Source organism: Topomyia yanbarensis, chromosome 2 (assembly GCF_030247195.1).
Source record: "Topomyia yanbarensis strain Yona2022 chromosome 2, ASM3024719v1, whole genome shotgun sequence".
NCBI classification, from domain to species: domain Eukaryota; kingdom Metazoa; phylum Arthropoda; class Insecta; order Diptera; family Culicidae; genus Topomyia; species Topomyia yanbarensis.
The window spans coordinates 104,764,771-104,908,949 of NC_080671.1; the positions used below are offsets into that span (position 1 = coordinate 104,764,771).

Genomic DNA, 144,179 nt, shown 5'->3' on the forward strand with positions numbered 1-144,179 from the left:
TGTTGAATCGATAGTTTTGGATATCTCAGCAGCGTAGCTCTTCCAATCAATGTTTCGTGTGAGGTCATAGGGAACATTGATTGGTGTCGATGGTCTTGAACCAGTGGTGATTGCAATTACAATTGGTAAGTGGTCACTACCGTGGGGATCAGATATTACCTTCCACTTGCAATCTAACCGTAGTGATGTCGAGCATAAAGATATGTCCAGTGCACTTGCTTGCGCAGGTGGTCTAGGAATTCGTGTCATTTCCCCTGTGTTCAGAATTGTCATATTGAAGTTGTCACAAAGGTCTTGAATTGTCGAAGATCGATTATCGTCGTATAGACAGCCCCACCCCGTACCGTGAGAGTTAAAGTCTCCAAGAAGCAGGCGGGGCGAGGGAAGGTGTTCAATCACGTTGGAGAATCTTCGATATCCCATCATGGCCCTAGGAGGAATGTAAATAGAAGCAATGCAAAGATCTTTGCCTTTGATTGTTGTTTGACAAGCGACAACTTCAATGCCTGGCGTCGAAGGGAGGTTGATTCGATTGAAGGAGTAGCACTTTTTGATCCCTAAAAGTACCCCCCCATATGAGTCTTCTCGATCCAAGCGGATAATGTTAAAATCGTGGAAGTTGAGGTTTATATTAGAAGTTAGCCATGTTTCACATAGGGAAAATGCATCACAATGATTGTAATTTAGCAAGTGTTTTAATGAATCAATTTTGGGGATAATACTTCTGCAGTTCCACTGTAAAACAGTGATCAGATCCCTGATTCCGTCTAATAAGTTAGCCATCGAAGGATACGATCGCTGTAAGGAGGGGCCATTGTTCAGTCAACTGTTTTAAAAATGTTCTTACTGTTGGTAGAATAGCAACCAGCAAGCTTTTCATAGGATCGGTAATGTTGAAAGCTGTGAATATCCAGTCCACAATGTCAGAAAATTTAAGGAATCCCGTTTTAGGTTGAGTTTCTGACTGTAAAATTGGAGCACTTGGGATTTTTGGTGCCCCGGGGAGTGCTGGGAACTCCTGGTTGTATCTCAATTTCCCAAAACCAGGAGGTATTATCTTCGGATTTGTACCAGCCCTTCCAGTTGATGAATTATTTTTATTTTGTACCCTTGTTTGGGACAACCTAGGACCCTTACGAGGAAGTTCAGGTGAGTTTTGATTAGGTCTTTTCCTAGAGTTTCCAAGCGGAGCCAAAGAATGCCCCTCGCAAGGGTCGTTAGAGGCGTTATCGTCAGTTGGCAAGAGAGCGAATGGGTTTTCGGAGATAAGTGGAACAGCTCTTTTAAGCATTTCTGCGTAAGAGCGTCTGGAGCGATCTTTGGCGGATCGCTTCAGTTTATCCGCGCGAAGTTTGTACGTTGGGCATGTCAAAAGTGCATGCGGATTCTCCCCACAGTAAACACACTTCTCAGCAGGGCTACTGCAAGTATCATCCGCATGGCGTTCCCCACATTTACCGCACCGTTGCTTGTTGCTACAGTAGGTGGCCGTGTGACCTAGCTGCTTGCAATTGGAACAATTCATGACCCGCGGTACAAACAGGCGTACAGGTAGACGAGCTCCTCCCACTTCAACGTAGCTCGGAAGTGCAGATCCGGCGAAGGTTACGCGAAACGAGTCTGATGGATAGTAATTACCATCTTCGATGGACTTTGAGTGCAATTGCTTGCACTCCAAAATCTTAACTGATTGAAGGTTAGGGTCCTTAAAGCGGCCAGCCCCATCATTCATCAGATCATCGACAGTTAGACCCGCATCACTTACCACACCGTCGATCTCCACATCACGAGAAGGGATGTAGACGCGATACTCCAGCGTAAAGAGGCTATTTCTAACGATATCATTGGCCTGTTTCAAGTCAGTAACGACTACGCGCAGTTTGTCTGACTGAACCTTTTTAATCTCGGTTACGGCCGAGTAACGTTTTGTCAGCTCCCGTGCAACAGTTATGCTGTTTAACGGTTTATTTTTGGGCCGAAAGTATACCACCCAAGGACCAGCGGATCCATCCTGGTAAACCTTGACTCGGGGGGGCTGTGAGACATTGGGGGAAAGTGGGGGAAGTGGATCGACCATAACATTATCTGTCTCAGTATCAGATATACGTTCTTCTTCTTCATAATATTCCTCTTCGGAGGGTGATCCTTCTGTTTGTTCCATTTTGTTGCGGGAGCAACACGCTCGACCGCACTGTTTAACTTAAATCAAAATAAAAAATCAAAAGCAATAAAAAGAAAAAAATCGATAAGAAAAGTAAAAAACGAAACACTTCACCAGTTGGTTCCTGACGAGCTGGTAGGTGAATTGATCCTTCGTTTGTTTTATTCGTCACCCGCGTGACCTTCACACATTAGAGCTGATATAGCTCGTCTAAACAAAGCCGTCTTTCAGGCAAGAAAAATGTTTAGTAACGCACTTCACTGCACTACTTTAACTGATATCGCAGGTAACAATTATCACTCGCGGGACTGTTTATTAGTAATGCTTTACTGCAGCCTCTGCCACAGCAAGCACCTTCGTACCACCGAAAAAACTAAACCACACCGGAGAGAACAAAAAGCACTTGTTTCCCGGTACAAAGTTGGGTTACGAATGAATTTATATATGTTATTAACGGAGCATTAGCAATAATTCGTTTGTATTTCTATTTTATGGGCCATTTTCCGCTTTTCCATTAAATTGGTTTAACCTTTAAAATGTCTTGCACTGATATTTTTCTTAGCTAATGTGAGCGATTCTCTGAGTCCTGCCACTATCCCAGGTAGTATGTGTTATCAAAAACATCGCGAAGCATCAAGTTCTAAATGTTCTCAATCGATATAATTCCCGTAGAAAGCGATATGAGTTATAGGAAATGTATCATCACACTGTTAGGTGGATTAAAAGCGTTTTTTTTGCATGCAACAACGAGCCAGTATTATTAAAATTTAAAATATGTGTTGTAAATAATCTAGAAGCGGGATCTCAGCCGCCTTAATGCGTACGCCAGTGCAACTATTATTCGACTTCTACAAAACATGCGTATTTCCCCCGTCTATTGATATCACCATGTGTCGACAAAGTGCAATAATGAGATATGCTAAGTTTCTGATATTGATGTTAAACTGGGATGGAATAACAATAGAAGGAAAATAATGGTGCGACGTTCGTGCCTATCTTTGCTTATACGAGCTAAAGTCAAAAATATCAAAAGATTGAATAAAACGAACTTGTGGCAAAAATTTTGCTCGGAGTTTTTATTTCGCTCCCAACATTGCTAAAACTCAAAACACTCAACTACATAGATATAGGGTACAATAGAATCGATGTGGGCAAAAGCTTGCTTGACACTTGTCCGTCGCCCTGGGTGATAGTGAACTCTTGCGTCAAAACATCCCCCCCTTACAAAAGCGTGTCACATTTCAATCAATCTTCCGATACAACCGCCAGGAACAAAAGATAACCTAACCGGATAGCGGTGAAGAGGCCAAACATCTTCACCAATCATGTTGCGACCACATTCATTGTGTTGAATTTAGGGAAGGGAAAAAGGTTAATCTAGGTTGATATGGCAACCCAAAATCCACTCGGGGATTTCCCATTAAAGCATTATCGTCGTCGTCGTCGTCGTCGTCGTCATGTGCGCTGAAATGCGATCGAAAATACCGATGGGTGAGACGAAAAACCAATAACCTATCACACGCCGCCACACAGGTTCATCGCCGGGAAGCAGGAGTAGGTACTACTATTCATCTTCATTAGGTTGAGTTATAATCGGCGAAACTATCAACAGGTTAACATTGACGCCATCTCTTTGAATCTCTTTGATCTTGCTGTGTGAGCGGTACTCTTTATGTTTCTACTACGGCGGCTTTCGGAACAGGTCAAGTCATATTAAACCGATAAAATCTCGTACAATGGGAACTCCCATCGATCGCGGGAGTCTCTCGAATCAGCAGTCTCGGCAGTGACTTATGGAATTTGATAAATCAATCGCTTATCTATCCATCAGAAGTAGTCAATCGAGACGTTTGAAAGGCAAACAATTAAATGTTGTATGAAATGATACATAATAATTTTGGTTTTGGTGTTTCATGGGGAGCCGAGCGGCACTGGAAAATTACTTTGATGTCGTGAAACAGGTTTTTTTTCACTCGATGGTTTATGCTACCAATCGCTGAAAATTTTCGACTGGAAATACAAATAAAGATAATTTATATTTTCAAATGATACAAAATACGCTAATTTAAATGAATCGTTCTAACTCTTTTATCATAAGGTCAACTAGATTTCTCATCGCCAGAAATCCCAAAAAATGATCCAATCCCAGCAAATATGGAATGGAAAAGTAATTTAGAACGGATCAAACAACCTACGCACCGGTCGCCCTTCCGGATATTGATTTTCCACCATTCATTGGAACGGGTAAACCAGTTATTCTTTTGTACCATACCGCACTTTTTTTCTGTGCCGCATTGCCGCGTATGGAAACATAGGGCAACAAGGCGCTGGAATTCCCACACTTGGATCAGCTCCAACAATGCAAGATTTGACGCTTCACAACGCTCCATAGGATGGCAACGATCCGTGGAATGCAGCGCCCTTCGTCGGATTGAGCGGAAGTTGAATTTGCCAGTTCATGGTATAGTCGTACGTGTTTGCTACACAGCTTCCAAGAATTCGCCTAAAATCAATATAGGTTTAGGGCAGAAGACCGAATAATTGTGCAAGCAAGTATTAGCTGAACCGAAGTTAGCGAAACGATTTAAAATACAAAATTTAGCTTAAATGCAGTTTAATTATTTTTCCTTCAAAATAACATGACCCACAGATCATTTCCTCGTTTTTGTTAAGTTTCCTTAGGTGTACCACTATGCTGTTATCTCCCTACGGTATGTGAATATTGTGTCATGCAAACATTTAACCGAATTGTAACCAGATTGTATATATGCCCTCTCCAGTTAACATTCAAAGTACCAAACCTCACACCAAAATTGATGTTCAATTGGCCAGAACTTTTTGCCTTCCAATCGATTATGATGCCGTTTTTGCAAAGGAACCGGAAATTATTTCAATTTTAATAAATGGCTCGAAAATTGCATTTGGTCACTTTAGCGCGGAACAGATACAGAATCCAATGCTCATATTTGCCTATTTTAATTCTTGATGTAGATTACAGTTAAGCTTTCAATATTTGGGCCCCGTTTGAAAATATCGGCTGTGCTGCCAAGTCAGTTTTGAATGTCAATAACTTTCTTTGTATTAGACGGAATGACTTATTTCTGAAGTGGAATACTTCTAACCAGAGCCGCGAAAAATCGGGATCCCCAGGAGAGCTTGGAAGAAAAAAAAATCAATTCATGCACATCGCGATGAATTTGCCGTTTGCTTACATCTTCATTCTATCGTATCGTTTTTTCTTGATCTTGAAAGAAATTATCGAGCAAAAATTCGCTAGACATAGATTACGCAATTCACTTAAGTTCGAAAATGTAAAATATGTCACCTTGTGCCTTCAATTTGTTCACATAATAACAAATGAATGCTTTGGTTGGTGCATGAATTCACATTTCCTCTACAGTCAAGCATTCGATTTTGTACGAAATGCAGTCAGCTTGAATGTGAATGAACCAGGGAGACGTTGAAAAAGAATGTAGGTTTCGATAAATTCAAGCAGAAATACGCACCCAGATTTTCAAAACAAGGTCTCCGTTTCAAAATTTTCGGCGAAATTTTGCCTGATTTTTTAAAGATAATTTTTTTTTCAATTTGTTTATTTGATAAGGCACGAATGCGTTAGTTTAAAGCTGCCATTTTTTCATTGCTTTACATTTTAATTTTTTTAAAATTAGGGGGTTACACGTTTCAATATTATTTTGCTTTATATAATGAAACTAAAAAAACTTTACAGCTAACTTATACATATAAAAGAGGCGATAATATAATATTCGTAAGATTAAGGGGACGGGTCATTTTGTGTGTTCTTTGTATAGTAATTCACTTTATGATTTTTAGAAGGGAGATTGTAGGAGAAATTAATTATTAACTAAGCGGAACATTTTACAAGCTTATTAACTAGAAATAACTAGAGAGAGTGGTTCAAGATTAGGGGGAATTAATTAGGGCTATTTTAAAGTAGTTGTACTGTTGTTCCTTTTTTAACGAGATTAACTATTGATCAACTAAAACTAGAAGATAGGGGGCACATAAGTTTTGGGAAGATATTCAAGGGGAGAAGAGGGTGAAGTCATACATCTGTGTATCAGAGACATGGAAGAGAGGGTGGAGAAGGATGAACGGGGGGGGGGGGGGGGGGGGTGATATAAATTTCAGTTTCCGGCATCAGGAATCAACGGCCAGGATTACAGATTCGAACGCATGCATCAAGTATTGGGACGCCGGGCGGTTTTCCTCGAGCTGGCGGGGGGTTCCTCCAGACGATTTCGTAGTACGGTTCGGATACGGATCGGAAACACACCGCGTTGCGCGTGTGATGTTGTACTGTATGTCTCGTGTTGTTGGTTCATTCGACAGATGTTTTGTCTTGTCTTGGAGTCGTATCAGACTATCGTTGGGGTACGGCAGGCGGAAGAGGGAACTTCTGGGAATGATAAGAGAAAAGATAGGGGCATTTAAATTTGGATATTGATGGTTTTGAGGAACGTGTATATTAGGGACATGTAGAGAATATCGCGGCTTGCTAGTACATCTCGAACCGGGACATTGGGTGATCTTCCTCGGGCCCGAAGGGAATCGAATAGTTGAGATCTGGCAGAACAGTACTCGGCGCATGCCCAGACAACATGTTCGACATCGTGATAACCGTTGCCACAAGCGCAGATACCGCTATCCACGAGCCCAATACGCCAGAGATGTGCGTCCAGCGTGTAGTGATTGGACATGAGCCGAGACATCACGCGAATGAAATCCCGACCCACATGCAACCCCCCCCCCCCCCCCAACCAAGGTTTCGTCGATACCTTAGGGATTATCGAATGTAGCCACCTTCCCAGTTCACCATTACTCCATGCAGTTTGCCAACTTTCGAGGGTTCTGTGATGAGTAATACTGAAAAATCCGCTGTAGCTAATTGGTCTTTCATATATGTCACCTTGTAAAGCGCCCGCCTTAGCTAAAGAGTCCGCTTCTTCATTTCCTGGAATGGAACAATGCGAGGGAACCCAAACTTGTACGATCTTACAGACAAAGCACGCAGGCGCTCCCAGATTTTCCCCAGAAAATATGGAATGTGCTTTCTAGGTTTCATTGAATGGAGAGCCTCGATTGAGCTGAGGCTATCCGAGGCAATAAAGTAATGATCGGTGGGCAAAGTATCAATGATCTCAAGGGTATACTGAATAGCAGCAAGTTCTGCGACGTAAACTGAAGCAGGATAATTGAGTTTGAATGAGGCGGTGAGGTTTTGATTGAATATACCGAAGCCAGTGGAGCCGTCGAGGCTTGACCCGTCGGTGTAAAACATTTTGTTGCAGTCGACTTCTCGGAATTTACTATGAAAGATGCTTGGGATCACTTGCGGACGTATGTGATCCGGAATTCCATGAATCTCGTCTTTCATGGATGTGTCGAAGAATACAGTTGAATCAGAAGCATGAAGGAGATTGACACGGTTGGGATAGTATGAAGAAGGATTGATATTTTCTGCCATGTAATCAAAGTACAAGGACATAAATCGGGTTTGAGAATTGAGCTCAACAAGCCTTTCGAAATTTGCAATTACTAACGGGTTCAAGATATCGCATCGGATGAGCAATCGATATGACAGGTCCCAAAATCGATTTTTCAGCGGAAGAACGCCCGCCAGCACTTCTAAACTCATCGTATGTGTCGAGTGCATGCAACCCAAAGCAATACGCAAACAACAATATTGGATTCGCTCTAGTTTGATGAAATGTATGTTTGCAGCGGAGCGGAGACAGAAACTCCCGTACTCCATCACCGATAATATCGTTGTTTGGTACAGCCTGATAAGGTCTCCTGGGTGGGCACCCCGGTTATTGTACGGAGAAAGTTGATCCTTTGTTGGCACTTCTGTTTCAGATACCTAATGTGACATCCCCAGGTTCCTTTAGAGTCGAACCAGACCCCAAGATATTTGAAAGCTGAAACCTGAGCAATAGTTTGACCCATTAATTGGAGCTGTAGTTGCGCTGGTTCACGCTTCCTTGAAAATACGACTAGCTCAGTTTTCTCCGTGGAGAACTCGATACCCAGCTGGAGGGCCCAAGCAGACAAATTGTCCAAGGTATCTTGCAATGGTCCTTGCAGATCGACGGCTTTGGGTCCTGTAATAGAGACCACGCCGTCATCTGCAAGCTGCCTTAGCGTGCAGGAATTGACAAGACATTCGTCAATGTCATTCACGTAAAAGTTATAGAGAAGGGGGCTTAGACATGAGCCCTGGGGAAGACCCATGTCGCTAATTCTTGATGTCGATAAATCACCATGCGAAAAATGCATGTTTTTCGGATAGCAAGTTTAGCAAAAAGTTGTTAAGAGTCGGTGAAAGACCATGCTGGTGCAGCTTCTCAGAAAGAATTGTGATAGAAACTGAATCAAAAGCCTCCTTTATATCTAGGAAAACTGATGCCATCTGCTCTTTGCTAGCAGTTTTTAGATTTGCACGGGGGCTGCACACTCACAAAAAATGGTTGGGTTTGGTTGAACAGTGTATTCAGATGAATTTAAGTGTTTACAAGGTCCCATTTTAACTGGAAAAACTGTATTTTTAGATTCCGTCAGTTCTTGGGGGCCAATGATATTTTATGAACATGGAAGTATAAAGAAATATTGACCAGACTCTTTAAAGGGAAATGGTAGCACTGGCGAATCGCCCGGACATGTTTTAGTTAACGTCTAATATTTTTCAAAGTTTTTCTGTGATATACAGTATATTCAACAGGAAAATGAAGTAATTCGTTTAGTAGGTAGTTTTTCCTGTTGAGTTACGTGTTAGTAGGTTAAAATATCGCGAGAAAAGTGTAATTTTGCATAGTGATTTATCGTCACAATTTTGCTATTGAAGTATGTGAAGCAAGTAGCGAAAAAATAAACCCGTTTATTTCGATTAGCGCCTGCAGCGCCGTCTGCACCTGTGTAGCTGATGCAAACATTTCACGGATGGAGGAGAATTCTTCACAAAAATCTCATGAATTGATTTATTCAGAGCTGGTGATCGTTTCATCCAAGCATGCAAAATGCCTACCTTTTCTGCGGTTGTAATTTTTTTGCCTACATTCTCATTTCTCTTTCGACGTTGCTGTCTTTCGCTATTGCAGGACGCCCAGCGCTGTGCGGCAGTCTGTAAGCAAAGCAGTAACATGACAAAAATACTGCCCGCAGTACAGCCACCAGACGTGAGCGGTACAGTTTCCCTTTCCTTATTTTACACTTTTTAATATTCTTAATCTAATCAATATTTTCAATCAAAAACGACGTCAATGAATGCTGTTCGTTTACCCCACGACCGGCATCAACGCTTTCGTGTGCGGGCCTCTCCATTTGACTACGCAGAGGAAAGTGTACAAAGCGAGAGAACAAACATTACTACGCCACACTCTCACCGAGCAGTCGGAGTACAGCAGCAAAACAAATGTATTCTACTGCTCTACGGGAAAATGTACTGGGTTTGGCTACCGTTCTGGCAAGAACTGTAGTGATGTGCAGAGTTAAAAATATTCAAATTCATTGAATGAAAATTGATCATATTCAGCCGCATTCATTTTCAATGTTCAGTGACGCAGCTGAAAATGTCAAACGAACAAACCGCCCATTCATCCATGCAGATTTTCATTCGTCTCCGATTATTACACGAAGCTACCGTGCAGCAACGAATCAAACGTATCAAAGTAGGCCCTGGCACAATGTAAGCGATGATGATTGTTGTTTTATACGCTTTACCGGCATTTGAAAACATTTTCCTACATAATTAGTGAAATGAATATATTGTACGATATTCAACTGAAAGAATAAGAAGGGATATTTGAATGAATATTTTTTCTATTCACCGCGAGTCGTGTCAGGTTCATTTTCAGCCGTCAAAAAAGAGCATCGATTATTTTTAACTCTGGTGATGTGTCGCTGTAGCGGGCTGTACGGCTTGTGCAAATGTAAATATACCGAAAAAAATGTAGTTTACTGATACCTTTGGCATCCCTGTTCATGTCTATTTTCAATACTTGTCTACCTTCAAAAATATTTTACTTTTTGTACATACTTGCCAGAATCAAAAATATGTTTCATTCTGGAAGTGCAAATATATTGCAAATGTCCAATTGATACGTGGATGTATTCGCGCGGGGATTATTGTATATGAAGGCGGCCTCAGAATGTACGTGTAGGAACAGGCATTCTTGAAATGGGTCATAGGATGTACAGTAGAGCTATCGCCTTTCATTTTCAGGGCTAAACATGTGTACATCTATCGATGAAGACAAATATATCATTACATAGATGCAGACAAGTTTCTTCCATAAAACACTGCCGGTCAGTGGAAAATGGATTGTATACACACCCATGTATTCGTGTGTTTTTTATAATATCTATTTTCATTCTAGGAGCTAGATTTACAGAGCAGCGTGCACTCAGTGCACTAGCGCGACTTCCGGAAGGTTAAGCTGCCTCGAAGCTTGTGATAGTGTGGGAAATGAAATGAGTAGGCTTTCTTATAAACGTCATTCCGATCCGGAAGTGACTGGATTATCTTGTTAAGAAAAGTTTATATATTTAAACATTTCATTTTAAATTAATTAATATCTACCCGATGTAAAGAAATAATCCTAGCCTCGTCGCCAGATGTGGTGCTTCGGATATGAGTGAAAGGAAATACGTCCGTGCACGTCAGCCATTACTTTATTTCTGACTTCTTTATTCCCTATCTCGCAAAGCCTACTCATTTCAATTCCCACACTATCACAAAGCTATTTCGGAAATGCAAGATCACACAAGGTCGAAGAAGTCCAGCTTCACATCTGAGATGAAATGGCGTACGGATGCGTGGCTGCTTCCGTGCAATCGTGCGGGGTAAGGTGGGGTGTTCACTAGTGATGAGTCGAGCGAAGGTGGACCTTTCGATTCCGCACCTAGAACTAGCGACAGCGGTTCTTGCTGCAAGGCTGGCACGAACGATCGAGGAGAATCACTGCTTCACAATCAGTAGAGTGGCCTTCTGTATCGATGCAGAAGTGGTTGGATCAGCGCCACTACAAGCAATTTGGCAATTTTCGCATTGGTGAAATTCTTAGTTTGACTAAACTGACAGATTGGCGAAGGGTTCCGACGAGGTTGAATGTGGCGGATCTGGTAACCAAATGGGGTAAAGGCCTGGAGATAAACCCCAACAGCCTGTGGGTACGTGGGCAACAATTTTTGTACGACATTCTGGAAGAATGGCCGAAGAGAGAATTACCTCCTGCTAACACTACAGAGGAACTTCGGGTTCACTTGATGGCGCACGACGTGAACCTTGCACAGGCTATCGTGGACAAGTGCTGGTGAGAACGATGGCATTCGTAATTTGATTCGAATGGAGGGCAGCGCTGAGAAAGCCGAGTTGTCATTCGATCTACGTTTTCCAACGATCCTGCCACATCAGCATAGAATCACGCAGCTGATTGTTCAGCACGAGAAGAGTGGTTACGGATATCGTCAGGCGGTAAAGAACAAGTTGAAGTAGTTGTTCTACATTTCGCAGCTTGCGCGGTAGTTCGGACGGTTGACAGACGAAATTCGGCAAACAGTAGCGGTTGAAGCGGAAGACATGATAAACTCTCGTCCACTGACGTACGTGTCTCAACAGACTCCCCGAATCAGTCTAGCGTGAATCTTCCTCCATCTCATCCAGCAGTCGCACTTCGAGACGCGTTCGCAGCAGTGGGTCAGCAATTTGTGGGAATGTTGGATCAAGGAGTACGTTCCTTCGCTGAACCAGAGGACAAAGTAGTTCGGTGAGTCGCGACCGTTAGGAGTGGGAGACTTGGTTTACTTGGTAAAAGGTAACAAGCGGAAGTGCTGGATACGCGGGGTGATAGAGGAGGTCATCATGTCTAGTGATGGTCGAATTCGCCAGACCTGGGTACGCACAAACAGTAGACGATATAGGCGAGCAACAGCAAAACTGGCCGTGATGGAGTTTGGTAACTCCGAACCGGATGCGAAGTCTGGGACAGGGTTACGGGCCGGGGAATGTTCTGGCATCACTGGCAGTTGCACCGTTCTAAAGTGATCGCAACAGAGAGTTCTTATGTAGAATTCTTTTTTGTTGATTTTTGTCTTTCTCATATTTACAAAGAGCTATACAATCACTACAAAAATTGCCCGCATAAGCGAGACCCCGAGGGAAGAGTGCCATATTCCGCTTGGCTCGTGAATATCAAATGCGTCTGACTTGAAAAGTTTATTTACGACACTAAATCACTCTCTTGATAATTTCTTAGGATTGATCAGCTATTTTCGTCCGCGTCCCTTATCACCAATTTTTATACATACAGTGATTCATCAGCAGTGCTATCTTTGAAAATGAACCACCTTGGTTATGCAACTAATTTTCCCGATCTTTTTTTAAATGCAAATAGTTAAGCAATCTTCATTTCGTTATATTCTGAATTGCACATATTTTGTCGCATGTAATTTTAAATGTACTTTCATTTGATGGCATTGCAAGGGAACACGTATCCGCCGGTAGATGCCAATCGAGCTGACATTTCTTTAGACTGAACAAACTAATTTATTTGTTTGTCTAGTGTTTATTTGACCAACTAGGAAACGAATCCACTGGGTCTTTAATGCGGGTGGGAAATACGCATGGTCTTGTCTGAGTGAATGACTTTTGAATTATGTATGAGGGTGGAGAATTGACAATTCGCAAGATCAATTCAAATCCAATTACCAATTTGCGGCAATCATTTCAGCACGAGGAACAAATGTTTTATGGTCATATTTAATGCTTTACTTTTAGTCCATTAACTCATCAGTCAATTATACGGAGCTAAGAATAAGTACGTACTATTTGGAATCGGGGGTGTTTGATTCGTGCATGATGTTAATATCGTGTGGGAACGCAGCATCTTCATTGTAATATCGGAACGTTTAACTCGAACGAGGTGGAAAATTTCAAGTTACGGGATCTCAATATGCTTGTGATTATACCAATAAGGATCATTTATAAATTCTGCCACGCTATTAGGAGGAAGAGATATTACTAATTGTGACATAAATGGGAGGGGAGCACGTCATGTGCTTTGACGCAATCGGCCGTTTTACGCACGATTGCGCCATGCATATAGGAAATTCCAGAGAACATGAACACTTTTGCGAGTAGTGGCATTAAAGTGCTACTACAAAATGAAGGGAAAACTAACTGATTCGTATTAGACCAAGGGGAAAAATAACGTGGTAATATGACAGAGAGTTAGTTAGTATTGGGTAATCTTTGCGTGAAATAATTTTTGAATGTTCCACCATACCACTTTTAAACTCTTTGTTTACGGTCCATTTTGCATTGTCAACAACACTCCCGACAGCCGGCTGTCCGGAGTTCAAGTTGTTTTCGATGAAACAATCTCAATAAACGATTAGCCAGAGTTTAAACACCTAGAAGATTTACGTATCCTACAGTTAATAAACTATTCAAACATGCACGAAAATATAGTCTCAGTCGCATCGCTTGCTTGAAGCTAATCCTGACTAACAACCCACTACCCAATCCGTGGTACTTATGGAAGTGTCACGTCGAGTCGGGGCCTTCCGTTAAGTAAGTACCGCATCAAAACCTCCTTTCTCATCCCAAGTTACGGTAAAGATGGTCGTGGATAAATTGTTATTCCCAAACAATGCTCCTCAAGTAGTCTGGCTCGAAGTGAGAGTCATCAGTCTGCAATCTACGAAGTATACTGTGCTTACGCAACGCAACGCCACGCAATATCTATTTTCATTCTAGGAGAGGGCCATTGTAATCTAGAATTACACTCCTGGCTGATCAGATCCTGCCTGAAAAATACAATTGGCTTAAATTAAAAACTTTCTACTTGAATGAACTTAATCAGACAATTCCAGTCATTGTAACATATGATAGATTTTATTGCAACTTGTGACTGAAAATCTAGTTTGTCTTTTCAATATTAAAAGAAAGACGATTGAAAGAGAAAAAAACGGAATATGCTTGATAACTTTTAGGACAGATTCAATTCATCAGAATGTAAAAATGTAGGGTTTTGCACGCTCTCAAATCGCATTTTATTTTCAAAAGAAACACATTTCACAAAGTCTTAGGAAAAGGCATGAAAACCAAGTTTCAAAGTTTCATAATTCCCCAAGAAGAAATTTCGGAAGAAAGCGTTATTGGCAGAACACGGATCACAACAGTAAACGATAGTGCTTGGAAATCGAAGCAGGCATAGTTCATTCTCTCAAATACTCACGAGTGTATGCATGCTTACCACTGCTCTCAAATTCACCCATCGTGTATACAACGCGTCACAAATTAGAACTTTCAACGTATTTCAATAAAGGTCAAATCATCAAATTCTAGTATATTCTGTTTATGTTGATTGAATCTGTCGTGAAATTTTGTCTACTTTCCGGATCTGTAATAAGTTTTGATATAGGCGTTCATTTGATAAAGTTGTAACATATTTGTTGAATGAAGATTCGTCAAATCGTTGTAAACGTCACGAAAGAATGTGTCAAGAGAATCTTGCGAGAAAATAGCTTTGCCGCAACGAGATGGAAAATCCTTGCAAGAGAGTTACAAAAACATCTGCATCTGCATCTGTATATTCTTACTAAAACCCACTGCAATATGCTGGAAACCACAGTGATTCTTTTTCCGATATATCATACTAAAATCCGCCGTAAACCACAAAATTCTTGTTTAATGTCATAATTATATAAACCGTTACAATCTGTTAAAATCCGCTATAACCTTTTGTACCCCGCGGCATCCTTATAATATTCTCGAAATTACAAATTTAATTTGTAAATGGTTCAAAAGCAGATCAAAAATGCAAACGATTGACAGAAATATCACTAGGAAACAATAATAAACAACTTCTGCGTTCTGCGTTGCCAGTTCCAATGATATTTCATCAAAGTACACTGTCACTTTGACACTGTACTTTTCCAAGTACAGGGTAACGTAAAACGTTTCCTCGAAAAATCATCAGAGCAATCCGTATACAACTAAATGCAGCATATTTGCATTTGGTTGTATACAAACCGAACCTACAAAAGAAAACCAAGAAATAATTTGGGCTGCCCAAAATAACCATTAACCGTAGCGAAAGATTCACTCTGCAAGACGGATACACTAGCAGTTTCACGCGCGCATCGGTGGTTCGCGGGGAGGTAAGGGATAGGAGTTCTGTATCAGAGGTGAATGGCGACATAGATTGGCCTCATCTTGCACGATAAGCCAACCAATGAAAGTGGTTTCGTGGTTTTTATGAAAAACTCGCAATAAAAAATAAAAGCTGTTCGGATGAGTAGGTTGCACTCGGACGAATTTGACAGAAGTTCTTTCAGCAGTTACACACGGTGAATTCTTTCTTATCAATCAGCTACAAATATATATATTTATTCATCGTTGTATTCTAGGTTGTATTAATTCCAAAATACTTTCTTGACTTACAATTTATCTGTCCTCAGTTATGATAAGTCCTATTGCCTGCTCCTCGAACTCAAAAATGTTTTCGGTTTTGTCGGGTCTTTAGGTTTAGCTATAGAATGTAATGGTTGAGATATAGTTATTAAAATTTATACCAAGTTCACCTCTTTCACGTTTGGTTTGTTGCTTCTTCCTCCTATTCTTATTATTATCATCTGATCTTACTGTCACCTATCGTATTGACACTCGCGCACATGATCATCCCTTAAACCGCCATCGTCAGCGAAAGAGGTTGAAATAATTTCGTCGCAACAAAAGTGTTTCAATAGAACTACGAATAATTAATCATATGTACGAAAAATTCGTATATTTTTTGAAAATTGTCTGTACGAAACTAATTCTGAGTGATTTACGAATATATTCTCTCAGTGTAGTGTCGTTTGGGCATGAGATGACCAAAAGTAATAAAAGTTGCGATAGAGTGGACTATTTGGAAGCAGGTATCAAGATTAGAATCGATATCCAAGTTTAATTTGTATCGAAAACCACTTATCTCCTACGCAAACTGGTATCTATTACCCTTCGTTTCTATGTTGAAAAAAGTTTTCGATATCGTTGTCCAAAAAGCACTCAGCGCTGATTTGATCCTAAAATGTTACTACAATGATCCGTTTTATCGGCGAAAGGATGTTGATTAAAGAATTTCATTTTTGCATGAGATAATTAATTAAGAATGAACGGTTTGAAGTTAAAAATGGATTTCTCAGCGGCAGCAAATTTTTGTGGTCATCCTGCAACGCAGCAAAAACAACTCGTACAGTAAAAACCCATAGAAAGGCGGTCATCAATCATTATAAACCAATATATAGACCTTCAAGATGAGAAATTAAAACCAGGCGCGAGCCAGTTGCTTCTAGTTTTATTTTTACTATAATTTCATTTATTTACTTGTTCTGTTATCTCTTCCTTTGCGTGTTACTTTCTCTCTCGGTTGCTTTGGTAATCTTTACACTTTATACACATTTACAAAGGGCGGCTGTTAACTGCAATAATGGTAGGTAATACAACCAGTATAGAAACCGAAGGCCAAGAACTTCTGCAACCATTCAATACTACGTGCACTTTGTGGAAATTGACACCGCGTCTGGCCCGAAAGCATGCAAGCTGCCTCCTCTACCACCCGACCTGGAGAGTGAACTAAACGAATGACTCAAATGGAAGTCAACAAAGCATTGCGGAAAACTTTTGTCATTTGTCTGCAATTTGTGTACCCATTTCCTATTAACAGTGACAGTGAAAAGTTATTTTCTTGTGTCGCCCCCGCGGCGATACGGGCTCCCTCGACAGGGAGCCAGCCATTCGATGGGGTAACTGAGGGAAAAAACGGAGCTCATAATCGCCCCGGCCTGCGCACTGGATTGGGGATAATGAACGGGGAAAGTAGCGACTGTGACAGTCTAGATATAAGCGGTGACGTGTGAACTCTAGTGATTTATGATTTACTGAAGGTCGAAGATCAACGCTGTGTCGTGTTGTTTTCCATTTCGACGAGGGATGGTTTTCTATTCGTTTTATACTTGGTACATAAAAAAAGGTCGTACGGAAAGTGAAGAAAGCGCTATATGGTATGAGAAGTTTGCCAGCAGGAGAACAGCCGGTTTAAGACGTGCAGGCAGCATCAGGGTGGATCATACAAAGGACCGTTTTGCTGATAGGGAGGGGGTGTTGATCTGTTGAAATGCCAATATTGGGTTTCTTATGGTTCCAGCAGACTGATAAGTTCTTGTTGTGTTTGCTTTATGCTGTACATGTTTTACTACACGTCTTGAAGTGGGTGGTTACAGAGATGTTGGAAAATGGGAGATAAATCGTATAACTACACATGTTTAAGAACATCGGAGAGGAAGTCTGATAAATGTGCTTAAGCTTATTTTATATTTGTGTTAATTTAAAATTTATAATTAAGTATACGGGAAAAGTGCTTGCAGAGAACTTTTCTCACTCGGCTCTAACACATTCGTTCTAAGAGGCTGGGAAACGGTTGGTTATGGTGGACGATGGACTGTCCGATGCTCCGAGGGGAACCGTGCTCCGGTCACTTTTCCTCTACTGCTAGAGTTATGCCTAGAACTACGACTGATTCGTTTTCAGTTTGTTTTTTTTTAGTTTTTTTTTATTTTCAACTGTTTCCATTACACAAACAGCGAATAAATTAGTCGTATCAAAATCCACTGGACATATGAAAGTAACATTTAACATCGTTTCACAAAGTTGAAGTGCTTAGCTTCTCAACATCGTGGGGCCTTATTTATACGTGTAGTTGATGATAAGTTGCCGGTTACTAAGTAATGCTGATTCTTTCTTTGTGACTTGAAGTGCATCCTTCAGTTAGCTGCTCTAGGTTGGTTTAGATAATAATTTCTCCTCGGCTTGCACTATGTTTTCACATAACTCATGGCTCTAATAACAGTAAAACAATAAATCTGAATAACTCAGACAATATTTTCTCTCTGTATATAATTATTATCATTTATATCATTATCATTATTATCATTATCATTATTTTTGGTTTTGTAAAAACTTGTATTCATTCCATATTTCCAGTCCATTAAATCTACTCCCATCTCTGCTGTCGTCAACATTGAAGTACATAATTAGTTCCATGAATTCGTTTCACTTCGATTTAGATTTTTAAAAGCGCATGAACCAGATTTCACCATAAATCAGTTAGTAATAAACCTGTGTGAGGGTGTTTGTGTGTATGTGTTTCAGTTTGCCGCATGTAAGTCTTTGCCGTAGTTCCTCGATACTCGCCGAATCGAATAAAAATCCAAACGTTAAACCATAAATCGTTAACCGTTGTACGAGAGCGTTTTTTAATGTGTCGTCATCACTAGTGTCCAACGTTGCTGGTCCTGCGTGCAGCACCAGTGCTATCAGCAGGACTACCAACGGGACCAGATGTTCCATTCAGGGCCATCCCCACATCATTTAGCCCCACTTCTGGAACAGACCCATCCGTTGACAGCGACAGTTCGAACCCCACAGATTGCACCGGCAGGAACTGTTGTAGCAGCAGTCATTCGGTCGATGATCACAGTTACCGCCGCGTCGGATGCAGGCCCGCCGGTAGACCTGGATTAGCGAGGAGCGCCTGGAAGCAAAGCGAAAAAACCTATTTTAATCCACCTAGCGGTGCAATTGTGCCTTTCTCAATCATGAATCACGAGAATGTGTGCGTTGTTTATATTCATTAAAAGCTTTAAAATGCATATATTACATTTTATTATTATACATCACATGACAACTATATACAGGAAAATAAATCATTATTCGAGTTCTAAAATTTTGAAAAAGAAAAAACAGCCACGGTAATATTGATCTGAAAAAAGGTGCAAAATCGGCAAAGTCCCAAAAAGTCGATTTTTATAAAAAAAAAATTTTTCGAGATAACATAAAATCTCGACGTTTCATGCATTTTAAAGATGTTTGGCATCAAAAATACGAATTCGATTTCTGAAATTTCATGGGGTCCCCCCTTTGAAAAATTTTTTTGAGTTCCGGCTTATATGGGAATTTCATATGTGACCGGACGATTTAGTCTATATTTCCGGAACCATATAAGCGATCCGTGCGAAATTTTACATACATCTGTGGGGATAATATAGCTATCATTTGGGACTAAGTTTGTGAAAATCGGTCCAACCATTTCCGGGAAACTGATGTGAGTTCGTAAATTTTGAAAGATGGCCGCTTTTCCCGGGCACTTCCGGAACCGTCTATGGTGGTTAATGTAGTCAACGAAAGTTTGGTTGGCCGTCGGTGACCTAGAACAGCAAATTTAAGTTGTTTGAGAGACATTTTAGCGAAATTTTTACCTTTTTTGCTTTCATCGGAGTATCGGTTTGAATCACAATTTGCTATGTGATCGCACGCCACAACCTGTAACTCCGGAACCGGAAGTCGGATCGGGATGAAATTGAATAGCCATTTACGGGGACGCAATACCTTTCATTTGAGGCCAAGTTTAGTCGAATCGGTCTAGCCATCTCCGAGAAACCGATGTGACTGTTATTCTGAATTTAGATACTTCCGCCGGGGCTTCCGGAACCGAGGATGGTGGCCAATGTGGCCAAATAGACTTTGAATGGATGTTAGTGACCTAATACTACAAATCGAAGCAGTTGTGGTCATATTTTGGAAAATTTTTCACCTTTATACATTCATTGCAGAATTTATTAAAATCGACATTTTCTGCGTGTTCGTACTTATCACCCTGTAATTCCGGAACCGGAAGTCGGATCCATTAGAAATTCAATAGCAGGGAACGTTGCACCTTTCATTTGAGACTAAGTTTGTCAAAATCGGTTCAGCCATCTCTGAGAAAAATGAGTGACATTTTTGGTCACATACACACACACACATACACACACACATACATACATACACACATACATACACACACACAGACATTTGCCGAACTCGACGAACTGAATCGAATGGTATATGTCACTCGGCCCTCCGGGCCTCCGTTAAAAAGTCGGTTTTCAGAGCAATTGCAATACCTTTCTATTGAGAAAGGCAAAAATGGTGTAATGCTTTGAAGGTATCCCGATATCAATTGTTTTCTGCCTCAGGTTTTTTGACAATTTTTTGAGGTTTTTGGTTTTTTTTGTACATTTAGGCTACGAATAAGATATACAAACGTCTTCCTTTTTTGTTTGCTATGTATATGTTCAGTTTTGCGGTTGTTTTGCCTAGACAAAACTCAGTACCGTATTTTCGCATGGTAACAGGGCCGTCGAGAGCCGCGTCGGGCCCCAAGGCGTGTATTACTAGCGGGCCCTTTTAAACCTAAGCCCTATAGTTCAGCATGAGTTAGTAACTCTTCAGCCATGAAAAACTCGTGATTCCGTGGCTTCTATTAGTCTCCGGTTGATTCATATTGCCAGATCCACAGATAGTTTGCCAGGCAGGTGAATTTCGACAACTTCTTATTCTGTGGTATCCAAATCGGGTAAAATTGCCACAATTACGAGTTTTTCAATTTGCGGGTACTCGGGTGTACATAACGATGAACAACGTAATTAGAGGTGCACGGTGCTAATTCGTGTATTCGTACCTCGTTTGTGTCATCGCCGATATATACAGAGGTACTGACTTCATGTTGCGCGAAACAAACGTTTCTGCTTGATTGATGGTCTGAAACATAATCAGCATACTATGTCCAACATGGTGAAATTATAGGGTGTAATTCAAAGAGACACACATGGATTAATTTATTTGCTGTTGGGTGAACTGAACTGATTTGATTTCTTTATTTCGCACAATATAAGTGGGTTCTTATAGACATCACACGCATCTTTAGCGAGGCTCAAAATCACCGTTCTATCTAAATACAATACATTTTAGGGGAAAAATTCCTTGAATGTGCTATCAAAATACAAAAATTCTCCATTTTAATCACCGGTTGATTAAGATCAGTCTACCTTCTCATCTCGCCCAGAGCAGAAGCTAAAAATCGTTCCGCTATAGATACACGGCAAAAACGACTGCAGACGAATTGTGTTGTTATTGTTTTTTGTAAATGACCTGTAAAACCAGCTACTCGGGAAGTGAAATGATTACTAAACGTGCAGATTATGTTCAATCCGGGAGAAGTTAACGCTCTTCAAATTCACCATATCAAACATTAAGAAGCACAGACGTTTGTTTCGTGGAACAACGTGCAGCACCCCAACTAAAGCTGCCACGTTAACACATCATCACCGTATATATAAGCAAGGGCTCTACAGAGAATTACATGAATTATCTTCACACACACCCCTGACATCGTGACTAACCAATTCATGACAAAATACGGAGAAGTGGCTTCCATAACAGCTGAACCTTTACATTTTCCCGGTTATCCCTAAAGTTGTCCTTGTGGTGAGAATACTTCCGTACAAACCAACTCCTTCATACGTAACCATTTTATGCATATCAACTGAAAATGGGACGTTTCATCAGACAACACTGGATATGTACCCATGGTAGATTCCTATATGCGAATTCTGCAAAAAGACACTGCACCACGGAAAACATTGTTTGAAAGCAGCTAAGCCCGCCTACTATAACCGTAAACAACACACCGTTATCTTATGTCAAACGACAAACGGTTACAATCCAATATCTACGGAACTGTCATAGTATAACATAGCATATATGATTGCACAAATACAAAACCAATATCTACGAATCTGTCAGGAGCAAATATTCCCTCAACAACAATCGCGCCCAGTGCCTCGAAGCCAACAACCGGCACCACCTTCAAAGAAGCGAACGTAGAAGAGGACGGATGGGTTTGTCCGTGCACTCGCATTTCTGGTTGGCGCTTAATTTCTTTCTACAAAAATACTTTGAAGTGGCTTCTCAATATTTTATAGTGTATTCCGTCGATTAAAGTAATAAAACTCGTTTATTTTAACTTATACACAAAGTAGGCAACTCCCTTAAGAACGTTTGTTTTAACAAATGTCAACTATCAAATAAAATTTTCATTTGTTTACGCTTTCGTGATATAACAATTTAATAAGGCAAATGATGACAAAGAAATTACTATTACTACTTTTATTGCTCTTCTATGAATACCGGACGTGTTCGCCTATCTTTCGGGTAAAAACGCGGGCCCCCGAACACGACCCGGGCCCCAGAGCAATTGCCCTGGCTGACCCCCCCTCTCATCGGGCCTGATAGTAACACTGGGCCAGGGCCGGGATTTTTGAGGCTGAACTTAGGATGAATATAAAATCATTCTGAGGATTATTTTTTTATTATAGATGTTTTAGCCTTAAGGTCATTCGCCTCTTTTCGGGTTGGAAAAATCTCTAACCCTATGTGTGGGGTTGGGAATCGAACCCAGGTGAGCTGCGTACAAGGCAATCGATTTACTAACTACTTTAGCGTGTGGGTAACAATGGATCGGTAGCAGCTCAGAATCGCACTTTGTACCGTATCCCACTAAGCAAGACGTTTAAAGAGCATCAGGCAACAAAACGGAGTGATGATATTGACTAGCGAGTACAGCACTTTTTGAGTTCATTTTGTGGTCACAAATATATGTGCAAAATTTGGAAGCGGTTGGTTGCTTCCCGGGTTTGCGCATTGCGTTCAAAGTTTGTATGGGATTTTATGTGAGGAAATTAATTATTATGCATTAACGTTAATAATGATCGCTATTTCACTCAATATGAAAAACCATAAAACCATTTATAAAACTATAATTCAAACCTGGGTTAACAACTTTGTCGAAGACAGTAACTAGCTACGAGTTTTCAAAAAATAATTATAACGATTTTAAAACTTATGGTTCAATCCAAAAATTTATTATTTTTTCCAACACTGCCAGTGCACCACCGACATAGACATTTATAACTTAAATGAATGAGAATATATTCACCGCCGAGACTTAGTACCTTCGAATGAAATGTTCAGAATGAAGCGTTGAATAACATAGACGTAGTCAGAAAATGAAAAGAAGAAGAGGCGGCTTGTGTACTCGCCAGTTCCCTTTTTATTCTTTATTATTCTTATACACCAACAGGCATACCAAAGCCCCAATGGTGTAAAGGATGCGTTGGGAACAACGCAACATATTTAAGTATACGGGTAGATGAAGAGAATGCGGATGTGAGATTGGTCTGAATTGGGGGGTGGGGGTGAGAAAGTTGTGGAGGAGTGTGAGAGGAAGGAGGGGGAGAGGTCGAGAGGGAAGGGGTGCAACAGCCATCTTCATATTATACCTTTCATTGGAGACTAAGTTGGTGAAAATTGGTTCAGTCATTACCGATGTGGCTTAAGTTCTGCAATAAGTTCGGATCCCGGGACATCCGGAATTTCCAATAGTGAACAATTTATTCTAAGAATCTTTGATTCACCATCAGCGATCTAAGCCAGCGAATGGAAGTAATTTGATGCTCATTTCAATATATTTTTAACCTATGAGGAATTACGAATTTACCGGTTTATATGGGAAACTCCTATGTGACCGAAATAACCAACCTGTTACTCCGGAACCAAAAGTCAGTACTGAATGAAATTCAATTGCAGTAAATAGAAGTATTGAATCTTTCATTTGACATCAAGTTTGTAAAAATCAGTTACGAGTTCGCTGGAAAATAAGGAAACTTGGCGAGTTCCGCGGGGGAATCAAGAACCATCATGGATGGGCAATGTGGTCAAAGCTACTTTGATTGGTCATTAGTGATCTAGACCAGCAAATCCAAGTAATATTGAATCTATTTGAATATGTATTACATCATTTGGACACCATGGTTTTGCAGTTTATATGGGAATTTTCTGTGTGGCCGCACTCTTCAACCCGTAACTCCGGAACCGGAAGTCGGATCAACTAAAAATTCAATAGCATCTTATGGGGACGTCATTTGAAGCTATGTTTGTGCTAATCGGTTCAACCATCTCTGAGAAAATTCATGGTATTATTTGACACACACATACATACACACACACGCAGACATAGACGTCAAAAACACGTTCAATAGCGCAAGCTGGGAAACCATTGCGGTATCACTGCTCAGAATGGGGGTCCCTAGCTACCTGTGTAGAATTCTAAGGAGTTATTTCCAGAACCGAATTCTGATCTATGAGACAAACGGAGGACAAAAATTACGGCAGGAGTCCCGCAAGGCTGTATCGTGGATCAAACGATTTGGAACGGAATGTATAAGGGCGCGCTGATGCTTAAGCTGCCCAGGGACGTAGCGACTGTCGGATTCGTGGACGACATCGTAATAACGGTACTGTGAGAGACGCCGCAAGAGGTGGAAATGTTGGCTATGGAGGCGATCGAGAGGATTGGAAACTGGATGTAAGGAGCCCATCACAAAACTGAGATGTTATTGGTCAGCAGATGCAACTGCAGCGAGCAGATATCACTGTCTGGGAGCATGTCGTAGTCTCGAAGCGGACGCTGAAACAGCTGGGCGTAATGATAGATGACCGACTGAACTTCAACACCCATGTCGACTATTCTGACGGCCGAAGCTATAAATTCTTTAGCCAGAATCATGCCGAATAACGCCGGGCCATGCAGTAGAAAAAGACGTCTTCTGGCTAGCGTATCATCGTCCATACTGAGGTACGGAGGACCGATCTGGGGTGCGGCACTGGAGAGCACACACAGGACAGAGACAGCCTGTAAACACTGGAATGATCCCTATCGGCGTCATTCTAGTGGAAGAAAACGAATGGTATGAGCGGAATAGGACCAGGGGAATACGGAAAACAATGAGAGCTGATTCGATGGCCAAATAGCAGCATGAATGGGACTCGTCAGAAAAAAGGAATATGGGCTCACAGACTCATAACGGTTCTTTTGACCTGGATAAATAGGAGGCGTGGTGAAATGACCTTCTATCTGACGCAGTTTCTGTCTGGTCATGGTTGTTTTAAACAGTACATCGGTTCGGGCACGCTGTGTCACCTTTTTGTCTGGAGTGCATAAACGTCGAGAAAACACCTTTGCATGTTACCCTCGTCTGTCATGATTCGAAGCAGCGTAAAAGGAGATACCTTCGCTTAACGTAGAGAATATTGTTTCAGAGATGTATTGAGACGAGGGCACATGGAATGCCATCAGCAGAGTAGTGACACTAATACTGTCGGAACTTCAGAGAAAGTGGCGTCCCGACGAGTTCCAGCGCGGCGACGGTCGTATGTGGACCGGCTACGCAGCGAGAAACGAGCATTTAGTTAGCAACATCAACAAGTAGTTTCACGTCCTGCGAGGATGGCTGTGAAGGGATACGAGTCAAGTTTCGACATTTCCGGATCGGTTCGCCTCTCGATGGGTTCCGACATTGGTGACGGTCCCCGGGTCGACCAGTTACGCAGCGAGGGTTAGATAGCGTGCTGAATCAAAGTACGCGTGGGAGCCAACGGGTTCCGCATATATGCAGAGGAACCAACGCGCTCAAGGACAGCTGGGAGCTAATGACAGTAACATTAATTCTGTCGAAGCTCTAGCGCAGCGGAGATACCAGCGTTAACTTGGCAACACCAACAGGCGGTTTCATATCGGTTAAAAGAAATCCTGCGAGAGTGGCTAAGATGAGATCCAAGTTACATGTTCGGCATTTCTGGATCGGTTCACGTCTTGACGAGTTCCGGCGTTTACGAAAAAAAATTAATATTAGTAACACGCAAAAATTAATAAAAGAAAAATTGGAAAAACAAAGGAAGAAAGGTTCAAATATAAAAAATTAAAAAACAAAAATAAGAATAAAGAAAAAATAAATAAAACACCCACACAGCGAACAGGCGCTGTCGACAAGCCAAGGGACCCTAGGAAAGAAGAGGTGCAAGAGCACAATCCCCTCCCGAAGTAATACCCAACGGTGGTCCCGGGAGGAAGAGGATACGAAGATACAGCAGGTTGAGGTTTATTCCGTAGGCTATTCTACCCGTAACACAGGAACCAGAAACACGATTCCAGTAAAATTCAATAGTAGTCAATAAGGATGCTGTAGCTTTCATTTGAGACTAAATTTGAGAAAATCGAGTCAAAGATTTTCGAGAAGCAGTTGTGAATTCAATTCAGGAACATAGTCATTTTCCTGAAGCCTCCAATTCCGCCGGAGGTGGCCAAAGTGGTCAATGTTGGTTTAACTGGGCATCACAGCACATTTTAAGAAGTTGTGCACTCTTCATCCCATAGCTCCGGAACCGGACATCGGAACTAAATGATATTCAATAGCAAATTATGGGAACGTCGTTCCTTTCATGGGAGACTAAGTTTAATAAAATCGGTTCGGTCATCTCCAAGTAACCGATGTGCAATTGTTGTTTACATACACACACACATAGACACACACCGGTGTAGACTAGGCCCACCGCCGGAGATCAGTTGAGTAGTACGCGACATAGCACCGGGTTTGGGTCGCCGACACCCTACCTAGCTCTTGAGTAGGCTAGATCAACCGAAAGCTACGCTCCACCCGGAATCGCTGGATGGACCTCAGCATTTACTGGTTGGCCCGTTGAGTAGGCTAGGTCCACTGCCGGGGACTAGATCGAGTAGATCGAGACGAAGCGGTAAGCTAAATGGCTCACGTAAACGAACATCGGTTATCATCGGTTTCGGGAGAACCTCTCTGCACGGGGAAATCTCCGTCGGAGTAGGCTAAATCCATTGTCGGGGACTAGACCGAGTAGTTCGCGAACAAGTAAGGGTGGGAGTTGACTGGCTCATCGTAGAAGTGCAGCAAAATGGAACGAGAGGGGAACAAAAGGGCTCAAAGGAGTTGCGGTGCTAAATGGCGCCGAACAGGGAGCCAAGGCGCTCAAGAAGTTGTGGTGCTACAACCAAACAAGAATCGGTAACGAGAGAACTTTCTTCTTAGGGTTTGTGGGTGGTCCAAGATGGGGGGTGCTGAAGTGATGAAAGAGGTTGGTGTAAGGGCAAGGGGGAGGAAGGGAAGGGGGCGAAGCAATACTCAACTGCATATTTTGACATCCATTTGAGACTTGGTTTGAGAAAATCGGTGGAGTCATCACCAAAGAACCGATGTGACTTTAATTATAGAATATGCTCGGAATCCGGGACTTCCGGAATCGTTTGATTGGCAATCAGTGATCTAGATATGCGATTAGAAGTAATTTTGTAAACATTTCAATAGTTTGTAGCCTCTGAGGTATTACGATTGTAACTTGTCATTCCACTCAGACAAGATCCTTCGTATTCCCTACACACTTTAAATGTCCAATGAATTGGATCCCTACCCGATCCGAAAACCGTATCAAAATTATTGCACAATTTGATATTTGTATCATATATCCGTACAAGTAAGACACGTGGAACGAATTAAGAATAAATGAAAATATCATTTTTTTAATTTGTCAATATTGGCATCAAATAACATATCATATTTATATAAACAACCTTACCTATTTTCCACATGGTAATAACAACAAGATAATATCTCCCCAAAACAGCTTGGCGAATCACTAAAGATAATACTCGAAAATTATATCAGTGAAAACGTTCGTTTTTATCATAGATCATTCTTAAATAATTGATTCATTTAATCGTTTTTAACCCTAGAACGTTGCACTTGCGTTTTCAACCCTAAAACAATGCACTGGGGTACAAATGTACCCTACGCGTTTGATCGCAATATTCGCAGGTAAAAATGCAAACAAAAGAAATCTATAATACATCATTTTCTTCGTTTTTTAATTGCGAAAACAGATGTGTGAGTGAAAGCAGGGAATTTATTGAATCAATGATACATAAATTGGTTTGAACAAAAAAAAATGAAAAAAATGTGGTTTTGACTTTTTTCACAAAAATTACTATAACTTTGCGAATTTTCAACCGATTTGAAAAAAATCAACTGATTATAAAAGTTGGAAGAATGGTCTAGAAACGGTATAAAATGGAATTTCGAATTTTTTGAAAAAGTGTAATCATTTAGAATAGTGAAAATTTAACAATCCGGTTTTGGAAAATGCCACTTATACTTGCGAGTTATTATTTTGAAAAACTATTAAAAATAAACAACAAAACAAAAAAATCAGCAAAAATGAGAAAGATTTTTTTTCTACTTCAAAATTAAATTAAATTAATTGAATAAATGATTAAAAACGAATATATAATACTAATTGTTGCTTACGTACACCCAGCCAAATCATACAGCGAGATTCATAAGAATTATCTTATGATGTATAGAATAGACCTGTGCGCCGCCGCGCCACGCCGCCGCCGCCGGTAAATTTCAACAAACGCCGACGCCGAAAGGTAAACCGGCGGCGCGCCGCCGACGCTTTTTTCTCACGCCGACAATTCGCGAACTCGAAAATCATTGACTCCTAATTTTATCTACAAATCTATGAACATTGTCTACGGTCCGAATATACGACGTTAACTGATTCCTGATTTACCACATATTGATCTTTATTTGGTATTAGTGGTTGTGAATAAGATCACAAAATTAACAAAGTCTTCTTGATATTTTCTCGAAAATCATTACACGACACTCGGAATATAATTCATGGATCCATTCTTGCTTCGTCAACTGGTTATGATTGCGAGCATATAAGTTACATTTCACCATTCGTGGAATGGGCCATAAATTAAAAAAAATCCACTTTAAAGATATAGTTGATTCCTAATATGTTAGACACGATTCACCAGTCGAGCTCGTGAAACTGTTCATGATATAGTTCATAAAGTAATAAATCTTTCACATAATCTTAATATACTTACGAAAACAATTACAATGAACTCAGACAATTATTCATGGATTATACGGTCTACTCTTTGGTTTTGAAATTTTTATGTGAGCTATTGTGTACAACTGCTAGCAACCAGTCTCATAGGCGTGAGCATTAGATACAAGGAAACTACTAGGACCTGTAACCCTGTTATTCTTTTGTTAAGATTCAGTGTAATTCTCGAAATTAAATGAAACTGCGCTGAGCACCAAAAATACATTCCCTAGCCATAATTCATGTCCGTGAGATAAAGAAGAAAACTATAAGATACGTGACTCTGTGTAAAAAATCCGACGGTAAGATCAAGACTAAAATATCACGATAACACGACGAGAATTTACGAAAATGATTGCACATCCTAGGGGCAGATCACTCTAGAAATGTATAACAAATTTGAATCAAATTAGAAAAAATGCCTTTAATATTCATTTTTGCATCAACTTTGCACTCCCTCGCAGAAAAGTTTGTTTAACAAACGTCCTACGCTGATTCACTTTGTTCGACGTTTTGTTGAATGTAGGGCTAATTTTTTGTCTTACACGCAACGCAAAATACATTATGAATCTCTTTTTTGATGGAAAGAAATGCATTTAATTTAGCTGATTTTTAAAAATGCATCACAAGTGATCTGCCCCTAGTGCACATCGTTCAATTCTTGACTTTTTTAGTCAATAAAGTTAATATAAATCAATGTATCATCAAGTTATGAACTAGAATCATAAAAATATTAAACATATTCAGATACAACCACATACTAAACTTTTGAGTATAATGGAACCTTTTTTTTGGCGTGAACTAGTTTTGTAAAAATACAAAAAATATTTTCAATACGAGGTTTATTTATCATTGATCGAATCGTGACTTATTTTGAATTTTTTTTCTTGAAGAATAGTTGGGCAGAGTGATCTTGACTTTTCGCGACATTGGTGCACTGTTGTAGAGATGCAGAGGGCACGATTTCTGGTCTCATAAATTATTCATCGTATCACAGACAAATAGGACGTAACACGAGATGAATTTTCATCACTCGTAGGAAAAGCGGTCGATTTAAATTACAAAAATGCGCCATATCAGCGAGCGTAGCGTTAGTGAAAAGATTTTGACACAGAGCTAAATGCGTTACTTAGTTTCTGCACCCAGGAATCAGAATATATTGGCTCAAATGGCACGTCCTGCACCCACCCGAAAACGTTACCGTCTTTTTAATCTCACGCAAACCAAAACAAACAAAATGGACCAGAAATGCGAAATTCATTCTTGTCGAAGTGCCCAAGGCGGGAGTTGTTTACAATCATTTCTTAAGTTACAACACGATTCCGATGTGTGAGAAAGCACATAATAGGATGTTAGTAAATTAATTGATTCGGTGTATCGAATCTAACTAGATGTATGCAATGGATTAGAATTTGTTGATCCCCGGAACTGCTGGAGAAATTGGCGGTGTGCAGGTGCAACGAAAACTAGAGATACGCTCACACCATTTTCAATCAGACTTGTTTAGTGATCTGTTTTAACCCAACAGGGGCTAAAACATCAATTCGTGGAATTATTATGAATGATAGTAACTGTATATTTAGGTTTCGTCAGGGTGTAGATCTGTATGATTCCAGCACATCGAGCATACTTTGCATTCAAGATAAAAGCAAATCTTACGTTGATAGAAAATGTAGTGCCATGGAATCGTATATACTTTATCATCGCGGCGATTTTGTACTTACAAGAAGTAAAAGTAAACGCTAGCCTGGAAAATGAAGTAATCCCAGTGAAGTTCAGCCGGAATTGAACTGAAAATCTGGCTGGTTCCAGTTCGTACACGGGATCCAGTGGCACAACCGATTCTAACTAGAATCGGTTGTGTTACTGGAGCAGGAATACGAACTGGAACCAGCCAGAATTCCGGTTCATTTTCGGCTGAGCTTAACTGGGATGTGTCTACCTTGAAAGGTCAGTAATGCCATTAATAACGCCTCATGTTAGGGTACCTGATATCTGCGGGATTCTAAAAGAGCGACGGTAAAGAAGACTAAATAGAAACAAAAAATAATGAAACGACAACAAGAATTAATTTCCTCAAACAAAACAAAATCTGTTTAACCGTTGCTTAATTTCCCAAATATAGAACAATAAATAATTATTATGGTCATTGAAATACAGTCGTTACTCTGCATTCTTCAAATTTGTCCATTGCAATCATTATTTCATGCGAAGTCGTAGTATGCGACATCGTCAATTTTTCTATTTAGTTCTTCAAATTTTACAACTGTAAAAATAGTTCCACCTTTCATTTATTATCTTGCATTTCGCAAGCAGAGTGGGCACTATTAGAGCTTCAGTTAAAAAAAAATTGATGTGGTTACGAGAATTACATTTTGTGCAATGTGTTCAACAGATGTCGCTAATACATTGTGGGCGATGATTTTTTTTTAAATTTTCTTCAAGCTGTAACGTCTGTTTGTATGTGCCTGTTACAATAAAAACCGAATATTTGGGAAAGGAATTGTACTGCCAAGAAATTTTTTAGTTACATAGGAGTCAATATTCGTCACGCCGATACAAGCCGGCGCGCCGCCGCCGATGGGGTCCAACGGCGTGACGCCGCCAACGCCGCCGCCGCCGGCCAAATATGTTGCTTACGCCGCCGCCGATTAAAAATGCATCGGCGCACACCTCTAGTATAGAAAAATAACAAAACTGTGTTTTCATAAGATGATTATGAAAAAATACGAATTTATTGGGAATTGCATACGTTACTCGCTAGAGTTTCATACGAGCATCTTATGATTCACATAAACATAAGAGAAATATATATTTTTTTCTTATGAAAAATCGAAGATGCATTATGGAAAAGTAAATCATAGCAAACCGATTTGACGAAATAAATGCCGCTTCATAAGTTAGTCTTTTGATTTACATAAGTGCTGCTTGTGGCTAAAAATATACGATATACTTATGACGTTCACTGTATTTTTTGGCTGAGTGTAGTAAAACAACCAGTATTTAAACTGGTACAGTAAGATTCCGTTTTTGGCACGTTCCGATTTTGGCATGCTCCCATTTTGGCACACTCCGATTTTGGCAACAAATGGGTTCCGTTTTTGGCAACAGTCTTGTTGTACGTAATCTTTTAAAAAAGTGCAATATTTTTTGAATCAAATGATATTACATTTGACTTTATTTCCAAACATGGAAGTTATATTAACCCTCAAAGGTGCAAATCTTTTTTTTTAATATGGTTAAAATTGTCTAATAGTTGCAATACATTGCTGTGATATTTTTAAGATGATTTTCGCTATGTTATTTTAAAACAATTTTATGCATGTAAGGGTTAACTATATTTTACACTATACATGTCGTATTTAATGATTACAATAAGTATTGAAATGTATTATTTGTGTATATTTAGTTACAGTGTAACTAGTTCCGAATAGAAATGTACAATAACAAAACCATGATTTTCACTGTGACAGTAATTTTACAATAATTTACAGTAAATTCTAGTTTTATACTACAATACAAAAACAATAAACTTTAACGTTTATACAGTAAATTTCAATGTAAAAAGTGACTTTTACGGTAAAAAAGGGGGGTGATTATGTATCTTAACATTGAAAAAAATCGATATTTCTCCACACATTTTTATCTCGAGAACAGTAAAATTTAATGTGAATTTACTGTATCAGTTTTTTGCTGAACAGTAAAACTAATTGTTACTTGAAATTTTATTGTAAATCTACTGCGAGAGCTCTACGTCGAACATAGTTGAAACAGAAATAACTATAATATTTATTGTTTTATGATTGTTTGTAGGGAAAATGCTATTGTAAAATTCTATTCGGGGTGTCTGACGGAATCAAATTTTATACTAAGACCCAGAGTCTGAGATTTTAAGAGCCAAGTAAAGAGGAATGCGCTACACTGCATAGTAAGATTAGTTCTGGAGGAATTTTTCAATTGAACCTTAGTAACATTGCGAGCCTCTTTCTCTTTCAATTAATTCGACGTCACTACAAAACTTGGCATTAAATTTTCAGTACATATCGAAAACTGACCATAGTGCGTCCCAAAGCCGTATTTAAGAATACAAAACTGCTGGCTCCCAAATAATTTGTTTCAGCTTTATGATGTCTTTGGTAAATTTGTTAGTTTTTTCCGATTTTTTCAAATTAATGGAATTAGGGTGGTCCTTGTGGTTAGGGTGTTCAAAGTAACGACTGTTCAGATGTGTGAAGTATAATACAATATAATAACACAAAAAACTGAAGCAAGTTTGCTGAATAAACAAGGCTATCTATAATGGTTGATTAGTTATGATTTATTTTTAAGATTTGAGGTAGGGTGGCTCTTGCAAAATCGGGTTGCTTATATTATCTTTTGATGTGTTAATTTTTCGTAAATGCATTGTTCTAGAGATTTTAGGAACATTCATTGAAGCCCATTTTTACAGTAGCACTGATGTTTCAATCCCTTTTGTTTGGACAGTTGCAAGTGATTTTTACAACAAAAATGGTTTTCTTCAAACCTAAATATCTTCAAGCATTGCAATTTGATTTTCAATCTATCAATTGAATATGAAAGACAAACGATTGGTTAGCTATGGAGAGTTGATAGATTTATTTATTTTTTTAAAAGAACAGTGTTTTTTTAACCAAATTGTTCATTAGTTTTCAGAAAGAAGAGATAACAGCCCCAGGAGCGAAATCAACACTACCATGCAGTGAATTGTTTGAATTTTGACGTCCAGTGGGCCGAAGAAAAAAAATAATAAAAAATTAACACCAAATATGAATTCAGCGAATACCCCAATTTTCATCAAATTCGGACCCCTTTTGAGGTTTTGTTCGACTTTTGTATGGAAAGTGATCGCTGTGCGACGACTAAATTTGATAAAAACATGAATAAAATTGAATTTCTTTCTTTCATCTCATTCCATTTCGCACATGATTAAAATCCTTCAAACATTTTTGAAGTCGTAGATTGAAAATCCAAACTTTAAAAATAAAATTCCATTTTTGGCACAATTCCGGTTTTGGCAACTGAAAAAAATAAAATTGTTGCCAAAAACGGAATCCTACTGTATTGTCACGAATCACATTTCCACTGACACCACGAAACATGACGAAACACTAACGGCAACCGTACACTGGGGTACAAGTTTACCCGATGCCAACTTTGCCACCTGCTTCCACGAAGGCTATAAGCAAACCACCTTTTTCTACTCTTACTAGGAACTCTAAATTGATTTATGGTTAGAGTCCCAGGTCGATAAATGCCGAATTCTCGTCTTCACACGGGTCCAAAAATGCGTGGGGTACATTTGTACCCCAGTGCAACGTTCTAGGGTTAATTCAACGGAGCGTGCGGAACGTGTGAAGAGCACACGAGAAACACATTCAACTTTTCCTGGCAAAACGGTTACGTGACGTTGCCGTTTTAAAAGCTGATGTATCGTCTGAATCAGAGCACTTCAAAACTGTTTCTGATGTTAGTTCAAAACGACAGTTATTTATTAAACACATTTCAATTTTGACTTCGATGTCTACTCTTCGTGATTTTATATTGTCTACTCGCTGCAGTATCCCAGCGGAATCCACTTAATCAGATCCATGTTGCTATTCGTCACTATGTCATCCCATTTGCAACCTTGCTCAAGAGTGCTTGACATACGCAGGATGTCCGCCGACGACGGTGCGGATGTCTGAGCCTCGCTCGACGGAATTTATTTTTATTATTTCTACACAACGAAGATGGAATCTTCATCAGCACGCGTGAGTCAAGGTACCTACTGCAGTTGGGGTTGACCTTTGTCCGATGTCATCTCAATGCCAACTGCCTCAAACGGATTTGGGATCAACATGAAATGGGAATACTTTTTTAATATTACAAATTCTAAAGCGCGATCCAATCACGATTCAAAGCATCAATTGTCAATTACAATACAATCAATAGTTGAATAAGTTCAACATGTTCTACTGAATCTATTTACTCAACAAGTAACCCTAGCATTAGAAATTGTATGGAATTATTTACTTACTAAATTAAAAAGCAGAAACTTTTATCTATTGTAAGTATGTGCAATATTCAATAAGCTTCCAAAGTAAATTTCCAGATAGCTTGAATGAAAGATAGATACATTTCTAGATTGAGAGCACTAAATTGAGTTTACGTTTCATTTTTTTCGAAAGCATCCATTGTTCTTAGTCACCACTCGAGAAGGAAAGGACAAACCTAATTACAGAGATAGAACCTGTTATAAGAACTCGCTTATCCTCTATAGCGAATGTAGGGGAGACTGGGGTTACTTGAACCACTTTTTTATTACTTGTGATAATTCTTGGACCTTTTGCGATGCATGTATATAATAACAAACAATGCTTTGCTGTATGTAATACATTTGAAAATGAAAAGTAACGTGTCATTATAATTAACATTCTATAAATGCATGTCAATGTATCCCCAAGGCTAGGAAACCCTATAAGAAAAGTTGAACCATTCTTCTGGCTATTACAAAACATGTAGACATGAAAAAAATATCGTTTAGTTATTTTTTTGTCTTTTGTATTGTCTGTGCTATCATTTAATGTGTATGTATTGAAAGAAGTACGAAAACGTTGTGCAAAGTAAAAATTCCCCAAAATTATTCTGTTATCAAAACACGCTTTGCTAGCACCCAGTTTAAATCGAAATCTAGTATCTCTCGACTGAAAGGCTGCTGTGTGGCAATGTGATCGAATTTCACAAGATATTTCAACCGAAAAGAAAGCAAACGACAAGCAAGTCGACAACATGATACTCACTAGAGAAAAAGATTCCCAGTTGAAAATGCTTACGATAAACCGCACGATAAGAGCTTTCGACGAATTTTCTATTAAACGTGCAACTGTCGGCTTACAGCGGGAGCAACGAAGGTATTTTCATTTGTGTTGAAGAATTGTGATTTGTTGGGATAGGTTAAAAGGTTCAAAATGGTTAATAAACAATCAATCAACTCTCGATTTTAGTGACTACTCTTAAGGGGTACATACTTTTTCATATGAAAAATGTCAAGAAAGTTGGAATTTACGTAGAGGCATAGAGCAATGGTTTTATTACATCAAACTTACAGTATTTTGGTAGTACACTTTTCAGTGAAATAAACAAGAATAAGTTTATAGAAATATATTGATAATTAGCGGAGTTATGGCTTTTTCCCCGAAACCTTTTTTGCCTTTCTCCTATAGAAAGGCTATGCAATCACTCCAAAAACCGACTTTTTAACCGAGGTCCGGAGCACTGACTCTCTTATACCATTCGACTCAGTTCGTCGAGTTAGGCAAATGTCTGTGCGTGTGTGCGTGTGTGCGTATATGTTTTTTTTACAATGGAGAAGACGTTTACGTACTAGCCCAGTACACGTGCTATTAGTAGGTGTCCAAGCTACCACACAGGTGTACTGGGGGCGAGTCGGGCTCGAATGGTGACGCTGCCATTAATACCGACTACACTCCATTGGGCTCCGCCATCGTTCCCCCCAGGGACTACCTCTCGGTATTACTTCTGAGGGGATGGCTGTACTTGATGTACTCATTCACTCTCGCTCACGCGTTCATACCTCCTGTATGAAGCTTACTTGGGTGCTCTCTCTATCGCACCTTGATTCACTCTCTAACACTCCACATGAGGCTGACTTTTGTGCTCACCTTTTTCGTTCCTTGCGAGGCTGACTTGTGTGCTCACCTCTTTCATTCCTTGCTAGGCTTACTTTTGTGCTCGCCTCTAACATACCATGTGAGGCTGACTTGGATGCTCACTCTATCACCTGGTTCACTCTCGATCGTACCACACTATAATACCCCTGTCGCTCCCCCTGGCATCCCATGTGGGACATTTTTCTTAGGCCCCACTTCTGACATATCATGCGAGGCTGACTTGTGTGCTCACCTTTTTCATTCCTTGCTAGGCTTACTTTTGTGCTAGCCTCTACCATACCGTGTGAGACTGACTTGGATGCTCACCCTTTCACTCCTGTGCCACGCCACGAGTCATCGATAGCTAAGTCCCAACATACTACGCTACGACCCTCCCATCTTGGCATGAGGCAGTCCACATATACGCCTTTACACTCGCTCTTCTGCCTTGCTTCAGGGTGGCTGGGTTTACCCCTTACGCGGTTGCCAGTCGCTGCGCCAAACCTGCCTCAGCATGGACAGACCATTCACTCACTCACTCCAACTAACCATTCACTAGTTAGTTGTGCCCATCGTCTGTTGCTCGGTGCGCCAAATTACCTGTAGCCTACAGGCAATCTGGGTGGTTGCAGTCGAGACTGTCGCTGAATAAGGGTATCAGGGGTTGTGTCCCAGCCACAGACGTCAAGCATTGCTCTCCTTTCGACGTCGAAACGAGGACATACGAACAGTATGTGTTCGGCAGTTTCGTCTACACCTGGGCAGTCCGGGCAGACTGGGACATCCGCGTGCCCGAACCTGTTGAGATACTGTCGGAAACAGCCATGGGCTGACAAGAATTGTGTCAGGTGGGTCCACCTATCTTTCGAGGAGTTGTCCCACTCACGCTGCCATCTGGCGCGCGAGGTCACCCTGGTGCGCTCGCGGGCTCCTCTATTTCCACGTAGCTCGAAGAACTCCTCATCTTCCCGAATGACCAGCCCGACTGGCATCATGCTCGCTATCACGCAGGATGCATCGTGTGATACCGTGCGGTAGGCAGATATCACTCTGAGGCACATCACGCGGTAGGTGCTCTCCAGTTTCTGTAGGTAACTGGTTACCCTCAGTGCTCTTGATCATGACGGGCCGCCGTACCTGAGGATAGATATGGCAACGCCTGCCAGTAACCTACGTCTACTGGCGCACACCTTTGAGCTGTTGGACATCATCCTCGATAGAGCCGCAACAGCAGTCGACGCTCTCTTGCATGTATAGTCGACGTGGCTGCCGAAGGTCAGCTTGTCGTCTATAATGACTCCGAGAGACTTCAGACTCCGCTGTAAGGTGATCACGACTTCTCCCACATGGATAACTGCATGTTGTGCCGACTTGCGGTTGTTGACGATAACTACCTCCGTCTTACGATGAGCGAGCTACAGGCCTCTCGCGCTCATCCATTCCTCCACCATATTGATCGCATGTTCTGCGGTTAGTTCTACCTCAGGGATTGACTCCCCATAGACCTCCAAGGTTACGTCGTCGGCAAAGCCGACGATCTTGACCCCAGGAGGGAACTTCAGTCTCAGAACCCCGTCATACATGAGGCTCCATAGCACCGGGACTAGGATCGAGCCCTGCGGGACTCCGGCGGTAATCGGAACCCTTTTCTAACTGGCATCGGTCTCGTATAGCAGTACGCGGTTCTGGAAGTAGCTTTCCAGGATCCGGTATAGACCCACCGGTAGGCTAAGCCGGTGTAACGAGAGCGCGATGGCATCCCAGCTCTTTGCATCCTACGTTTAGCTCTGAGGCAGGCTGATCGTAGAGCTGCAATCTCGGCACTCCACCAGTATACCGGGCATCTGCCGTTTCTTGGCAGTGTTTTTCTCGGCATAGTGGCGTCGCACGCGCGTGATAGAACAGCTACCAGCGCATCCCCGCTTAGACTGTCGGTGTTGGCCTCCAGTCCCAGGGCCGCGGTGAAAGCTTCGCTGTCGAAGTGATTGGACTTCCACCCGCGTACCTGACAGGGATCTCCCGCCCTCGGATGCTGCACACCATAGTTGATCCTAAAGCGGATTGCTAAATGATCGCTATGAGTGTAGTCTTCGTCTACCCTCCATTCCATGCCTGGAGCCAGACTCGGGCTGGCAAATGTTACGTCAATCCACGCCTTCACCCCGTTTCTACGGAATGTGCTAGCGGAGCCATTATTAGCTAGCACAGTATCGAGTTTCGCAAACGCCTCCATTAGCGCTTGGCCCCTACTATTTGTACAGCGGCTGCTCCATTCTACTGCCCAAGCGTTAAAGTCTCCTGCTATAACTACCGGTTTCCGGCCCACTAGGTCTGACGAGAGCCTGTCGATTATCTGGTTGAACTGTTTTATGGGCCACCTTGGTGGAGTGTAGCAGCTACAATAGAACACACCATTGATCTTGGCAATCGCAATACCCTCGGCGGAAAAGTGTATTACCTCTTGAACCGGGAACCGTCCCGTTGTATAGATTGCCACCATCCCAGGCCCGTCCGACACCCAATTGCCGTTGCCGGCAGGGATGTTGTACGGGTCTGATAGGAGGGCGACATCTGTCCTTGACTCCAAGAACGACTGCCACAACAGCTAGATTTAGCTGTGTGACGTTCACGGCTTCTTCCTATTTGCCTCACCGAAAGGACACGAAGGTCCGCCTATAGCATGATTACGGGCTTGCTTCTTAGCGGTGCAGATAAGGCATTTATGCGCCTTAGTGCCGCCCCGCTCCTTATGCCCCTCCTCGCCGCAGCGACGGCATAGTTTGCTCCTGTCTGTACCCTTACATTCGTACGATTTATGGCCGGACTCAAGGCACCGATAGCACCTATCCACTGAAGGCGGATGGGGTATGCTAATTGGGCATACTGACCAGCCGATCTTCAGTTTACCTATCACGGTAACCTTTTTGGCATCTGCTTTCAGTAGCCTGAGGTAGGCTACTTGGGTGCGCCACTTCTGCCGATTCGTGTGATCAAAATGATTTTCTGCAATCGATTCTCTGGAATATTATTTCTGCCGCATTCAATCTATGTTCAATCAACTATCTAACGCAAAAAATACTTTTGATCATGTTTTTTTCTGCCCCTTTCTGAAATGATTAGTAAGGCATAACTTCACACTTGTATTTTAGGGGAATCAGGGTAAAATGGGTTTCATTCCATAAATCTCAATTCCATAAATTCAATTGATTCCCTGGAATTTTAAACATAAAAATTAATTTGTAACATTGGTATTCAGCCTTTTTCCATGAAGTACGGCTAAATTTAACTTTACACTTATATTATGGGAAGAATTGGGGTAAAATGGGCAAAAAGGTTTCGTGCGGTGATTCTAAGTATATTCAATCGATTTCCTGGACTTTTTGCATAAAAATTGCTGCTTTTGATCAGCAGCATTCAGCCTCTTTCTGAAATGAAGTGCCATGTCTAACTTTATTTTTGAGTTAAGGAAGGAATTGGGGTAAAACGAGTACCCATGTTCCATGCGGTCATTCAAACGTTAATTGAAATTTTTGAATTTGAAGATGTTGTATTCCACTATCTGGGGCTATGTGTCATTCTTAAATCTAAAATATCTCCTATGCAACGAAACTACGTAAGGTTTGCACCTTATACCTCTGTTAATACTAGATGGGCTTCAAACATTTATATTTCAGCCGATTCAGAAAGGCATATCCTAATTTTAGTAATAATTTTATATGTGTGCACACTTAGCCAGCCAAAAGTTGTTCGGTAATTTCTTTTGACGACTACCACAGTAAAGCGATATTTTTACGGAGCTGTCAGCAAATTATTTAAAAAATTGCGGAAAAATTCTCATTTTTTAACGATTTTCAATAATTTTTCGAATAATTTGCTGAAATCCGCAATAGTTTTCATTGAATTTATCATCACTTCTGTTTTTTTTCGGTACATAAACATTATCCAGTAAAAAACTGAATGATTGTTCGGCAAAATTGTATCAACATTACCGAACCTCGCCAAAAACTTACAAAACAGGTACAGCAAATCAACTGTCAAATCGCCATTTTAAGAGTAAACTACTGACTGACCAGTATTTTTTGACGTTTGGATAGAACGGATTGCGGAGAGTTCGGTAACCGAATTGGTTTACTGAATTGATTACCGAACGGTTTGCTGTTCAAAAACCCAGTAAAATTTTACTGTACCCAGTAATTTAAATTAAGTGTGTGCAAAAAAGTAGGGTATTGAAAATCGGTAAAATTGAAAACTTTACGAAAAAAGAGAAAATTTCCATCAACGAGGTAGCTATTTCAGGTAGAGCCCTCAATAGAAAACACCTAAGTGACTCAATGAAACACAAAAAATTATAAATAGAGGTGCAGCGTGCGTAATTGAATCAGTTTTTGGTCTTACGTCAAACGAGTAACATCATGGCTATGGTTTCTAGACTTTAGTTATTCTAACGTGGTAGACGCTATGGATTTCCGGCAACGGTGGCATCGCACACAGCCAAACCGTGTACGAATTTTTTGGGGACCAGCACGGTTTCACAGAATGATTTGTAAAGTAAGTGGGTGGGGCTTGAGAATTTGCGTATGAAAAAAATAATTTATTTTTATACTTGTTTGTAAATACGTAGGGTAAAGAGCCTATTGGCACACATATTTCATATTTTGGATATATGTGATACATTTTGTACTACTAAGACATGCCTCTGTAGGTATTTCTAAAACACGGGCGTATTTGTGCTTACAGAAATGCGGGATTTCGCAGGATGAGGAGACTGAGTTATGTTAGAGCAGTTTTACCTTTGATTTGTTTGCAAAAAATTGTGAGATAATCTATATCGATTCTTGGTAGTCCTTTTAGTTTGAGATTCATGCCATGTCTTAAGCGTTGCTGGATTTAAAATTATGTTTTCCCAGTTTATCCAGTAAAAGTATCTGTCCTGCTCTATGCATTTAAACACAGTTTTAAACTTGCTTCAAATTGAACGACAAATTGAACGGTGATGCACACTAATTTAAATTTTAAAACAAAACCGTTTCAAATTATAAAACAAGCCGCTATACTTGAGATGTAATTGTTTTATTTCTAGTTCACCATTGAAACACCAATATAAAACAAAAGCCACAGAGTATGCACCAAGTTCATTTGTTTTAGTTCCAAGCAACAGGGGCGGGAATAGCTTAGTTGGTAAATCGATTTACTTTTACGCATCTCACCTGGGTTCGATTCCCAACCCCGCACATAGAGTTAAAAATCTGTTTTAAGAGTTGTTTCTAACCCGAAAAAGACCATTAAGGCAGTTTTTTTCCACACCGTTCTTCATAAAAATCAATCAGCTTATGTAAAATGTTATTACAGTACTGCTGATTGATTTTTATGAAGATCTAACACTCGGTGTGGAAAAAAAACTGCTTTTGTCGTTTTTGATTTTTGCCGATTCTCTCTCCAACCTTAAACAACACACATATAAATTTAGATTAATTCATATATATATATATATACAGTATAAAAGGAAAACCTTGTTTTTTGGTCCCAAATGATTGACTTGTCAATAGTCAGTACCATTTACCCGTTTTCTATAATGTTAATACTTACTTGGAAGCACCTTGTGGCAGAACATTGTCAAGTAAGCTGTCGTCTGATAAACTTTTACCCGTATCATCAGCTTCATCTGAAAAGATAAAAACGAGAAACACATTATTTTCATTCAAGGGGATTATTCTCCATCGCAAGAGACAATTTTCTTGGATCAAAATTACTCTATCCCACAGCTACGCTAAACTATTTTATTGGTTCGAGGTTCCTAGCAAAAGAAAATGTTCAAGTTATATTTTTCAAAAGAAGAGAAAAAACTTCCTTGGAAAAATATCACCTGTGGCAACTTTGGTATTTGCGCAAATTCTCCAAGCAAGAATTTTTCTTACAATTTATCTTAACAACCGAGCAAATATTATACCCACAGGAGTCTGGACATTTTCCCATCCATATTGAACTTTCTTATCTGCCACATCCAGTGCGTTGGTGGTGTACCGGAAGAAAACTGTCCCTAAGTTCGCAGTAATTAAACTATGATACCCGAGAAACATCGTCTTGAAACTTAAAGTGGAATGACATAAATAAATAAATCAGAAAAAAACAGGAAAGCCTTCCTCGTTCCGCTTTTTACCACGGACCGGCACCGACGTGCCACTAACCAATAACTACCGCCGGACGAAGGAAGTTATTGGTTAGAAGTGGATACACGACCGACGCCCGACCGAGAGCCAACAGTGAACTGCAAATGAGAAGAAGCAAACACCATTAGACCGGAAATGGGTCTGCGTTCGGGGTCGTCTATCGTAATGAAGAAGGAAACTGGTGAATGCAAGTACATCCTACCACCTCACTCAAGGCGGCTTGCACAAGTGCTGATACAGTACTCTTCGAGAAACCAAACACTTGTTGCTGAATCCTTTTACCCATCGACAAGGGCGACAAGCAAAAGCGAAGGAAGAACGCGGAAGGACTTCTGCGAATGCAGTGTGAATTTCTAATAAAACGGAGCGAGCACGACATTACTCTTTTTCTTTGCTATAGGATATCTACGGATGGCAAATTGAATTGGAGACGGTTGTACGCGGTTCGAATGATACAATTTTGCTACCGCCCGCAGTCTTAGCGTTTTTGCCAAGCATAACTTATCTGAAGACGTGCCCTCTTGAACGCCCGCCTCGAATCGCCATTTATGAATGGCGACAGAGTAAGGCGAGAAGAAGTTTATCAAATTGTTCGACGGTTTGCTTTGTGTAGGTGTAACATTTTATAAAAATTGTGTTACATTATTGCTACATCCACGTGAGTGAAAAGTGTCGAATTGAGCTCGCGAAAGGCTTGCTATTTCTGAGAAGAACCGAGGCATTTTAATAGGCAGTGCTTTTACTTATGAGCATTTTCATTCCGCATGATGAAAAATTGAACCATTGATTCGGGATACGTCTTCAAATTAAACGAAATGCTTTTTTGGCCATTCAACTCGAATAAAAATAAAAACGTACTTAATCAACATAGTCGTGTGATGAAACATTTCCAACAAAAATCAATCAGTTTTTGAAGAAAAGATCGTGATACTTAAAATATATTGTTTGTTACTTTGTCGTTTTCGAGCTCGGTTTAAAAACGCATTTAATCCAACTAACAGTGTGATGATACATTTCTTATAACTCTTATCGCTTTCTTCGGGTATTATATCGATTGAGAATATTTAGAACTTGATGCTTCGCGATGTTTTTGATAACACATACTACATGGGATAGTGGCAGGACTCAGATAATCGCTCAAATTAGCATAGGATAGTATCAGTGTAAGAAATCTCAAAGGTTAAACAATACAAACGAATGCGCTGAAACGAATGTGCTGAGTCAAAAAATTCGAAAAATAAATTTTCGAATGGATTTGAAATTCATATTCTCAATAGCGTTTACTAAAATTCCCAACGCGGCTGAGAACTAAGCTCTGAAATTTCAGCTCTTAATATATCGCCACCTCTGAAGTGCATGCGTGCATAGTTCAAGCTTTACTTCGATAACGACTTTTTCTAAAAAAGACTTCCTAGTAATATCTTTTATCTGAATTATTATCCCTAATCCTAATGCTAAAGAACAAATAAAAAACTCTCGAAACCCGTTATGGATTCATTATCATTAATGGAATTTTCTTTTTCACGAAACTTTTCGATAACCTTCCGTCACTTCTATTAAAACTTTTCAAATACTTTATAACTTACATAATCTTATTAGGAACAGTTGTTTAAGAAACTTTTGTAATATTGTGTAGGGAAAGCTGAAACCTGATGAATTTTCTCTATCTGCAACATATAAACCCTTAAGTATACCAATTAATTTAGGATACTCTTTTAACATAAACTATCGCACGAATGGAAATAGATTTGCTGAATTTTGGAAGAAGTCGATAAAATAACCCCTTGAAAACTACCTAAAAATTGGCTTTAGGCTGACAAAATGGGGACATTGACTATATCGCGACGTATATGGAGTATATCGAGTTAAAATGATTCCTTAATCTATTTTTTTTTTCAAAAATAAAACTTCACAAACTCAAGCTTTGGATAAAATATAAATTTTATCGTTTATAAACAATAAAAGAGATTTATCATAAACAGTACAATCATAATAATTTAATTTAAAATTAAATAGAAATCGCCTAAAATATGTTAAAACCTTGGACACATGGAGCCTTCATGTCTTCAACAAAGTGGTTTGTAATAGCACTCTCCAAAATTTTGCTGAAGACATTAAGTCTGCAACTAAATTTGTTTGAAGAGCAAATTCGCCATAAATACTTCTTGGAGGATATAACGCCAAAAATTATTCTATCAAATGAAGTGCAGTTTAACGTTTGTAAAATTCATCGAAGATACTAAACCTGCGAAGTTGGTGGAACGGAAAACACCATTTTTCATAAATTCCTCTACTTTTGGAAGGTGGTTTTCTCGTTATTAATTCTATAATGTCTTCGTCTCAACTCGACGCAATCCCAAAATAAAAAAAAATCAGCGAATGTTGGAAATTATGCAACTTTTCGGTGAGCAGTTCTAAGTTTCATAGACATTAAGCAATACCAGTTTCGCTTCCTATTAAAAAAACCCTGATCCATATTACAGTACACCCCTTAAAAACTGAACTCGATATGATAGGAAATTATGATTATGATTGATTTCAGAACTCTAGAATGAGTTTTTATTGGAATGTTTTTAGGCAAGTATTTGATATTGATGTTATTAGACAACTGTGAGATCAAGACCAATACACCAGTTACAGATCAGGATCGCATTCCCACAATTTTTCAAAGGTCCTCGTGATGTTTCAAACAATTGGTTATGAATGTACTGATCAGATAATTATCATTGTAATATTGAATTAAATCAGTCAGCATCAATAAATTTTTTACTTCAATCCAATTATTTTTTTTTTTTTGGGTGAGGGTGGGGGAGGGTGATTAAACCCCAAACCATCCTCTTGTATACACTACTGCTTGGAGTTATTCTTTTCGCTTTTCATTTTCCGAGGTATGTTTCAGATCGATCCGATGGTTATAAGTCAGAAGGTTCGCGCAAATTAAAATTTTTGCACCGATAAGTGATCAAGTTCCATCTAGACAATTTGAAATTGTTCTAGCAGTTGTAGATTGAAAAATGAGATACGAAATTCGTTTTATCGAAATAATATTCGGCTAATTTAAATGGATTATTAGTATATTGAACAATAAATAGGCGACAAAGGGTAATCCACAAACAACAAGCCATAACTTTTAAAGTATTCGAAATATGTATTTGATGTCTTCAGTGAAATTATTCTCAAAAGTAAGAACTACAAATTTGCCGAAGACATTATTTCAATACAATCAAAATTCAAAATTTATGAAAATATCACACTCTTCGGGGGATTAATCAGTAAAATCACAATACCAAAAGAAAAGGCCCCAAGTAACAATTGAAGTTTTATAGCATGCTACAAGTACAATTTAAGTTTTATGAGTGGTTATAAAACTTTTATAAAACCTCAATTGTTACTAGGGGCTTATTGTATGCTTAAAATTCTCTGAAGATACTATCGACCTAATATTATCCGTTTTGGCGCTAATAATACATTGAATGTTTTTGGTCTTATTTCTGGCTATGGAAAATGAAAATTTGGGTAGAAGTAGTTTAGAGTGTATTGTTTGAAATGTATTTTTCATCGCTGTTAGTTTTTCGAAAAGTGTTACTGATAAATTGAAATCTGTGTGTGTTATAGTAAATACGCGCGGGGAATGCATGGCTGTTTAAAACAAAATAGTTCCGTATGGCCACCGACATTGCGGGAGACTATTCTAGAGGTTTAATACTAACAATTACACCAGACGCCCCCCGTAAAAAATAAATGCATGATTACATCTTCTGCTAATACTAGACCTAACGTTTATGTTGAAATAAATTGTGAAACTATAGATCGCGTACGTGGATTAAAATACCTTGGAATTATCAGTTAACTTTCACGTCTCACATCAATAATGTCATCAAAAAGATTGCTAAAAAGTATGGTATATTGTGTCACCTAAAAAATATTTAACAATTGGTTTGACACAAACACCTGACGAGACAGAGGACGGCTGTCGAGCCACGTCTCGGTCAAGGTGATGACGTCATAACAGCAATCCGTGGTCGCGTGGCTGCTCGTTGATGAATTTAAGTCACCAACATTCTGGTAATAAACATCGATGTTATTGGAGGACGGACCAGGTTTAGCAGAGAACGAATTCATGTTACCGTTTTGAACGCGTTGGAAGGCCCTTTCGTCAATCCCACGAACAGTATCGGAACGGCTGACGGTCGCGTGGTCGACTGTGGTGGGAGATTCGAGGCATCCCGAATCAACTCCATCGAGCCCGAGAATACGACGATTGTCGTCGGCAAGAGAAATGGTTGACATCTGATCACAAGATGTCGGAGAAAAAGGCAAATTACTGGAAGCGAAGAATACATCAGCACGACAAGCCGACAGACGATCGCTGGCAGTAAGGGCTCGACTGTAGCAGGGGGATCGAGGGCTTCCATAGAACCAACTGCGGTGCGTCCCAGTATGCGATCAGCATCGATACTCGTCGGTTCCGACAGCATAAAGTACTAAGTTACTTTACGCTTGTTCGGACATGCAGCAGACTCGAGTGATTCGCATTCGACAAAAATGCCAAAACATCTTAACTCCTGCGGTAGAAGGCAAAGGGTACCCAAATAATAATTGAAGTTTTATAGCCTGCTACAAGTGCAATCTAAGTTTAATAGGTGGTTATAAAACTATCATTAAACCTCAATTGTTGCTAGGGTAAGCCGTCGGGAAATTTTCCTCCTTAACTTCCTTGTTCTTCCTTGAGTACTATGACTCTTAATACTGAAAATGCTTCACACCTTTCAGTCCCTTGCTAATTAAATGTCGTTGCAACACAACTTTTACAGTATTCAAGATAGTTATTTGCTGTCCTCAGAAAAGTTATTCGCAAAGTAGGAGCTACAAATTTGCTGAAGGCATCCATTAAATTCTCCTAAGAAACTATTGGTCTAAAATTGTCAATTTTGTCAATTTAAAACCTAAACACCAGAATCAAAAACAAATTAATAGCGTTCTGTCTGAGTCTTTTATTTGAAATAAGATCGGTTCAGCCATTACACAATGGTACAGAATGCAAATTTGGCACGAATTTTGAGATTTTACTAAAACTAAACAATTTAGCCTTATTAAGTCTTTGGAAAAGTTTTCGTAGTTTGTGAGCCCCTTTTTTGTTAAAACAAAAGTTAGGGCAGTTCAAATTTATAGAGTTTGCATCTTTTTGGGGACATGCAAACTCTATCAAAAGCATGACTTTCATTTTACAACAAATTTTACATCAAAAGTTAGGGTGTTATTTAGTTTTTCTTCGAAAAACTTTTCGTCTTTCTCAATAGAAAGATATTGCAATTGCTCCGAAAACCGACATTCTAACGGAGGCCCGGAGGACCGAGTGACATGTACCATTCGATTCAGTTCGTCGAGTTCGGCAAATGTCTGTGCGTGTGTATGTATGTGCGTCTGTGTGTGTGTTTATGTGACCAAAAATGTCACTCATTTTTCTCAGAGATAGCTAAACCGATTTTCACAAACTGAGTCTCAAATGAAAGGTACAACTTTCCCATAGGCTGCTATTGAATTTCTAATGGATCCGACCTCCGGTTCCGGAATTACAGGGTGATAAGTACGATCACGCAGAAGATGTCAATTTTAATAAATTCTGCAATGAATGTATAAAAGTGATTTTTTTCCAAAATGTGGCCACAACTACTTCGATTTGTAGTATTAGGTCACTAACAGCCATTCAGAGTCTCTTTGGCCACCGTCATCGGTTCCGGAAGCCTCAGCGGAAGTATCTAAATTCAGAATAACAGTCACATCGGTTTCTCGGAGATGGCTAGACCGATTCAACCAAACTTAGTCTCAAATAAAAGGTGTTGCGCCCCCGTAAATGGCTATTGAATTTCATCCCGATCCGACTTCCGGTTCCGGAGTTACAGGTTGTGGCGTGCGATCACATAGCAAATTGCGATTCAAACCAATACTCCGATGAAAGCAAAAAAGGTCAAAATTTCGCTAAAATGTCTCTTGAACATCTTAAATTTGTAGTTCTAGGTCACTGACGGCCAACCAAACTTTCGTTGACTACATTGACCACCATAGACGGTTCCGAAAGCGCCCGGGAAAAGTGGCCATCTTTCAAAATTAACGAACTCACATCAGTGTTCCGGAAATGGTTGCGCTGATTTTTACAAACTTAGTCATAGCATAGTCATGATAGCAATAATATCTCCACAGATGTCTAAAAAATTTCGTACGGATGGCTTATATGGTTCTGGAAATATAGACTAAACCGTCCGGTCACATATGAAATTCCCATATAAACCGGAGCTCAAATTTTTTTTCAAAGGGGGGACCCCATGAAATTTCAGAGACCGAATTCGTATTTTTGATGCCAAACATCTTTAAAATGCATGAAACGTCGAGATTTTATGTTCACTCGAAAATTTTATGTTCACTCGAAAATTTCGAAAACATCTACAGGACATGTTGGAAAAAAATTAAAACTGCAAAAGTTGTATGAAAAATTTGGTTTTTCGTGAATTGATAATTGGTAGTTTGTTTAAATTACTTTCACGGTGAACAATATACAAGATATAGTTTTGTCTTCATTATAAAATTTTTCATTTCACAAGACTTTTATATTATTTTAAATGGGGTGGTTCATAAAATTATAATCATAATGGATAATCATAAAATTAACTTTTTATTGGTTTGAGGTAAAGTTTTACAGTGAAAAAGAGATAAAAAATAAAATTTTTAATAAACTTTGTCGAAAACACTGGAATTCTAAGTCCTGTACTTTTCATTTTATAAGAAATTTACCAAAAAATAGGGTGTTTCTTAAAAAGTGGTTTTATTTGTATAACTTTTTCAGTTTTGATTTTTCATTAAGATTACTACTTTCAGACAATTTGAAGGAGAACAGTTTGTCTCAATATACCGACCTGCAAGATACATCAACTTTAGATTGTGAAACGATTTTCGTATGAATAATGATACTTTTTCTAAATTGTTATTCTGAGTACACTAACTAGCGCGACTTCATTCGTTATCGAGCACTCAGTCGAGATAGAAGTCTTTTGTCATCGGTCCGTACACTCTATAGCGACAAATAGTGTTAATCCGCATTCAAGGTTATTGGCACACTCTACGCCTAGTTGAGGTTTCATTATTTTTCCCTTCTTTTGTGTTTCTGTTTCTGAGTACCGTTAGCCGGTCAGTGAAGTGAAGCAGTGTTCTTTTAGTAAGCCGTCTGGATACCGTTACCTACACAAGCTAAGTATTAATTTTCGTTTCCCCTTCTTGGCTGTCTTAATAACGTGCACTGGGCAATAGGCCCGTGCAAAAATGACCTCCCCTGACGGCGGTTCATCTCAAGGTGAGATGGACGTCGAAATAAAATCGGCTCCCCGGCTCAAGGTATATCCGAGCTCGGCCACCGGGCCATTTGTGATCTTCTTCCGGACCAAAGAAAAAAAGTGTTTGAATCTGTTGCAGATTTCTCGAGTTCTGACGGATCGGTATTCGGCCGTGACAGAAATATCGAAAATTCGCCCTGATAAGCTTCGGGTGGTGGTTAACAGTTCTGCTCAGGCAAACGATATTGCTGGCTACGAGCCCTTTACGAAGGAGTACAGGGTTTATATTCCAGCTAGCAGGGTTGAAGTCAGTGGGGTCGTTTCCGATTCGAGTCTGAATTGCGAGGACCTGCTAAAATATGGGACTGGCTGTTTCAAAGACCCCATGCTTAAGCCAGTGAAGATACTGGAATGCAAACGTTTGCATTCAGCATCAGTCGCAGCTGACGGTAAGAAAATATACGTCAACTCCGACTCTTATCGGGTGACCTTCGCCGGCTCTGCCCTGCCCAATTACCTCCTCTTTGACAAGGTTCGTCTACCTGTTCGCCTCTTTATGCCGCGGGTCATGAACTGTACTAATTGCAAACAATTGGGACACACAGCCTCCCATTGTAGTAATAAAGCCCGCTGTGGGAAATGCGGTGGGAATCATGCGGATGATTCCTGTGGTAGAGATGTCGAAAAGTGTCTCTACTGTGGGGGAAACCCACATGATCTCCCTTCATGTCCCGCGTACAAACAGCGCGAAGAAAATCTTAAGCGTTCCCTTCAGGGACGCTCTAAGCGATCTTTTGCAGAAATGCTTAAGATAGCTACGCCACCTGTCTCTACGAACATCTTTACCAACTTGTCTACTGACGAAGGCGACTGTGATGAACCCCAGGAGGGAACATCTTCTGCTGTGCCTAGAAGTAGTAGAAAAAGGAAGAACATTTCTTCCTCCAAGCTTCGTCGTAAAGGCCAGAAGGTGTCTCATCATGGTCCCCCTAAAATAACTACTCAAGGAAGTACTGGTGCAAAACCGAAGCTAGTCGCTCCCGGTCTGAGTAACCTGAGCTCAGAAAAGGAGTTCCCAGCACTTCCAGGAACATCAAAAACCCCAAGTGTTCCCATATCTCAGCCAGAGAAAGAAAACAGTGCTGGCTTAATAAATTTCTCTGACATTGTGGACCGTATTCTTACAGCGTTAAACATTTCTGACCCCCTTAAAAGTATCTTGATAAGCTTTCTCCCCGCAGTAAAAACATTTTTGATGCAGTTCACTGCGAAATGGCCCCTTCTTTCAGCGATTGTATCCTTCGATGGCTAATTCATCGAACGAGGTCAAGGATTTAATCACTGTTCTACAGTGGAATTGCAGAAGCATTATCCCGAAAATCGATTCGTTTAAAATCTTACTAAATAATTTGAAATGCGATGCATTTGCCCTATGCGAGACATGGCTCACTTCAGAAATAACCCTACACTTCCACGATTTTAATATTATTCGCTTGGATCGAGAAGACTTACGGAGGAGTACTTTTGGGGATCAAAAAGTGCTATTCTTTCAATCGGATCGACCTCCCCTCGACACCAGGCATTGAAGTTGTCGCTTGCCAAACCAGAATTAAAGGCAAAGACCTTTGTATTGCTTCCACCTACATCCCCCCTAGAGCCTCAGTTAGCCACCGACGGCTTTGCGATATTGCGGAACTCCTCCCCGCACCGAGGCTAGTTTTAGGTGACTTCAACTCCCACGGCACGGCATGGGGTTGCCTTCATGACGATAATCGATCTACCCTACTCCATGAGCTTTGCGACAACTTCAATATGACTATTTTGAATACGGGTGAAATGACACGGATTCCTGCCCCTCCAGCGCATCCGAGCGCCTTAGACCTGTCCCTCTGTTCGACATCGCTGCGGTTAGATTGCATGTGGAAGGTAGTCTCTGATCCCCACGGCAGCGACCATCTGCCAATCGTAATTAATATTGCTAACGGTTCAGGGCCACCGAATACAATCAATATTTCGTATGACCTCACACGAAATATTGATTGGAAGAGCAACGCGTCCGCGATATCCGAAAAAGTAGAATCGACACAAGAGCTTCCTCCGGAGGAAGAGTACGGGTTCCTGGCTGGCTTGATTCTCGATACCGCGATTCAAGCTCAGACTAAACGCGTACTAGACGCGAATTCACGCGGGCGTCCTCCCAATCCATGGTGGGACAAAGAGTGCTCAGACGTGTACGCGGAGAAGGCCGCTGCGTATAAGACCTTCCGGGACGACGGGCTGCCAGCTAGCTACCGACAGTACGCGATGGCGGAAACGCGCATGAAGAGTTTAATAAAAGCCAAAAAACGTAGCTACTGGCGCCGGTTCGTCGACGGACTAACGAGAGAAACATCGATGAGCACTCTGTGGAGTACGGCCCAGCGCTTACGAAACCGAAACAGTACTAATGAGAGCGTGGAATATTCAAACCGTTGGATATTCGATTTTGCCAAGAAGGTTTGTCCGGATTCCGCTCCGGCACAGAAGATCTACCGCGCCGCGTCCCCTCACAATAACGCGAACGAAACACCGTTTTCGATGGTGGAGTTCTCAATTGCTCTCTTATCATGTAACAATAAAGCCCCAGGACCAGACAGAATCAAATTTAACTTGTTAAAGAATCTGCCAGACTCTGCCAAGAGACGCTTGTTGAATTTATTTAATAAGTTTCTTGAGGGTAATATTGTCCCTCATGACTGGAGGCAAGTTAAGGTCATCGCCATTCAAAAACCAGGAAAACCAGCCTCCGACCAAAACTCGTATCGACCGATTGCGATGCTGTCCTGTATCCGAAAGTTGTTCGAGAAAATGATCTTGTTTCGCCTCGATAATTGGGTTGAAGCAAATGGCTTACTGTCAGATACACAATTTGGTTTCCGCAAAGGCAAAGGGACGAACGATTGTCTTGCGTTGCTCTCAACAAAAATTCAAATGGCTTATGCTAGCAAAGAGCAGATGGCATCAGTTTTCCTAGATATAAAGGGGGCTTTTGATTCAGTTTCTATCACAATTCTTTCTGAGAAGCTGCACCAGCATGGTCTTTCACCGACTCTAAACAACTTTTTGCTAAACTTGCTGTCTGAAAAACATATGCATTTTTCGCATGGTGATTTATCGACATCACGAATTAGCTACATGGGTCTTCCCCAGGGCTCATGTCTAAGCCCCCTTCTCTATAACTTTTACGTGAATGACATTGACGAATGTCTTGTCAATTCCTGCACGCTAAGGCAGCTTGCAGATGACGGTGTGGTCTCTATTACAGGTCCCAAAGCCGTCGATCTGCAAGGACCATTGCAAGATACCTTGGACAATTTGTCTGCTTGGGCCCTTCAGCTAGGTATCGAGTTCTCCACGGAGAAAACTGAGCTAGTCGTATTTTCAAGGAAGCGTGAACCAGCGCAACTACAGCTTCAATTAATGGGTCAAACTATTGCTCAGGTTTCAACTTTCAAATATCTCGGGGTCTGGTTCGACTGTAAAGGAACCTGGGGATGTCACATTAGGTATCTGAAACAGAAGTGCCAGCAAAGGATCAACTTTCTCCGTACAATAACCGGAACATGGTGGGGTGCCCACCCAGGAGACCTGATCAGGCTGTACCAAACAACAATATTGTCGGTGATGGAGTACGGGAGTTTCTGTTTCCGCTCCGCTGCGAACATACATTTCATCAAACTAGAGCGAATCCAATATTGTTGTTTGCGTATTGCTTTGGGTTGCATGCACTCGACACATACGATGAGTTTAGAAGTGCTGGCGGGCGTCCTTCCGCTGAAAAATCGATTTTGGGAACTCTCATATCGATTGCTCATCCGATGCGATATCTTGAACCCGTTAGTAATTGCAAATTTCGAAAGGCTTGTCGAGCTCAATTCTCAAACCCGATTTATGTCCTTGTACTTCGATTACATGGCACAAAATATCAATCCTTCTTCATACTATCCCAACCGTGTCAATCTCTTTCATGCTTCTGATTCAACTGTATTCTTCGACACATCCATGAAAGACGAGATTCGTGGAATCCCGGATCACATACGTCCGCAAGTGATCCCAAGCATCTTTCATAGTAAATTTCGAGAAGTCGACTGCAACAAGATGTTTTACACCGACGGGTCAAGCCTCGACGGCTCCACTGGCTTCGGTATATTCAATCAAAACCTCACCGCCTCATTCAAACTCAATGATCCTGCTTCAGTTTACGTCGCAGAACTTGCTGCTATTCAGTATACCCTTGGGATCATTGATACTCGATCATTACTTTATTGTCTCGGATAGCCTCAGCTCAATCGAGGCTCTCCGTTCAATGAAACCTAGAAGGCACATTCCATATTTTCTGGGGAAAATCTGGGAGCGCCTGCGTGCTTTGTCTGTAAGATCGTACAAGATTACCTTAGTTTGGGTTCCCTCGCATTGCTCCATTCCAGGTAATGAAGAAGCGGACTCTTTAGCTAAGGCGGGCGCTTTACAAGGTGACATATATGAAAGACCAATTAGCTTCAGCGAATTTTTCAGTATTACTCATCAGAGAACCCTCGAAAGTTGGCAAACTTCATGGAGCAATGGTGAACTGGGAAGGTGGCTACATTCGATAATCCCTAAGGTATCGACGAAACCTTGGTTCAGGGGGATGGATGTGGGTCGGGATTTCATTCGCGTGATGTCTCGGCTCATGTCCAATCACTACACGCTGGACGCACATCTCCGGCGTATTGGGCTCGTGGATAGCGGTATCTGCGCTTGTGGCAACGGTTATCACGAAATCGAACATGTTGTCTGGGCATGCGCCGAGTACTGTTCTGCCAGATCTCAACTATTCGATTCCCTTCGGGCCCGAGGAAGATCACCCAATGTCCCAGTTCGAGATGTACTTGGAAGCCGCGATATTCTCTACATGTCCCTTATATACACGTTCCTCAAAACCATCAATATCCAAATTTAAATGCCCCTATCTTTTCTCTTATTATTCCCAGAAGTGCCCTCTTCCGCCTACCGTCCCCAACGATGGTTTGATACGACTCCAAGACGAGACAAAACATCTGGCGAATGAACCAACAACACGAGATCTACAGTACAACATCACACGCGCAGCGCGGTGTGTTCCCGATCCGTATCTGAGCCGTACTACGAAATCGTCTGGAGGAACCCTTACCGGCTCGAGGAAAACCGCCCGGCGTCCCAATACTTGATACATCCGTTCGAATCTGTAATCCTGGCCGTTGATTCCTGATGCCGGAAACTGAAAGTTTATATTCCCCTCCCCCCCCCGTTCAGCCTTGTCCACCCTCTCTCCCATGTCTCTGATACACAGATGTATGACTTCACCCCCTTCTCCCCTTGAATATCTTCCCACAACTTATGTGCCCCCTATCTTCTAGTTTTAGTTGATCAATCCGTTCGAATCTGTAATCCTGGCCGTTAATTCCTGATGCCGGAAACTGAAAGTTTACATCCCCCCCCTTCAGCTTTGTCCACCCTCCCTCCCATGTCTCTGATACACAGATGTATGACTTCACCCTCTTCTCCCCTTGAATATCTTCCCACAACTTATGTGCCCCCTATCTTCTAGTTTTAGTTGATCAATAGTTAATCTCGTTAAGAAATGCACAACAGTACCACTACTTTAAAATAGCCCTAATTAATTCCCCCTAATCTTGAACCACTCTCTCTCTAGTTATTTCTAGTTAATAAGCTTGTAAAATGTTCCGCTTAGTTAATAATTAATTTCTCCTACAATCTCCCTTCTAAAACTCATAAAGTGAATTACTATAAAAAGAACACACAAAATGACCCGTCCCCCAAATTTTACGAATATTATATTATACCCTCTTTCATATGTATAAGTTAGCTGTAAATTTTTTTTTTAGTTTCATCATATAAAACAAAATAATATTGAAATGTGTAACCCCCTAGTTTTAAGAAATTCAAAATGTAAAACAATGAAAAAATGGCACCTTTAAGCTAACGCATACGTGCCTTATCAAATAAACAAATTGAGAAAAAAAAACTAGCGCGACTTTGGAAATTATTTTTCTAAAATTCCTTCAACAGTGCATAAACATCGAATGATAGTTCTGAAATCGTTAAAAATTTACTGAGCGAATTATTAATGTGCTAGGATATTCTGGAATTATATTTCAATAATACATACATCAGAAAAGTTAATCAAACATGGATTTGCTTTGTAATCGATTAGACCCACAACCCCCACTAGCTCAAGTTCAGAATCATTGTAGCACTGTGCTGTCTACTTCGCTAAAGTACAAGGGTACCTATGAGAGGGAACCCTGCTTAATTGCGGTTTACGAATCTGGCATTCAAATCCACCAACCAAGCAACTAGCGGCGACACAAGCACCGGAAAAACTTCATCACAATTTAATTTACGATCGCTCCTTCTAGTTGGGTACGGTATTACAAACAATATCACGAAAAACAAATTATTGTCCTATACACCAAATAAATTTCATTTGCGCATATCACTTGTTAGTCTAAAACATTCATTTCAATTGCCATGCAGAAGACGAAGTTTTAATGAATTTCTATCGGCACCAAAATCTCCGTCGCAATGTTTATTAGACTTGCCAAATGCTTGGGCATTTCGTTTTAAAGTTTACCCATTGAAAAGTTCAATGTAGCTATTTTACAAATAAACCGAAACCATAATCTGAAAAGGACATATCCCACACAGCTTCAACAGCGGTAGGACTTATTGCATTACCCGCACATACGTAGTATGTCATCTGAAATCCTACGTGACAGTGACAGCATTGAATTTGTGGCTGGGCTGCTGCATTCTTCACATTTCTGATTTAATTTCATTGTCTAGCATAAACCTGCAACATGTGGAAAACCGACATACGTACCGATGAAGAACGGAACGGAGGAAAATCTTGTTTCGAATCCGATTCAAGGCAAACTTTATGCAAAAGCTTCACTCAATTAGGCGTGGCTGTAACGAGCTGTTAATGATGGCGCCAAAGTGGGTAGGAATTTTCCTCGAAGATGGAATTCGAAACGCGCGTATCCTTGAAGGCGTAAGGATAGTGTTGTTATCTAGGTACAATCTCAACGCCTCCCCGTCGTATAAATAGTTGCACAAGTTCATCCCAGGGAAACTAATGACATTATGATCATAAACTGCATACGTAATTCAATACCTTTGCGCAGAGATGCTGAAACATAGCGCCCTTTATTACGGAGTTAACAACAATAGGAGCACGTTTCTTGCTCTCTGGTTTGTCGTGTCGCGCTAAACGATTGGCATGTCGATTTTTTCCCCGGAAGAATCCTGCTGTTGCACTTGGTGTTGAATAGCATCAGTAACTACATATTGCAGATTGTTTGAAAAGGGTGAAACACCTAGAAGAGGCATAATTTATAGCGCTTCTTGCGTCGCTTCATTCTTTTTTTCAGAGGAAATATAGTTTTTTTTAATACAAAACTTTCACGAAGAAACGAGGTTATGCTAACTTTGGGTTGTAATGCATTAGATGGTGTTGAAATACGAAAACTTTCACAAGAAAGTTACTAGGAAAAGAACTGCATGAATATTACAATCTATTGCACTCGACTTGTTGCTGGTTGCTGAAATGGAAGAATAGCGATAGCTGCCGGAAGCAAATCGTTTCTATTAGCAAGTCAAGTTTTAGTAGCGACACGTGTAAGTTCCGTACTCAAACAGCGCCGATAGTTCATCCGCTGTATGCAAACTTGTTTGTAGAGCAAAGGAGTTCTTAACATAGTTTCAGTAGTAGGTCGAATTTAGCGATCTGTTATTTAAAGCGTGAGGTGTATTGATTGACATTTTCAGCTCCAAGTAACCAAACAGGACGATGAAGCAGAATCTAGTGGCCATTACACTCGCCCGGAAGCCGCACGACCGGATTCTAAGAACAGAGGATGCCGTTTCATAGAAGAAGTTATATGGATTATACCACGTCAGACTTACAAACCAAATATTAATTTCATCGCAAACTCTTTCTTGCATTCTTTAGCAAAAAAATCTATGCTATATTTTTCCTCAGTGGAGAAAAATTTTCGTCTCATCAGAATTCGACACTACGCACCGGATTGACGCAAGCTCCAGAAAAGAAAACATAATTTGTCTTTCCTAGGAAATCCCTAGTTCTGCGTGATGTCCGTTGGTATTTATGATTGTCAAAATTCGATCGTGATGTAAACAAAAAAAAACCGCAGCAGAATCTAGTATTCTAGTATTTATTCGCAAAAATCTTGATCCAGCGATAACGATGTTTAAAATCTAACATTTTACTGATCAATAACTTTTTTGCAACAATTAGGAACAAAAAAGACACCAATAACAAAAAATCCATAAAACCAACCTTTATCGCTCGGTGTGATGCTTCTCACGAACCATTAAATCAGTGGTGCTTCGCTGAGCATTTTATGATACGTGCTGAAGCATATCATAACAGTTACCGTAAAATGTGGTTGCTTTGATTACAAACTGAAACTGCGAAAATTTAGCAACGGATTTCAATATTCTTGTAACTGAAGGTCAATTTTCTTGCCGACAAATATAAGAGAATGCTTAAATTATTTTTTATTCAACTTAAACATTTTTAAACACTAACATAGATATCAAGTTTTTGTGGTATTCTTCATAGCTCTGTTACAGAATACATTTTCGGGATCTATTAATTCGAAATTTCTATACATATGTAATTACATACCAACCATAGGCGTGCAGAACTTTTTCTATTAGGAATGGGGGAGTTAACAGCTTCAATACTTTCTGGTTTGTGAATTCAACATTAAAAATTTGTTTTTTTATGTTTCGAATTCTTCTCGTTAGTAGCTAACACCAATTTAATGCTAGTTGGATAAGTTTAAGGAAGGTAAGGTTTCAGCGCAAAAAAACACTTTTATTGCTAATATTTATGGGTGAAGCGAATCGATCAAAACTTTTGTACATTGTAGTATATCATTTCAATAACAATAACGACTCGGTGACGAAGCTTTTTGTAGAACGTTTCTGGAAAAACACGATTTACGGTGTTAACTGCCATTCAAAAACTACTCCACCGATTTATTTTAAGCTTTTCTACATAAAATCACCTTCTATATAAAATATACCTAAGCCCTACGTCAAGTTTTTGTAATAGTTTTTCAATTAAGGGGTTTGCATTTTAATTATTTATTTCATTTATTCATTTCGTTCATTTGGGTTCATTTTATCTACTTTATTCGTTTCTTTATTTGGATTCGCTCTGATTAATTTTTTGTGTATTTTATTCGTATCATTTATTTAACTTATTTTATTCACTGTTTTCATTCTATGTATTGTATTGATTTTTCCAGTTCATACATTTCCATTTCATAGATTTTTCCAGTTTCTTCATTTTAATAATCACACTATTTTTTCAGTTTTATTCATTTCATTCAATTTATTTATTTAAAACATTTTAATTTTTTATTGATTTACAACTTTTTAACGTCGCTTGCTTTTTCATTTTATTCAATTCATTTTGCTCTGCTCTTTTTATTCAATTCTTTTTTTTTATTTTAATCCTCCTGCACTCGCGTAGATGACTCCCCAAATGAGCAGCCGCTGGTGCTGAGAGAAGATTTCGCTAGAGAATCTGAAAGTGTTGCACAAAATACAACAGCGCGAGTGCCGGAGGGTTAGTTTTATTGATTTTATTCACTTCATTCATTCCAGTCATTTTATGCATATTATCCATTTCATTCATTGGATTCTTTGTATTCACTGGATTCATTAAATGCATTCGATCCATTTGATTCATTTGGTTCATTTGATTTAGTTTATTCAGTTGAATCATTTGATTAATTTTGTTTTAATTTCATTCATTTCATGATCACTCATTCCTCTTATTTATTTTATTCAATTTGTTATTTTGAACCAATTTAATTTATTCTATTAATTTTATAACCATTTTTAAATATTGCCTATTTTCCCATTTAATGAGCTAATCTGATTTGATTTATATTAATCATTCTAATTATTTTATGAATTTGAAGAAAATCGACGACATTTTTGCTATTAAAATATTGTCCCGTATACTAGAGGTGTGCGCTGCCGCTTCACGCTACACAATGACACCTGTTCATACAAAGTTGTGACAAAATTATAAAAATTGGTTTATGTGGCTAAAAGTCGGGGTTTAAACTAATTTTAGGTCGCTGAATCCATTTCAGTTTTGAAATTTCATAATTCTTTTTTTGGGCCACTTTTATATTTGAAGGCGTTGGTCGTTAAAGGGTTAATATACACGTTAATAATAGTAGCCAATCACATCGGATAGCAGAAATGGTTGACAAAACTAGAAAAATCACTAATTTTGCTGGTAGCGCCAAAGATGAAGAGCAATTCTTGATGAACGTTGGTTGAAGCCCGTCCGACCCCGGACCCTTGGAGCTATCAATCCCTCAAAGATTAGAATGTATCTGATGTTCGGTGAATGATGTTGCAGGCAAATTCAGAGTGAACATTGGCAAATTACTCAAGTATGATTCAGACAAATGTGACGAGTTATTACTTAGCAGAGGAATTCCACGAAGATCCGTCCGAAAATCTCAAAAATACTAGATTCCGACGAAACTTTACAGGTTCAACCGGCATGAAAGACTAAACATTTTCCACAGTCAATAAGATTATTTTGACTTAAGCGTAATTTTTTGAAAGGGTGTAAACGTTTCTACGTGCAATAATTTCAAATTTTTTTTTGTTCGATTACCCTATTTTATACAATAAAACTATCTGAGAACGAGTTACAGGTAATGAATACTTCTGAGCGAAAAAAATATACACTGAAAAAAATGTTGTGTCATTTTTCACAAAAACAAAAATTTATGATAAAAATTCAAATTGCAAAAAACCCATTTTTTCCATTTTTTTATATTTTGTCAACAAAAATCTAAAGAGAAAAGAAACATTTTAAATGTGGTTTCATAATGGAGAAATTATTAGCAAAAAAGTTTTTCTAACAATAACTTTATACATGTTTTAAAATTTCACACTAATTGACAAACAAAACTGTAATTTTATTACAGAATATAATTCTATGTAACATTTTAAATCAAAATGCATTTAACAAATATCTTCCAAAATGCGATAGTTTTCGAGATATTTGGAATTTTGCTCCAACAAAAACAAGTAATTCTTGTAATTATGTCCATTGTAAAGGTACTTGCGTTACCCAATAATAAATTGTGATCCAAATACACTGTAAAAGAAGCTTTTACAGTGTATTTGGATCATGGAGAAGCTTTTAATAAAAAAGTTTTCCTAACAACAACTTTTGACAGATTCGTATAATTCATACTAATTGCAGTCAAAAGTACAATTTTATTTTTGAATAAAATTTTCTGAAATGTAGTAGTTCTCGAGATATTTTAAATTTTGTTTTAACGACACGATTATTTTTTTTATTACGACCTTTTCAGATGCTATTCGCGTTTCTCCATCAACAAAAATTAGTCGTAAGGCCCATAACATTTCCTATAACTTTCCCATTGACATCAAGGCGATATTGTAAACCATTTGAAAGCTATATGAAAACAACCAAAATATAAATCAACTATATAGTTTAATCATCAGATCCTATGGTTGAATAAATTTTGATTGTTTATGTTTCATTTTAATGATTTAATTCTTTTATTCTGATCTGTAAGACTTTCTGACTGTCGTACATATGGAACAGCTATTCTTAAACATTAATTTTGACAGCTGAATCTAATTCTTTGCTTTTTTAGAAATAAGATACAACGTGTTTCATTTTTTTTGCCATCCTCAAATCAAAAATCATTACAATGATATAACCGTGATTAAAGCAGAAAATAAGAGTACAAAAAATAACGGGTAGGTTTTTTGGAAAACTTGAGGCTCCTATTTTATGGAACGATTTTTGTTTAGGTAAAAACACAGATATTTTCAAGACGCTCAACACTTTTGTGCGAAATGAGAGTGCGGGGCTATTCGAATCCCCTATTCCATCAACCACCGTTCAGCGGCTTGCGGCTACGTACGCGATTGCACACGCCACAGCAAATAAAATACATGATGCGCCAATCGACAGCTGTGAGAGATTCAGTTTTTGTACTGCAATTCGTTTTCTTTTGCTTCTTAAAGACTTTCTCTACCAAATGTTTTATAGGTAAAATAATTCCATTGCAAAAAACTGATTTAATTCACCTAGCAGTGAGATGAGACATTTCTTACATATTCTGACTGTTGGATCATTCATTAGTTTGCAGAACTCATGCGATGTAGGCACTCAAGTAGAGGTTGGATGAAAACAATTTCTAGTCCTGCACGAATAATATCTCGAATAAACTGAATTAATTATAGAAAATCAATAAAACGAATGAAATAAAAAATAATAAAATTAAATAAAAGGTATTCAAATTCATAAACTGAGTAGAATGATGTATGTATGAATAATGTAAATCAAAATTATAAAATACGCGAATCAAATTAAATTAGCTCATTAAATGAAAATTTAAACTACATTTAGAAATAGTTATAAGAGGGTGTACCCCATTAAGCATAAGTACGTTAGGCATACGAACATTTGGCATACGTACGTTAAGCATGATGGACGTTAGGCCTAAAGACGTTAGGCATAATGGACGTTAGGCGTAATGGACGTTAGGCATAATGGAAGATTGGCATGATGGACGATTGGCATAATGGTCGTTAGGCATAAATTACCATAATGAAGTATTACTCAACAGAACTTAACAGAAGCTGAAAAAAATTCGATCATAATTTTATTCTACTGTTTATACTTGAAGAAACCTTTCCTCAAATTAACGAAGCAAAGCGAATGTTTGACATACGGATATACAGCCTGTGTGTATTACTCGACGCAGAACCGATAAATTGCACCTAACTAAAATAGATTCAATCTGTTTGTTAAAATAAGGAGGTTTTATGCTTGTTGGAGAGAGATTTTGAATGAAACCTAGCTCCAGAAGGCTTTTACCTGCTTCAAATAAATATATAAAACAAAATAATAAAATCAATCTCATTTGTGTTAAGGTATGATTGACGCACATTAACTTTGATTAGTTCTTAAATACATGCATGGTGCAATTGTCCAAGTTGAAAATATATATCTTGATGAACAACAATATATATCTTGATGAACAGTTCATGAAAAAAAAGAATGATAAATTTGTTGCTTCTATATTTATTATCTCCCATATTATTCAGTCCAATGATTATATTCTTGAGGCCGTCAAAGATAAAACTACGGAAACTGTCAGATACGAAGCAGAGTTTTTCCGTGTACTGTGAAGAGATACCGAGACAATCAAGGTTTCGGCACAAACGTAACATCATTACGCTAAGGCTGATGCTGTCCATAACACTGCAAGTTTTCATAACATCATGCACAGAAAAAAATATTTTGTGATTTTAAGTTTGCACATATTTGGAGCATAAATATAAATGTAAAATTAAGTTCCACCACAAATACAAACGACTTGTTGTGCTTTCTTCGACGAATTTTATTATATTTTTACACGTGAATTGAAAATTACAGTTTCTTTAAACGGAAAACCAATGCACTTCAATGTGTTTTTACTCGAACACTGCTGTAAAATGAATGACATGAAATATTACACGAATGGAAGTGTAAAATTGTATGCTGTTTGATGCTCCAATTGATTTTAACGTAATTTTCAATCAAATTTTTGATTCAATCTTTGTATGTTTACATTCGTATTGATTTACATGTTGTTTAAATTTCATTATTTTTTGGTGTGTGGATGTTCATTATTACTCTTTATTGTTCAATATTTTGATATAATAGTATTGATAATACATCCAACACACTTGAAATGGGCTTGAATCAAAACTGTTCACTCAAATGTAGAAAGTTTTCAGCTCATCCGTGGACAAAATTTAAAACAAATTCTACACTTGTAAGCAATAAATATCTCAAAATGAGCATAAGGTTGAAATCTCTACAATATAGGAAACCTTGTGATTATTTTTATATTTTTTGTGAATTATGCCTATCGTCCATTATGCCTAACGTATATTTTGCCAATCGTCCATTATGCCACGTTAACATCATGTGAAAAACACTTGAATTGATTCAATTGTAAAACATATGAAAAGAATACGTTTCCTATTTGAATATCTAATAGAGTGTGGACAATCTGATTTTCAAGTGGAATTCTTGCGAACATTATGTGAATTGACTAAGATTTCCAAATGAATTACACATGAATATCGACTAGTTTTACCTATAGTTTTAATAGGTAGAAGAATCGGCGAAATCAATTCTTTTGCATATGGATATGCACTATATGTTTTTCATATGAATGTTATGTGGAAAGTTCATGCTATGCGACTCAACAGCATGGTAACCGAAATTCAATCGTAAAGCATATCGTATTCATGTGAAAGTAGTATGAATATAATTTGAAATTGCACATGAACTACGTTTTAATACATTTTCATGTGAAATTCGAGGGGAAATTATTTGATTTGCTTTTCAACATGCAAGTGCACTTGAAAATGATGTTAAATTTCCTTTGGTTTTATAGTGTGATTTTTTATCAGTGTAGAATAAATTGACTCAAACTAACAAATTGAATGAAATAATAAAAGAATGACTGAACATGAAGTGAATAAAATTAAAGATAAAAACAAAATGAATTAAATGAATCAAATGATTCAAATAAATCAAATGCATCAAATGAATCATTTTAATTAAATCCCATACAAACCAATGAATAATTTAATGAATCCAATGAATATAATGAATCAAATAAATGAAACGGATCAAATGAACAAAATGAATAAAATAAAAAATAAATGAAATGAATAAATAAAACAAATGAATCAAATAAACAAACTGAACTGAATTTATAAAATAAATAAGAAGAAGAAAATTAGCAGAATAATATACATTGATTAAGATGAAAAATTCAAGATGTTAAAAGGTTATAATAGAAAAAAAATTGTGTCGAATAAATTATTTGGCCGAAATGAATAAAAATTAAAAAAAATAGTCAAATTAAAAAAATGAAGAAACTGAAGAAAATGTATGAACTGGAAAAAATTAATAGAATGCATAGAATGAAAACAGTGAATAAAAAGTTTTAAACGAATAATATGAGTAAAAGAATATACTGATCAGAGCGAATCCAAAGAATGAAATAAAATAGATAAAATGAACGCAGATAAACAAATTGAGTAAAAATGCTGAATAAAATAATTAATTAAAATGCAATGATCATATATTTAAAGTTAAAAAACATTTTTGTATAATGAAAATGAATAAACCGGATTGTACGAATTGGAGAACCATTGCATCAGAAAGTTATGAAATGTTTTTGAAAATCCCAGCTTCTGAGAAAAGACTAATTAATATACAATGGATTTTCTATGGCTTTCAAGCCCCTTGAACAGGGAGCGACAGAGGGAGAATGCGATGAAAAAGACAGGTAGATATTTCAAAAAAATAATGCATTAAAATAAATAGTGTGACGTGTCTAGGCTATGTCGATAGCAAAAAGGCGTTCATTCAGTTGATTATTACGCAGTCTCTTTCCAGTCATCCTTATAGCTTGCATATTGTTTCGTTCGGAATTTTCGTTCAGGAAATAGGTATAGGGGAAAGTGAGGCAATATCACCATGTGGGGCGAGTTGAACACCCCCGTTTTCCGAGAATCTATGAACAATTTTCGATTTTTTTGTTTGCACGAATGCTCCGGCAATCATCATTAGATGATGTAATACTTCTATTGCGACATAAAACAAATCATAAATCACAAAAAATACAAAAATCTGACAGGATGTTAAAGAACTGAAAATGTTATAAGATTCAAGCTATATGAAATAAGCTTTCGGATGACGTATGTGTGTGGTAATTGAAAAATGCATATATCTCCAGAATATTTAACGTCTTTCTAACTATTTCAAACAAAGTCTTGTTAAATTATGACTTTGTAGTTTCCAAAAAAAAAAATCTACGAACATAGCTCTACAGCATGGGGCAAAATGAGCACCACACAAATCTCAAACGAGTTTATGCATTAAATTCTGAAAAGTTATCCGTATGTAATCAGCTTATATCTGAAGCTACTACGAACGATGAATAATAACATTTGCTCGAGAAAATAAATCGCAAATATATCATTTAAACAAAATGGAAATTTGAATCTAATAGTTCCGAAAATGCTGTAAAAAACTATAAGAAGAATTTCAGGGGCAACTGAATGTCACTAAATAAATGGAAAATATGATTCTTATTAATTATAAGTGAAATAAATTTAAAATTTTGTGATAAAATATAATCTTTTGCGACATGACCATATTGCCCCTTAAGATTGCTCATATTGCCCCACAAGGTTTTTACCAAGCTAAAAAATCGATGATTACAAACAACGATTATTTTCAAAGATTTTGAATTTTTCCAGCGCGTTTAATAACTGCATTGAAGAATATGTTGTATACTACCAATAGAGGGAAATTTGGGATTATTTGTATGTTTTGCTGCAGATATATTTGCCTTCAACCTTAGGGTGCTCATATTGCCTCACTTTCCCCTAGGTAAGTCCTATACAAACACATGCTGTGAAAAAGAAATGGTTCAAACTATCAGGATGACAAAAAGAGCTAAATTTTCGCTAGAGTTTTGGGATTCAAAAATACGGTTGCTTTCGGTGATGCTACGAGTATAATATGAGAAATCTTTTATCTCACTACTAGGTGAACTACTTCATGATCTGTGTATTAATATACCATCCAACATTTGTCTCACGATGGAACGCAGCGCCTAATCCAAGGGATAGGGTAATTTGGGGAGAGATGCCGCACATTTTTAAAAATCGATCCTGCATCAAAGTAAGCCATTCAATAATTGATGAAATCATTTTTACCAATTGCGGCAAGTTTCTAAAATACTGTGAAATGGTTTTTGTAATGAAAAAAAAAATTAACCAAATTTCCATGAACATTTTACAAAAAACCTATTTTAATCCACCTAGCGGTGCAATTGTGCCTTTCTCAATCATGAATCACGAGAATGTGTGCGTTGTTTATATTCATCAAAAACTTTTAAATGCATATATTACATTTTATTATTGTACATCACATGACAACTATATACAGGAAAATAAATCATTATTCGAGTTCTAAAATTTTGAAAAAGAAAAAACAGCCACGGTAATATTGAACTGAAAAAAGGTGCGAAATCGGCAGTCCCAAAAAGTCGATTTAAAAAAAAAAAATTTCGTGATAACATAAAATCTCGACGTTTCATGCATTTTAAAGATGTTTGGCATCAAAAATACGAATTCGTTTTCTGAAATTTCATGGGGTCCCCCCTTTGAAAAAAAAAATTGAGTTCCGGCTTATATGGGAATTTCATGTGTGACCGGACCGTTCAGTCTATATTTCCGGAACCATACAACCGATCCGTGCGAAATTTTACAGACATCTGTGGGGATAATAGAGCTATCATTTGGGACTAAGTTTGTGAAAATCGGCCCAACCATTTCCGAGAAACTGATATGAGTTTGCTAGTTATGAAAGATGGCCGCTTTTCCCGGGCACTTCCGGAACCGTCTATGGTGGTCAATGTAGTCAACGAAAGTTTGTTTGGCCGTCGGTGACCTAGAACTGCAAAGTTAAGTTATTTGAGAGACATTTTAGCGAAATTTTTACCTTTTTTGCTTCCATCGGGGTATCGGTTTGAATCACAATTTGCTATGTGATCGCACGCCACAACCCGTAACTCCGGAACCGGAAGTCGGTTGGGGATAAAATTTAATAGCCATTTACGGGGACGCATTTGAGACTAAGTTTGGTTGATTCGGTCTAGCCACCTCCGAGAAACCGATGTGACTGTTAGTCTGAATTTGGATACTTCCGCCGGGGCTTCCGGAACCGATGATGGTGGCCAATGTGACCAAAGAGACTTTGAATGGCTGTTAATGACCTAGTACTACAAATCGAAGCAGTTGTGGTCACATTTTGGAAAAATTTTCACCATTATACATTCATTGCAGAATTTCTTAAAATCGACATTTTCTGCGTGATCGTACTCATCACCCTGTAATTCCGGAACCGGAAGTCGGATCCATTAGAAATTCAATAGCAGCCTATGGGAACGTTGCACCTTTCATTTGGGACTAAGTTTGTAAAAATCGGTTCACCCATCTCTGAGAAAAGTGAGTGAGATTGTGTTCGCGTACACACACACAGACGCACATACACACACACATACATACACACACATACACACACACAGACATTTGCCGAACTCGACGAACTGAATCGAATGGTATATGTCACTCGGCCCTCCGGGCCTCCGTTAAAAAGTCGGTTTTCAGAGCAATTGCAATACCTTTCTATTGAGAAAGGCAAAAAGGTCATTGCGGGAGAGATGCCGCATGTGCGGGTGAGACGACGCACCGTTGTCACAAACTGAAAAATGGTGAACAAAAGTATTTTTTGGCTCTCATTGATGTTTTTGTGATTCAGTGTCTTCAGCTGAGTTTCATGAAGTTTGATTGCACCTATAAATCGGCTAGCACCTTAACATTTCTTAAGGGGGTACTACCATTTCCAGAATCATTTTTTTATTCAATATTTTAAAAATATTTTTCTTTCTCAACCTTGTGTAACGGTTAAGTTGGAGTAACTTAATTCAGGGCTCTGTTTATCTATATGCTTGTACGATATACATATCTACGTGTTAGTAGCAGTTCCTTAAAAGCACTGTTTGGCTGATTCTCCCAATGAATTTATACAACTTAGGATTGTTCTTGAAAGATTCATTTTGAAAAAGCACCAATTCGTTCAAATTTTCGCTTTTATCTCAATATTGACATCATTACAAATCAATGCGTTCACGAAAATTAGTGCCTGAAACTTAAAAGAATAAACCGAAGTAACTAATACTTAGATACATGTCGGCCATTTAAATATATAGATAAATAGACTCATAATCCTATATGTCACTGTGTTAGGTTCGTTAGTTTGTGGATATACCTTATTATGAACCTATACCTGACGCAAATGATCATTTAATGACATTCCGGGGTAAAAAAAAATCATTTTAGCTATGCATCCTCTTCCATCGAGTGCGACATCTCACCCGCAATTTTGATGCGGCATCTCTCCCAATTGTAGGGGAGAGATGCCGCACGACGCCATTTTCCTCTAAAATTATGGATGATCGTGCTCATGATAGCCTTCTAAAAGGTCCGAGCTATTCAACCGATACATGATTTACCAAAAAAATCGAACAATTTTAAAAAAACGAAATTTTAATGTGGTTCTGAAAAATTTTCGGCACTCCGTGATGCAACTGAACGCACAAAATCATTAATTTTTATTATTTTCGTGAGTAATTATAAAGGATTATTTTTCATCTCAAGAGTTATAATTCTTCGAAAGACGAACTCACAATATCATATTACCGTATAAAAGTGACCCATATATGAGATATAGAGAGTGCGGCATCTCTGCTGACGCGGCATCTCTCCCTAAATACAAGAACTCTAGAAAAAATTTCAATATGAACTCATTATTTTATCTTTGCAGTAAGCATATTGATTTTTGAGAAATAGGTAATTCACAAAATATTTTCAAAATCGAGTTCCTCGAAGCACGTAGATGTGTTTTCATACCCTGATATTCAAAATCGGTTTAGTTTTGCCCCTAAAATACCAGTAAAGCAATACTCTGTATGAAACGGTCTCCTTTTTAATTAGCATCACACTGCTAGATGGATTATATCGTTTTTTTTTAATTTCTGCCAGCTACCCGTGAATAAAGAAATTTTAAAAAATCTTTAAAATGATTCTTTGGATATTTCTGATTTAGCGCCATCGAACGGTATCGTAGCTCTACCCATCGCTGATTTTGCATATTTCAGCAGTTCTGGCCATTCAGCTGTACTATTATTGCTATTTGTCAATCTTACCATCAAAGTGGCTGATTCAATAATAAAACCCACACATTACACCAACCCGCCCAACAAAACCTCTCATCGGAGCATCGATTGTTTACAGTGAGATTTACCCGTCGCTTGAAAATGAAAAGTGGATTTATGTTATTGATTTTCGTTTAAATGGTGATACATAAATTTAAAATACTAGAATGGAAAAACTCGCTCATACGGGTTGTCATTTTTATTCGTCGCCTATATTCATTTCGTGCTAAACAAAACCAGCTCATCCGAATGTTAGAAACCAGAAGCACCGGTTTGTTTTCTTATAGCTATTTTTAAAAGCAAATTTCCGAACATAATTTGCATAACCTTTTAGAAGATGTTTATTTTCATTGGCACACACAGATCCCGCTTAGTAGCGTGGCAAAATCCACAATATTGCAAGCTAGGCACGCGACCCGTGGGAAGACATCCTGCGGAAGTAAAGTAAGGTGATTGAATGCCGCTATAGCTAGTACTGCTGAGAAACAGACACATCAAAAGGAAGTAGCTTCATTATATGAAATAAAATAGGTAACTAAATATTCAATTATACTAAATTGACTTTGGAAAGTTCCGTGCTCGTGGATGGTATCCGACCGAAAGCGACCCACAATTGAGTGGGCTGCCCGAGCAAGCATTTGTTTGACCAAGCTCAGGGTCCGATTGCTTCACGCGCTACAAACGCAAACTAGTATGTTTCCGTCAAACTCGATTAAGATAGTAGATTAGATTATGCAAGAAACGTGACAGCGTATTCTCGGAAAACATGGACACAATGCCATCGAACTGGGGACCGTTCGGTCTGGACACTATAGTGTTAACAGGGATGAATTCCAATTAAAACTTCAAACGACAGAAGCTATAGTCAATAGAATTGTGCTTATCGTTAAAGTTTGTTCGTTTTGTTCGATCAACGCTAGAGCTGGTGGTGAGAACATTTATCGATAACCGATACAATAATTATGGTTGGAAGAACCTGAAAACGATATTACAAATGAACAAATGTTGTTCTTAGTGTAGTTACTTTACTACTTCCATTCCAACTGATAAGTTAGAACAGCGTAAATTTATTGGTTTTATTCTTAATATGAATTGTCAATATTTTAAAACCATTTTTTTAGAAATTTACCAAAAAAACATACTCAACACATTTGTATTTTTCTAATCATATTAATGTTCCAACAATCACGATCATATATTGCGGTTTAAAGGGAAACAAATTCTCGTGTGATTATTTGAACGCCAATTTAAAAAAAAAACTTTTCCTTCCAACGAACGCACCATATTATTGCTTCGATTCCTATCGTCAGCTCTGTCCAAGCAACAAAGTACCCCACTGAATTGAGTTTACGATAATGTTACACTCGAGCCCCAAGCCAAGATAATGCTCGACTCGAACCAATTGGGGTTAATCTCAAATTATGAAGGACTACTTCGCCCAACATATGCTCCCTTGCAGACGGGAGCCAGAAATGAAATTTTAGTGTCAGCATACGTATGTGTCGACGCTATCCGAATCAGAGATTGACGTCAATGTGTGTAGATTAATAATATGTTCCAACGGGAAGAAACATTGTATCCGACCGTCGTCGCACCATCCCTCATCATCATTTTAATAGAAAGAAGATCGCACTTCGGTCGAACAAAAAAAAAGTGTAACGTGATATGGGCAAAGTTTGACTACGAGTGCCTTCAAAGACTAGCAAGCCATGAGCGTTTTACTGTATCCTATATGTGGCGGAACATCGAGTCAAATTTCCATCATCCGGATGCTCACCATAAAAACCGCCCACTTGCACCCACATCAACACACAGTGAATGGTTGCTGCCTATCGCAGAAACTTTGCCACAGAGATTTTAAGGGATTTTTGTCGACAACGAATAGATAGCATGGGAAGCAACATCGGCAAGGAGAATTTTCACGAAAAACCTATTGCTGGACAGTGATTGACAAGCAATGAGAGGCACTTTTGATGAATCATTTCGTGTCTCGACAGGCCGGTCACTTAGTACTTTTTTCTATTGGGGAAATCTCATTCAGGATATTGTGATGACGCAAAATAAATTTATGTTTTTTTTCTGTGAAGCTGAATAATAGTGCCATTTTTTGAGGAGAGGGGGTTGGTGTAGTTCGCCGTTTTTTTCATATTCTCAAAAATACTACAAACCCAAAAAGTAAATCTAGAACAACGCAATACTTTATTTCACAAAAGAAAATTTCTCTCTTTAATACGTTATCAAATATATTCTCAAATGCTAAATTCAGGTAATGAAATGAATTTAGAAATTTAGAAAAAATATTTTACGACAGAAACGTAAATTTTTTATCAAATCAGTATACCATTAAAGTTCAACGGTTCTTCGAAATATTGTTTGAAGAGAAATGTTTTTGCCTTTCTCATATAAAGAAAGGCTTTGCGATCACTCGAAAAGAGGGCCGAGTGTCACATATCCTTTGATTCAGTTCGTCTAGATCGCAAAATGTCTGTGTGCATGTGTGTGTATATGTAATACATATACATATTATGTATGGGTCATTCCATGTGAGATTTACAACCAAAACTTTGATTCGTTCCAAAAAAATTTATGGCATTTTTAAGCTAGAAATATTTGACACGTATTTTTATTTTTGCTGATTATGATATTTTTTTCAAATTATTAGTTTTTGAACTTTTGAAGTTTAATAAATTGAACATTTTTCAATCACTGATAACTCGGAAACGATTCGATATATGGAAAAAAATATTAAATAAAAAGAGTTGCGTTTTTAAATAAAAAGAGTTGCGTTTTAAAATTGCATAATTTTTTACCAAAAAAAATTTACAAAAAAATATTTTTTGTTATATAACTTATGAAATTTGCAATTATTTGAAACAAATTGATATTTTTTAAAGTAGGACCAATTTTTTTTTGCATATTTTTTTCTTAAAATATCAAGAATCATGTTAAAAAGATTGTATAAAGATTTGGGAGTGGATATCAAAATACTTTGCGAGATATTACAATTAAAACAAGGCAATTTTACACTAAACGCCCAGTGATAAACCTGTTATAATTGAAATATCTCGTAAAATACTTCAAGTTCCATTCTGAAATTTTCAAATAATCTTCTTAATATACTTATGTTATCAAAAAAAGTTTATTTTCAGGACGACTTAATTTTTTTTTGCTTGTGACACTTGAATACCACCAAAAAAGCCTTGAATTTGTATAATGCGCGTCATTCCACGTCAGATTTACAACTACAATTTTAGTTTCCTCCATGTTTTGTTTGCATTCTTTAACTAAAAGTTATTGACACGAATTACATGCTTGGGCAGAATTTGATGTTTTTCAAGCTATGAGATTTGGAACTTTATAAAATATTTAATTAAATTCCATAAAAATTAATAAAATTGAACATTTTTAATCCTTGATAACTATTAGATTAGTGGAAAAAAGCATTAAATACTAAAAGTTGCGTTTTCACATGATCTCACCGGAATTTTTTTTTAATATTTGTTTTTGTTATAAAATTTAAGTATTCTGCAAATGTTAGAAGCAAATAATTCTTTAGGGTCACGTCAAAGAAAAACAATTTTTAGCCTTTTCAAATAATTTAAAATTATATCGAGAAGATTGTGTGAAAAGATCAGAATGGAATTCGAAGTATTTTACGAGATATTTCAATTATAACAGTCCTATCAATGAATGCTTAGTGTAAAATTACCTAGTTTTAAGTTTACAATTGCAATATCTCGCAAAGTATTTTGATATCCACTCCCAAATTTTTATACAATCTTTTCAACATGATTCTTAATATTTTAAGAAAAAAAATTGTAAAAAAAATTTGGTCCAACTTTAAAAAAATTAAATTTGTTTCAAATAATTGCAAATTTTATAAGTTATATAACAAAAAATAATTCTGGTGAAAATTTTTTGGTAAGCTCATTTGAAAACGCAACTTTCGTTATTTAATTTTTTTTTTCCATATATCGAATCATTTCCGAGTTATCAATGATTGAAAAATGTTCAATTTATTAAACTTCAAAAGTTCAAAAACTAATAACTTGAAAAAATTCATATTCAGCAAAAATAAAAAATACGTGTCAATTATTTCTAGCTAAAGAATGCAAGAAAAAAATTTGGAAGGAATCAAAATTTTGGTTGTAAATCTGACATGGAATGACCCGTATGTATGTGTCAAATAACGACAAGCAGTTTTCAGTCATCTGAACCGATTTGCACATGGAAAAAAATTATTCTCGAAATCGTGAATAAAGTGCCATAAATTCTGGAACAACCACGTTTTTACGTTATTAAAACAGGACCATGAACAAAAATCATGGCTTTTATAATTTCGTTCAATTTCCCTTCAGTAACACCCGAGTGACGCTTCTATTAGTAGAAATAATTGTTTTTGTTTTGTGCACTTAAGTCATATTTTGTGCCATGTCATAACCAAATCGATTTTCTGCACGTACACAACTTTACCATTAAAACCAAAGGTTGACTTATGATGTTTTTCATAGATTTAGGAACATTAGTTCACAAAATCAAAACAGTCTAGATACTTTCTCGTGAGCTATTTCACGAAACCCGGAATTTGATTCATGAATCCATACAATACTCGAACTAATTCGTGATTCTTAATACAGGGTGTTTGGTTCATGATTAAGAACTTTTCGAGAGGTGATTGACTGTCATATTTGGACAAAAAAATAGTTCTACACATACCATCAAATCTCAACCGTTACAGAGTTATTGAACTTTTTGTGTAAAAAACTTATTTATCTTAAAATACCTTTATCTCAAAAAGTATACTTTGTATTTTAAACCTTTTACTTGCATTGAAAAGGTGAGAAAATTTCCTATTGAATGGTGCTCTCATATCTTTCAGTTAATTGGTTTTAATTAACTTTTAGTTGTAAAGTAGTTAAAATTTGGTGTTTTAGATGAGGTTTTTGTTAATTTTTTCAAAATAATGTATTATGACTATAGCAATATCTATTGTCCAAAAGTTGGGTTTCAGGACGATTCATAATTTTTCTTTAACATCACATTCCTATCTCTTCTTGTTTATTTGTAATTCTATTACTAAACTTTTCCTGTAATCGACTTGCAAGTGCTTAAAAGACTCTAATCTAAAAAATATGCTTTATATCGTTATTTCCAAGACTTAATTCGAAAGCTGAGAAAATTTCCTTTCGATGTATGTACAAATATCTTTTAGTTAAGTGTGCTAAATGACTTTTTACTAGTAAAATAACTCAAAATTAACGTTTTTTCGTTAGTTTTGCAATTATTCTAATTATTTTTCAACTAAATTTATCGTTACTATAGTTCATTTGGTGCTTCTTAATATTCTTTATAACTTGTTTGCTGACACATTATCCCTATCGCTTTGCATTTCGCTGCAACTTAATAGTTAACATAGCATGACCTCACCACAAACGTAGTGAGTTCGAAATCGTTGTTTTGCATATGAAACGAGGTGATAAAAATGATTTTGCTTCGAAACTAAAAGAGATAATTGAATGGAGTCAATGGAAGAATTGTAGAGCTTGCTGAGCTGCATTAATTTCATGATAATAATGGTGATGCTTATCATTTGCTATTTTAAGAAAATCGCGAAAATGCTAATAACAACACTAACTTTAAACTAATTAACTTATAAAAGAATACTACATTCACTTAACTGAAAGGTATTAATACATTTTTCTCTGAAAAATTTTCCTGGCTTTCGAATAAAAATAAGAAGAGGTACAATAAGTGCCATACTTTTTCAATAAGAGTTAGTATTAGTGAAAATGAGATAAAAATATCCAAGTTCAATAACCCAAACACATGAAAACAAGAAAAGATGAGTGTATCATATCAAAGAACAAATTATGCAGCTCTTCAAGACTAACAATCTGAATTATCTGAATCGTGATGTTTACTATTAACATTTTCGCGAAATGAACGAAAAATCGATCAAAATTGTTAAATTTTAAATACTGTGAAAAGGTTACTTAACCTTATTAGCTGAAACATGTGTGGACATCATTCAATGGGAAATTTTTCTCACCTATTCAATGGATCTAAAAGATTTGAAATACAAAGTATACTTTTTGAGCTAGAGTTATTTTAAGACAACTAAGTTTTTTACACAAAAAGCTCAATAACTCTGTAACGGTTGAGATTTGATGATATGTGCAGAACGATTTTTTTCTCCAAATATGACAGTCGATCATCCCTCGAGAGGTTCTTAACCATGAATCAAACACCCTGTATATTAAACATGCTCGAAAAATAATTCACAAAATTCGCATGTGTCGTGTGAACTGTTTGGAATTTTTTTTGTGTCTAACTAGTGCTAATTTGTGTACTAGTTTAGATACATCGTCTAACTAGACACCCAGATGGTGCTAGTTACTGACGAGATGAATTTGAAACACAAAAACTAAAACTTAATTTAATTTAATTTGACAGAAAAAGAAGCTACGCTGAGCAACAAAAACACATTATAGAGCCACAAATCGTGTTCGTGATATAGTTCATGGAACAAGAACCCGCTTATTAATCACACATTTATGTTCCTGTTTATGTTGTCGCGATACTCCGATAATAACCATAATAATCAAAAAATAACAGATCGGAATAAGGCGAAGAAAAATTACGAATATCATAGGGAACGTACACTAATTACGTAAGGCTTTTTTGGAACTTCCCAACCTCCCTCTCCCCCCCCAGATAAGAGTTCGTAAGATTTTGATGAACTCCCCCCCCCCCCTACATAAGATCTTATCATGATTTGTGTAATTCAAAAATCATATTGGTAATTCATTAAATTATACGATAGCGAAAACGATGCTTATAGAACTATTAATAGAAAATTCAGGACAAAATTTAACTATAATCATCTGCAGTGATTTTATTTGCATTCTAATCTCGCCCAGTAGAAATTTCAGAATATTTTTTGTAGATATGCAGCAACTTTGATTTGGTCAACATAATTTATTTCGCTATATTCCACTTTCTTTGAAACCATTCCCTTGTGATGCAGAACTCAAAAGAATTTATAACCTCTTCTGGTGTGAATTTATTCTGAGTTCCAACTATAAGGGTATCAACATTTCCTAACTTGTAAAGCAGATTGTGACTCCAGTTCTTGATCAGAACAATGTACCTCCAAGAGGCAAGAAATTGCTGTAACTGCTCCAAAACCATCGACAATTAAGCCGCTCCTCACGTTGGCAACAATCAAAAAAAATTCCATAACTAATTTAACAATCATGTTCTGCCGCTGTAAAACAATTCAATTCGAGGTCCGCCTTTCCTTGACCATGATGTACAATATGTGCTTATATTGTTTGATATACAAAATGTTCATGGCACAAATAAGAAATAGTTTCTTTTCCTATGAAAAGAATAATTATCTTATTGATTTCATTTTCATGCATGTTTTATGGTATTACGTAAGAAGGGACGAACTCTCACTCCCCCTCAGATAAGAATTTGTAAGATATTTTGAAACTCCCCCTCCCCCCATATGCCCTTACGTAATTAGTGTATGGCCCTATACTAAAACTTCTGATGTCATGAACATCAGTCACATTACTTCATGTGTCAAATTCGGAAGTAAGCTCTAGAATACAATATCGTGATAACGCGCTAATAAATAACGAAAACCGTGACTAAGATCCTAAAATCAAGAACATAAATCATGCCATTCGTGACAAAAATATTAAAAACCGTGACTAAGATCCTGAAATCATGAACGTAAACCATTCTACTCGTGACTACAATGTCGAGATAACGCGAATAAAAATTACATAAATCGTGACTAAGATCCTACAATCATGAATATAAAACACGTTGTTCGTGATTAAAATACCAGAAATCGTGACTCTACTCAAAAATCGTGACAAAGATCTTGAAATCATGAATATAAATTAAATTACTCACACAAAAATCTAGTGACTAGTGTTCTGACATCATGAGCATGAGTCACTCTACTCATTACTAAAATACCACGAAATAGAAATTACGAAAATCGTAACTAAGATCCTGAAATCATGAACATAAATCATGCTACTCTGACAGAAAAATCCAATAGCAAACTCATGAATAAAATGTCACGGTAAATTGATGAGAAATAACAAAAATCGTTATTAAGTTCCTGCAATCATGAACATCGTCGTTTAAAATCGTATTCCCAAATTGTGAACAAGGATCCCAGCAAAAACTGAACATTTCCTGGGAACAACCACAGTAACCCTACCAAACATTCGAAGGTAACACTTTGTATATATTCGGAGCGAACCAAGTTTTTGAATACGAGGTTTGTTATTCATAATTTCAGGAACTTGGTCAAGGTTTTCGTAAATGTTTCAGTTCACAACATCGTGAACTTTTTTTTATGAATTCATGAACGGATTTTTTCCCGTGATCTAACGCAGTTTCAAATGAACGGTATAACGCTCTAATAAGACGCTATTTAATTTTTAGTTGATCGGGATTCCGGTTCCGGAGTTACGGGTTTAAGAGAGCGGTCTCGCAGCGAATTCCCATATAAACTGGTAACCCAATGATGTCAGAATTACGTAATACATAGGGGAACCCGGGGACGTGAGGGTAATTCGGACCCCCCCGATTTCTCAGAAAATAGCAAGACTTTCTAACTATCGTACATATTCGTGGAACCGCTATTCTGAAACATTAATTTTGAGAGCTGATTTTGATTCTTTGTTCTTTGTAGAAAGAAGATACAACGTGCTTCGTTTTTTGCCATTCTCAAAACAAAAATCATTATAATGGAAAAACCGTGATTAAATCAACAAATAAAAGTGAAAAAATAAACGGTAAGTCTTTTGGAAAACTTGAGGCTCCTACTTTATGGAATGATTTTTGTTTGGGTGAAAACGCAGTTATTTTTGAGACGCTTACCTCTTTTGTGCAAAATGAGCGTACGGGGCTATTCGGACCCCCTATTCCGCCAACCGCCGTTCAGCGGCTTGCGGCTGCGCACCCCATTGCACACGCCACAGCAAAGAAAATACATGGGCCGCCAAGCGACAGCTGTGACATACAAGATTAAGGTTTTGTAAAGCAATTTTTTTTGCTTCTTAAGGACTGTCTCTTATAAATATTTCATAGGTAAACATAATTTCATTGTAAAAAAATAAAGAAAAATGACGGTCTGTTGCCCAGTAGGAAGGTCCGAATTACCCCTACATTATAAAAGGATGGAAAAACGTAGAGGTTTGCAAATCGTCGTCTAGCGCTGCCATTGAGTGGTGCAAATGAACCTTTTATGGCACCAAAATGTAGCTGAGGTTTCAAACTAACAATTAGGACCTTTAACTGGTAAACTTTTTCACATTTATCCACCTAAAAGAGCGATTTGCTTAAGTAGGGCCGAATAGCCCTGGGTTCCCCTATTCAAATGCGTTCAACATTACTTGGATTTGCGGGTCTAGATAAAAATAGGTTTTTTTCTTCAAATCAATTCGTTTACCACGACTCAAATTGTAAGCTTAATGGAGCAATCTATAGTTTATATTTAAGGTGAATAAATATTTAAAAAAAACTAATTTTTTTCAATAAGTAAGAAGGTGTTCATGTCCTTGGGAACGAAAGTGACCCCGTTGGCACTTCAAGACAACATTTGAATAGTGGCACGAAGCAAGATTCTGCCAGAAGATCGTAGGAGTCCTCCACTCGTATTGCTTCAACAGAGGAAGCAAACGCTTCTGTACACTCCTTGAGGTAGAAGTCCCCGTTTACAATCCAGGTAGTCACGAACGATGCACTCCGTTTGCCACATGAGCAGATCGCTTGCAAAATCATATATTTATTGGCAAACTTTGAAAGTTTTTGCTTCCTTACTTCCTCCGGAACATCAAACTTGTGCTGGGCGGTGCAGAATAGTAGCCCCGGAAGCTACCGAAAGTCCGCCTTGACGTAAGTCTCATCATCCATGATAAGACAATGAAGCTCGTCAGCATCTGGGTTTACAGTTTCCGGGCCCGTGACTTTCCCACCATATTTTGCCTTTCGTCACGATTTTGAGCCTTGTGCACTTTGTCCGGATGCAGTTCTTCCCGGTCCTTGGCTCTCTATATTAACGATTGACTTGAACAGATTAAAATTTTTGGCCGCATCCCTGGCTGCAACGTTTTGGATTCCGCTTAAACACTTCCACTACACGCTTGTGAGCCTTAACACTAATAGAACGTCCATTCTAACCGTATTTCTCCTTTCGTTCGATGCCCAGAGTTTGCTAGTAACGTTTAATCACACGACTCACCGTTGACTGAACTCCGATGTCCCAATGAGAGAGTTTCCAGGTGCTCGCGTAAAATTAATTCGCGACGTTGCATTTCGGGTGACTCCATTTTTTACTAATTCTAATTCAAAAAACTGACAGCAAAATAAATACAGTGTAAACAATACACTTTGAACTACTTCTACCCAAATTTTCAAGAGAAAATACCCAATGGGTTATTTATTTTCTATAACGTTTTTCCGTAATGTTACTTGATGTGCGACACCCTCGAAACAGAATACTAATAATAAACAGCCAACATTCCGGCCCATTTTCCTGCTGAACTTTTATGTTTACTCTTTCATGCCGGTAAAATGCGTAAAGCTTCATCGGAATCAAAGACGGTCGGCTACGATTTTAATGGCACCCGGACGCATCTTCGTGTAATTCCTCAGTTTTGCTCTGTCTAGAGCCGCCGAAGAAAATGTTGGCGAAATTACGCTTCATAGCTATAGTTCAAACAAAATCAAGAATCTAAAAATATTGCAATCGTATTATAATATTGTTTAGTTTTAATTAATAGTTTAAAACCATACTAACTTAACAGTCTGGACTAGTGTGCAATGTGTCATAATGGTTTCAATCATATATGCAGCAATTTCCAGCCATCGGCGGTGCTAATGATCACATAATCTCAATCAATTTTCCACCCCATTTCATTCCAACGCTGGAGTTTGCGGACATTTAATTAGTGTTTGTGCTAACTCAATTATCCGATCCTCCACGCATAGAACGTGAGATGGCGACATTTCGGTGACAGCGTTTCATTTCCGGCGGCGACTAGATAGTCGTCAACACACTACATTGGCTTCGGAGGTGTTTTGACCCTAGTATACGGGTTAATAAATTGCGCATCACTTTATGACATACGAGAATGAGTTTCGGCTGAACTCGGACATAAAAAAAATTTGGAATTGGGCCAGAATAGGGTGAGCACCCACTGACATATACGAGTCACAGCGGGTGCAAATATATGTTTTCTACCCGTACAGCGCACTCCCGATCCAGTGTAATCCACCACGATAGTTATCAAACATGTCAAATGGGGTATATTGGAAGGAGGTGGCGTTGGCGTCTCGATGATTTCGCCAAAAAGCGTTCGTTTGACGTTTTGTATCAGGACGATGTATGGTTTCTGTTGACTGTAACACTGACTAATAGGTGCTAGTAAAAACAAAACACAAGCACTACTTCTTTATATAGTTATATTCGCGATACAATATTTTGATTCAGGTGATAACTAGACTTTATACGAATTGGGAGTAGAACGAAGATTGCTGGCTTTATTATGTGGAAATATGTTACATACACAACTATTTGGTTATGCAACTAAACCAATTTGCATGTTACAATACACATAAAATGGCAATTTATCGTGATTTGCACAGCAATCCACAACCTCGACAAACACGCAATTCGATCTTCTACGGAGTAGATAGTCGAACGAGATTTGCTTGTCCAAGTTTGATTTGTATGCAAATAAATTCTCTTCCGATGAACTTTTCCCTTGGGGAGACACTAACAGCTCTGCGATTCAATGTCGCAGAAATTCAGATGCCTTTCCGGAGAAGGAACTGCTCAACCCATGTCAAAGATGAATGTTGCTTACGTCCTGCCAGTGCCATCCGACCAGCAGGTGGTGGCAACGCTGCTTGTTATTGAGCCAATATTGACGATAAAATTAATCTTTTCGATCGTTTGCTCTACACATTCCTCCATCCCAATCCAACAGTACGTACCCATGGTGGCACTGAGATGATTCAATTCACATTATCACCACCGCACATCATCGTCAACGGCAACCCAAATGCTGCGTGCAGGGTACCATACCAACAGTGACACAGGGTGCCCTTTTTCAACAAAAGTATTTATTTTTTTGCTTCCCAGTAGCAAAATCTGAAATGGAAATCGGAGATCATTTTAAGGGGGAAACACAGGCGGCTCCAGCTTATTGGGAAACGAGGGATGAATTTATTTTTGATACAGCCTCCCGGATAGAAATCTACAACTGCGTTTACCCTACAAACAATCAATTGGGGCGGACATAGCGTAGTCGGTAAATCGATTGCCTTGTACGTAGCGCACCTGGGTTCAATTCCCAACCCCGCACAAAAGGTTAGAGATTTTTCTAAAGAGATTTCTCTAACCCGACAAAGAGGCGAATGTCCCTAAGGTGAAAACCTCTATAATCAAAAACAAATCGTAAAACAATAGATGAATTTTTCATCGACTCCTACACTGAAAAAAATCTATTTTAAAAATTTTAAGTCGATTTACAAAAAACATCTTTGATTTGGATGAAATTTTATTCCAAGATAGGTAATTATGTTCCCTACCTACCGTCAAAAATTCAAGTCAGGCAAAAGCTTTTCCTTGTCCAAACTGATTTTTTCAGTGTATTAATCATCTCAGAATCCAATAAAACTCAGGTTGTGAGAAGATATTGTCTAATTTAGCAACTAAATATATTTTATTAATCAAGAATCCCATTGAAAAGAGTTTATGTAATTAAACAAATATTGCATTATTACTTCTTTATTTTCTATTTTCTATTTTATTTTTTATTTTTTACGAAGAAGGATCGGTGAAAGAAATGACCACCACAACATTATGTATTGAATTTCACATAATCATTCATTTATTTTTATATAAAACATTTGTCTAAAAACTGTCTTCATGCATGCTTTTTGCCTTTCTCATACAGAAAGGTTATGCAATCACTCTGAAAAACGTCAACCTAATCCCGGCCCGGAGGGCCGAGTGTCATATCCCATTCGACTCAGTTCGTCAAGATCGGAAAAAGTCTGTATGTGTGTGTGTATGTATGTGCGTATGTGTCAAATAATGTCACTCATTTTTCTCAGAGATGGCTGGACCGATTTGCCCAAACTTAGTCTCAAATGAAAGGCGCAACCTTCCCATCGGCTGTTATTGAATTTTGGATTGGTCGGAATTCTGGTTCCGGAATTACGGGTTTCAGAGTGCGGCCACACAGAAATTTCTCATATAAACTATAGGAAAAATTAAAAATAGAATTTTTATTTTTGATGCTAAATGTGTTCAAGGTGCATGAAACGTCGAGATTTGATGCAAATTCGAAAAAAAATTTGACGACGATTCACTTTTTTGGATTTTGGCACATTTTTGCCTTTCTCATATAGAAAGGTTATGCAATCACTCTGAAAAACGTCAACCTAATCCCGGAGGGTCAAATTTTTTTTGACTCGCATAAGGTTTCTGGATTTTAACAGGGGCGTAGTTGATGGTTTATGGAGAGGGGCTTTACACCCCCCCCCCTCTACTGTTTACTCCTATCCTTTAAAAATCTCCTTAAATCAGCCCTCAGACCACCACCCCATCCAGCCCTCATACCCCTCCCTTTCAACCCCATCATCTTTAAACCACCACTATATCACAAAGCATACCAATTTAAGCTGGGGAGTCGTTCGTTCATGGGATTTCGTCCTCCTCACATACCCACCCCCGCATGAAAAAATGAGTTAGCAAGCAGATAACATTGATCTAATGCTGATTAGGCTAATGGAGTATGATATTTTTTTGTTTCAAGTGTTTCACCGTCGACACGTAGCTCATCAAGTTCGTGGCTGGCATGCCATTGTGTATAAGTGCAAAGTGTACTAAGAATGTAATGGACATTTCCACAAGTATGTTGAACATAAAAAGCCTCCGTGCCATAGGTTAGAAAAATGAGAAAGGCACAATTGCATCGCTAGGTGGATTAAAACAGGTTTTTGACTAGAAAAATATGTTTGATTCATCTTTTGAATTAGAATACCTTTTCGCCTCTACTTTTCCACCAGAAAAAGGTACAAAACTGAGTGATTTCTGAGTACCAGATATTGGCGTTATTATACCCTTCATCGAGTTCTCCTGACATTTTGTTGTACTGTTCAGTGGATATGCAGTAGAAATTTAATTTTGTGATATTTCTATCAGTTTGTTCAACTGCCCAGTTATATAACTCTCGGAGAGTTGTTATAGTATTTCCATAGTCGCGAGCGAGCCGCCTCTTTTCGACATTCGCTTGAGAGTGCCACCAATAGCATCACACGGTCCTTTTCCATGGGATGTTGCAAAAAAATGACATGACTTTGACTGGAATCCACAAAAGTTTTTCTTATTTTTGCATTTGCACGAAGTTTTTCTTATTTTTGCATTGTGCTGCTGCTCCATCAGACATAAAATAAATTTTATAAAAGTTTGTTAATTGTTTCATAAAATTTATAATTTTTTAGATGAACAACTGAACTGCAGTCATTCAGTTTTCATTCAAGTTCGTTATGAATACATACCAAATTCGGTACTGATACTTTTTGCATGTATCAGGCCACTAGCAGTTGGTAAATTGGATTCTGAGATGATTGTGACTTTCATTGGTTTAGTTTTCGATAAAAATACACTGAAAAAAGATGGGTTGGAAATGTTGAATAGTTGAATAATATATAATACACTAAGGCAGTTAATTCTAATGCTGCTGCTGCAATTTTTACTATCTTTTGTATGGTTGCATTAAAGTTAGTTGTGGTCCATTTTACCCGCACACAGGTGCGTTTTGCCTCGCCTATTTTTCAAAGAGCGATTTATAATGATTTTGAAAAATTGAATATTTTTCATGTTTCTGAATATTTTGCAAAGCGATTGTAATTTCATAATAAAAAGTTGGCTAAATGATATCATTAATAAAATTCTCCCAATTAACGGTCTATAGCTAACTTATGATTATATTTCCTTAGGGGTGTATTTTACCCCATCTTCCCCTACATACAATTGCATTACATTCACACTTGCGATGCGTTTGTGCAAATGGAATCTTGGTCATACCTCGAAAATTTCAAACGTGCACCCGAGACACATGTGTGGCAAAATTCAAATGTTAGTTTTTTTTCCAAAGTTTCAAGTGGGTAATTACCAACTCGGTTATTTTCAAATGGATAGTAATGTGGGTAACCCACCGCTACAGATTATTGAATATTACTCATATGTATAGTGGGATCAAAATGCATTTATCTAGCTGAATATTTTTAGAAATTGGCCACTTGAAAATATGATGGACACAAATAAAGTAAATTAAGGGCCAATTCAGATAACAAATAGTTTTTAGACTTACTGTAAGTTGAACTCACTCCGCAGTTAAGAGCCAACAGAAGGGCATTTACGCGTGGAATATCAGTATTAGAGAGTTAAGGCGAATGCCCCATAAATAATATGTTCAAATTGTCACCAAGCAGGTTTCTTAGTGTGGGGTTTTCGAAATAACCCTGCAATTGTCACGTATGATAATAACCGACAACGAATGTAGTGCCAGGACATGACTTTTGATGGAGCATTTCACTAGTTGATCTGTGAAATTCGCAAACATAATAAGTAAAATGAACATCGAGTCATTTAGCATAGCTAATACGACCGCACTCATGATGGGATGAACATTGAGTCTTTTGGCCAAACATAAAATAAACCGGTCTTAATGTGGATGTACAAATATCCTGTCATACGTGTAGCAGTTATTCAATTAATCTGGTTCTACGGATCGTTATAAAACAGTGTTTATAGCAGCATATACGATGATATGTAAAAAGTTGTCCCAGTTTGCCTTGTGTATCAAATCATCAGCAGAAACTTATAATATCAGTATCCAATAAGTCAACATCATCTCCTTCACAAAACACAACTACCAATGCTAATCAATTAGTCAATCGCACTACACACTCATGAACAATTTATCTGAGCACGCCACTCATCATTTATAAAGCGAGAGAGTGGGGTCTTTCGCACCCAACCACCCCTTCGCACGCACACACTTAAAAGCCGTTCATTGAACTACCAAGAAAAGAGCGTTATGTGTGCTGCTGATTGTATGCATTGAGCTGGCACGCCTGTGCATCATTGGATGGAATGATGCCTGACGGCAGTCATTCACTATATTCCAACCGAAGAGTTTGAGCTGACACAAATCGTAGCAGCTACTACGAGGTCAGAACGCAATCTGGCGTTTTTTTTCTTCTTATGTGCCGTTTTATACCTGGCGCAGTTCATTGGATAACAAAGGGGCAGTCCTAGCAACGTTCGCTGCTTGGTTGAATTGTACGGACCAATCAGCGCAGAGAATTATCACTTTCACAAAATACATTATTTTCGTTATCTATAGTAGACGTACATTTCACGGAATCTAATACAGGGCACCGTGGAAGAAATCCTACCAAAAAGGCATTTAATTAGAAGCCACTGAAAAAGTATAACAATATGTACACCAAAAGTTGCGGATTTTTTTGGAAAACAAAATGCAATCACACATGTTCACCACACGCAACTCTTGCCAGAGATAGAGTAAACAGGTCTAATACGATCCCCTTAAGCAAAAATAGCTATATTTCACTATTCGACACTATGATCTCCGCACTAACTACTCTAATTTATTGTTATATTGGTTAGAAATTAGCACCCCTTTCATTTTTTATTAAAAACACCCTGATGCAAGTATTATTAAACATTTTTCAAATATGCCTATATTCTAGTTTTTTCTTTCACCCAGGGCAAAATGCCCCCGTTTACAGTGTAATATGCCCCACAACGAGAGGATGGTATGCCCCACAGCAATCGGTAAGTATGCCCAAGAAAATGGGTGGGGCGTTTTAGCCGGTGATGAGCTGTTGTGAATGCATGAATAATTCTACACGCATAAATAGTTTTAAGCCAAACTAAAAACTAAGATAGTAACTATAATATTCTAGCAAGCTACTTGAAATAGTTCTATCAAATCCGACTGTTTCTAATTGGCTGTAATGCTATTGGAAAAAGTGGGACCTTACATCAAAATAACTCTTTCGAAACTTTTGTGTATATTGTTGTTTTGCAACATATCAAAAATAGAAAACTAACTTAGTACGTTCATTTCATGAAACGATACTGTTATCAGTCATTTTTACTTTTTAGATAATTCAGGAATCCTGGGAATTGAAGAGGGGCATTTTGCATGAGGCCTCATCCAGAAGCATTATTACGCCTGATTTGATAAAAAACCGGTAATGTTCCGGATTTTCAAGGCACTATATCTACGACCACAGTAGCGTGTGGTGAACAAATTTGATTGCATCTTGTTTGTTGGAGTTTTTTGCAACTTTAAGGGTATAATACTTTTTACTTTTACAGCAGCTTCTGAACTAGCCCTCAGATTTGATGAAAATCAGTAATGTTCCGGATCTTCACAGCCCCATATCTCCAGCCACAGTTGCGTACGGTGAACAAGTGTCATTGCATTTTTTTCCCAAAAAAATCCGCAACATTTGGTGTACATTAGACTGGTTCAATTTTTGACTTTTAGCTCCACCAGGCTCTACTGATTCATTTTATGGTCCTTAGTAATTGTGCAAATTTTGGTACCGATTGGTTGTGTCTACGGACCCTCCAAAAATTTCAAAGTTTATATGGAAGTTTGTATGGAAAATCGGTTAACATTAAAAATAAATTCTTAAAAAATCACCTCATCAATCAATTAATCAGAACACTATATATTTATAAAGGTATTCTTCTACTGAACACATTCCGGGAACATTGCAAGTTTATAAAAATTCGTTGAGAAAAGTTATTAACTAAAGAAGCAGTAAGACTTCAAAACAAGTGGATTTTATAAGTAACCATAGCAACCCTGTTTAAATAGCTATATCGTTATACAAGTGTAAACTAGACTTGCCACCCACCGCTCGCGTATGGCAGATACAGCTATTCAAACAGGGTTGCTATGATTAATAATAAAATCCACTTGTTTTGAAGTCATGCTGCTTCTTTAGTTAATAACTTTTCTCAGCGAATTTTCATAAACTATTAATGTTTACGAATGTGTTCAGTAGAAGATTACCTTTATAAATATAGAGTGTTCTGATTAATTGATTGATAAGGTGATTTTTTAAGGATTTATTTTCAATGTTAACCGATTTTCCATACAAACTTCCATATAAACTTTGAAATTTTTGGAGGGTCCGTAGACACAACCGATCGGTACCAAAATTTGCACAATTACTAAGGGTCATAAAAGGAATCAGTAGAGCCTGGTGGAGCTAAAAGCCAAAAATTGAACCAGTCTAGTGTACATATTGTTATACTTTTTCAGCGGCTTCCAATTGCATGCTTTTTTGGTCGGATTCCTTCCACTGTGCACTGGTGAGAATGCACTTCCTTGTGGAGAGTTTTAATGATCAGTCTTTTATCAGATTTATTCTACATAATTTTCACATCAATTAATGTGAACATTTTCTAAGCTATCCACGATACACAAAACTTTCGTCGAGATACACGCTTGTTTGGAATTATTCGATTTTTTTTATTCGTGATTATTTATAATTTTTTCAGAAAATTTGGTGAGGGAGCGGGTTTACTTCTTAACCCCCCCCCCCCCCCCTGTCTATGTGCCAGCGTGGATTTCTTTCTGATTCGTCTGAAGCTTTAGTCAAAACCTTGGCTGACTAAAACTCACTCATTTGCAGTGAATGCTATCCGTCGGTGCATTAGAAGTGCGTAATATTCGCAACATAATATAATATACATATTATGCTTCAAAATGCTTGTGATGGTAATTGAAATGAAAAAAATTCCTTTTCCCTTTTAATCCTGATGATTTCAATTCATATTTTTCCATTTTTAGTAAATTTTCTTAGGGTGCCGACAACCGACCACATTCGTGCAAATGGTAAAAAATTAACATTTTACTACATTGTTAGTAAAAATTTTCATGTTGACAAAATAAACTAAAATCTTCCACCGGTTATTAGCTAAGGCTTCTAGCTTTCCATTGGTATGCTTATGTCCTTATATTGTGCAATTGGAGTAATGTTGTGTGTAAAAAACAAAAGTGTACCGACAACTGACCACATTCCCCTATACGCTGCTGAACAGTGCTTTAGAAATAACTGCAGCAACATGTTGTCAGATGCCTTACTGATAAAAATGGTATCGCATACAACCGAAATATGAAACATGTATTCCAATATGTTCATTGCCCTACACACCTACAACGCGCCGTAAACAGGGATTGACAAGTTACAACGCACATGCATGCATAATTTTTTTTCAAGCGCAAACTCTCAAGTAGCACACACAAGTCGCACCCTGCCGTATTGAACTCAGTCCAAACTGCCCCCACCCACTCACTTTGCAAATCATTCTGTGATACCGTGCTGGTACTGAGTGGTACCCGAAAAATCCGCACACAGTTAAACTGTGTGCGATGCCAGCGCTGGCACTGCCGAAAAAATGCATAGCGTCTACCGCTTATTGTAGCATACACACGCAAAAACTGATTCAAACATGCACGCGTCATCCCCATTTATTAACTAGTCGTATATGATTTAGTCACATGGGTGTGAGTTAGTGAAAATGCTAACGTTGCCGTAAATCGAAAGTGCTTATTGTATCGTCCGGATACGATGTTGCTCGTATGGAATAAGAGCAACAACAACAACTGATTTGGACGGGCATGTGTCGCCTCTATTTATAACTTTTCGTGTTTGATTTAGCCACTAAGGTGCTTTCTATTGACGGCTCTCTGCCTGGGAAATCTGTCTCACGAATGACAATTTTCCCTTTTCATGAACTTTTTAATTTTACCGACTACTTTTTTGTAGAGATATTAAATAATTTCTGTGATTCTGAATCGGTTGGTGCATGAATGATGAAAATCCATCTAGCAATAGCGAAGTTATAAGTGTGCAAACCTTACATGGTCGGTGTTATGTCAGACCGGACTAAGCAGTATAGCATTGATTTCACGAAAAACGAGTTTAAATTTTTTCCATAATTCATACTAATTGTGACATATTACAATTCTGACAATAGTGAAATGTAGCCAAAGAAATTATTTATCCAGGTCCACCATTATCTCGCTTTTTGATATTTTGCGATTTAGTACGGTCTGACTTAATACCGACCACATAGTTTCGTGACATAGGAGATCGTTAAAATTTAGAATGACACCTATCCCCAACCTTTCAATGTTCATTAAAAATAAGATTCAAAGATAAATCTAATAGATGTCCGTTTTCAACTAGAGTTTTCAAACCACTACTAAGGAAAAATACGCAAATTTACGGAAGAATTCATGGAAAGTGAAGAATAGCCGAAACGCCCAACTACAAGGAAAAAAATTGTTCCCAAAATCGTAAATAAAGTGCTTTGAATTCTGGACCAATCACGTTTTGCCTTTCTTAATAGAAAGGTATTGCAATTGCTCTGAAAAGCAACTTTTTAACGGAGGCCCGGAGGGCCGAGCGACATATACCACTCGATTCAGTTCGTTGAGTTCGGCAAATGTCTGTGTGTGTATGTATGTGTGTGTGCATGTGCGTCTGTGTGTGTACGCGAACACAATCTCACTCACTTTTCTCAGAGATGGCTGAACCGATTTTCACAAACTTAGTCCCAAATGAAAGGCAACGTTCCCATAGACTGCTATTGAATTTCTAATGGATCCGACTTCCGGTTCCGGAATTACAGGGTGATGAGTACGATCACGTAGAAAATGTCGATTTTAATAAATTCTGCAATGAATGTATAATGGTGACATTTTTTCCAAAATGTGACCACAACTGCTTCGATTTGTAGTACTAGATCACTAACAGCCATTCAAAGTCTTTTTGGTCACATTGGCCACCAGCATCGGTTCCGGAAGCCCCGGCGGAAGTATCCAAATTCAGAATAACAATAACATCGGTTTCTTAGAGATGACTAGGCCAAATCAACCACACTTAGTCTCAAATGAAAGATGTTGCGTCACCGTAAATGGCTATTATATGTTATCCCGATCCGACTTCCGGTTCCGGAGTTACGGGTTGTGGCGTGCGATCACATAGCAAATTATCATTCAAACCGATACTCCGATAAAAGCAAAAAAGGTAAAAATTTCGCTAAAATGTCTCTCAAACATCTTAAATTTGCAGTTCTAGGTCACCGACGGCCAAACAAACTTTCGTTGACTACATTGACCATCATAAACGATTCCGGAAGTGCCCGGGAAAAGCGGCCATCTTTCAAAATTAACTCAATGTCTGTCAAAATTTCGCACGGATCGCTTATATGGTTCCGGAAATATAGACTGAACCGTCCGGTCACATATGAAATTCCCTTATAAGCCGGAACTCAATTTTTTTTTCAAAAGGGGACCCCATGAAATTTCAGAAATAGAATTCGTATTTTTGATGCCGAACATCTTTAAAATGCATGAAACGTCGAGATTTTATGTTATCACGAAATTTTTTTTTCCTAAAAATCAACTTTTTGGGACTTTGCCGATTTCGCACCTTTTTCAGTTCAATATTACTGTGGCTGTTTTTTTTCTTTTACAAAATTTTAGAACTCGAATAATGATTTCTTTTCTTGTATATAGTTGTCATGTCATGTATAATAATAAAATGTAATATATGCACCTGAAAGCTTTTAATGAATATAAACAACGCAAACATTCTCGGGTTCATGATTGAGAAAGGCACAATTGCACCACTAGGTGGATTTTACGTTATGAAAACAGGACAATGAACAAAAATCATGTGTTTTATAATTATGTTCAATTTCCCTTCAGTAACGCCCGCATAACGCTTTTATTAGTGGAAATTCTTCTTTTTGTTTTGTGAACTTCAGTCACGGTTTCCGCCAAGTTACTTCTGATTCGATTTTCAGTACGTGAACGAGTTCACAACCTAATGAACATTATTCATAAAACCAAGTTGACTCATGATGTTTTTCATAGATATAGGAACATTAGTTCACAAAATGAAAATATTCTGGTTATGTTCTCGTGAACTATTTCACGAAATTTAAATTCATAAATGCATTTTATTCATGAATCCATTCAATCCCCGTGAACTAATTCATGATCTCCAATATTTTAGCGACGATCCAATATCCGTGCTCGTGAAAAAGTTCACAAAATCAACAAATATTATTCATGTATTCGTGAACTGGTTCATGATTTCTAATATGTTATTTACGATTCAATATCCGTGCTCGTGAAAATAATTCATGAAATCATGAAATATTATTCATGTATTCGTGAACTGGTTTTAAAATACTATTCATGTTTTCGTGAACTGGTTCATGATTCCTAGTACTTCATTTACAATCTATTTTGCGTGCTAGTGACAGTGATTTTCATTTTCAAATGCCAACTTTCAGTTCAATCCAGCTCAACCATGATTCAAATTCAAGGCCTCCCTTAAGCGGTTATATACAAAGTTGGAACTCAAAAATTTATTTTTTTTAATATTCTGAAAGCACATACTTTTCAAAATATCTGTGCGAAATTTCATCCAGATCGGAGCACCAGATTTCAAACTACAGCCGTTCGCAGCGCGCTGGTTTTTCCGCGAATAAAGTTAACACAAAACTTTAAACGCAATTATCTCGGAACAAAGTTTTTTGAAAAGTACCGTTGCGGTAAACGTGATATCTCAAAAACTATTCATCCGATTTTCATAAAATTTCTTTTGAATTGTATAAATTTCTTTTGTATAGAAATAACTTCGGCAACATTGATTTTTTTTTTAATTCAACTTGTTTTTTCGAACTTCAATAGTACGAACTGTCTTTCGCTTTTTCAAATAAAATGTACATAAAACACTTTTAAAAAATCACGAACTTAGCTCAATTTTTCGCCAAAACTTTGTATATAACCCCCTAAGCATTCATTTTCAAGTTGGCGGGATTTTCATAACTAATCAGCACTTCTTCAATTCAAATTCATGCTTTTTCATTCACCATCCAAAGTTGTCATCTGCTCTGTAGAGTCCAGTTTAGGTTAACTGTTGACATGTTTTGCGTTTTCAAGCTTATATGTTCAGAGTAGTCTTGCTTGAAAAACCTAGTCAATACCCCAGTAGAGAAATATGCACAGGGTCAATGAAATTGAAAATAAATGAAAAATGATTGAACAGCTGGGCTGTTTGAATGAATGATGCAAAAGAATAACTGCGAATGGAACATAGTAGTGCATGATTTGAGATATGTTCCTCCTTCAAGTTCAAAACAACCTGTTGAAAATTTGCAACTCTGGTGATATTTAGAAGATATCTCTACTCATTTACAATTTCAAGCAACATGGTAATGAAATTCTTACGTGTGCTCTTTCACCAAATTTGGAGCATTATTCGGGGAATCATTTTTGTTCCATGTACTTGTTCATGAAATGCCCAGCTGCTAGCGACCAGTAATAGGTACGAGCAGTAGATATCAAAAAAAAATATTAGGACTTCGAACATCGTTATACATTTAATAAGGCTCATTCTGATGACCGAACAGAAAACGAAAACATGCGCTGAGAACCCCAAATAGTGTGCATGATATAGTTCACAGATATCGCGAATCAGTCACATTTTGAAGTAGAATAGAAATTCTAACGTTTCAATATGGGGGTCCCTTTTCAAAAATTTCTGCTGAGATATTTTCCCAGTGTTCAAACGCGACTAACTTCCGTTGTACTGATCGAAATCGCTATATTTTTGCACTATCTGATCGGAAATATGTGCACGTATATTGTATTTGATCCCGTAAAATGTACGTCTATTATAGATAACGAAAATACTGTAATTTGTAAAGGTGGTAATTATCTGCGCTGATTGGTCCGTACAATTCAACCAAGCAGAGAGCGTCGTTAGGACTGCCTCTTTTTTATCAAATGAACTTCGCCAGGTATAAAAACGGCACGTAAGAGAAAATTCGTCAGTTTGCTTTCTGACCTCGTAGTAGCTGCTACGTTTTGTGTCAGCTCAAACTCTTCGGTTGGAATATATTCAAAGACAGCCGCCAGGCATCATTCCACCCAATGATGCACAGGCGTGGCGTGCATACAATGATCAGCGCACATCGCAGAAAAAGCAGAATGCGGATTGCAAGTGTGCGCGTGCGAAGGGGTGGTTGAGTGCGAAAGACCCCGCTCTCTTGCTCTTTAAATTATGCGTGGCAGGCTCAAATAAATTCATCATTTGCTTAATTTTCTTTTGGTAAGCGGTAGTACGATTGATGATGACGATTTTAATAGCTTTGGTTGTTGTGTTGTGTGAAGGAGATGATGTTGGCTTATTGGATACTGATATAATATGTTTCTGCCGTTGATTTGATCTAGAGACTTTTGAAAGAGTAATAGTGTTTAGCAAAATTATACTAGAATAACTGTATTCGACTACGAGGGATTCCTTCATTAATAGTATTCTAATTTCAAACTATTTTTAAATTATTATTCTAGTGTAACTAGGATTTACACAACCATCTAGAGACATTTACAGACATTTTAATTATTCTTCTACAGAAATTTCATAAAAACATGTGGCATCGCTGCCTGGCACTACATTCGTTGTAGGTTATAGTCATACGTGGCAATTGCAGGGTTATTGCGAAAGCTTCATGCTACTTGGTGAAAGTTTGAACATTTTTTTTATTTCGATTATAGAGGTTTTTACCTTAAGGTCATTCGCCTCTTTCGGGTTAGAAAAATCTCTTATGAAAAATTTCTAACCCTATGTGCGGGGTCGGGACTCGAACCCATGTGCGCTGCGTACAAGGCAATTGATTTACCAACAACTCTACGCCTACCCCAAGTTTGAACATATTATGTATAGGGCATTCGCCTTAACTCTCTAATGCTGACATTTCACACGCAAATGCCCTTCTGCTGGCTAGAGTAAGTTCAATTTACAGTAAGTCCATAAACTATTTGTTATCCGATTTGGCCCTTAATTTACTTTATTTGTACATGCCATACTTTAAAATGGCCTATTTCTAAAAATATTCAGCAAGACGAATGCATTTTGATCCCACTACACATATGTGCAATGAAATATTCAATAATCAGGGCCGGTGGGTAATGTGAGTAGTAAAGGTAGTACTATCAACTTGAAAATAATCGAGTTGGTAATTACCCACTCGAAACTATGGAACAAACCCAACATTTGAATTTTGCCATGTATGTGTCTCGGGTACACGTTTGAAATTTGGAATCTTGGTATGACCAAGATTCCATTTGCACAAACGCGTCGCGAGTAATTTATGTGAATGTAATGAAAGCGTATGTAGAAGTAGATGGGGTAAAATACACCCCTAAGAAAATATAATCATAACTTAGCTATAGACCATCAATTGGGAGAATTTAATTAATGATATCATTTAGCCAACATTTTACTCTGAAATCACAATCGTTGTGCAAAATATTCAGGGACATGAAAAATATTCAATTTTTCAAAATCATTATAAATTGATTTTTGAAAAATGGGCAGGGCAAAATGCACCTGTGCAGGGGTAAAATGCACCACAACAGCGGGGCACTATACATCATAACAAATATCGAAATAGCTGGCTTTTAATGCAGAAGATCAGCCTAAGTGTATTCTACTTCACTTCGGTTATGTCTCTGACATTACCTACCCATTTTTTTATGATCCAATTCATATTGTAATGTTATTCCGAGCAAAAAAACCGATAGTAACCAAAAAATAATAGATCACGATAAGGCGAAGAGAATTTATGAATACCATGATACAACTGCTGATATACGTCCAAATCTCAAAACATACCCACATTTCTAGCACGCAATAAAACAACACAAACTTGAGTCCAAAAACAAGAACAAAACTTCAAACCATTGACCGTAATAAATCATGCCTTCTGCACTCGAACGGCAAAGCCACATGCCAGCGAATTTCAACAAACAAAACATTGACACACATTAAGACAGTCAGCACCGCCTAAGGCATCAAGGTCAGACAGTTAGCACAGCTCAAAATACCGAAGTAAACCACGAGAGAAAATAACCCGATCGCAAGAACACGGCGCGAGAGAACTAACTATTCGACTTAGCCCCTCCTTTTTCCATAAACAAATACGCACACTGGCGAGACAGCCATAGAAGTAACTTTAGAAATCATGGCGAGCTTTCGAAGCCCCGCCCCACAGAGGAGTAACTGGGGTCGAATCCTGGCCAAAACTATTTATTGCGGCTATTGCTGTTATTATGCCTTAATATGAACTAAAAATAGTAAATAACTAGTTTTTGGGACAATTTGGTATCTATCCACCTACCAGTGCAAAGGTCATTTTTCTAGACCCTCCCGAATACTAGTATTTTCGAGGTCATCTTTGTGAATACATTTGTTTTTCCCGATGCATGAACAATTAGTCAGTGGAAAAAGGAGAAAAAAGGGATACCTGTGCACATCTTTATAGATATACATTTTGCCAAACATAGTATTTGGCCCTACAGCATTTTGGTGTACCTCAAATTAGTAGAAATATCACCAGGCTAAGATAAACGAATGCGGGATCTATCGGTCCTTTCTTATTATTTCCTCTTCTTTTTCTTCAATAAGCAGGACTTTCAAGAAATATGGAATTAAAGGAAACGTAAATAGGAGGCAGGAAAAAAGGTAGCATACTGCAAAAATGGTAAGTTTTCTAGTACACATGTTTAAATTTATATATAGAAATCAAAGTAATACACTAAATACACGTCGATTTCTTCTTTCCTGAAAGGAATCGAAAGTTTTACTGTAATGTTAAAATCCAAATGATACAAACATTACAGTAAGGCGGGGCTGATTGATGGAACGATGACCTCGGAACATGTCTGGCTCTGTACACGAAATGGGTCATCGGAAAGTCAATTGAGCTAACACCTACCTAAATCCGTGAACCAAGTTATTTGCATGAATATGTTTAAGTACATGCAAACATCTTTTTTTCTGTAAATCACTACCAGCTAGTGGGAGATAGGATGGTTAACACACACACACACACCATGATACAACTGCTGATATCATGAATATTAGTAACATTAGGGGAAAGTGGGTACACATGATCCCACTTTTGTTTTTTTCACATAACTTTTTAATGAAATAAAAAGTTGATTGCAAATAAGTCATTTTGCGGTCAATTCGAATTGTAAGAGCTTGGTCGCGAAACAAAAGTTTCAGTTCAAGGTACTTTATGTAAGTTATTACTTCTATTCCTATACATTTCGGAAGTGTGTGTGTGAGAGAGTTAATGATAGGGATCAAGAGTACCCAGGGTTACAGGGATTGAAGGTGCGTTTGTACGAGGTAAACGAAATTTAATTTTTCTGTATAATTTGTGTAACTATTTATTTGACAAATGTGTTTGCCTAGACAAAAGCCCTTATAAAATAATTGTAGTTGATAAATTCATAAATAATTAGTTCGACGAACTCATACAATCGTTCAAAAATATTGTAAAAAGATCTTCGAGATGAAATTTAACCCATAATAATCTAATAATGACTAAAATATCACGATAACATGGACAGTTACAAAAAGTTTCTGAAATCATGAACACAAATCACACAACTCGTGAAAAAATATCTAAAATCGTGACTAAGATCCTGAAATCATGAACTTTAATCACTCTGCTCATAACTAAAATATCACGATAACATGAAGAAAAATTACGAAAATCGCGACTAATATCATGAAATCATTAACTTCAATCTCGCTAGTCTGTCAGAAAAATCCGGTAGACAAATCATGTATAAAATAGCACGATAACGTGATGAGAAATCACAAGAAACGCGGATAAGCTCTTGAAATCATGAACAACGTTTGATTGTCGGCTGTGAATTCCCAAATCATGAACAAGAATCACAACAAAAACAAAATATGCCCAGTAGACTGCCCAGAAAAATGATGAATTTTTGAAAACTCAATCGGCCCACCCCTGAGTCGATTCCTATTCCCACCAGAAGTACTTGCACCAAATTTGAAGCAAATCGGACAAGTCTAACTACCGGACCAACGTGCCTGAAGTTTGTATGGAATTTTTCAACAATTTACATGGAGAAAACTCCCTAGTTCGTATTTTCGCCACTAGGTGGCACTGTATGCATCGTATTATCACTGTAAGTGAAAATAAGAAAGATAATTTAATTATCTACGACTTTGTCGAAGACTGCTAGTAAATCCGGCTTTGTTCAAAGAAGTTATTAAACTTTTAACGAAGTGATGTCTGAGTCAGTTTTGCATGGGGCCTAGCAGTGCATGGTTGTGTATCAGTACTCGAGTCCCGCGAACTATACATTTTTGTGAAATAATGGTTAGATTTAGCTAAATAGTATGTTTACAATAATTGTCATAAATAATACGAGCTATGTTTTGGTTAGAAAATTTTAGTTCTACCTGTGACCGCATAGAGGGCGCCAACTTTTCATAGAAGAGAGATAGAGTATCAAGATGTTCGGATGAAATACTGAAAAATACCTGTTCTATAACTTTGTAGAAGACACCAAATTTCTATCTCTCTCCGTTGAAAAGTTAGTGTTGGCGCCCTCTATGCGGTAACAGGAGGAACTAAAATTTTCTAACCAAAGCATTACTCGTATTATTTACTATAATTCTTGTGAATATACCATTGAGCTAAACGTAACGATTATTTCACAAAAATGTTTAGTTCGTGTGACTCGAGTACTGATACACAACCATGCACTGTTAGGCCCCATGCAAAACTGACTCAGACATCACTTCGTTAAAAGTTTAATAACTTCTTTTAACAAAGCCGGATTGACTAGCAGTCTTCGACAAATGTGTAGACAATTAAATTATCTTTCTTATTTTCACTTACTGTGATAATACTATGCATACAGTGTCACCTAGCGGCGAAAATGCGAGCTGGTGGGTTTTCTCCATGTAAATTGTTGAAAATTCCCATACAAAATTCAGCCACTTTGGTCCGGTAGTTAGACTTGTCCAATTTGCTTCAAATTTGGTGCAAGTACTCCTGGTGGGACTAGGAATCGACTCAGAGGTGGGCCGATAGGGGTCATTTTTTTCCTGTCACTCTAATGCCCAGGGAACAACAACAGTAACCCATATTTATAATTTCAGCAACTTGGTCACGGTTTTCGTAAATCTTTCAGTTCATGAAATCGTGACCTTTTGTTCATCATTTTTCGTGTACTCTGGAGGGCCACTCGCCGATCAATAGAAATAATTAATATCCATTCACCGATCATATGGGCATCTATTCACCGATCACTTGTTTTTTGCTCATTTTTTGGCCGATTAACAGTTTATAAATGCGAATTTTACTAGTTTCTAAGGTTTTATTGATTTGAAAATCTACATGTCATTCATGAAAAACTAATTAATGCTTCTAACATTTTTTGTGTTATTTGTATAATTGATTTTGGAAATGTTCTCAATTTTATCAACCAGGAAAATTGATCAATTCACTTGAGTGGGATTACGCGAGGTTCCTTCTAGTTGTTGAGTTTTTTTATCTTGAGTGTGAGATTTGTTCAAGAAACGAGGGCAGAACTTGCACCAGAGAGATAATTATTATTGGGTGTTTTTTTATTATTTCGCTTAAACTAATCACCCTGGTTCTTGTAAATGCCAGGTCGCTTACTCAAATCGGTGTGGTTTGTTCAAGCGGAATGCCCAGTTTGATTCTGGGTTAAAAAGTTTTTATTTGCAGAAAATTAGATCAAAACTTGTTCTGTATGCCTTGTTAATTCTGGTTGAATATTGATTACTTAGAAATATTAGCCATAAAACAGTTTTATTTCCTTAGATTGCAAGTTGGCTTTTTAAGCGACAAAAACGAAGCGCCAAAATGGCGATTGATGCGATGCCGTATACATAAATGACTATTTGGCAAAAAAATAAGAGATACATACTGAAAATTTATATTATATTCATGTTGTAAGTACTGCTTTCATGTTTCGCTTTAATTTTAATTTCTTAATTCCATTTAATATTCGAAATAAAACGATTTGTGCGTCAAAATGATCGGTGAATGGAACCGATTGGTGGATGGGCTCTGTACGGTATTTATTTATTTTAATAAACCGAAGCTGTTAAAATATTCTTCTTTAGTCCGTAGATATAGCTTTATAACCCTGGCGGGCTGACAAAATCAGATCAAAAAGCTGACAAAAATGGGGACTGATAAAAACGGGTCTTCACTGTACTGTGATCAATTGCTTTCCGTGAGATATTCCACGCAATAAACAAGAATTGGGTCGCTTTTTGTAAACACCACATGGAAATCTACCGCGAGCATTTTCAAGAGACTTTATTTCAAAATAGGTTTCTAACATGCATTTTGCCTCATATGTTGAACATACAGATAGGGCAATATCGTGCTTAAAACTTTAATTTCCCATCAACTCTACTGCACCGCACTAAATGTTTGTTGGAAATGGCAATCAAAATATTTCTCACAATTTTCAAGACAACAGAGAGCAATCTGTATATCATTTCTAGGTTTTCAATATGGGAAATTATAATTGAGCGAAACATTAGCAATTCCCAATTCCATGAATTATTCACACATGTAAGCGTTTTCGTACACGACTCCAGCGGAAATTGAATGTTGGACAAACACCGAGGGAAGCCTTCCCACAGCAGCGCACTTTCCACCCAATCTCCATAAGCAACCATATGTTTTCCATTTCCAATGCGAAGCGGAGGAAATTTAATATGTTGATTCAGCATCCTTAACAGTTACACTCTATTCTGGTTCACTTACCGTCCAGCAGATTGGGGTAGCGCTCCTCCGAGTCGTAGAAATAGTTGCTAGCGCTGTGAACACTAGCCACAAACATGACCAACAGGCATATCAACAGTCTTCCCAAAAAAATCTTATTCATTTTGACTCATTTATTTTGCACGGTCCAGCAGGAAACACTTTCACTCCTTGATCCTTATCACTTCCGGTTTCCAGATGCAGCTATTTATTGACGAAAAGAAAATTCCTATTTTTGTTACCGATGCGATAAAGCAACAAATTCATAAGCGACTCTTCCGGTTTATTTCGCGTATTAATCTTCCTTCACTTCAATTAGCACAGCATCATGTCTTCGAGCAGAGCACACGACACCAGTCCCACGCAACCAACGGAGCACCAGAGTCAAGCGGCGGATGTGCTCCCACTGTGTGATCACACCATCAACCGGATGTCTCTATCTCAGTCTCCTTCTCTCTCTCTCTCTTAGCTATCCGGTTTTCCTTTAGTCAACCGCGAGCAACAGTAACCGATAGGAAAATGATGAACTGATAGCAGCAGGCGGGTGTTCTTATATGGGTTTCCCACCCGGCGGCAGTTCGGGTTAGTTGTAGTCGGAGCCGTCGCGACGCACGAATCGGGACGAGTCGTGTTTCATTTTCCCGACAATTCCGAGGCGGCAAACAGCAGCCGCCGGAAAATCTTGCGCGCCAAACCGAACGGAGTGCTACATTCGCTACCTTCGGAGAAAAATGAGCAGTTCCTCATCATGTAAGTTCGGGCGCCGATTATGGCGACTTTCATAGATAGACGGCGACGGTGGTCTCATTGTGGAAACCGGACAACCGTTTCGTAACCGGCGACTAGTCTGACCGCATGGTGTACGGATGACTTGGTGTTTAGGTACCCACGCAAACAAGAAAAAAAGGGCAAAAGGATGATTCTGTCATGTCGTATATAGGGATGCTACACCGTAGTGCAAAAATGATTGGATTTTTGGAGAAATGTTCACAATAATCCGTTCTCACTGGATTAGTATTTTTGAGCAAGTATGACTGGAACAGAGCTGCAACTAATTGGGATAGTGGTTTTCGGGTTGTAGGATGTTGGCACACACGTTAAAAATAACTGGATTAGAAACAACTAGGTGGGATAATTAGAAATGACAAGCAACTAAATATGAAAATCTCAGGTCAAATTGAATTTGATAATCAAACCACTATCGGCTGGCTCGTAATTTTTGTTGAACTCTTACTGTATTGATTTCCTCAGTAAGCCACCCGACTAAACACAAACCACAGACTAACAGACATAACATTCGAAAACAATTATCTGTCCGCTTTAATATAATTTTAGTTGGGACGGTGGTCGCAAATGCGATAATGGCGTCACTTACATATACGCATGTATACGGGGAATAGATCACTAGTGAAAAATTGTTTCCGAGTCTAATACTACGTTCACACTACGAGTTAAAACATGTTTTAACGCTATCTTGATGACATTTTTCTTGTTGCTAATTATTATAACGTGTTTTAATTCTATAGTGTGAACGTAGTATAAGGGATAATCTACTTGCAAATAAGTGTTTAGGATGCGTTTATAAAGGGCTGCTAGTACTGTGGCAAAATTGATGAATTTTTCGGAAGAGTTTCCTCATTGTATTATGTCTGTTTGTCTAAGCTGAAACCGCTTGTTTCTTCATATCCTCGCGTTTCTGGGATCACCGTTAGGTATTACATCGGGAGTTGTGCTCCTGCACTTTTTTTCCTGGAGTGTCATCGAGACGTATACCGATCTTCATAGGCATTGTTATCGGACCCAACTGGTCCGCGCGCACCTCATCTGCTACATGCCATGGTCCGCACTCTGCATGCATCGAACCGTAGGAACAAACCCACTGGGCTCATGGCAGATATAGGGCACTTGCAGAGCGCATATGTATTGGTAAGCCGTTGGGCAGGCACAAATGACAGTTGCATATAATGCATATGGAGCGGATAGATTAATTTATTTTAAATAATTAATTCACAATATTAAGAGCAAATATGAGAAAATGTAATGTATTATAAGAATCACAATTAAACATTCATTGCGTAACATAATGTTTTCTATTGTTTTTAACCGGATACGCGGACAAAATAAGTAAAGCATTACCGAAGCTATGCTTCATACCCATGGAAATAACGAGCATTCCAAAAGATCTTTGCCCAAAAAAATGTTTTTTTTTTTCAAATTTGTGAAATATCTTGTGCATCGGGAGTTGTGCATCGGGAGTTTATGCATACAAAAAAGCATCTAGACTTGAAAGGTTTTAAGGACTAGACGACTTAAGGGGGCGGGGGGGGGGGGTAAGGGTTTCAGTATGAAGAAAACACTTTTTGCGATTTTTTTGGAAATTTGAGTGAAGCGAATTAATCACAACTTGTACATTATAATATTTCATTTCATTAACATGCTGTAATTTTTCTATGCAAAAATATCAACAAGCGAGTCGGAGGCGAAGCTTTTCGTAGAACGTCTCTGAAAAAAACACGATTTGCAGTGTTAACTGCCATTAAAAGACTACTGAACCGATTTATTTCAATCTTTGCATATTCATTCTATGTAAAAAATACCTAATCCCTACGTTGAGTTTTCGAGATAATTTTTCAAAAGTTTTGCTCGATTCGCTTCAGGTATATTTCTAAAATAATCGCAAAAAATGTGTTTTTTCGTACTGAAGCCCTTTACCCGTACTCCCACCCCCTGATACAAGTTTTAAACGTGTTGAATTTGGCTGTCTTATCATAAATAGTAGGGTGAAATTTTATGCTATTTCAATGCATATTTGTAAAATGTAATTTGTAAAAAATATAAGTTTTCTTTTTATAGGTGAACAAATATGATATCCGAAGTGAGTGGCAGTAGATTCCACAGAAGCAAACCAAATGTTTCTTACACACAGAAAAAAAAAATTGTAACATGTCACCCTGTCCCATAATTAAAATTAATAAATAAAAGAAATATGAATTTGTATTTGAGTTTGTTTGATAGGAGTTAGGTGTAGAATTGTTTAATTAAATTAACTGCCAATTCAAACACTACCGCTACCAAACCGTCCGAGTGCGATCATCAGCTACCAAAGCCGGAAAACACACAACGCTCACAAAGATCGCAGTTGATCATATTGGGGGCTCGAGATCAGCTTGCGGGATAGCTTCGCTCTCTTTGGCTTCACCTTTTGATCAAGCAACACGTACTGGTAAATGATCGTCAAGTGTGTCCAGAAAATCGAAGCCACGTATCAAATCGAGTTCCTCTTAGTGAACAAAAGCCATCTAACGCCATCCCTGCGATCAAGCTCACGGTGAAATCGGAATATAGTGACCGGGAAATCGTTCAGAATCGGATCAAGAAAAAAAAGAGTTTCCCTCGTAATTCCACCATCCCGAGCTCGGAAATAACTTTGCGTGCGCGCGCGTGTGAAATAGTGCCACCTTAAGCGAACCCACCGTCCGTTGATGACCTCGCGAGTGTCGGAAAATCGTGGTGTGGCCGTCAAAAACACCACTGTGGCCGTGGTGCGATAAGTGAACCCGTCCCTCAAGCCACCCCGGAATTCACCGAAGAAGAGTACCGTGAGTGCCCGAGCGTGATTGCGTGCTGGGAGAGAATAGCGGTCCACGTCCAATGGCAGTTAACCTCTCTAAAGAGCTAGTTTAGGCAGCCCTCGAGAGAGTCAAAGGTGAGTCTGCATGCTCATAGGTAAGCGAACCCTAACTTACAAAATGTTGGTAAAAACAAGAGTTTTTCACTCTTAGCAAAAAACAACCAACGCATATTCTTAGTTTAAAAATAAAACTTTTGTTTTGACTACTATTCTTGATTTGCTTAAAAGGAAAACTTTTACTTTGATTATTATTCTTGATTAATTTAAAAGTTTTACTTTCAACCTAATAGTTTGCGTTGGTTGTTTTTTGCTAAGAGCAGAACACTCTTACTTTTACCAATATTTTTTTTTCTGTGTGTACGTTTACATTGATACCAAGTCGGTCTACTTCAGTGCATTTAGTATTGTACATTTCCGAATAATTGAACCGAGCTGTTCTGCATAATTATCCGCCAGCGAAAAGCGAAACCATACTTCCTCATCACGATTGTCCTTTTTTGCAACCATCGACTACACACTAGAGTGGCTCGCGGTTGTATGGGAAAGCTTCAAAATGATTTAAACTAGCGGGCACAGCACTTTTTGAGTTCATTTTGTGGTCTCAAATACCTGCGTAAAATTTGGTAGCGGTTGGTTGCTCCCCGGGTTTGCGCATTGCGTTCAATGCACTGTGGTCCCAAAGCTGTATTTAGGAAGACAAAACTGTTTGCGCCAAAACCGTTGGTTTTAGATATATAGTACCTTCGGCAAACTTTGTTAGTACTTTCTTGCCGATTTTTTTATCTTAGTTAAATTAGGGTGGTCCTTGTGGTTAGGGTGTTCAAAGTATCAACTTCTTAGATATGTAAAATTTAGCTACATAATGTTCTACAAAGTTATAAATCAATCAAATTGAAGCAACTTTTCTGAAGAAACTATGTGGCTATCTCTAATGGTTCATGTGCTATGATTTTTGCAATATTTAAGGTGGGGTGGCTCTTTAAAAATTGGTTTTCTATTAATATCTTTTTATGTGTTCATTTCTCGCTAATACTTTGTTCTAGAGGTTTTTAGAACTTTTGTAAATAGACATTTTTGCCGAAGCAATAAAGTTTCTATCTCTTTTGTTTGCATAGTTACAGGCGATTTTCAAAACAAAAATGGTTTTTTTCAAAGCTAAATATCTTCCAACATTGCAAATGGATTTTCAATTTTTTAATTTTATTTGAAAGATCGAAACTTTTGTAGTTTTTGGTGAAAAAACTGCGGGAGCGTTATTTCTGTAAAATAAATAATTAATTTTTGAAAATGGTTTATTTTTCAACAAAAATTGTTCATAACTTTTCAAATAGACGAGATAATAACTTTGTTACTTCAGCAAAAATCTTCGCCATGCAAAGTTCTAAAATTGCTGCAAACAAAGTATTTACGATAAATCAATGTATGAAGTGACAAATGAGAAATCGTGATTTTAAGAGGTCACGTTTTCATCGCTCAATCTCTTATGGTAAAATCAACTGAGAAATAGTCAATGTGTGTTGTAATGAAAATCTATTGAATATGTGACACTGTTTGAAAACACAACATTTTACCGTACAACTACATGTTAGCGTGAATTCACAATAGTGTTAATAGCGTACTATAGTAAACTCTAAATAAAAGTTATCTATTACGGGGCCAATAAAGCAAGTACCGTCATCATGCATTATATAGATGCTAGGGAATTATGCTTTAGGAGTTATTTTACCAGTTCGCGGTTAGCGATTTTCAGGCCTCTTACTTTTATTTGTTTTGAAGTAACAAAAAATTGAGAACCTTTCCTTAACCTACCCACAGCCGTCATTATAGTCGATAATTAATTTATACTTTCAAATATTGCATAAATGTTGGAAAAGCATACAATAATTTCCGCTGCTATGAATAACAAACTCGTTTCAAGATTTTATTTTAAGATAACAAGACGTGAACTAAAACATTTTCTTTCTAGCATTCGTTTTGAGCACTAGTCCAAACCAATAAGGAGCATAGTGCATAGTGAGCATAGATAACTTTTGTTGGCCGATTTAGAATTAACGATAGTTTGCAGCTAAAACTACTGTAAATCCACTGTACTATTTAGGTGTACGGTAGATTGTTCTTTCAAAAACGTTTACAAATCCAATAGAATTGCCATGACATTCGGTATTATCACACTCAATGACTATTTCTCAGTTAATTTTACCATAAGAGATTGAACGTTGAAACGTGACCCCTTAAAATCACTATTTCTCATTTGTCACTTTATACATTGATTTATCGTAAATAGTTTGTTTGCAGCACTTTTAGAACTTTGTATGGCGAAGATTTTTGCTGAAGTAACAAAGTTATTATCTCGTCTATCTGAAAAGTTATGAACGATTTTAATTGAAAAATACACCATTTTCAAAAATAAATTATTTTTTTTACAGAAATAACGCAGTTTTTCCACCAAAACCTAGAAAATTTTCGATCTTTCAAATGAAATTAAAAGATTGAAAATCCATTTGCAATGTTGGAAGATATTTAGCTTTGAAAAAAACCATTTTTGTTTTGAAAATCGCCTGTAACTATGCAAACAAAAGAGATAGAAACTTTATTGCTTCGGCAAAAATATGTATTTACAAAATTTCTGAAAACCTCTAGAACAAAGTATTTGCGAGAAATTAACACATAAAAAGATATTTATAGAAAACCAATTTTTAAAGAACCACCCTACCTTAAATATTGCAAAAATCATAGCACATGAACCATTAGACATAGCCACATAGTTTCTTCAGAAAAGTTGCTTCAATTTGATTGATTTATAACTTTGTAGAACATTATGTAGCTGAATTTTACATATCTAAGAAGTCGATACTTTGAACACCCTAACCACAAGGACCACCCTAATTCAACTAATATAAAAAAATCGGCAAGAAAGTTCTAAGAAAGTTTGCCGAAGATACTATATATCTAAAACCAACGGTTTAGCCGCAAACAGTTTTGTCTTCCTAAATACAGCTTTGGGACCATAGTGCAATGTTTACATGGGATTTTATATGGGGAAATTAATTATTTTGCATTTACGTTAATAAAGATCGCTATTTCACTGAATGTGAAAAACCAGCTTTATAAAACTATAGTTAAAACCTTGGTTAACAACTTTGTCGAAGAGCGTAACTAGCTACGAGTTTTCAAAAAATAGTTATAACGATTTTAAAACTTATGGTAAAATCCAAATGAAGAAATTGATTACTTTTTCCAACACTGCCGGTGTACCACCGACATCGATATTAAAAACTAAAATAAATGAGAATATAGGGTGATGAGCCCATTATCACTATGTTTCTATTATCACGCTACCCATTTGAAGCCGTTGGTTAGAGCAGTGTCTGCCATCTTTGTTAAACGCATTGAGTCAAATGGTAGCGCAACAATAGGGGCACTCGATTCGTGTTTTCGTTGCGCTCAAACACGAGAATTTCACTGTTTTCAGCGCATGTATGTTATTATCTTGGTACTTAACAACGAAGCAAAGCTGTTGATGACAATTTGTACGCATTCCATTGTTTGTAGGCCGAGTAATTAATGATTCAGTGAGGCGCCCTCCTTAGTATGGTGAAAATAGGCACTTCACCCTATTCATCGCAGAGACTTGATACCTTTGAATGAAATATTCAGAATGAATTTCTAAATATCATAGACGTAGTCAGAAAATGAAAAGAAGAAGGGGGGGGGGGGTATGTGTACTCCCCAGTCCCTGTTTAGATTGTTTTGTATAAGACAAAGAATCATTACGCCTTGTAAATGTCAACGACTGAAGTTTCTTAATATTTTGATAGACCCATATAAGAATCATACTACAATCTTTGTGGTGGGAAATAACATTTACAATATTTAGAATTTACACCTACAAATTTATTTGTTGATTTTGCTTGAGGCAAAAACTAACTCAGGTCTTGAAATCGTGTAAGGTTCTCACCTGAAGTATATTTCTGGTTCGCCAACATCACCTTTGTTTTGCGTGAACCTAACTCAATTCCATCATAAAACGCTTGTTTGAAATAACTATCCTGGTTTCGTTCCTAGATTCTCAAACCAAAACGTCAATAGACACAATTCTAAGACTTCAAGGAATGTAAGGATATGCATTTTTTTTAAATTCTGACTCTGCACGACTAAGAAATAGGATTTTAAAATATGTAAAACTTATCACCCGCTGTACCATTTTAAATGAGATAACAGTAGAGCCATTAAATAGTAGCACTCAAACACGTAAGATTAATTTTTAATTTGGCGGTTTAAACCTGCGTTGAAAATGTGCTCCTTATGTTATACTAAACTATCTAAACGGGGAACTGGGGAGTACACAAGCCACACCCCCTCTTGTTTTCATTTTCTGGCTACGTCTATACTATTCAGCAATTCATTCTGAACATTTCATTCAAAGGTACCAAGTCTCTGCGATAAATACATTCTCATTTATTCAAGTTTAAAGTATCGGTGTCGTGGTGTACTGACAGTGTTGGAAGAAATAATTAATTTCTGCATTTGGATTGAACCATAAGTTTTAAAATCGTTATAACTATTTCTTGGAAACTCGTAGCTAGTTACCCGGATAGAATTTTACAATAGCATTTACCCTACAAACAATCATAAAACAATAAATATTATAGTTGTTACTGTTTCAACATTGTTCGATGCAAAGTTTTCACAGCAGATTTACAAAAAAATTTCATGTAACAATAAATTTTACTGTTAAGCAAAAAACTGATACGGTAAATTCACATTGAATGGAGAAAAATCGATATTTTTAATGTTAAGATACATAACCACCCCCCTTTTTTACTGTAAAAGTCTATTTTACATTGTAATTTACTGTAAAAACGTTAAAGTTTATTGTTTTTGTATTGTAGCATAACACTAAAACTCACTGTAAATTATTGTAAAATTACTGTACTGTCACAGTGAAAATTATGGTTTTGTTACTGTACATTTCTATTCGGGTACCGTCTTCGACAAAGTTGTTAACCAAGGTTTGAATTATCGTTTTATAAAGCTGGTTTTTCATATTGAGTGAAATAGTGATCTTTATTAACGTAAATGCAAAATAATTGATTTCCCCATATAAAATCCCATACAAACTTTAAACGCAATGCGCAAACCCGGGATGCAACTGATCGCTCCCAAACTTTGCACAGGCCTTTGGGACCACAAAAGGAACTCAAAAAGTGCTGTGCTGAAAAATGTCATTTTCGAGCCACTCTACTACACACGTTCTAAACGCGAGTTTATATGTAAAAATCTTCAAATTATCCTTTGTGTTTATTGACTTATATGTCAATAATGTCACAGATTATTATTATGGAAGTGGGTGGATTTATTGTTGAGAAGAATATCGTTTTGCTCGAACTTTTAACTTGCTGCATGGAACGTCAACATGCAATGTGTGCCCAACAGATGCTTTGACTGTGTGTGTAGCAAGAGCCCTATACACATCCTTCAAGTGTCACTTCGGCAGGTATAGACTGTATAGCAGCTGTCATGTGTGATCCCGGTGAGTAGACAACCAGAAGCAGGCAGAAGAACGTGTCAAAATTTATTGTACAAGTGAGTGAATTTATAAATTGAATAATTGAAATACTTGGGGTTTATTTAGCCTAAAATTACCGCTTTAAAATCTAAGTTACAACTACTTACAAGCCTAGAAGGTGAAATTCTATATGCTACATACTCAAACTAGGAGTTAAAACGAACTTAAATTACTTATGCTATCTTAACCCAAAAGCCTATGTAATAGCGACGCCAGTGCAGTACAAACCGATACAGGAATCAGCTTCCTCAGCAGGAGACAGCCAATTGAACTATCAACTGAATTTCCAAATCCTACGCTGGTTGTTTTTTTATTGTTGGAGGTTACACGTTCGGAAATAACCCTTTAATGCACGTTGACCAAAATTGTCAACATCTTATAATATTCGTTTATGGATTGAGTTTAAATTGAGCAATGTCGGGTCGGTTCAAACCAGACTCCAGCGATAGCGAATCAAGTCACAGACAGCATAAAGCAGGAACCAGGAGCCAGTCAGAACCAACTAATTTCCAGTATCCCTCAGTTGCAGCAGCGAGAACAGCAGCAGCCGAATAAAACAAGCAAGTCGGTCAAGCAGAAGGCTCTTTCGGAACAACCACCCAGGGGATCTCTCTCAATAGTCTCATTCGCATCTTCTAAGGACTCGCTGCTGAAGCTGGAGGTATTGAAACTGGAAGAGGAGCATGTGCTTGATCAACAAGCAGCAGAGAAGCAGCGCTTGTACGTGGATGGGAAATACAACATTCTCCAACAGATGGCAAGCCGGACGAATGTGTACTCCCACGACGGTTTGAGTCGCGTGAACGACTGGATAAATGATGTCAATACGCTTCAGAAGGAAGGACAGATGGTCGATTCGGTTCCAAAACACAACCCACAACAACATTCAACGCTCAACGCTTCTGACAGGTCAGAAGACCATCAGGACATTTTGAATGGGCAGTGTTCGGAACAAAACGCATCGCATCGAAGTAACCAATCATAGTCTCGAGTTTCCAACAACGGTAGCATACATTCTAGGTCAATTTCAGCGCAAAATTCGGAAAGATGTGACCCTTGTCCAGATAATCAGTCATCCGTTCGAAACCCCAGCCACACCAACAGATCTAATTCGATCACCAATCCGGACCGAGCGCAGCAGCAGCCATTTCCACAGGAGAGTGGATTGCGTACCAACGCGCATCGAAGTGTAGTCGATCCATTATACATCGGAACACTTTGAAACCGCAACAATCCTGTCCGCCCACCCGGGCAGCTCGACAAGCAATATCAAGGGATCTACCTACGTTTTCTGGTAATCCTGAAGATTTCCGATCTTCCTGTCATCGTTCAACAGCACAACAGCGATGTGCGGATTCACGACGGACGAGAACATTATCCGGCTGAAGAAGAGCTTGAAAGGACGAGCATACGAAGCGGTGAAGAGCCGTCTGATGCACCCCTCTAGCGTTCCAGGAGTGATGGCTACTCTGAAGATGATGTTTGGGCAACCCGAGGCCATTGTATTTTCTCTGATTGCCAAGATCAATGCCTTGCCACCTCTGAGGGAGGACAAGTTAGAGACTATACTCGACTTTGCGGTGAATGTACAGTGGATGCGTGTGGGCTGGAGGACCACCTACAATGTCTCCCTACTTCAGCAACTCGTCAATAAACTGCCGCAGACGATAAAGTTGGACTGGGCGTGCCATCGTCGAGCTCTACCTAGGGTCAACTTGGCGACCTTCGGGAACTGGGTCTACTCTCTTGCTGAAGCCGTGAGCACGGTGGCCGTCCCTTTGATTGTACAGGAGCATAAGCCGGCAGGGCGCCACTCGTGCCCAAGGCAACGTGCAAGGGTACATGTAAAGCAGCAAACAAATGCAAGCGTTTTCTGGAACTATCTCGAGATGCGAAATGGGCTGCGGTTCGGGAATTTGGTTTATGCCGAACACCTCCACCAAATACCGTGCATTCTACGTCTGTACAACCTGGACCGAGCCAAAGGCATCATCGAGCGTCGTCGTCTGCTATACTGCTCCGATACTTACCCGTAGTACTGCAAGGAATCAACAAGGCCGTTCATGCCTATGCTTTCTTCGATGACGATTCAGAACTAACACTTCTCGACAGTGGGTTGGCTGACGAGCTTCAGTTAGATGGTGAAGTCAGTCCACTATGTCTGCGGTAGACAGGAGGCAAAGAGCGTCACGAAGAGAACTCTCGAATCGTTGACGTAGGAATAGCAGGAGTAAACGGCAACACCAAGGTGTTTAATCTGCGTAACCTAAGAACGGTAGATGAACTACTGCTTCCACGCCAAACTCTGGACATCACCGAGTTGTCGCAACTGTATCCAGACCCACACTTACGAGGCCTGCCAATAGAACCGTATCATGAGGCACAGCCGCGTACCCTGATAAGACTGAAGCACGCACGGGTCGGTTTGGCTTTGCAAAACAGAGAAGGTCGAATAGATCAGCCGATCACGGCTAAGACAAGGCTTGGATGGACTGTATACGGTGGCCATATCGAAGAAGCTCCCCATATTGTCTAATGTGCGTTTCACGAGCACCACCCAGAAGAACAGATGGACGAAAGCCTATATCGTAGTATGAAGGAGTATTTCGCCTTGGATAGTCTCGGAGTATCGAAACCGGACAACATACTCCTATCTACCGATGATCGTCGGTCACAACACCTGCTGCAGTCACTTACAAAATTCAGAAACGGTAGATACGATACGGGGCTACTCTGACGATTTGACGACATTCGCCTCCCTGACAGCCTCGCGATGGCTCTTCGACGGTTTTACTCTCTTGAGAAACGCATGGAGAAGGATGCAGTGTTAACCGAAGCCCTCAACCGACAGATTGCAGATTATATTACCAAAGGATATATCAGGAAGCTTTCGAGTTTGGAGCTTGCTCAGTCATACACTCGTACGTGGTACCTTCCCGTCTTTCCCGTAACAAACCCAAACAAACCCGGGAAACTGAGAATCGTAAGGATGCAGCGGCCACGGCTTACGACCAATCTCTTAACTCCGGACTACTACAGGGTTCTGACCAGCTTTGTTCTCTAATATCCATACTTCTTCAGTTCAGGGAGCATCGAGTTGGACTGACAGGAGACATCCGTGAAATGTTTCATCAGGTGGATATCCTAGAAGAAGACCAGCAGTGCCAACGGTTCTACTGGAGCGACGAGAACGGAGAAATCGCAACATACGTTATGCGTGTGATGACATTCGGTGCCTGCTGTTCCCCGAGCTGTGCTCAATACGTTAAAAATGCCATCGACGAGCGCCACGCACAGCTTCACCCAGTAGCAGCGGAAGTCAAAACGAAAAGGCACTACGTGGATAACATGCTGGTGAGCGTAGCAACAGAAGAGGAAGCAATCAGTTTGGCACAGGAAGTGAAGTTCGTACACTCACTAGGCGGGTTCGAAAACCATAACTCTGGTCATGTATTGGCAGCCCTGAAAGAAGAAACCATCAAAGAGAAAAATCTGGATCTGTGATCCGAGATGGCCATCGAGAAAGTGCTAGGGATGTGGTGGTGTACGTCGTCGGACGCCTTCACCTACAAGGTCGGCAGGAGCCGGAATGATCGAGCGCTGTGGCAAGGCCAACCGTATCCTACTAAAAGGGAAGTACTCCGGGTGCTCGGACTGATTGCTAACTTCCTGATGGTCCTGAAGATTTTACTGCAAGAAGTTTGGCGATCTGGCAACCAGTGGGATGACCCGATCAGCGAATCTTCGTTCGAAAAGTGGAAGCGGTGGCTGCAGGTTCTCCTGCGAGTGGAACAGGTCACGGTCCCGCGATGCTATCGTATTCGGACTAGTTCCAGTGCAAATTATGAAGTACAGCTGCACACATTTGTCGATGGCAGTGAGAACGGCTTTGCCACCGCCGTATATCTACGTTTTGTCCAGAAGGGGATCGTGGAGTGTGTCCTAGTCTCGGCCAAGACACGGGTGGCACCGCTGAAATTCACTTCAATTCCGAGGCTTGAACTCCAAGCAGCTGTTGTAGGTGCAAGATTAGCACGATCGATTGGAGAAACTTTTTCTATTCCAATCCCTAACCGTTTTTTCTGGATCGATTCATGGGACGTAATGTGCTGGATAACCTCGGATCATTGACGGTACTCCCAGTTTGTGGCGTTCAGAGTGAGCGAGATTCTCGAAATCACCGAGATAAATGAATGGCGCTTGGTGCCTACCAAGCTGAACGTAGCCGATGACGCTACCAAATGGACTGGCCAACCGGATATGACTGCCAACAGCAGATGGTTTAAAGAACCAGATTTTCTTTGGCGTCCGGAGGCGGAGTGGCCACAACCGCCGACTAAAAGCGGTTCCTCAACCGCAGAGCTTCACCCCAATCTACTGATACACTACACGGCTTCTTCGAAGCGATGCGTCAATATCGTCGTACATGTATACCCCTTTCCAGCCAACTGCAAACTGCAACTCCAAGGGAAGTCGATCGTTACAGGTCACCAACAGCAGAAGAAGCTCAAGAAGGCAGAGAGCTACCTTCATCGCCACGCGCAACTGGAAGCGTACCAAGGAGAAATGACCCTGTTGCGTAGGTCACAAGAATTCCCGGAAGAACCACGCAAGCAAATTCCAAAGAACAGCGAACTTATCAGCTAACGCCCGTACTGGATCAACGGGGCGTCATTGTGATGAAGGGTAGAACACGGTTCTGCGACTTCGTTACAGAAGATGCAAAGAATCCAATTATTTTACCTCGCGACCACCACCTAACCACCTTGATCATAGCATACTACCACCAAAAATACCACCACCAGAACCATGAAGCCACCATAAATGAAACCCGCCAGAAATACAAGATTTCTCGACTACGAGTTTGCTACGCTAAAGTCAGAAGGCGATCCCAACAGTGTAAGAATGATAGCTCAGTTCCACGTCCTCCAATTATGGCCGATCTCCCACCAGCACGACTCGCGGCATTCTCACGTCCGTTCACACACGTTGGGATCGACTACTTCGGGCCAATTGGGTACGTCAACGGTAAAAGAGTGGAGAAACGATGGGCAATACTCGCAACCTGTCTAACCATTCGTGCGCAGGGCCGGCGGAAAGCGTTGGTAGTATGGGTAGTACTACCCACTCGAAAATAACCGAATGGGTAATTACCCACTCGAAATTTTGAACCATTTCAAAAAATTTAGATGCGCAACGCATGTATCTCGCACTACACACATTTGATAACATCGATGTACCACAATTCCATTTGCATAAATGAACGTGATTTAATGTAAATGTAATGTAAGCGTATGCATTGCGAAAAGGGAAACAATCCTTACTAATGGACCCCTCACCCTATGCTTTCTACCCACTCGGGCGTAAAGTGTTTCGCCGCCCCTGTTCGTGCGATACACATTGAGCTGGTACACTCACTTAGCACGGATTCATGTATCATGGCTCTGCGCAGCTTTATCGCCCGTCGCGCTACGCCCAGAATGATATACAGCGACCGTGGGACAAACTTTGTCGGCGCAAGTCGAGAACTACGGAATGCCGAGTCCGCTATCAACCAACAGGCGATAATGGCAGAATTCGTCAGCTCCGAAACTAAATTGTTGTTCAACCCTCCAGCTTCGTCGCACATGGGTGGCAGTTGAGAACGTCTGATACGAACTGTTAAAAAGAATCTGGCTGCCATCTGCCCGACGAAGAAACCGACTGATGAAGTACTCCAGAGCCTTCTGACTGAGATTAAGAACGTAGTGAACTCTCGGCCATTGACCCGCGTTCCGGTGGACGATGAATCGGACCCCGCTCTAACTCCGAACCATTTCCTGCTCGGTTCCTCGAATGGAACGAAGCCACTCACTGTAAACGACGACAGCGGCATCGTGTTGCATCAAGGCTGGCGCGTATCGCAAACGCTAGTCAATCAATTCTGGAGGCGCTGGTTAACAAACTACTTGCCAGAGATTACCCGAAGAACGAAGTGGTTCATCCATACGAAACCCGTGTGTGCAGGAGACGTCGTTGTCATCGTCGATCCGAAACTGCCGAGAAACTGTTGGCCGAAGGGAAAGATCATTGAGACTTGCAATACCAGAGACGGTCAGATACGGTCAGCCACTGTACGGACGGTGAATGGCATGTACTAGTGGCCTGTAGCCAAGCTTGCTGTGCAGGATGTTCGGTGCGACGGAAAGTAAGCCAACCACAGGATGGCGTACTGGGGGGGCAGTGTCATCGGACCCAACTGGTCCGCGCGCACCTCATCTGCTACATTCCTTGGTCCGCACTCTGCATGCATCGAACCATAGGAACAGTTCGTTTGGTTTTGCTCTGCTACCTATCACGATCTACTCGGATAATCCCGACACTGAACTCAGCCTACTCCGAACGATAGTTCCCCGACGGATAAATTTCTCCCAACACCGATACCCGCTTCCTTGAGCCATTTAACTACCAGTTTTTTCGGGATCTACTCGGATATTATCCGGCGGTGAACTACCCTACTACGACTGAGAGTTCCCCGGCAGCGGAATTTCTCTCGGTACCGGAGTTTATTTCGTGAGCCAATTAGCACCCATTTTTGAATTCCCCGGCAGTAGATTTCTACCCGATACCGATGTTCGTTTCCGCCATTTAGCTCCCCGCTTCGTCCCGATCTACTCGATCTAGTTCCTGAAGGTGGACCTAGCCTACTCAACGGGCCAGCCAGCAGGTGTTGAGGTCCAGCGATTTTGGGAGCCTAGCATACGTTTCACTGGCGCTCCAACGACCCACTGTTAGCTGTTTGACGCGGTCTACTCGATCTAATCCCCGGCAGTGGATCTAGCCTAGTCATGAGCTACCCGATAAGGTGTCGAGGTCGGTCCGGTGTTTCCAGTAAAGACGTCTGGTTCACTGGTGCCACGACGATCCGAACTCGTGCTACGTCGCGTACTACTCGACTGGTTCCCGGCACTGAACCTAGTCTACACCGACACGGGGCGTTCCCCAGCGGTAGAATTTCACCCGTAACCCGATTTGTGGTTCCACGACGGCGTTCTAGCCAATGGTACTTCGCCACTTCCTCTGCAGCTCGGAGAGTATACTTATTACCACTTTGTTGACAGCGTCCCAGATATGGTCGTCGTGACACACCTCTTCGACGATATTATCCACAGTTATTCCAGGCATTATCCTCCGGACTTCATCGAACCTGAGGCGTTCAAAAACCACGTGTTCACACACTCCGGGCAAAGGGGTGACGAAACATGTCCAAGCCGATGCAGGTACTTCCGCAAGCATCCATGCACAGTCAAAAACTGCGTCAAATGAAAGTACACCTCTCCATGCTTCCTATGTACTCAAGCAGGGTAAGCATTTGAGATGAGTCGGTGGGTCCACCTTCCTTTCTCCGCGTTGTCCCACTGTTGCTGCCACCTTAGCCAACGAGTCTGCTCGGACCAGTCTCCTTGCATTACGTGCATCGGCCTCAGTCAGAGTGATGCCGATGCACAGTGGTCCAGATCGCTAATTTAGGAGGAATTTTTACTTTCTGACAAACCTGTATAATTTAGCCGTATCATGTCTTAGGATGAATTTGTGTACTTTAGAAGATGCTTCTTTTTATTGGAATAGTTATTAGGGTGGTTCTAATTTGTCTAAAATACGAAAATAAACTTTTTACTGATGAAAGATAGAGCTCCACAGTCTTCCACAAAGTTGTAAAGTAACTTATTTTGAATAAATTTGTTGAACATATTAAAGCTCTATCTCTTTTAGTTTTTGTTATACAAGAAATTTAAAAAAAAAGATTAGGGTGTTCCTGAAAAAAACGTTTTTTTAGTATAACTTTCGTATCTTTTACTTTTTGTTAACACAACCTTTGAACAGCTTATTGAAAACTTCAAGCCGAGTATTTTTCTCCAAGACACCGAAGGTCTAACTTTTTTCTTTAAAAAGTTATGGACACTTTTCGTTAAAAAAATAGCCTATTTCAAGGCTCAATATCGCTGATGCGGGCACCTAAAATTGAATTCTGTTTCCACCACATGAAAGACCATACTTATTAGTATATTTGAGCAAAAATTGGCGAATACGATATTTTTTTAAAATTTGCAATTTAGATTTAAAGTTTGTAGTTTTGCAGGTTCAACGCATTAAAGCATTTACACACATATCGTTGTATTATGAAAAAAGCCACTTTCAAATATCATTCTCTCATCGCAGCAAGCTTTGCATAAGTGAAACGACTGTCAAAAAAGGTTTCTGATTTTATTCGTTTTAAATAAAACTAGTAAATATGGATATTAGTCGAAGAGAGTTGGCGAATTTGCTTATTGCTGGTAAAAAGACAGATGAACTGCTTAAGTTCATTACAAGTAGTAATCCAAATGTAAAATTAAGACTTGTTAGTGCTCGGAAGAAAATAAAAATCTTCATGTTGGAATTTAGAAGGTTGTGGATTCGGAGTAAGCGCACGCAAATTCGGTTTGAGCTGGAAAATTTTGTGTGGCTTGAAGGAAAGCTAAGATTCGAAGTCGAAGGTAAAGGTAAAGGCCGAAAGAGGAAACCATTTTCCGAAATATGTCGCAGAGCCAAAATAAAAAGATTAGGAAAGTTGCGTGATAAGTATTCCACGGAAGAACTTGGTTTAGCGTCAGCCGTCAACGCTAATTCTACTGGTTTCCGTTTAGTTGGCAGACAAATCGAACGATTGTCGAAAAGTCCCGTCAGATCTACCGTAGAGAATTTAGGATCTATGGCTGTCCCGATTGCAGAAGCGTTTACTGCGGAGGAGGCACTTAGATTTATTTGTGAAAATGATTTTTCTAAGGCGCAGTACCAAAACATACGCAGCTCAGTTATGCAGAAGGGTTTGGACATTTATCCCGCGTATAATAAAATAGTAGAAGAAAAGAAACTATGCAGTGGCGTAGTAAGAAAATTTTTCGGGGGGGGATATGAATTTTTTTTGTATATATATGAAAAAATGTTCAAAAACATTCTGAGCAGGAAAAAATGGGGAACTGGTTTGGGCAGTCAATGTAGGAAAGCTAGCTGTTGGTATAGAATAAATGCTCTTCCCCTACGAGGACAATCTGGGCGGCAAACTTCAGACATTCTAATTGACTGAGCCCTTCAGTTCCCTTGTGCCATTCAGTAGCACTTCCTCATTGAGCTTCCGACTTGTTCGCGAACTACTCGGTCTAGTCCCCGACGATAGATTTAGCCTACTCCCACGAAAAGTTCCCCGGCGAGAGAAGTTCGAGCCAACCAGCCAGGTGCTGCGGTCAGTTCGGCGATTCCGGTAGAGTAGGGCATCCGGTTTGCTGGAGCCCCGGCGCGACTGGTGGTGTATCGTCGCGGTCTACACGGTCTCGTTCCCGGCGGTGAATCTGACTGTAAGCTGACGGAGAGGTCTCAGACAAAAGAAGTTCTCCCGATACCGATTCTTGTTTGGTTTCAGTACCACAACTTCTTGAGCCCTTTGACTCCGTAACCGGTGCCATTTAGCACCTCAACTCCTTTAAGCCATTTAGTTCTCTTCTTGGGCCATTTAGCACTACTTCCTTGATGGTCCATTCAGTCCTCGACTTGTTCGCGAACAACTCGGTCTAGTCCCCGACGATGGACCTGACCTACTCCGACAGAGAATTCCCCGGCGAGAGAAGTTCTCCCAAGATCGAGCTAATCAGCTAGGTGCCGAGGTCAGTTCGACGATTCTGGTGAAGCAGGGTATCCGATGCACTGGTGCGCCGATGACCCACGAATAGTGGTGTCTCGTCGCTGTCTACTCAGTCTAGTCCCCAGCGGTGAATCTAGCTTACGCTAACGGAGAGTTCCCTGTCGAAAAAAGTTTTCCCAATATCGATTCTTCTTTGGTTTTCGCTATTTTTCTATCGGAACAATCGGTGGGGTGGCGTGGTCGGTCTGGCGAATCCGCATGGAGCATGACGTCCGGTTCGCTGGCGTTTCGACGACTCATACTCGCCGCTCTGTTGCAGTCTATTCAACTAGTCCTCGGCGGTGGATCTAGCTTATACCTGCGGAGAGTTCCCTGGCGGTGATTGCTCTCCCGAAACCGTTGTTCGATGTCCATTCCGCTGTAAGACGGTCATGATCTACATCAGCGGTTCTCAACCTTTTTCGTACCACGGACCCCTTAGATATCACACGGGGTTGCTGCGGACCCCCACAGATAAACATCAATTTTATATGCTATGAATATGTTATTTTCAATTTGTTAGGAAACAAGATTTGAAATTTCAATATGCACTCGGAAAATATATTTTTCTTCGCGGACTGCCAGCAATGACTTCGCGGCCCCCTAGAGGCCCGCGGACCCCAGGTTGAGAATCACTGATCTACATCATATCTCTGTTTACTGCGTTCCACGTCTCTACGTCGTTTGTCATTCAGTAGGCTACATTATCCGGGTTGATGTCCGGTCCTCCCGTTTTAAGTAGCACCCTGCACTTCACCTCAAACCTCGGACATTCAAAGACTTCAAACCTCGGACATTCAAAGACACTCCAGGCACAGTGTTGACGTTGCGTACCCACACCGATGAAGATACTCCTTAAGCAGCCGTGGCTCGGTAGCTGTTTCAGGTGGAAGGTCATCTCTCCGTGCTTTCTATTGACCCACGTCGACAGGTTTGGATGAGCCGGTAGGTCCACTTTCCTTTCTCCGTATTATCCCATTCCTGCTGCTGCGTCACCATCGAAGCGATTCTCATCATCTTCCTCACGTTTCTGACGTTTCATTGATTGTAGCACTTGATATCCTCCGTCAGGGTAATGCAGATGGGGATCATCTCGGCGTCAAGGCATACTGCCTGCGGTACGTAATCGCAACTCGTACGACCAGCAGTCGAAGCGTCCTGTTCAGCTTTTCGCGGTTTCACTTGGTTTTCAGCGCCGCACCCCAAGCAGGAGCCCCATATCGCAGTATCGATGACGAAACACTAGATAAAGACCCGACATTTCGCATGTGTAATCAACGTGGTTGTTAAAGCTCAATCAGTCGTCGATTATCACTCCCATTTGCTTCAGTGCACGCTTCGATGCATTCACAAGCCCTTCGATGGTGATCTGTATCCGCTGAACCGCTTTGCAGTTGCTGTGCAACAACAAATCCGTCTTGTAGTGCGCTATTTGCAACTTGACCCATTCATTCAGCTCTCGATAGCATCTATTGTCTCCGTCACCGACACCTCTATTTCTTCAAGTGTCTCACCGTTAGTGACACATTGTCCACGAAACCAACGATTTTCACTTTCCTGGGCAGCCGCAGTGTTAAGACCCCACACTGATAGAATATATTCGTAAATCGCTAGGAATTAATTTCGTACAAACAACTTTCATAAAATATACGAATTTTTCGTACATATGATGAATCGTTCGTAGTTCTATCGAAACACTTATTTTTTATTACAAGTTTTTCGTGAAAACCACGAAATGACTTTCGTTAGCTTATTACGAAACAGCTTCATGCAGCAAACGAGTCGTTCGCTGTTATATACGAATATCTTTATAATATTTACGAGCACCATTCGTCAAACCGTCCACGTCAAAAGAGCAATATGGAGCCATTGTTGCTATTCGTCAGATAATTGTTGTTGTCTGATTATTTAGTAGTCGTATCCGTGTCCGTCGGTTGCAGGAAGATTTCCTGAAGCTCTTTCGCTTCCAGTTGATTCAGAATCTGGAGCAGTACAGAATCAGTTGAGCCGTCGCGAACTGCTCGTTGATTTTGTATGAATAATTTTGAGTTTTTCTCTGCCGGAGCAATATCGGTGCTGTCAAACATCGATCCTAAAAGATCGTTTCGTTTCTTTCACGAAAAATAATGTCGATAACTTTCGGGCAATGTAAATTAAATAAGTAAAATTTACGAAAACTTTCGTTCATCAATCAATCGGCCATTTCTTCGTATCACAATAAAATCGATTTGGCCACATCGATTTTTTTAAATAAAAAAAAAACATCGATCCCAAAAGATCGACTGAAAACAATAAGAGGCTAATAAATACGAAAACTTTTCTAAGATAAACGAAAAGATTTTGTGCGACCAAAGAAGTCGTTCGTAATATATACAAACGTTTATTAAAATAAACAAAACATTTCATTTCATTCACGAAAAATAATGTCGTTATCAACGATAACATTCGTGCAGTGTACATTAAATGTGTAAAATTTACGAAAACTTTCGTTCACCATACGGCTATTCTTGTTCATGAAATGAACGAAACTTACTATTTACAATGTACGAAAATACTTCGTTGCAGAAAACGACGAATGAATTCGTGCATTGCATGATTCATTATATTCACAAATTTATATTATCAGTGTATCGTACATCCCATTCCAAAGTGTTGGACAGAGAATGGAGCCCTGAGTAACGCACGCTGCGACTCGCAGTGCCTTCTGTCCATTTTTTCGTCTTGTACATGAAGAACTACTTCCAGTACTCTGGAAGTAGTTCTTCATGGTCTGGCTCATTCTTTTATGTCACGCTGCAGCATTGGTTTATTCGAGGCTGGATGGCCCGGTGACTTCCCTGACTTTGGCAGCAACATCAGTTTCTGCACCTTCCTCATTTCGGGGATTACCACTTCAGCAGTAGTATACTGAACATGTCCGGATATGCCAGGATCGCAGCTTTCAGCGCCACGGTTGGTATTCCATCCGGACCGAGGGTTTGCTTTGATTTTAGTCACATCGACGCGTCTTTGAGCTCGTCGTTAGTCACTTGCCACTCGACTGTGTTACCTCCGACTTCTTCGCCGTACGGTGTCGGTGATCAGTAGTTGAATCGTGATTCGGGAAGAGACCCTCAATGATTATCTTTAGCTTACCCGGGCATATTTCAGCTGGTGTCGACGGACCATCGTCTTCGTTATGACGAATCAGTACGCGTCCCCCAGGGATTGGCGTTTATTTCTCAGCACAGCTACTTATGGCAATTGGCTTGCTAAGCTTGATCTCCCGTTTTAAACCTTCTAGCTACGTCGCTTGCGCTCTTGTCTCACTCTCCGATCTTGCGCTCTGAGCCCGCCTTCTGGCTCTAAGACAAGCAGCGTGTAGCGTACTAAGTTACTCATTTAACCAGTAAGCTGCACGCCGTCTACTGCATAGCCCTAGTTTTCATGACATTGTAACGTCACAAGCCGTCACAATCCTTCTTGTTAGCCGTCAGCCTATCAACGTACTTGATTCCGTTGTTCGCCGAAGTAACTCAACAAAGAGGTTTTCGTTAAAGGCTTTCGTCTTCCATTTTAGCTAGCCGCCCGTCCTTCTTCGTGCTGCAGCAGGGTTCCATTGGCCGATGCGGTAGCGAATCGCCTGGTGGTCTCTCTGGGGATACTTCTCTCACACTCTCCAGTCCATGTTCGCCGTCAGTCAAAGACTACAGAATGTGGCGAAATTTCTCTCGGTACCGATATCCGTTTCGTGAACCAATAAGCTCCCAGCTCCTCGCTTCGCCGCGATCTACTTGTTATAGTCCTCGGCGGTTGAGCTAGCCTCCACAACGTGCCGTCGGGTAGGTGTCGAGTCTGCAGCCAATTTCCACTACAAGGAAATATTTTCACAAGATAACTTTTGCAAATGAAACTTTGAGAATTTCATTTAAAATATTTGGCATATTTTTGTTTAACATATTCAATTTTTTCAAATTTCTCCAAAATATTTCGGGGGGGGTTTCGTCCCCAAAACCCCCCCCGCTACTACGCCACTGAAACTATGCTATCCGATCGGTATGTACTATTCTCAAAGATTCGTCCCTGAATCAACAATTTTTTTCAGGAATTTCTGTTCAGCCTTCTTGTGCGTATGTTCCCCTTCAAGCTCTTGTTAACCATACCGTGGAACGACTCATCTCGTTTCTGAATATTGGAGTTCTACCACTGCATCCTGAGGATAATACGTTTGTTATCTTTAAGTGGGGCTGCGATGGAAGCAGCAACCATTCCCGGTAGGCAACATTATTTTTCTTCTAAACTTTGACTGACAGTCTCTTTTCCACTTGAACATAGATACAAGCAAATGTGCGTTGACGAAGATGAAAATGGAGAACTATTCGAGTATAACGATTCGCATATATTTGCTCTATCTATAGTACCTTTACGTGTAGTTAGTCGCCGGAAAGATGAGTCAAGAGATTGCATTCTTTGGAATAATGATTTTCCATCTTCAGTATCCCTGTGCCGACCAGTAAAATTAATTTTCAAGAAGGAAAATCCTGAACTAACAAAGGATGAAGTTGCCGCGATGAACAAGCAAATCGATGAATTAGTCCCGACTATAGTAAATGTTAATATGCGCAAGATTCCGATTAGTTCAAGCTTCATATTTTCCATGGTTGATACGAAGGTAGTGAATGACGTAACAGGCACACCGTCTCAAGCGTGTTATATATGCAAACGCTCCGGAAAGCGATTGAATGATCCTTTACTGGAAGCCAGCGATCCACCGGATAGTTTATATGTTTTTTCACCTTTACATGCATTAATACGAGCAATGGAGTTACTATTGAATATTGCTTACCGTTTAGCTCTAGCAAAACCGCGTTGGCGCGTAGGCAAAAATACCAGCGAGCTTAAGGAACGACAAATAAAAATTCGACAAGCGTTACGTGACCGTTTAGGTCTTCGTATTAGCGAACCTTTGCCAGGTGGCGGAAATTCTAACGATGGTAACACAGCTCGAAAATTTTTCAGAAACCGAGATGTCGTTGCAGAAGAAACCGGGTTGGACGAAATGTTGCTAGAACGTATGTATGTGCTATTAACAATCATCAACAGCAAATTGGGAATTAACGCGGATGCTTACCGGAGTTACGCCGAAGATACACGATTGCTTTATGTACGCCTGTATGGTTGGTACGCTCTCTCACCAACCGTGCATAAACTCCTGGTCCATGGAGGAAGCATTATTCAACATAACATGCTGCCAGTAGGTATGTGCAGTGAAGAAGTTCAAGAAACCAGGAATAAAAGTATTCGCAGATTCCGAGAATTCCACGCACGCAAAATCGATCGACTCGTCAATCTTGATGACGTTTTCAAGAGACTTCTTGTTTCATCAGATCCTATAATTTCTCTTAAATGTTAACGTCGAATTCAACGAGCACCGCTGGATATACCTGAAAATGCAATGCATCTACTTTTGAATTAATTGGCATTGAATAAATTCTCCTTATATAAATCATAAATTGTTGTCATAGCCAAATTATTTTTAATGAACACATTCTGTATTGTTGATATGTAAGCAAAACAGAAAAGGAAATACAAAGGCTTTAGGCAATTTCTTTTATGTCGCTATGCGATAAAATTTAAAACTTTGGTTAGTAAATTTAAAATTACATGCTTAAAAAAAATAATATTTTCCAATTTTTGCTCAAATATACTTAAAAGTATGTTCTTTTCTATGGTTCAATCCGAACTTACTTTTATTTGCCCCAATCAGAGATAATGACATTTGAAAAAGGGCTATTTATGAGCGAAAAGTTTCCATAACTTTTGAAAGTATAAAGTTAGACTTTCAGAGTTATGAAAAAACGTGGATTGAAGTTTTCTAAAAGCTGTTCAAAGGTTGTTTTAACAAAATATAAAATTTCTTTCGAACATTAACAAGTCTCAATTTTACATTTGGATTACTACTTGTAATGAACTTAAGCAGTTCATGTCTTTTTACCAGCAATAAGCAATTTCGCCAACTCTCTTCGACTAATATCCATATTTACTAGTTTTATTTAAAACGAATAAAATCAGAAACCTTTTTTGACAGTCGTTTCACTTATGCAAAGCTTGCTGCGATGAGAGAATGATATTTGAAAGTGGCTTTTTTCATAATACAACGATATGTGTGTAAATGCTTTAATGCGTTGAACCTGCAAAACTACAAACTTTAAATCTAAATTGCAAATTTTAAAAAAATATCGTATTCGCCAATTTTTGCTCAAATATACTAATAAGTATGGTCTTTCATGTGGTGGAAACAGAATTCAATTTTAGGTGCCCGCATCAGCGATATTGAGCCTTGAAATAGGCTATTTTTTTAACGAAAAGTGTCCATAACTTTTTAAAGAAAAAAGTTAGACCTTCGGTGTCTTGGAGAAAAATACTCGGCTTGAAGTTTTCAATAAGCTGTTCAAAGGTTGTGTTAACAAAAAGTAAAAGATACGAAAGTTATACTAAAAAAACGTTTTTTTCAGGAACACCCTAATCTTTTTTTTAAATTTCTTGTATAACAAAAACTAAAAGAGATAGAGCTTTAATATGTTCAACAAATTTATTCAAAATAAGTTACTTTACAACTTTGTGGAAGACTGTGGAGCTCTATCTTTCATCAGTAAAAAGTTTATTTTCGTATTTTAGATAAATTAGAACCACCCTAATAACTATTCCAATAAAAAGAAGCATCTTCTAAAGTACACAAATTCATCCTAAGACATGATACGGCTAAATTATACAGGTTTGTCAGAAAGTAAAAATTCCTCCTAAATTAGCGATCTGGACCACTGTGCGATGGGAATCATCCAGGCAATTACGCATACCACTTCCGACGATAACGTTCTGTGCGTACTCGCGACACGAACAGCCATTAGGCGAAACGTGCTTGTTAACTTCGACCGGTTTCGCTTTGAGTTCAGCGCAGCAGCCCAGGCTGGTAAACCATACCTCAGTATTGAGGATGAAACACCCGCCAGGAGACGTCTCGTGCTGCCTCTTGCTCCTCCGTGATTCAGCATGATTCTTGCCAATGCGTTAGTTGTCCTCGCGGCCCGCTCACATACATAGTCGACATGGCTGTAGAAATTTAACCGATCGTCGACCATCGCACTCAGGTACTTCAGCGCATGCATCGATGGGAGGGATTGTCCCCCGGCGCTGATCTCGACACGCTGATTTTTTTTATAGTTGCTAGTCATGAGGCATGTGCGCTAAAAAAGCAGACTATCAAGTGGTCGATGTATTTGTGAAAATAATTCTGCATTCCATACCCGGCGGCATGAAAAATAAGTTTGAGATATTTAGGCTGATAAATCGCGGAAAACTACAGTGGGCTGGACATGTAGCGCGAATGCCGGAAGAAAAACCAAAATCACAAGAGAACCTGGAAGAGGTGGTCGACTTCGAGAAAGACTCCGCGGTCTCTGGCTTTGTGCAATCGAAGAAGAAACGCATGCTGCGGACGTTCAAGAAAACTTAAGAATAGTGACTTGCAAATTTAAAATGATTCGGAGCACCCGGCTTATTCGGCTTTGATGATGATAAAACTATTAAATAAGGCAACAGAAGAACGAAAGCCAAAGTAAATATCAAAGAGGCGCAAAGCTGAGACTCAGCCAAGAGCACCAGAAGTCCGCTTCAGCAGTTTTAGTCATGGGATTCAACTGCAGATAACCACACCCTGTGTCACTCTATGGTTACCTACCGATTATTATCCAATAATCAAATAATAATGCTTTCCAGCTGTGGTTACATTCCACACCGAGACAACTTACATGCCACCAGAAGAAAATTCTGGACAGAGAGAGAGAAAGAGTATTTATTTGTCTCCAACCGTAACCATGGATGCACAAGTCAGTCGACATTCGATGGTGCAGTTCGGGTCGGTTTTTCGAGATGTTACATTTCACACCCCCACGATGAATGGAAACGAGCGATGATAGAGCAACGATACTGGCTGTCCTGTGATAAGCGCACGTTTTTCATCATTTTCCTCTCACCACCATCAGCATCAAGCAACACGCCCCAAAGTGGTCGATGCCAATAATAGCAAAAAGCATCTTTTTCCACACAGCTGGAGACTGTCACCCCCGCATATGGCGATGTATGTCCGCAGGACTCGACTGCCAGGAGAGGACGATTAGTTTCACAGCCAGCGATATTAGCTTTATGATGTACTATGATGTCTATGGAAAGACATCGATTGATTAGATATTTTATGGCGACAAGAAAAATGATTGTGTTCTTTTTAATGTTGATGTCAACTTATAACCAATGTGTCACTGTGTCATTCATTCCGAAGAAGTAAATGCACCATGCTAGGTATGGTAAAACAATATTGTAACAAAAAATAAGCATCGATGATTTCATCACTATTGGTGAAAGAGATTACCATTCAAGACTTCTTGGATATAAACCAACGAGTGTTTCTGATCCCGAGTTTTCATCCCGAAAAAAAATTAATAAATATGAAAAAAATCCTCGAAGAACTAGCAAACGTGATGAATCGCATTATTGCTTTTTTGTTGTTTTGGCGCTAAATCATCCATATTTGATTTTTCCAAAGCGGTTTGTATTAGCAATCGTTAATAAAAACCAGTGAAAAAAATCGTTCTACTGGCAGGATTCGAAACCCCGACGCTGCCACACTACTCTATGCAACAGTTCTGTGGTTGTTGGGGAACTGCAACCACGCATGAAAAAGTGACGATATTGAAACCTCAAAGATGATGTAAGGTTAGTTTTAATTCAAGGGGATGGCCTGTTCCGAGGGACTGCCTCAAAGGAAAAAAGAGCGTATCCGCATCAATGTAATATATACAGGTATGGCGAAGATCTTGAGAATTTAAGTCGCTTCTGTGTCGAAAGGATTCTCGCAATAACACCAAGTGACCGGTGCCCAATTTAAGCCCTCTTGCGCTTGAATTTCTTGATTTTCTGGTTGAAATGTTGAGCTAGTTGAGATTTTTGGCGTTCCAGGAAGCGCTAGAAATTTGTCGTTTGATTTAGAATTACTAATATCAGAGGCAGTTTTGTTAGGCTTTATATCAGCATTTTCTCGAGCTGTAGCCCCAAGATACAAATTTTAGCCTCTTCAAGGAATCTTATGGGTCTATAGGTTCGCACTCTTCCTGAACCACGAAATCAAAATAGTTTATGATCGTAAATGGTGTTGCATACATCAGTTTTGACGTAGGACTTACGTCTTTCTTTACTATACTGAGTGTCATTTCAAAATTTTCAAAACGGATGCGTTACGTATACTTGGAACCCTTATAACTTTTCTCCTACTAAAGGAATTACTAATTTTGTTTCAAAAATCGAAAGGAAAACGTTCAACGCTTGCTATTGATACCTTGTTTGCTATGTAAAACTTGTTTAAAAAGTTCAAAAACTACTTTTAATGCGAATCAACATTAATGCTAAAACCTATAAATATGGGTGTCACAGTTTTTCTTAAAGCCAGACGTGTCTAAGCCACAGAGCAGAAAACACGTACGTGTGCTGCTCAACGAGAAGCTGCATTTGGACCGCCAACCAAATCATAGCTACTGCCTTATCGCTGCCAACCAAGAACTGGTGTCGCCCTGCGTGAAATTCATCGCTCTCAGAAGTGGACAGAGTTACTAACTCGCAAGCTGCTCTTCCAGTACCTGTTCCGTGAGATTGCACAGCATTTCAAAACCGATCTACCGTTCCGGAGCTCAGCCGTAATGGCCCTCTAAGAAGCCAACGAGGCCTACCTGGTTAGTTTGTTGAAAGATACCAATCTGCGCTATCCATACCACGCGAATAATCATCATGCCGAGCGGGAAACGGCAAAATAATATTCACAACAAACGGTCTTTATTAGGACCACATTACAATTGAAATTTCCATTTCGTGCTTTGGAAAATAACTTCCCTCTTATCGGGTTACATATTTTCTATAATAATATCCGAAAAATGTACGATAAAACCAATAAACTGACCAATTGGACGGAAGCAAGAAAATACCTACAAAAATTTTAGTCAGAAAAGTGACATTGACGGAAAAATGCTTCGATCGTTTCTAAGTATTTGGCAACTGAAGTTGCCGATTTCTTTTCCAACGTCAATTATTTGCGCTGTGCTGTACGGAACAAACAGATTTTTGCGCGGTTTGTTGGGAAAAAATCAAAACAATTGTGTAGTAGATTCCGTTGATTTTACCGTAAATTTTGATAGAAATGATTTTGTAAAAGCATTAATTAGCCGTGCTTTGATTGGTGGTTTTTGCAAATCTTTCAAGAACATTAGTGAATGTGGCAACCCCGCTACTAAGCGAAAGCCACACCAAAAAGAATTATGAAAATATTTCCATTTGTCGCACAAAAGGATGGACTTCCATCTGCACTAAGAAGTTTAGAAAAGAGATCGCATTGCGATATAGAATGTTCGTGTGTGTACGCAGCAGAAGCGAATTCGTGCAAGGTTCGAGTTGTTAGAAAGGATTCTCGTCTGGTATCACCAAAAATAGTTATCTGCAAACCGTTCTTATTAGGATGAAAACATAGTGGAGAAAGAATTGAATTAGAAAGTTCCATTTAATAACTTGGATTGAGTTTGCGCTTGTCAATTCTGATGTACATGTAGGGGAATTGTGGGAAAAACCGACACTGTGGGTAAAACCGACACCCCACAACATTTCCTAGAAATCAAATTTTTATTCATTTCATAATGATACATTATTATTAGTACGTTTATTTAGAGCATTTGAAGAAAAATTGGATTCATGTTAGTACGCCGAATGTAATAAAAATAAACAAAACATACGACAGCAGCGTTCATACTCGTCTGGATCTTAAATTTCGTTGGTAGATTTTAAGGTTTTAACCGAACAAAAGCTTTTCAAATCACCACATTTTTCACTACCTATTATTATCGGCCTGTCCTATGATCAACTAGGTGCATTGAAGACGAGTTTGAGAAATTCAATATTTTTAATCGCTTTTATAAAAAAATGTGCGCTGTTGGGGTAAAACCGACACCCTATGGTTAGGGTAAAACCGACACGCTGTTAAGATGGTTGTGTATATTTGCGATTCATTTCAAAATACTGGGGATCTTTGTGACACTTCAATTAGCCTATTAGAACACTATAGTATCAACAGAAATGCACTGAAATACTCTTATTGTGTTTATTTCTTGTAAGTCTCTTTAAAAATCGAAAATTGGAATTTTTGCTTATCTGATTCTATCGAAGCTGTTGCTATTTCTGCAAAAAGCTCATCAAACCGAATTTCTAGTGTTCTCTTGGTTTGTCATAGACGAACTTTATCACAATGAGACAGTGATCTTATGTATACCCCAATAGATCGTTGATGATCAGAGTCCGAAAAATCAAATCTGAAAAAGATAGTTTTACTAAGAAGTGTGTGTGTCACTTATAAGTGAATGAATCCAATTAGAAGAACGTAGAACGCTTGCAAATCTTCTCTTACGAAATAATATGAAACTGGAGGTTGCAACGATGTGCGCAAGGATTATTTGGAAATACTCATCAATAAATAATCCTATAGCATAAAATACTCTTATTTATAGTACTACGCTTTCGAACTTTCTTCCCCTCACTACATGATGAAGCAATAAAAAGCACATATTTGCATCATACATACTCACACTTTATTAATCACGCATATATCTCATTTTTAATAAAGATAAAGATTTTAATAAAGTGGAGAGAAAATAAATTAAAGGGGGTGTCGATCTTACCCCTATAGGGTGTCGGTTTTACCCGCAGTGCCTACAAAAAGTCACTTTGTTTTCCAAGTTTTACAACCAATAATTTTTAATGAAATTAATTTTTTGAAGCGCTGAAAAAATTTAGTCTTGTTAAGAATTTTCTGAAGAAGAATTCTGCATAAAAACTATAATTTTATTGGTTTGGTGGCAACTTAGAAAAATTGTTAAGCTTAAGGTGTCGGTTTTAACCATAATTCCCCTACCAGTAATTCATACAAGCAAATGTTTATCAAATTAATCTACAAGCCCGAAGGTTTTTGCAAGTCCTAGAAAATCAGTAAATGTGGCAATCTCATTCGACATCAAATTTCCAGTAAACATTCATTCAAAAAGTACATTGGTTCAAATTATCCATGAATGTCATATGATATGCCCATTAGACCTCTCCACATTTTGAAAAAGTTTTGAAATATGCATGGGTCAGCTCAGATTTTTGTTCTAGGTGTGAATTTAAGAACTTTCGCCAAAAATGACTTAATTTGGACATGATTTAGAGGTGTCTCCAATCAAAAATCGTTTTTTTGCTACGTTTCCATAGGAAGATCACTTACACTCTGATTTTATAGGCCCTACATACCCACATATCATCAAAAGTTGTTCCTTACGCGTATCTTAACATGTTTTAACAGGTGAACATAGCTCTAATCGCATTAGAAAATTTGGTAACTGAATATTTATATAGAAAAGTATATCAAAACCAAGGAAAATTAGTAATATTTTTTCTTGGTTTTGATATTCTTTTCTATATAAAAATCCAGCTAAAAAAATTTCTATTGCGATTAGAGCTATGTCCACCTGTTAAAACATGTTAAGATTCGCCTAAGGAACAACCTTTTATGCTATGTGGGCATGTAGGGCCTATAAAATCAGAGTGTAAGTGATCTTCCAATGGAAACATAGCAAAAACACGATTTTTAATTGGAGACACCTCTAAATCATGTCCAAATTAAGTCATTTTTGGCGAAAGTTCCTAAATTCGCACCTAGAACAAAAATCTGAGCTGACCCATGCATATTTCAAAACTTTTTCAAAATGTGGAGAGGTCTAATGCCCATGTTTGGTCCTACGTCAACACCGCGGTTATGTCCCGGACATTACCCACTCCTAGTTTTATGGCAAAAGAGTGCAAGAGCATATTGTATACATGAATCACCAATTAAAACTTTGACCAATTAAAAATTATTTGAACACGTTTTGCTAATAAACAGCATTTTGAAGGACTAAGAGCAGCTAAAAGAGTTTTAATGACAGTGCATTAATGTAGCCGCATATTTTGCCAAAACCACTTCGAAACTGCATTTAAAACTAGTCGGTGATCACACCGTCGATTTCAACTTTCTAGGCAGGGATGTAGACATGGTAGCCCTTAATAAACTACGTCATCAGTAATATCATTTATTTGCTATAGATAGGATATCACAATGCTCAGCTTATTTGGGTGTACTTTAGTGACAGATCGCGACAGAATATTTCTGTGTCAGCTCCTCAGAATGGGTCTTTTTCAGGCGAGTTAATTTATACACGGTCCTGTATTCTGGCGCAAGTTGACGAGACAATATTCACGGGAGATTTAAGAAATTGACAGACGAGTCAGGTGATAGTATAGCAAAAATGTAGTCACAGCAAAATCTTCTCTAGATGGATACTACCGAGACCAAATGACAAAGCCGATAGCAAATGGCAGACGGATGTGTAAAAACTTATAACAGCTGCAGATTATAAGCATCTTTTTTACTCGCTTGTGCAAAAAGGATGTCGTGATGGCATTTGGACTGGTACACACTCAATTGAGTGAGGTAATTTCCAAGCAGCTGAACAGTCAGTAAAATTATTCAACTGATAGTTCAGCAATATGGCTTTAATTTACTGATTTTCAGCGATATATGTTCCGAGATTCATCAAAACAAACGTCACTTCTACTGAGATCTCGGTAAAAGCTTTGTTAGCTGAGTGTTCAGCTGTGTTACCGAAAAAAGCTGGGATTCGGTAGAACAAAATTAAGTGTGAAATATTATAACATTAATTATTAATATTACATTCTACTGTAAACAACAATCCACCAACCAAGTTACAGTAATACCAATTGTCTCCTTAGTGTACTGCTCTTGATATAAAGCCTACTGAATATATACTCCGTCCGTTGCCTTTAAACTCCTAACGTTAACTGACTTCATAGTCAAAAAGATTTTCGGAAATCGAATTTTTCGGTGTTTTGTCAAGATTACAAGCATCGAAAAAAAATTTTGGCGGATGAATAAATATTCAAGAAAAATCTATTCGAATCTTTCTACACACAGAAAAAAATATTGGTAAAAGTAAGAGTGCTCCGCTCTTAGCAAAAAACAACCAACTCCAACTATTAGGTTGAAAGTAAAACTTTTAAATTAATCAAGAATAATAATCAAAGTAAAAGTTTTGCTTTAAAGCAAATGAAGAATAGTACTCAAAACAAAAGTTTTTTTTTAAACTAAGAGTATGCGTTGGTGGTTTTTTGCTAAGAGTGAAAAACTCTTATTTTTACCAACATTTTTTTCTGTGTGTAGGTGTAGAATTCCCCAAAAACTTGTCTGCTCAGTCAACCAATCTGCATGCAGTCTTCCGGAAAAATGGTCCGTCGCCTTCAAACACCTAGCTTCAACTGATTTCACAAAGTCTTCCGAGAAAACACTCCGTCCGTCGCCAACCACAGCAATGATATTACAGCCAAATCGAGCCAAACATGTCAAATGGTCCTAAGTGTAAATGACAGTTTCTCTTTGTTCACTTTCTCTTTCGCTAATAACTCGGCCGTTTATACGTTTGATCCTCAACTCTTAGCATAAAATGCTACTCGAAATCAGAATTTTTCAATGCATCCTGAAACAATATTGAAAAGTTTTATGATGCCGTACTAATCGAAAGAAAAAGTAAACAAAGAGAGGCTCTCCTTTGCACTTAGGACCATTTGACATGTTTGTCGAGAAATCTGCAGTGAGCTTATATTAAAAATTTATGTCCTATTGGTGCTCCATATTGATGGCTTTGCTCGTAATAATGTGGAAAATTTTGGTTTTCTGTGTCGCTTTTGAAAAATCGCCTGAAAGTTAGTTTCCGCAGTTTTTTTTATAAATGTCATACATACTTCCAAATTGAATGAAAACTAAAATCTCTCCGACTGATATATTTATTCTGATCAATTCTTCATCGGTGTATTTCGCCCTTTGTGTCAATTGGGTAAAGAAATAATAAGTCCGGGGTCGGCAAGGGACGTCATTCCCAGTGGTTTTGTACCAAAACTGCTTTGTCAAATCAGAAAAACTTGTTATGCTTTCGTCTATGTTATGCTTTCGTCCTGTCGAAGTAAAAGTTTTGTTCATCCAGTTTGTGTCAGCGGAATGTTGTTGATCTTCTGTTGAATTTTTGTATTAGTCAGGATAAGTGCCATTTCCATGTACATTCTAAATTATTGTTAGAAAGTCGAATTAAAAAACAAATGCAATGTAAACATCAAAGGGGCGCAAAACGAGGTCACCAGAGCGCACCAGAAGCCCATGCTACGGCCAAGACTACAACATATGCAATATAGTATCATAATACAATATAAGTAATTGTAAAATAAAAAATCGCGAATAAACTCTATTTTTTGAGACCCAAGTAGATATAACCCCTTTAGTTGGAACCCATACATAATCAATTTCCGAGTAGTTTCACCGGGTTGGACAGGGTTTCCGTCCATTTATTGATGGTTCACTAACATGGTTTAAGCCGCACCGCCTACTACAATTAAACATTGTTTCAATGGTAAGTGCTGTTGAAGTAAGTATTTAACAGGTACCTAACTGTTCAATTGACTTTTGTCGTTCGTTACTTTGCTGTTACTTCTTCTGCGTCATCAGACAATCGACATCACAACAGGATGCTCTCTGCGTGAAACTGGGGGTCGCACCACAAACTCTGCCGTATTTACTTCCTTCTCAAATCGGAATGCAAACAGAAAAACCATCACTGCGAAAGACAGAGAGAGCAAGCGAACAGAGATGTATATGAATATGTAAATGACATGGTACTATATGAAAAACGATTTTCCACATCACTTCACCATTTTGCTGAGGATATAAAAAACGCCTTCGGCGCAAATTTTCTTTTTAATGGAATGAGAAAATAAAATAGTCTTATTGTTTTGACTGTAAAAAAGATTTTGTGTTACTAGCTTTGTGGTAGTACCTACATGTAGGAGAAGACGGGTGGAACGCTTACTCTAATTGAATATTAACATACCTAAGATCTTGATCGGTAATCGAATAAATTAAAACAATGAAAACAATTATCCAACGGGTTTGTAATCACAATAATAATGCTTCGATTTTTAGGAATTATGACAAACTTTTCTTTGACCTATGGTCGGTGTTAAGTCAAACCGGACTAAGTGACAAAATATTGATTTCGAGAAAAACGGGTTTAAAGTTTGAATTGCAGCATTCTCTACGTTATAATTGGAAATTATTTTTTGCCATAATTCTTGTTTATGGCTACATATTACAAATCTGGCAAAAGTTGAATGTAGCTGAAGAAATTCTTTATCCAGTATTGTTATTATCTCATTTTTTGATGTTTTGCGACTTTGTCCGGTCTGACTTAACACCGACCATATAATAAGTGGAACAAACACACACCAGGCAGTATGGGATAGAACGTACCATAAGTAATATATTTCCGTATCAATATTCTTTTCTTCCGGGACGTCAAAAAGGTGTACTAAAGAAATTTTCCTTATTTCCAAAACAAACATTTTCGTTTCCAAATTGAAGTTTTCGGATCAAAGTTGAGATCATTTTGTACTGCAGTGCAAAAAGATTAAACTAGGAACAATTAATTGTAGCGCAAGTGTTCTCGAGTATGAGGATAGAAATAATTTTTATATCAAACAAATCCCCTCACAAATTATCATTAACGTCAAAAATAATATCAACCGATCAGTTTTTGTTTATATCTCAAGCTGCATATGGCTGTCAAGCTTTTAAAGGACGATAGTTTTGACGAACTTCTGACTGGCCTAATTACAAACATTTTGAGGAGAGTTGGGGTATATTATGCCCCTTGGATACATTTTACCTCATCTGCTCCTATATAAAATATTCCACAAGCGGCGAAATTGGCAACAAATTGAATGTACGCACTATACGCTAGAAAGGGGAGTCGATTTTTACTGCAAAATACGAAAAAACGATTGAATTTTTTGTCCGGATCATGCCACTATTTCGGTAGGGTACACACCTAGAAAAAATAGTGTAAATTTACGTCTCCTGACCCTGACATATACGAGCATCAAAAATGACTTAGTTTTACGTTTGATTTTAATTTTACATGACGTTTAATTTCGTAAATCATGTAATTTTACTCCACATACAGCGTTTGTTCTGAATGGTAGGTAGTGTAATTTTATGTCATTGCGCATGTAAAGTATATGTTTCATGTAAAACTGAATTGAACACGGTAATGTTCCGTCATTTCGTAAATTACGGTTTGTTGAATTGTGTCATGTTTGCAATTACGTCAACGATAAAATTCAGATTTTTTTGGTGTGTAGTCTAACAAACGTTTGTCCTCAATCAAAACATGTTTTTGCATTTTCGATGTAAAAAAGTAGTAAGCTAGAGTAACGTTCAATCAAATGACAATCATATTTCAAGTAATTTCCGAGTGGTTCAGAACTGTAATCTAACAGCTTATTTTGCAAAACCATTGTAGGGGGTGACTCAATAAAAGACACATTTTCTGGTTTCCTCAATAAGAAGATTATGCAATCACTCGGAAAATCGACAACCCAATCACAGCCATTTTTTTACTAAAAAAGATGCAAAGTGTACTAAGAATGCAATAGACATTTCCACAATCATAATGAACATAATCAGCCATGGAATCATAGTTTAGAGAAATGAGAAAGGTAAATGCAATTGCAATTGCATCACTCTCTGTGCCGGCAAATTTTTTGTTGAAGCAATTCTTTTTTTAGCCGTAACCGGTCCTTTTTAAGTATTTAAAAAATTTTGTATGTTTTATTTTGACATTAAACCGTAAGTAATAATTTTACTAATACAGTGGTAACGGGAGAACAGATCGAAACATTAACAATTATAGAGGATAGTATAGAGTAAAATTTGCTAATAAGCATTTCAGCTCTACTGGCTGGAATTCAAACTTATCATCCTTTGCGACTCCGACGCTAACGCATTGCCCTATGCTAAAATACAATCTAATCCTTTTACAGACAATCCCCGTAGCATGTCCGTAGTAACCTACGTACTTGGAACTATTGAGAACCAGAGCTACAGATCCAAAGCCCTGGTAAAGGAGGATGGTTGAGATGATCTGGGCCGCGGTCATCACGTAAAGCAACAAAGGTCATAACTCCAAGTCCAAGGCGTGAAGCGACCCGTGCCGAGAGATGAGTGATCGAGGGGGTGAAAAAGATGCTCGATCATTAACGGAGCCTATGGGGTACCTGGGCAACCTCCACAGTAAGCGTCCCTTACCACGTTACTGAGGAACTCTGGCGTGGCGGACCTTTCTTTCTCGCGCTACTCGTGGGATCAATGAGCGAAGTGAATAAAAATAAAACTAATTAAACGGAGGTGCCGAACCCCTTTGCCAAAAGAGGTTTGATGAGGTCTCCCCCCAGTGGAGAGGATAGTGGAGCGACGGAGGCTGCATCTGACAGCACCAGTGACCCCCGCGATGCGAAAAGTTGTGGAGTAACTCGAGTCACCGAGTTTACAAATGCGAAACAAAACATCAGCAAGGATCTGAAACAGAGCCTGCTGGTGCTCCGAAAAGCTGTTCGAGTCGCAAGACAGGAACAGCAGGCTTACGCCAAGAGGGTAGAATGTTGAGAGAAGGCCGACAGAGGAACCCAGACAATGACCTCCAAGAGGGAGGAAAGAGAGAAGGCCGACATAGGTACCCAGACAGGGGCCTTCCCTTTCTATGGAGCAGCCAAGTCGCTCGAAGCGGCAGCTAAGTTCCCCTCGAAGGTCAGGGGCAAGCGCAAGACGACGCCGAACGCGAAGCGTCCTAGGAAGTCACCAGGCGAGGGTGCAAAAAACAACACCAAACGGCGTGTAACCGTCACAGCCAAACGCCGTTCGATCGAGGGGCGCAAATGACCCCGCCGGGTAGAAAGAAGGCATCAGCAACCCGGCGCAACCGGGACAGGGGGCTAATACCCCTAGAAGCTGGTCACTAGGAGTGTTACCGCCAGCACTGCTTCGCAGTGTGGACACGGCCTTACTATGCGAACGCAACCACTGTGAACGCGGCCTAATGCAAGCGGCGCGTCAACCGGTATGAACTGTCAATTGACGCGGGAAGATGACATGGCTTGTCATCAGCAGTTATTTCCGTTTGCACAATCTTTTTTTCTTTGCAACATCGAACGCGATCAGACGTAAGTTAGGAGGCAGGAGTTCATTTTGCTTTAATCTAAAGTTTGTAAAATTTAATAGTAAAGTTGTTTGCTCTTTTCAGTGTTAAATTGACTTAAACTAACTTACAGCTAGGACTTAAAACTAAAATCACAGATCATTATCACAGTGAGTAGAACTAAAGCTGTACGCATTGGAGCTCATGCTTAACCTAGAATTTTGATCACAGATAGTTTAGAGTGGAGGAATAGTCTTCCCCGGATTAAAATTGATTCGCACACCGAAATTTGTGAGTTACTTATATTGTTTACATGCGTTATCTAACTCTGAATAAAATTACAGCTTTAAGCTGTTTCCGCATCAATTTGCGACAGCTAACAAGATTTCGGATTTCACCTTTTTGTTCTCTGAACAAAATCTTAAAGAAATTTCGTGGCCGGGAAAGGTATCGAATTGTGCCCAGCTGAATTTCACCATGCCAAATACGGATCCCAACCTCAAAACGCCCGAGCAGGGAAAATCATCGGATTGTGTTTGCTGCGCCCATCCGGAATCGGCCGATGATTGCGTTCAATGCGACCGATGCGATGGTTGGTGGCACATGTCATGTGCTCAAGTCACATCGTCTGTTGCAGACCGGCCGTGGACATGTAGGCATTGTTTGCCGGTGAGTGTGTGCACTCCCACTTCCAGCGCAAAGGCGGCACGGATGAAGATGCAGCGACTGAAAGAGCAGCAGGAATTAGAGCAACGTCATCTAGCAGAGAAACACCAGCTGGAGGAGGAGTTGGAAGAAACGGCTAGTAATAGGAGCCGGATCAGTCACAGGACGAGCCAGGATAGAGTAAAGCAGTGGCAACAGCAGTGCATGGAACAGGGTGCAAGCGCGCATGGTCAGCAGATGGATCAACCGACAGGCGGGGCAGCAGCTTCCCCGGCCATGCAATTATGCGATCGAGAACCAACGTTGGGACAGGTGGTTAACCCATCGGAACCAGGTCTGGTTACTCGAGATCAGCAGCAGTATACCCGCGCGATGCCGAAAACACCTAAGAACCCACAATTGGAATTCTCCGTGCTCCCCGCAGTCCAGCCCCCCGTTCCCCCCGCAGCACCAACGTGTGGAAATTCGTTCGACCCTCACCAATCGGGTCTCATCGTTCGGGATCAGCAGCAGTATACCGGCGCGATCGCAAAGGCACATCGGAGTCAACGGGGTGAATTTCCCGTGCCCCCCGTAGTATCAACACTGGGCAATTTGTTCGACCCTCAACAATCGGGTCTCACCGTTTGTGATCAGCAGCAGTATACCGGCGCGATCACTCAGAGACAGCAGGTAGCAGGTTCGAGAGGTAAAGTCCAGTCCCCCGTTCCCCCCGTAGCGCCAACGTGTGGAAATTCGTTCAACCCTCACCAATCGGGTCTCATCGTTCGGGATCAGCAGCAGTATACCGGCGCGATCCCAAAGGCACATCGGAGTCAACAGGGTGAATTCCTCGTGCCCCCCGTAGTAACAACCCTGGGCAATTTGTTCGACCCTCAACAACCGGGTCTCACCGTTTGTGATCAGCAGCAGTATACCGGCGCGATCACTCAGAGACAGCAGGTAGCAGGTTCGAGAGGTAAAGTCCAGCCCCCCGTTCCCCCCGTAGCACATCAAGGTAAGCCACTGAATTATCCACCTACTAGTGTACCATTACCATCCAACTATGGATGCTCCCTCCAACACATAATGAAACAGTTCGGAACGTTGGCAGCCTCGGCCACGGTTCCATCGAACAACATGAATACAGTTTTTCCCTCGACGGGATCGAATGTTGGCCTTGCGCCACAGGCAAATCCAAGTATACATTCTGGATTAGTATCCGCAACTGCGGGACCGCCAATCGTAGGTCATACGCCACTGGCAAATGGGACAGTTTTTCCCAATATGGAACTGTCAAATGTTGGCCCTATGCCACACGTAAATCCGTCACTATCTACAGGCAGAGTTCCCCCTCCGCCGGGACTGCCTGTCGTTGAACAATACACCCCCTCCCCCTCGCAGTTAGCCGCGCGTCAAGTGATGTCCCGCGATCTACCTTCGTTCTCTGGCAATCCTGTTGATTGGCCAATCTTCATCAGTAGCTTTATGAATAGTTCGCTGGCGTGCGGTTACAATAATGCCGAGAATCTTTCGCGTCTTCAACGTTGCCTGAAAGGGCACGCGTACGAATCTGTCAAAAGCAGGTTGCTGCTTCCGGAATCAGTGCCTCAAGTGATCGATACTCTTCGGTTGTTATACGGGCGACCCGGGTTATTAATCGGTGCATTGTTACAAAAAGTGCGCAGTGTCCAGGCACCGAAGGCGGAGAAATTGGAAACTATAATCGACTTCGGCATGGCTGTGCGCAGCCTCTGCGACCACCTGGAAGCAGCGGGACAGCAGGAACATCTCTCGAATCCTACGTTGCTGATGGAGCTGGTGGAGAAGCTACCTGTACACACCAAGATGCAGTGGGCGGACTACATACAACAGCACCCGGTAGTAAACCTCAAGGCGTTTGGAGATTTTATGCTCAAAGTCGTCACAGCCGTTTGCAGTGTGTCAAACTACACCGGCGAAAGTAACAGTAGTCAGCAGAAGCCGAGACACAAAGGAGCGGTGAACACGCATAGCAACGAAGCAGAATCCGTTCGTGAGGTAGTGAGCGAAAAGGATCGAGCGTGTATATGCTGCAAGAAATCAGGTCACCGTCTAGCAGAATGCACCGCATTTAAGGCGTATACTGTGGACAGCCGATGGAACTTCGTACGAGATAAAGGTCTTTGCCGGAGTTGTCTCAACGCACATGGGAAGAGAAGCTGCAGAAACGCGACGCTGTGCGTGATCGATGGATGTACCTACCGTCATCATGCACTGCTACATTCAAATCGATCCAATGCAAACCAGCGACCAACCCAAGAATTGTCGATTGTTCAGAACCATACACATCGGCAAGGCAAGCAGACTTTTCTTTTCCGCATAATTCCTGTCGTTCTCCGTGGGCCACGAGCGACCATTGAAACTTTCGCATTTCTGGATGATGGTTCGGACTTGTCGCTCATCGAGAACAGCCTGGTGGAGCAATTGGGTATCGACGGTCGGAAGACACCGTTGTGTATGAAGTGGACTGGAAACGTCACCAGAGTTGAATCGGAATCGAAGCAAGTGGGAGTTTTCATCAGGGGAGCCAATAGCAACAAGCAGTTCACGATCAACGACGTTCGTACTGTAAATGAGCTTACTTTACCGGAACAGAATCTAGATTACGACAAGCTGGCGCGACACTACCGCCATCTGCAAGGTCTGCCGATCGCAAGCTACGTGAAAGCGATTCCCCGTCTGCTGATCGGCGTTAACAATGCGAACCTCACGGTACCGCTGCAGGCAAGAGAAGGAAAGAGAACCGAGCCTATTGCCGTGAAAACACGGTTAGGATGGTGCATATTTGGCGGTGGTGAAAGTAGGGATACGCATTCGTTGAATTATCACGCTTGTGAATGTGCCGGTACCGGCGACCAGGAGCTGCACAATGCAGTGAAAGACTATTTTTCTATGGAGGATGCCGGAGTTCAACCGCCAGTCGTGCTGGAATCTGTAGAAGACACGCGAGCTAGGGAGATTATGGAGCGGACGACTATCCGAGTAGGAGAACAATTCCAAACTGGCCTACTGTGGAGGTACGACGAAATAGAATTCCCGGACAGCTACAACATGGCGGTGAAGCGTTTCGAATGTCTGGAGCGTAGGATGCTGCGAGATCCCGAGCTGGCAGCCAATCTGAAGAAGCAAATAGCGGAGTATCAGCTGAAAGGCTATGCGCACCGTGCAACTCAGAAGGAGCTCGCACTAGCCGATCCTAAACGAGTGTGGTATTTGCCGTTAGGAGTAGTTACGAACCCCCGGAAACCGGGCAAAGTCCGCCTTATATGGGACGCGGCAGCGAAAGTAGATGGAATATCCCTAAACTCCATGCTACTAAAAGGCCCGGATCAGTTATCTTCGCTTCCCGGAGTTCTGCTGCGTTTTCGTCAGTACAAGGTGGGAGTTTCGGCAGACATCCGTGAAATGTTCCACCAGTTGTTAATCTGTGAACCGGATCGTCATTCTCAGCGCTTCTTGTTCCGGAGCGATCCATCAAGGCTTGTCGAAACGTACATTATGGACGTGGCGACCTTTGGATCCACGTGTTCGCCAGCATCAGCCCAGTATGCGAAGAACAAAAACGCCGAAGAATTCGTCGCTCGCTATCCCCGAGCTGTCGAGGGAATCCAGAGAAACCACTACGTGGACGACTATCTGGATAGCTTCGAGAGTGTGGATGAGGCCGAAAGAGTTTCCCGCGCAGTCGGAGCAATCCATCAGAAAGGAGGATTCCACCTTAGAAATTGGTTGTCGAACAGTGCCGAAGTTCTACGTGGACTGAACGAGGAAGCTACCAACGCCAGCAAGAATCTCTGCTTGAGTACAACGGACGGCGATCGAGTGCTCGGCATGCTGTGGCAGACGACCGACGATGAGCTGCGGTTCTCGATGAATTTGAAGGAGGAAATTCAGCGTGTATTAAATGAAGACGAGCGGCCAACTAAACGACAGATATTGAAGTGCTTGATGGGAATATTTGATCCACTAGGGCTTCTTAGTGTGTACCTCGTGCACGGCAAGATCCTACTTCAGGACGTGTGGCGAGCCGGACTGCAGTGGGACGAAAGGGTGCCGGAAGAAATATTCGAACGTTGGGCTAGGTGGACCGCTCTGTTCCCGAAGATAAGAGATCTGCGTATTCCGCGGTGCTACTTCGAGGAAGCGACCGAACAGACGTACAAACGATTGCAACTGCACGTATTCGTCGATGCGAGCGAAGTTGCCTTTTCTGCTGTAGCGTACTTCAGAGTGATTGACATAGAAGGCAAAGCCGAATGCTCGTTAGTTGCGGCAAGAACAAAGGTCGCTCCACTGAAACCCCTCTCGATTCCCCGTTTGGAGCTTCAAGCAGCGGTATTGGGCAGCCGCTTGATGTCGTTCGTGCAGGAGAACCACAGTGTTGAAGTCAAACAGCGGTTTCTGTGGAGTGATTCCGCAACAGTGCTGGCCTGGTTACGAGCCGATCATCGTCGGTACAAGCAGTACGTTGCCTGCCGAGTAGGAGAGCTTCTTTCTACAACGGATGTAGCTGAATGGCGGTGGGTTCCCAGCAAATCGAATCCAGCGGACGCTGCCACGAAGTGGGGAAAGAACTCATGCCCGAAAGAAT

The 144,179-nt window shown here is 39.2% G+C and overlaps 3 protein-coding genes across 3 annotated transcripts in view; 2 read left to right on the top strand and 1 right to left on the bottom strand.

Annotated features, from left to right (window-relative positions):
• Positions 1-16,470: 16,470 nt before the first annotated feature.
• LOC131679070 (U8-agatoxin-Ao1a-like) lies at positions 16,471-101,363 on the bottom strand. The gene is made up of 3 exons (XM_058959623.1): positions 100,836-101,363; positions 42,125-42,200; positions 16,471-18,756 (listed from the first exon to the last, which is right to left on the bottom strand). The coding sequence occupies exons 1-3, from the start codon at positions 100,954-100,956 to the stop codon at positions 18,594-18,596; spliced, it is 360 nt and encodes a 119-aa protein (XP_058815606.1). The 5' UTR covers positions 100,957-101,363; the 3' UTR covers positions 16,471-18,593.
• Positions 101,364-113,542: 12,179 nt separating this feature from the next.
• LOC131679644 (uncharacterized) lies at positions 113,543-116,172 on the top strand. The gene is made up of 4 exons (XM_058960376.1): positions 113,543-114,049; positions 114,176-114,611; positions 114,659-115,137; positions 115,702-116,172. Exons 1-4 carry the CDS (start codon positions 113,543-113,545, stop codon positions 116,170-116,172), a joined length of 1,893 nt encoding a protein of 630 aa, XP_058816359.1.
• A 22,595-nt stretch (positions 116,173-138,767) lies between these two features.
• Positions 138,768-144,179, top strand: part of LOC131679645 (uncharacterized) — a 7,622-nt gene continuing 2,210 nt past the window's right edge. Inside the window, exons 1-2 of the mRNA XM_058960377.1 lie at positions 138,768-139,192; positions 139,246-144,179. The exon at positions 139,246-144,179 is cut by the window's right edge and continues 1,849 nt beyond it. Of these exons, the coding sequence (XP_058816360.1) occupies positions 139,379-144,179 (4,801 nt within the window). The 5' untranslated portion in view covers positions 138,768-139,192; positions 139,246-139,378. The remainder of the gene's footprint in view (positions 139,193-139,245) is intronic.

Bases quoted from the DNA above. Each gene is read 5' to 3' on its own strand.
- LOC131679070 (XM_058959623.1), bottom strand. From the start codon at position 100,956: ATGAATAAGATTTTTTTGGGAAGACTGTTGATATGCCTGTTGGTCATG. The intron at 42,201-100,835 runs GTAAGTGAACCA...TTATCTTTTCAG, and splicing joins CTACCCCAATCTGCTGGACG to ATGAAGCTGATGATACGGGT. The intron at 18,757-42,124 runs GTAAGTATTAAC...CTTTGCTTCCAG, and splicing joins CTGCCACAAGGTGCTTCCAA to GCGCTCCTCGCTAATCCAGG.
- LOC131679644 (XM_058960376.1), top strand. From the start codon at position 113,543: ATGGCCATCGAGAAAGTGCTAGGGATGTGGTGGTGTACGTCGTCGGAC. The intron at 114,612-114,658 runs GTAGGTCACAAG...CAAATTCCAAAG, and splicing joins AGGAGAAATGACCCTGTTGC to AACAGCGAACTTATCAGCTA. The intron at 115,138-115,701 runs GTAGTATGGGTA...ACTGTTAAAAAG, and splicing joins AGGGCCGGCGGAAAGCGTTG to AATCTGGCTGCCATCTGCCC.